Source organism: Ipomoea nil, unplaced genomic scaffold (genome assembly GCF_001879475.1).
Source record: "Ipomoea nil cultivar Tokyo-kokei standard unplaced genomic scaffold, Asagao_1.1 scaffold3087, whole genome shotgun sequence".
NCBI lineage: Eukaryota > Viridiplantae > Streptophyta > Magnoliopsida > Solanales > Convolvulaceae > Ipomoea > Ipomoea nil.
In genome coordinates, this window is record NW_017619515.1 from 3537483 (window position 1) to 3681661 (window position 144179).

The 144179-nt window shown below is 36.3% G+C and overlaps 5 protein-coding genes and 5 long non-coding RNA genes across 12 annotated transcripts; 6 read left to right on the top strand and 4 right to left on the bottom strand.

The window, feature by feature from the left end:
- Nucleotides 1-19456: 19456 nt before the first annotated feature.
- On the bottom strand, nucleotides 19457-22988 carry LOC109166369 (NADP-dependent glyceraldehyde-3-phosphate dehydrogenase). The gene is made up of 9 exons (XM_019315343.1): nucleotides 22844-22988; nucleotides 21903-22096; nucleotides 21525-21653; nucleotides 21242-21361; nucleotides 20895-21031; nucleotides 20649-20804; nucleotides 20157-20535; nucleotides 19828-19944; nucleotides 19457-19726 (listed from the first exon to the last, which is right to left on the bottom strand). The coding sequence occupies exons 1-9, from the start codon at nucleotides 22986-22988 to the stop codon at nucleotides 19613-19615; spliced, it is 1491 nt and encodes a 496-aa protein (XP_019170888.1). The 3' UTR covers nucleotides 19457-19612.
- Nucleotides 22989-28093: 5105 nt separating this feature from the next.
- Nucleotides 28094-29722, top strand: LOC109166376 (protein RTF2 homolog). Its single transcript, XM_019315351.1, has one exon. It carries the CDS (start codon nucleotides 28358-28360, stop codon nucleotides 29519-29521), a length of 1164 nt encoding a protein of 387 aa, XP_019170896.1. The 5' UTR covers nucleotides 28094-28357; the 3' UTR covers nucleotides 29522-29722.
- Nucleotides 29723-30666: 944 nt separating this feature from the next.
- On the bottom strand, nucleotides 30667-34142 carry LOC109166062 (trafficking protein particle complex subunit 5). 2 transcript variants are annotated; one of them, XM_019314951.1, is made up of 8 exons: nucleotides 33948-34140; nucleotides 33693-33781; nucleotides 33199-33262; nucleotides 32147-32224; nucleotides 31809-31885; nucleotides 31652-31718; nucleotides 31466-31573; nucleotides 30667-30975 (listed from the first exon to the last, which is right to left on the bottom strand). In XM_019314951.1, the coding sequence occupies exons 1-8, from the start codon at nucleotides 34017-34019 to the stop codon at nucleotides 30946-30948; spliced, it is 585 nt and encodes a 194-aa protein (XP_019170496.1). In that variant the 5' UTR covers nucleotides 34020-34140; the 3' UTR covers nucleotides 30667-30945. The 2 variants fall into 2 exon arrangements, with proteins under 2 accessions (XP_019170496.1, XP_019170495.1); XM_019314950.1 differs by lacking the exon at nucleotides 30667-30975 and adding an exon at nucleotides 31049-31156 and having other exon boundaries at nucleotides 31394-31573; nucleotides 33948-34142.
- A 7450-nt stretch (nucleotides 34143-41592) lies between these two features.
- Nucleotides 41593-50575, top strand: LOC109166299 (FIP1[V]-like protein). 2 transcript variants are annotated; one of them, XM_019315246.1, is made up of 9 exons: nucleotides 41593-42764; nucleotides 44304-44545; nucleotides 44887-45013; nucleotides 45247-45315; nucleotides 45420-45560; nucleotides 45758-45859; nucleotides 46101-46426; nucleotides 46895-48593; nucleotides 49368-50575. In XM_019315246.1, exons 1-9 carry the CDS (start codon nucleotides 41739-41741, stop codon nucleotides 49911-49913), a joined length of 4278 nt encoding a protein of 1425 aa, XP_019170791.1. In that variant the 5' UTR covers nucleotides 41593-41738; the 3' UTR covers nucleotides 49914-50575. The 2 variants fall into 2 exon arrangements, with proteins under 2 accessions (XP_019170791.1, XP_019170790.1); XM_019315245.1 differs by having other exon boundaries at nucleotides 41594-42764; nucleotides 46892-48593.
- Nucleotides 50576-54456: 3881 nt separating this feature from the next.
- LOC109166204 (DNA-directed RNA polymerase III subunit 2) lies at nucleotides 54457-70256 on the top strand. Its single transcript, XM_019315105.1, has 38 exons — nucleotides 54457-54592; nucleotides 54691-54775; nucleotides 55090-55211; nucleotides 55337-55429; nucleotides 55674-55746; nucleotides 55862-55952; nucleotides 56435-56487; nucleotides 56603-56667; nucleotides 57229-57334; nucleotides 57457-57567; nucleotides 58191-58256; nucleotides 58962-59000; nucleotides 59943-59993; nucleotides 60075-60173; nucleotides 60993-61052; nucleotides 61701-61793; nucleotides 62291-62392; nucleotides 62524-62634; nucleotides 62720-62836; nucleotides 63530-63646; nucleotides 64310-64390; nucleotides 64721-64825; nucleotides 64900-64980; nucleotides 65068-65199; nucleotides 65300-65344; nucleotides 66192-66269; nucleotides 66337-66476; nucleotides 66569-66659; nucleotides 67072-67196; nucleotides 67284-67419; nucleotides 67524-67654; nucleotides 67898-68023; nucleotides 68106-68161; nucleotides 68308-68378; nucleotides 68760-68844; nucleotides 68926-69029; nucleotides 69472-69600; nucleotides 69830-70256. The coding sequence occupies exons 1-38, from the start codon at nucleotides 54570-54572 to the stop codon at nucleotides 69878-69880; spliced, it is 3444 nt and encodes a 1147-aa protein (XP_019170650.1). The 5' UTR covers nucleotides 54457-54569; the 3' UTR covers nucleotides 69881-70256.
- Nucleotides 70257-87571: 17315 nt separating this feature from the next.
- LOC109166209 lies at nucleotides 87572-90251 on the top strand. Its single transcript, XR_002051616.1, has 2 exons — nucleotides 87572-87964; nucleotides 89485-90251. It is a non-coding gene; the product is annotated as an uncharacterized LOC109166209 (long non-coding RNA).
- Nucleotides 90252-94389: 4138 nt separating this feature from the next.
- LOC109166211 lies at nucleotides 94390-99286 on the top strand. Its single transcript, XR_002051618.1, has 2 exons — nucleotides 94390-94703; nucleotides 98423-99286. It is a non-coding gene; the product is annotated as an uncharacterized LOC109166211 (long non-coding RNA).
- A 26251-nt stretch (nucleotides 99287-125537) lies between these two features.
- Nucleotides 125538-138934, bottom strand: LOC109166208. The gene is made up of 2 exons (XR_002051615.1): nucleotides 138679-138934; nucleotides 125538-125894 (listed from the first exon to the last, which is right to left on the bottom strand). It is a non-coding gene; the product is annotated as an uncharacterized LOC109166208 (long non-coding RNA).
- On the top strand, nucleotides 129197-133682 carry LOC109166207. The gene is made up of 3 exons (XR_002051614.1): nucleotides 129197-129621; nucleotides 130532-130617; nucleotides 133300-133682. It is a non-coding gene; the product is annotated as an uncharacterized LOC109166207 (long non-coding RNA).
- Nucleotides 130869-131345, bottom strand: LOC109166210. Its single transcript, XR_002051617.1, has 3 exons — nucleotides 131336-131345; nucleotides 131071-131086; nucleotides 130869-130948 (listed from the first exon to the last, which is right to left on the bottom strand). It is a non-coding gene; the product is annotated as an uncharacterized LOC109166210 (long non-coding RNA).
- Nucleotides 138935-144179: the final 5245 nt, after the last annotated feature.

Genomic DNA, 144179 nt, shown 5'->3' on the forward strand with positions numbered 1-144179 from the left:
CCCTTTTCAATCAATTGGGGGGTTACTATTGGACTGAAAAAGTATGTAAGAATTTTCCACCAATTAATTTGGAAAGTAAACAATAACGTAACCATTATAACAACTGCTTTCTTTCTCTAAACGTGTAGTTACATACTTATCATGATAAAAAAAAAGTGAAGTAATGATATAGAGATTGGTATCAAATTTAATTCTTAATATGTTTTTAGAACTCTATAATTATACTCCATCTATCTCATTTTATCAATCTTACTTACTGTTCATTGGTCAAACCAACTCTTTCTTCTTTATTTACTTTCTTTAAATTTAATTTTTTGTGTTTAATAGTACTTTTAGTGCAGTTTCTAAATATATAAATTTTGTATACTAATACTAAACTTAATATTGTGAAAAGTTGAATTAAAAATAAAGTAAATACCCAAAATAGTCCCTCGACTATAGCTAAATTCACAAATTGGTCCTCGACTTTCAATTTCAACCAATTAAGTCCTTAACTTTGCAATTTTAACACAATTTGGTCCTCTGTCTATTTGACCGTTTGTTGACTGTGATTTTTGAGGATATATATGTAATTTCATGGTCCATCATCGGGTTTTTAAGGTTTCGGTTGCATTTACAGACCGCACTGTTACATTTGAATCAACTGTCGAAAGCAATCTACCAAATCCGGTCTCCTTTCTTCATCCTCCCTTTGGATTCAATGTAGTTGAGTTCATACCAGAGCAAAGAAGACAACATGTTTCCGAACCGGTGCAACGTCATCCTGGAGGCCTCCACGTGCTCCGACGAGAGCTGAAGGTTCTTCTGGAGATCGACGATCACGGTCAACAAATAGTAAAATAGATGGAGGACCAAATCATGTCAAAATTGCAAAGTTAAGGATTTAATTGGTTAAAATTGAAAATCGAGGACCAATTTGTGAATTTAGCTATAGTCGATGGACCATTTTAGGTATTTACTCTTAAAAATAACATCAGACAAATCTCGTTAACCAAATCAGATACATAAAATGGGAGTAATTAATTATTGTTGAATAAATATTTGCACTCCAACATATATATAAATGATGGAAGTAATGCCATTAAAATAGTTCAATTATACTAACTTTATCATTGATTTTTTTTTTAAGCGACGAAAGAAGTCAACAGTTACTATTTGAGGGTATGCATAAGGTAAATCTTACATTATAATCAGAAAAAAAAATTAATGTAAATGTTTTAAACTTCTAGCTTAGCATGAGGTCTAACCCGCGATCATTACTGGTAGGGAATATCCCGACCGACATAGCTTCACCACGACCGAGAAGCCTTTGTCCTTTTCTCTTTGTCTTTGCAGGTAAACAAGTCGGGCTCCTTGTGAAGAACCCGGTCGGGGTCCGACCGGGAGTTGCCCGAACGACGATGTCAACCACCGAGCGGTAGCCCTTTGGCGAGAGAGTTGACGAAGGACACGTGGCGGCTCTCTACATCGACAGGCAGGGCACCCGGGAGGATGACACGTGGTGGCTACGTGGAGGACATGCCGAACGGCTGGAATCCTGTCCCCGGCATAGCGGCTATAAATACCCACAGTAGCTACAGTGTAAAAGACTTTTGGACGATCGATAGGTTGTTGTTAGAGAATCCCGACCGCACTCAGTCGGTACTCAGAGCAACCAAGTAGATTGTACTTAGGGCCTTTACCGTGATCAATAAAGTCCTTTATTTGCTATCAACGGTCTCGGGTATTTTATATTGCTTGCGTATAATTAGCAGTATCATTTTGGCACCGTCTGTGGGGACCCTGTGCAACAAAGCTACGTCTTGACGAGCACTCGGCCTCTTTACAACAATGTATCCGTGGGCATACAACAATTTCGCCGACGACCAGGCGGATGCGGCGAGCTCCTCCGACCACCACGCTACCCAACAGCAAGGTCAGACGGTCGATCTAAACCTCAACCTCTCACCACCGCATCCATCAAACGCATACCCGGCCGCCCAACAGCCGGTGAACTACATACAACCGGGATTTCAGACGCCCGGTCAGCAATACCCTCAACCGATGATGTATCCCGGTCAGTATCCATACCCGGTCCCACCTCCACCGTATGGATATTGGCCAGGTCAACCGATGTGCTACACTCCCCCGGTTGGTTATCTACCTTATACGCCTGCTTATACAGCTCCAGCCGCCGCCCCTCCAGTACAACCGACCGCACAGGTAGAGCCGCAGCGTCAGTCCGCAACCCGGGCTCGACGGTCGGCTCATTCGCGGTTGGGGTCAGGGGGTGCCGATGCGATGGAGGCACCAGCTCAGGCCGTCCAAGCGGAGGACCCTGAAGAAACTGCCCGAGCGGCGGCTTTTGATCGTCTTCGACCGGAGATGCGCCAGCGTTTGGGACCACAAGACCCGAACCGCGGGCAAGAAGACGTACAGATGCTGGAGGCTAGCCAGGAGGCTTCATCTGGGTATAGCGGGTCGAGATCTCACCGACGGCGACGCGCTCGGGACACAGCCCAAGCCGCTCAAGCCGCTGAGCTCAACGAAACCCGAGGATTGCTCTATAACCTCCAGGCGGAAGTTGCGCAGCTCAGGAATGCGTACCCTGCAACACCCCCGGTCAACCAATCGACCTTGCACCAGACGCCTTTCACAGCAGCGGTAATGGCCCAGCCTTACCCGCTCGACTTGAAGGTCTCTGGAGAGAAGAGTTATGACGGACGGGCAGACCCTGAAGCCCATGTGAATGATTTTTACAGCAACATGATGATGAAGGGCGTTTCAGACGCCGTAATGTGTAGGGCATTCTACTCTACGCTCACCGGTCGAGCAGCAGAATGGTTTCGGACCTTACAACCGGGCTCGATCAACAGATTTGACACCTTGGCGATCAAGTTTGTGAGGAAGTTCATTACCTCCAAAGTGGTGAGAAAGCCCTACATGTATCTTGAGAAGGCCAAGCAGTTAGAAGGGGAAAGCTTGACCGATTTCCTCGCCAAGTGGAAGGCAGCGGTTGGGGAGGTCGAGCCTATGGACGATGCGACCGCCACCCATATGCTTCACATATCTCTCCGGGCGGGACATTTGTATCAAGACTTCATCCTACACCCCCCGACCAGTTACGAGGAGGCCCTTCGGAGGGTCACAGACTATGCCAACGCCGGCGAGGCGAACGCCGTAAAGCGCTTGCAGGAGGTCGGCTCTTCGTCCCGTAAACCGGCCGGCCGGGCGGAACATCGGTCGGGAGATGACAATCCCCGATCCCGCACCAGGCCTGGCGAGTTTACGGCCTTGAATCGATCCGCAGCGGAGGCCATGCAGTACGCCCAGTCCTGCAATCTCATCAAACTCCCCCATCCCGATCGAGACGGCCCTGACAAGAGTAAGCACTGTGCTTACCATCGATGCGCCGGGCATGACACCGAGGAGTGTACCAACTTACGCCAATTGTTGGAAGATCTGCTTAACATGGGAAAATTGGACAAGTGCGTGGGGAGGAGAGAAGACAATAAGAGGAATACCGATCGGAGAGATCACAGGCGTTCCCATCACCGCTCCGATCGACCAGGTCAGGACCGAAGAGACGATCGAAGGGACGATCGTCATGATGACCGACGGGACCCTGACCCTCCGTCTGGTAGCCGCCCGTCCGGAAAGCCTACCATCCATGTCATTTTTGGTGGACTGGAAGATGCTTCCCGACCGCGGACTAATTGCCCGGTCGCTATAGTGGATTCCCGGGAGACCGGGAAGAGGCAGAAGATGGAGTCCATAACCTTCACCCTCGAAGATCAACCTAGCAGCAGTGACCACGGCATGGAGGCGCTCGTGGTCACGATTGACGTTAAGGGGACAGACGTCCAGAGGGTTATGGTTGATACGGGCAGCAGTGTGAATGTCCTATACTTGGACGTTTTTGAGAAGCTTGGCCTCGACAGGAAGGAGCTGACTCCGGTCGGTGTACCACTGTCAGGATTTACCGGGGCTCTTATTTACCCCGAGGGAAAAATAACGCTCCCGGTTGAGATCGGCGCACCTCCAAATTCGATCCAAACGGAGCTAGAATTTGTTGTGGTCAACCTCCATTGCGTCCACAACATTATCTTGGGCCGACCCGCCATTATGAAGATCGGTGGGATAATTTCTATGCCCCACTTGTGCATGAAATTCCCCACCCCTAATGGGGTCGGTGTGGTCCGTGGCGATGTCCAATCCGCCCGGAAATGTTACACCCGAGCGGTTAATAGACGCGACTCTGGTCCGTCTTCCCGGGTGAACACCATAGCCAAGGAGGAGGCTAAGGATCGGAAGGAACAACCCGAGCCTTCCGAAGAAATAGAAGAAGTTCCCCTGTCCGAGGACCGCCCGGATAGGAAGATCAAGATTGGCCGAGCCCTCACCCCCGAGCTTCGAGCAGAAGTTTTGGCCATACTCCGGGAGTATGCTGATATCTTTGCGTGGGGCCCTGAAGACATGCCCGGGATCGATCGATCGGTCATCTGTCACAAATTGGCCGTCGATCCCTCAGCCAAGCCAGTCGTGCAGAAAACACGACACCTTTCCTCCGATCGCCGCGAATTCGTCAGAGAAGAAGTCAAAAAGATGGCGGCGATCGAGCACATCCGCCCGGTGGTTTATCCCGAGTGGGTGGCAAATATCGTTCTTGTTCCTAAGCCCCCAGCATGGAGGATGTGCATCGATTTTACGGACCTCAACAAGGCCTGTCCGCTTGACCCGTATCCTCTACCGAGCATACACCAGATGGTCGACGAGACGGCCGGGGCCGAATTAATGAGCTTCATGGATGCCTTCAAGGGATACCATCAGATCATGATGCACCATGAAGATGAGAGCAAGACAGCCTTCGTGACCCCGGACGGGCTGTATTGTTACCGAGTGATGCCGTACGGTCTCCGGAACGCAGGGGCGACCTACCAGAGGATGGTCAACATGCTCTTTGCCGAGCTATTGGGCCGAACGATGGAAGCTTACATCGATGACATGCTGGTCAAGAGTCGAGACCGATCCGATCACACCCGAGATCTCCGGGAGTGCTTCCAGATCATGAGGAAGTACCAGTTGCGGCTGAACCCGACCAAGTGCACATTCGCGGTTCAGACCGGCAAGTTCCTCGGCTATATGATGACCAAGAGAGGAATTGAGCCCAACCCGGCCAAAGTAAAAGTGATTCTGGACATGCAACCACCTTCCACCGTTCGGGAAGTCCAGCAGTTGACCGACCGGTTGGCAGCCCTCAGCCGGTTCCTCTCCAAGCTAGCCGAGCGCGCTTTACCTTTCTTCAAGGTATTGCGGAAGGTTAATGGATTCGTCTGGGACGAAGAGTGCCGAGCGGCTTTTGATGAGCTGAAGGAATATCTCATGTCACCGATCGTGCTCTCAAAGCCTGAGCTCGGAGAAGAGCTAGACGTGTACCTCGCCGTGTCCGATCGCGCAGTAAGCGCAGTGTTGTGCCGAACCGATCCGGAAGGGGTCCAGCGACCGGTGTACTATGTAAGCCACGCGCTACACGGTCCCGAGCTCCGGTACTCTCGGCTAGAGAAGGTCGTCTACGCCTTATACATTGCCGCGAAGAAGTTGGCTCCCTACTTCCAAGGTCGAGCAATTCGCGTGTTGACCGATCAGCCGATCGGGCCAGTCCTCCGAACCGCTTCATCTTCCGGCCGCCTAGTCAAGTGGGCGTTAATGCTGACACAATACGCGATCGAATACCGACCAAGACCAGCTATCAAAGGTCAAGCTCTTGCTGATTTCTTGGTCGAGTGCACCGCTCGGGATACCCGACCTCCCGAGGTTGCGGATCCCGAGGCCGAGTGGTGGTCGTTGGCTACTGATGGGTCAAGTAGCAAGAAGGGAGCAGGAGGAGGAGTGGTGGTCACGAGCCCGGAAGGATTCAAAGTCTATTTTGCTCTAATGTACCAGTTCCACCCGACCAATAACGAAGCCGAGTACGAAGCATTTGTTAATGGCTTACAGTGCGCTCGGGACTTGGGGGCTGAGTACATCCGAGTTCAGACAGATTCCGCGCTCGTGGTCGGGCAAGTTCTCGGGGATTATGAAGTCAATGGAGAGCGTCTGCAGCTTTACCGAGATCTTGCCATGGAGAAGCTCGCTCAATTCCGAGGGTATACCGTCCGACACATACCCCGATTGGATAATGCCGACGCAGATATCTTATCTAAATTGGCTCAAGACGCCCCGGAATACATGTCGAAGATAGCTCGGATTTTAGTGATCCCGAGACACAGCATCCATCGTCTACCGGTCAATCCAATCCAACCGGTAGAAGACAATTGGATCACTGATCTGAAGGAGTTCCTCGAGCACGGTCGACTTCCCGATGACCCTCAGCGTGCTCGAAAAGCCAGACTGAGAGCCCCGAGGTTCCAAGTCTTGAACGGCCGTCTCTACAGGCGATCATATGGAGGCCCTCTCATGCGTTGCTTGACCGCATTTGAGGCCGATTTAGTCATGAAAGAACTCCACTCGGGAATTTGCTCCTCGCATCAAGGAGGCCGATCGCTTGCCCGTCGTATCATGCTGATCGGGTACTATTGGCCGTCCCTCCAGCTAGACTGTGAAAAGTTAGCTCGGGAATGTGAGACGTGCCAACTGTACGCCCGGATGCCTGGACGACCGGCAACCTTCTATCAACCAGTCACGACCGCAATTCCTTTCGCTAGGTGCGGGGTGGATATCTTGGGCCCTTTCCCTCAGCTCTCTGGTCGGAGAAGGTTCGTGATTGTCGCCATTGATTATTTCTCCAAGTGGATAGAAGCCGAGCCCCTAGCCACGATCACCTCTCAGCAATGTGCTCGTTTTCTCTGGCGAAATGTGGTTTCCCGCTTTGGCGTGCCCGTACATCTCATCAGTGACAATGGCCGCCAGTTCGTAAGCCAGTACTTCCAGAACTTTTTGGCCACGATCGGGACGACTCACATCCGATCGTCGGTGGCTTACCCGCAGGGAAACGGTCAAGTGGAAAATGCAAACCGGACGATTTTGGAAGGTCTAAAAAAGAAGCTGCATTCGGCAGGTCGTAGTTGGGCCGATGAGTTGCCATATGTCTTATGGACTTATCGGACGACCCCGAGGGAAGCTACTTTGGAGACCCCTTTCGCCCTGGTTTATGGAGCTGAAGCCCGACTCCCGATCGAGGCTTGGATCCCGACTGATCGAGAGAGAACCTACAATGCGGAGGAGAATGAGCATGCGATGGCCGTAGACCTCGATGCGGTCGAAGAAAAAAGAGAGTTAGCCGCTCGGCGCATGGCCGAATATCAGAAACGTGTTAAGAGTTCTAAAGACGTTCGGGTCAACCCTCGTTATTTTCAGGTTGGAGATTATGTTCTACGACGAAGGGAGGCCAGTCAACCTTTAGAGGGCGGAAAGCTAGCTCAAAACTGGGAAGGGCCGTACATCATCAGCGCGATCATACGGCCGGGTACATACCGACTGGAGACGACAACCGGTCGGGTAATCGAGGGGACTTGGAATTCCGAGCACCTCGTTATGTTTAGGCATTAAGCATGTTTTTTTTTTAATCTTTGGACGAAGAGGGGGCTTGACCTGTGTGTAGGTCCCGGTCGTCGTTTGTAGTTAAGTTCCTATGTTTGTAGATATTAACCGCCTGCGAGCGGGAAGGTTTTAATGTATATACGATCGGTGATTGCTTGACCGCTTGCATGCGGTGGCCCGGTCGGTCATTTTCTTTACCTTCGGTGCACGCAGATCAATTTATCTTCAAGCTACACCGACCGGGCGAATTTATCGACCGGTCAGATGCGCTCCACATCGGCGGACATGCGAGTCACGCCACTGATCGGGGAAGCCAGGAGCACACAGCATAATTCCCCGATCTGTTCACCTCTTGTCCACTATTGCACTCACTCGTGCCATGAGAGCACAATAGTGTGGGGGCTGGGATAAGGGAGTGTCCGTAGGCCCATCGCTCGGGAAAACTCGGCTATCGAGGGCTTACCTGTTTTTCAAAATTTCGTCAAGGCCTGAAGATCGGGTAAACCTGATCGGGTTGGCCAATATGACGTTGACTTAAGTCCGTTGTTCGGAGATATCCCGGACGTAGAGGCTTGGCCAGTTGGCCAGTTGGAGATATTTCGTCAAGGCCTAAAGATCGGGTAAACCCGATCAGGTTGGCCAGTTGGACGTCGAAATCTCGAGCGTCGAGCAGGTCGAGTAATGCAGGACCGGGCCAAAAGGCCATGAGGTCGAGCATTAAGGGTCGGCCTGTGCATGAACAAAAATAAAGATACAGAAAGAGGGACGAGCGATGCAAGTTTAACAAAAGATGAATTTCATTGATTCAAAGGAGTGCCCGGTACAAATTCGGGACCGGGCTCCCGATTGATGTCACTTTCAAAAGAAGCAGAATTAAAAATTACTCTACTTCTTCGCCTCGGCATCGCCCTTCCTCGGCGCTTCCTCCCCGCTTGGGCCGGCTTCAGCCCCACTCGCCGCGGCCCGATCCTTTGGGTCAAAAGGTGCTGGCCCCGGGTCGGCTACTTCGTCGGGGAGGGTGGTCAAGACCAACTGAAGATCATCCCCTTCAAGGGCTTGCTCCATGATCTTCTTGGTCTGATCACGCATTTTCCGCTGACCGGTTTTGTAAGCCCACCGGCCAAACGTCCATATCAGCTTCTCCCCGACCTCTGTGCCTCGAACGGACTGGAGAAAGCGAGCGCCCGATTTGGTGTCTTGGGAAAGATGCTGGGCGAGCTTATCCGGGTCGTTCTGGCGAGCCTTGAGCTCGGCTGCCTCCCCGATCGCCTGTTGGGCGACCTGCTCGGAGAGGTCCCGCTCAGCTTTGACCTTCTTTAGCTGAGCCTCCAGATCCCGGATCTCCTGTAACCGCCGGTTGGCGACCTTCTTCAAGGCCTCAGCTTCGTTGGCCTGAAGGGCCCGTTGTTGAAGAAACTGGGCCGCTCGGGAGATCTGCATATATGAACGACCGCGTTAGCCGGACAGCAGTACTACGAGAAAGTTCAGAAGAAGGAAAATGTGCTTACCTCAGCCAAGTCGTAGCCGATCTTCTCGGCTACCTGGCTCGGGGTCAGCTTGGAGAAGTCCTCCTTGGCCGACCCGGCGTTCCCGATCCGAGCAAGGATCGAAGATCCGCCTCTGCTGCCCCCGCCCGACGGGGTCGGGCTGTGTTGTTCCCGGCGCCGCTTCAAGGCCCCGGTCTCTGAGGTGGTCTTCTCTGCCACCTTCTCTTTCCCCTTCCCGACCGCCACTCGGGAGACCAGGACCTCTGAGGCGTCCACCACGAAGCCTTCGGTCGTGGTGATGGTCGACGCCCCAATGGGTCGGGCAACCGGGATCTCCTTTTCCCCGGCCGGCTTGGCTTGGCCTTTCTTTTTGCCAAGGGAAATCTTGGCCACCGGGCGCACCGGGACATCCTCATCTCCGAAACCAGCCATTCCTGCAAAACAAAACAAAATAGGTTAGGTCGAGCTAAAGGCCCAGCCGAGCTTCTGAGATCGGTGAAAAGGGCTAACGTCGCACCTTTGCCCTTTCGTTTGCCCCGGGCGGGCATCTTTGCGATCGTGACGCCCCGGGGCTCGGGCTTGTATTTATCGGGTATATTATATACAGGCTCGGGCAAGTCAGCCGCTTCGAGGGACTCGGGCGTCTTGAAGATTCAATACTCGTAGATTTCGCCCGAGATTTTAGAGACGGCGTCTATAAGGACCTGGGTCTCGCTTGGGATGACTTGTTTCCGGAAACGCTGGCTCCAGACCCTCTCGACCGGGAGGATCCACGGATCATACTTCACTGAGAAGATCCGGTTCTTCCACCCCCGGTTGTTCCCGGGCAGCCCTTCGATCGAGCATCTATCCGCTCGGGATTGTATCATCAGAAATCCACCCCCATACGCGGCCGCTAGCACCTTCACATGGTAGACAAAGTTGAAGAGCTCCATCGTACAGGATACGTTGTGCCGATTGCAGATCTGGGGAAAGCATGCGATAATCCGATGCGCGTTCGGGCAAATCTGCCCGGGCATAACTTGGTAGTAGCCCAAGAATGCTGTAAGGAGGCTGGAAAAGGGGAATGTGATCGGGGCCATTAGCGAATCGTAATGCAGCCCGATCCATTTCCCTTGGTGCCGCTCGATGATATTTCCGAGCTGTCTGCTGGTATCGAACTCGACCCGACCAGCAAGAGTTGCCGCAATTTTGCTTGCTTCTCCTTTTGTCAGCAAGCTCTTCTGGCCTTCAACGCTCTCGCTGTTGAGGAACTCAAACCCGTCCCCGCCCGGTGGCGCCGGCCCGGTCGGGTCCTCTTCATCCGCTTCGGCTTCGTCGGCCCGGTCTCCGCCCTCAGGCTCGGCTCGAGGGTAATCCCCTATTACCCTCGTAGGCGTTTCCCTAACGCCTTCGTCCGGGAGGCTTCGTCCGCCCGTGGACGTTGCCTCGCTCCCCGACCCACTGGAGCTCGACCCCGAGGTCCCTGACGAACCTGATGACCTTGCTGGCTCGGGGGCTCGGTCGGGAATGGGCTGTGGTCGTTGTTCGACCTCTGGGGAGTAGGACATGATGTCCACCTCCTCGCTGCTGTGCTCGATTGCGTCGTCGTAGTCTGCGATCGAGGCGTTCTGGCTATCCGAATCCGACATGTTTTCTACCTAAAGGTCGGTCGGGGTTAGTACAGGGTCGGGAGGTTAGCTCAAAGTTAGTCCTATCCTATTCCTACGCAAAGCTAAAAACAAAGTAAAAAGCTGAGGGATCAAGAGCTTACCGATTGCTGGTACTTTGCTCGAGGGAGAGAACTTGAAGCTTGGCTTTGCTCGACTGGTTCGATGAACTGATGCTCGGGACTCTCTGAGGGTACCGATTGCTTCAGAAGATTGAGGAAAGTTTAAATGAAGGCCTCAGGGGCCTATTTATAGGAGGGCGTTTGGGCGAGAAAATCATCCACTTGCGTGACACGACCAGCGCTGACTCCGAGGTGACGGTTGCAGTCGCAGAGGCCGGCAGTGGCCGACACGTGGCGAGGAGGGGAATGACAGCTGGCCGGTCAGTTTAGTGGCCGACGGTTGGGCTTCTTCATCCCGGCCCATTTTTTCCCGGACGATCAAAAAGGCCCGGGCTGGGGGGCTCTTGGTAGGGAATATCCCGACCGACATAGCTTCACCACGACCGAGAAGCCTTTGTCCTTTTCTCTTTGTCTTTGCAGGTAAACAGGTCGGGCTCCTTGTGAAGAACCCGGTCGGGGTCCGACCGGGAGTTGCCCGAACGACGATGTCAACCACCGAGCGGTAGCCCTTTGGCGAGAGAGTTGACGAAGGACACGTGGCGGCTCTCTACATCGACAGGCAGGGCACCCGGGAGGATGACACGTGGTGGCTACGTGGAGGACATGCCGAACGGCTGGAATCCTGTCCCCGGCATAGCGGCTATAAATACCCACAGTAGCTACAGTGTAAAGGACTTTTGGACGATCGATAGGTTGTTGTTAGAGAATCCCGACCGCACTCAGTCGGTACTCAGAGCAACCAAGTAGATTGTACTTAGGGCCTTTACCGTGATCAATAAAGTCCTTTATTTGCTATCAACGGTCTCGGGTATTTTATATTGCTTGCGTATAATTAGCAGTATCAATTACTATGTGAGACCGTGAAGTTATATATGCATTGGGTGAACCCTGCAAACTACATTATGAAAATTATGTGGGATGAATTTGATTAAAATGTGTTAGACGGCAAGAATCAAATTCATAACATTATCATATGAAAATCATTCTCCTGTTACTCGGACACCAATTTCAAGGCGATTGTATTTTTTTTTTTGGGCATAATAATTAGTACGATCAAGTCATTAATGAATGAATCATAATATAATCAAATAAGCTTTTTTATAATTCTAGATCTCTCAATCACCGTTCACATGTTTGGAATATTCCGATATCTTCAAATTAATTATTTGAACACATATTGATGATTTTATTAGGTAGAGCAGTTCGTACATTAAAACCATATATTGTATTATATATATATATATATATATATATATATATATATATATATATATATATATTAGTTGGATATATATAAATATATATATTATGAGACAAGGCTACCACTCTTACATATATAAAAATGCAAAAAATAAATTAATTAATTGATTAAAAGAACAATATTGTATTTTTTATGAAGATGGAAACTCCAGTCACTACTCAAGTGTGTACACTAGGTAATCTCGCTCCTGCATGTAGTCCACAAACTACATAGGAGATGTAAACCTCACCCGAAAGACCCTATCGACGGGCTCAATCGAGAAGGTGTTGGCCGGGAATAATTGAACTCGTGACTTTTTGTAGAGAATCATACTCTACCTACTTGGTTAAGTCTTTCGGGGCCATAATAAATCCATAATATCGCATTTCCTCATTAAGCATGTCAAATAAATAGCCTCAAAGTCACAACTATTATGTAGTGTGATGACGGATCTATTACCATTTCAAATAAGTGGTCATAAGATTGAATCCCGATTGTGGTCATTGAGAAAATATAGAACGAATATTATCTTGTAAAGAATCATGAGTGTTAAAAAAAAAAAATAAATAAATAACCTCAAAGTCAATTACGCTAAGTTATAAACATACTATACATGTAAATGGAACAATAATTTTACTTTCAAATTTACAAAATTATCACCTTATTATTATTATTATTATTATTATTATTATTATTATTATTATTATTATTATTATTATTATTATTTGTTTGTGGTAATTAACATTGTTACTATTCAATGTTATAAAACTTTTTTATACAACATGGCATTCACAAAGTTTGACACAATGCAAAAATATCAAAGTTAAACCTCTAACTTTATAATTGTAATAGTAATTTATTTATCAATTGTTTCAAAGTGTTGAGGTCAACAATATAAAATTTTATTCTAAAACATATATGCAATATAATGTCGCTATTTTTTTCCAATGTGCTATAAGTACATGCATCCGGCCAACTGTTTATAGATATGATGTTGGTGTGGAATTCTTTGGTAATTTTATACTTGAAAAAAAAAAAAAAAAAACTAAAATGTACATACTACAAGATGATGATTAGTCAAAGGCAGAAGGGATCGCATTAGCAATTAATAAGATAATGAATTAGGAATTTCAACTATGATGTATGGGACTAAAATATTTGTGTTTGCTGGAACTCCGACACAAGAACAATTCTCTTTCATTAAATAATCCAATTCCCAACACCATCAACTAACCAGTTTTTATACAAGCAAGCTGCTACAACTTCGTTGGATCTCATACAATTACCTATTCAAAAAAGGATGTGGCATTGGATCTAAGAGCATCTCTTTTGGAGAGTTTTTGCACAATGGGAGGAGAGAGAGATTGAAGAGAGGAAAGAAGAAAAAATTACAATAATACAATTTTTTGTGGGCTTCACGCTGAAAATAAAAAATAAAAATTACTTATTCTGGTGCGTGCGCGCTAGTATTAAGCGTATATTAATACCTTTTTCTCCTCATTTTTTTTCTCTCCCCAAGTCCCTCTTATATGGCAACAAAAAACTTGATACTCTCCGCATGCACGGGGGTTGAGCCGTGCATAGCAACAATCCCGTATGGGATTGCGTGCGTATGTCTCTCATGGAAAGGTCGCATGCAGGACACAACCATATATGCTCCCACCCCTTGTACGATGAACTCAATTGATTTGACCATCCCTTTTAGGAGCGTTATGCATGGTGCACACGGTTGCAAAAACGACGTCGTTTTGACGTCTGACTTAAAAAAAAAAAAAAAAACAGTTTCTATTGCTGTTAATGGCGTTATGTTGTGCATAATTTGAACTATATAGTTCATTCATTCTGGATATATATTTCAAATTATGCACAACATAACGCCGTTAACAGCAATCGAAACTGATTTTTTTTAAAGTCGAACGCGTCGTTTTTAATCAAAACGACGCCATTTTTGCAATCGTGTGCACCACGGTTGCACGACATAATTTGCGCCCCTTTCAAGGCTCCCACACTAGAGTTCAAACTTGTGACCTCACATGTGAGAGAACCACAATTATGCCGTTTGGTCACAAAGTCTTTGGCAAGTTGTTTAAATAATTAATTAATAATATACCAGGACTATGTGGTCCAATGGTACCCGGGTTGGACTTCCATTTGGAAGGTTGTAAGTTCGAGCCTCAGTGGAGGCGTTATTAGCTCTTTGTGTTTCAGTAGGTTGAGAAAGTATATGAACAGATACTACAATGTAATAGAGCTAGTAGCATTCAAAAAAAAAAAATTAATTAATAGTATATTAAATGATTTGCGTTTGAGATACTAAAATCATATAATTTTGAGTTGAGATGTACTTAATTGGTACGTATTTGATACAAAATCCAAACATATCCGAGTTTATTATTTTTTGTTTACATGTGATCTAAACATTTTCTAGATATGGTTTGATTTCATTCAAGATCATAGCCAACTATTTTTTTAAAAAAATTATTTAGTAGTGTTAATTTTAATTTGTTTATAAAAGAGCATTATTGATCCTAAAATATTTGTGCTCTAACTAATTCTCGTACTTGAAGGTCACAAGATTATTGCCAACACCCTCTTGTATAAACAATTAAAATTAACAAGACCCTCCGTGACGATTTGACCAAGAGAGTATTGATAAAAATTAAATTCCTGACTTTCTAAAATAATGCTTCATTCATTCGATCATTTATTTCGAACTCAATCCCGAATTATTAGATTTTTTTAATTATTATAAAGATGGGCAAAGAATATATATATATATATATATATATATATATATATATATATATATATATATATATATTATTCCATGATCTGATGACAATTAACTATCATTCATTATTGGTGCCATGGCTTCAATTCATAGAATAAATCCTAGATGCCTACCTAGATAGCACTTTACCTGTTATATCTTGTCTTGAAATGCACCATAAATTGTTAGGTCAAGATATATATTTAATAGATTGTATAATCTCAACCGAGTTGATCGAATAAATAATTTGATAACTAAAACGTAATATCGATTTTATGTTTAATGTCTTTTCAATTCAAGTCAGTCATTTAACTATGAATAATTGCATAATAAATGTATTGTAAATATTTAAATTAAACCTATTAAATATTATAAACAAATAAACACAACAAAAATAATTTAATTAAATATACAACCAAAAATCATAAACTATCTCTCACATGCATGTATCTCAATCTCTTTCATTTAATCTTTGTTTGGTTGTGGTACAAGAACCAAATCATCATGACCTATCTATATCATCATAATAAGGATATTCCAAACATGACATTTCACAGAAAGTTGACTACCTAGCTAACAATCTAAGCCCACTTCAATACAGACATACATGACTAAACACGAATTCCTTTTGCTTTTTTTTTTTTTTTTTTTTTTCCTTTTTAATTATATTTTTTTGTTTAATTAATTAAGAGTTTTAAACGAAACATCGAAAATAGTATTTGTGATTATTATTATATATATGTGCACATATGATAACTTAATTACTAAGGTATCATATCTTTTTTATGTGTCACTCAGCTGCTTGTTGCATTATTGCTTTGGTCCTGTTTGATAAAATAATTAGTTTATAGGTTAATTTTGGCTTATTTGACCATTATTAACTGTTTGATTTGGTTAAAAAATCAATACAAGTGTTAGGTTAATTAGTTTTTTATAACTTCAAAATGCTAAAATTCAAAAAGCTACTCAAAACAATTTTTTCAATTAGATTTTTTGAGAAAAGAAATTATATCAAACAACTAATTTACCAAACACATTTCTACAATCAGCTAATATTATCAACTAGTTATACCCTCTAATTAACCAAATCAGCTAACAACTAACCGCCATTTACCAAACAGGGCCTTTACCTTTGATTTACCCAAAAAAAAAAAAAAAAAAAAAAAAAAAAAACACTTATAATTATCATCTGTATATGAACTCTAGGTGAAGTCTGTCTTTTTACCCTAACCGATAAAGCACCACAATGAAGTAAATCAACCTAGATTATTCATTGTTGGCTCAAACTGAAAAAGCCAATAAGCTAGCAACTTCCACACGTTACTCTTGTAACTTTATTCATCAAGATAAGATTAATATATACTATTAAAACAATCTCAATTTACCTTATTCTTTTGGTTTTTTTTTTTTTTCTTTATTCCTACTCTTTTTAAATTTTTAAAATGTACAAGTAAATGTATTTTCTATTTTTTTATTTTAGACATACAGAATTTATTGACCATTAATGTGGTACAAAGAACCTAACAAAACTGCAAAGTTCCATCAACCAAGACATGATTTGAGGTCACATGTTTGATTGTGGCAAATATGGGTCACAGAGTTAATATTCCTTTCATTTGACAAATCAAAGGTGTAGAAGACTTATCAATAACTAAAAGTACATACCTAGCTACTCGTTGGACCAAACTAGAAATATAATTATATAATACCAAAGATATATATAATGTAATTAGCTACTTGCAAAGATGTAGGTATATGTCCTTATCTTGTACCTATCTATCAAATCCCTAAGCTATTATTTTTTACCAGTTATGGCACTCTCTTTAGTCTTTACACCTCACCCCAACCCCATTATATAATTCCTAGACTATTTTAGCAGCTAGCTAGTATCAAAACTATGAATTGCACTATATATATGTATAGGCCGGATTGCTAGAGAATTAATCGGGATATGATTAATCCAACTAAATATCGATTGTACCCTATTCAAAAAAAAAAAAAAAAAAAAAAAGTATGGATTGTACCTTATTTAAGGATAGAATTTGGTTATAAAACTATGAATTGAGCTATATATATGATTTGGTACACAACTTATAAGCATGTATGATTAATCTAATTGAGTATCGGTCGCACCTTACTGGGTTCAAAACCCTAATCTTATACTCAAGTCAACGTTCGACTAATAAACTAAGATCATAGATCAGACTAATGTTAGTTGTTCATGTCAAATAGGATCTCAAGAGTGGCAAAGTACTAAGGGGGCGTTTGGTTCGAGTTATTTAGGATAACTAAAGTTATATTGGATTGGTTATTATATAACATTCCTACGTTTGGTTAGAGTTATATAACTTTCCCTTAGAATCAAATGTAGCCTCCACATCATATTTTTCCATGTTTATGAGGGAATGTGATTCTCTTATCAACCTTAGGTATGCCATTTTACATTCATTGCCCTTGGATTTTTAACTTCCACACACGACATTATCTTGTTCTATTAAGTTTTTACTTGCTTTATTCAACCCATTATGTGTCCCATAGAAAGGTGAAAGTTTAATTTTACTATGAAATTTTCATAAATTCTAAACCTTTTTTTTTTTAATAAAAGAGGACTAGATATAAGGGAAAACATAAATTTGTAAAAGAAAGAACATTATATTGTAGTAGTTTTGCATCTTTCCATGTTTGCAAGGTGATTTGTAATTTGAGGGTATTAAGGTAAAATAATCATTATAACATAAACAATCACCCATCAACCAACCAGGTTTATATTACAAACCTCAATTTTTATCAAACACATGAATCTAACATTTTCAGTAATTTTACATTCCAACATTCTAACATTCCCTAAGGTAATATAACATTCTGTGAGCCAAACAACGACATCTAAGGTGTTACTTTCTTATTAAGATGAAACAGACACGCGGCATCTCATTCACGCCCCTTGCATGAGTTTTGATTCATTATTTTACTTAATGAAAAGATTACATAGGATTACCACATAACTAGATTTTGATAATTTAATGTTATGTCAACCAACACAATAGCATTATTTGCGATTTAAGTTAGTAACATAACTTTGATTTTTACTATTAAATTTTTCAATTCTAAAATTATAGATAAATTAAAAGTGAATAAAATATAAACATATGAATTAAATTGATTTAAAAGTATGATATAATGTAAGTATCCAAGTTTACATAATTAGAATATCTAAGTTACAAGTCGTTCAGTTATAGCGCAGCAACCTAAGTTGATTTACCTTTTTGTGGTCCTTTACTCGCTAGGCTCAAAATACGGGCTTAATTCATAGCATACATTTGAATAGTCTCTGCAAAATTTTCCATTAATCATAGATTATCTAATCTACAAGTTGTATGGAAATAAATATTTGTTATATTACTACTTTTTGGAATGTTGATATTGGTTGTAGGTTGTGGAAATGAAAATTAAGTGCTGAGATGGATGCAAGTAGACATTAAGCCTTGAATGGGAGCAAGTAGCCAAGTAGGTAGTGTGTGGAATAAACAATTCATTTGGAATGTTTGGTGGGAGATACTTCAAAAAAAAAAAGAATATAATCAAGAAGAGAGAGACTTCAATTCTCTTTTTAACCAAAAAAATGGTATTATAATTTTAAATTAAAACTCCTCCTTGATCATATTTGGTCTTTATATATAAATTGGAAAGTTAATGCATAATGCATGCTTGGGGAATGGGATTCTACCATATTTGTAAAAATTTACTGGCTCTATACCAATAGATTCAATAATGTTTGGTTCACGTCCGAAAAGGGGTGGTCAAGTGAGTAGAGCATGATTTTTATACTTAAAAGTCATAAGTTTGATTCTTGACAACGCTTTCTTAGTCAAACCCGTTGTACAGGTCTTCCTAGTGTAATTTACTGCTCCTTATATGGTTGGAGTGGGATTTACCTACCCAAAAACAGGAGTGCACATTCTCTTGGTCGTCCTCGTCGCATGTGGCATTTTTAGTGCAGTTTACATATCCTGTGTGTACACCGTCTTGGTCCAATTCATTGCACGAGGTCTTACTAATGCAGTGTAGTAGTTGTGCTCAATGTTAGTTGCTTCATTCATCAACTCAAATTCGGTGCTTTATTCGGGTAATGCACCATAATTTGTGCGCCAAAAGACATGATTCGGGTCAAATTGAGATCAAATAGTAGTGAGAATATTGAATGTTGTATATCAAACCAACAAGAATCCATTAGCACACATTTATAGGATCCAATTCCAATCCCTAGCCCATTTAGAAGAGAGAGCCAAAAGGCCTATATAGGGGCAGTTGTGCCCATCATTAGCCCACTATTATCTTGAACTGAAAAGAAGGAGGATTATTGAACATAAATAGCTAATTTTGCAAACTAGTTTGGTCGGCGTGAGTGGCCGTACACTCTTGTTCCTTAAGAGAGCCTGAGAGTTTGGACCTCCTCTTGTACGAAAAAATCCTTTAATTGGACTGACCCGGTGCGAACGGGGTTTAGTCTAAGTATGGGCTTAAAGGTACCTTCGCCAATTAGGGCCTGCCCTTAATTGGGTTGGCCCGGTGCGAACGAGATTTAGTCTAAGTATGGGCTTAAAGGTACCTCCGCCAGTTAGGGTCTGGTCTGACAAAAAAAATAGCTCATTTTGCAAAGGAAACAAACAAGGTACTAGATAGTGAACACCCTAACTTATTCTCATTCCAACACTGCAATATTATAGGTTCAAAGTGGTGAAAAATCAGGGAAAACAAATTGTTTCTTGATCTAAAATGCAGAACAGATTATTAGCTACTTTTATTGCCATGATGCTAACTGCATAATGTTAGCCCATAGTATAAGATGGGGTTGGCAGGTTGATGACAGTAGTCTTGACTTTGGTCATCATGTTAATGCTGTTTGTAATGCCCTGTGATCCAATTCCACTGTCCTTGATGCCCTGTTAAGAACAAAAAAATGCGTTTTTTATGTCACTATGAAAGCATAAATAGCGTCGTGTTTTGGGCAATTGTTCGGTTTTATTAGTAGTATATGCTTTACCTGGAAAGGAAAATGATCGGGTCCTCGTGCTGGTGCTGAGTTTATCTGCACGGTTCCAGTCTCCATGGCGTCGCTGATCAGTATGGCTTTGTTGATGTCTTTCGTGAAGACACATCCCTGCAGTTGAGCAAAACGTACGAGATATCAGTTTGCTGATAGCTGTTAGCTGATTGAGTTAGAGGGTATGACTAATTGATAACATTAGCTGATTGTAGAAATGTGTTTTGTAAATTAGCTGTTAGCTGATAGCTGTCTAATAATGGTCAAATAAGCCAAAATTAGCTGATAAGCTAACTATTTTAGAACTGCAGAAGGGTGGGTGTTCTTACTTGGAGGCCGAAATTGCTAGCGTTGCAATGGTGGATTCCTTCTTCGACAGAATTGATCCTGATAACGGGCAAAACTGGCCCGAATGGCTCCTCCCACGCGATCCTCATGTCGGGCCTCACATGGTCTAGCAACAAGGGCCAGATGAGGTTGCCCTCCCTCTTGTATGGTTGGCAGAAAGTGGCTCCTTTTTCTTTTGCATCTGTGACCAACCCCTCGATGAAGTTCGCTGATGATTCTGAAACGACGGGAGTGATGTCACAGTCATCCTCGGGTGCCCCAACCGTTAGTTTCGCCACTTTCGCCTTCACCTTCTCGACGAGAGTATCAGCAACGGATTCCATCACCAAGACAACCTTAACCGCAGTGCACCTCTGACCACTGTCACAAGATGATGTCAAAGAACATATTTGGGTTAAAACATTCAGCTTTTATAGATGCTAAGAACATTATTCATGATCAATTGTCGATTGTAATCCAAGAAATTCTTGCACCTGTAAGAGAATCCTCCTTTGACAACATTTGCTGCTGCCAAATCTATGTCAGCATCCTCGAGCACAATACAGGCGTCCTTTCCTCCAAGCTCCATCTGTAGCGGGACCATGCCCGCTTTTTTCGAGATTGCAATACCAGTGTCCCCACCAGTGAAGCTGAGGGAAAACACGAGTGCACGATTATATATAGGGGCATACATTCACGCGAATAGGAAGTACCATGTAAGAAAGAATATTGGCTTTTACCTTATACAGTTCACTCCGGGATGCATTGTCAAGAAATCTCCAATTTCAGAACCCTTTCCTGTGATACAGCTGATAACGCCTTTGGGAAAACCCGCCAGGTGAAAGCAATGCACCATATGGAGGGCAGCCACAGCACCCTGCATCAAAACATAATTGCGTGGCTTACTACTAGGAGAAAAAATAAAGAGTGGAAAACGGAATGTTAATTGCAGTTGTTAAGAGTCCCACATTGATAAAATAATAGAGGATATATGAGTTTATAAGGCCATGAGTTATAGGTTGGATTTAATCTTTTAGTGTGGTTTGGCCCATGTGCATTATAGTTCAACAATTGAGGTAAGAATTACCTGAGTTGGAGGTTTAAGAACTAGTGAGTTCCCGGCAATCAGAGCGGGTGCTATTTTGGAGACAGCAAGATTGACAGGATAGTTAAACGGTGGAATGGCTAAAACCACACCGAGTGGAATCTGTAACCATGATGTAAATTTATTAATACATCAACACACGATTTTACTAACCTTACTCTTCTTCTCTTTAGCAGTCGAGAAATTTCTATAGAAGAAAGCAATATACATTTGGCATTTAAGTATGGAAGAAAACTAAGCTCCACAAAGAATAGTTGAAAGGTACCTTTGAAGTAAGGCAGTACTTGGTCCTCTCGTTTCCAGGAAAACTATCGGATACCAAAAATTTTCCTTCCCCCAAAATGCGAACACCTTCTTCAGCAGTGTAAGAGACCAAATCTCCAGACCTTACAACCTTTGTGAATCAAACTCACAGTTAATGAAACAATCACCGAACTTTATGCACTAATCACAACATAAAATCAGAAGGTTTGAGGTTGTTTCTTCGGTTCAAAAGTTAACAATTGGCATACGATAAACCTAATTTCACCTAGCTATAGGAGCCTCAATATACATTGTAGACAAGTGCAATAAACCAATGAACATTTCCTTCAAACACAGCAAACATTGAAATTAGTCAATTACAAACATTCATTGTCGTTACCTCGGTTACAGCATCTTTAGCTGGTTTTGCAATTTCCTTTACTAAACACTCTGCAATCGGGGCTTTGTGTTCTTTCAGAATGGCGGCTGCCTTGTGAAGGAGCTCTGCTCTCTTCCAAAGTGGGGTTTTTGCCCACAATTTTTGCGCGGCTTTTGCATTTTCCATTACCTTGTTCACCTCTTCTTGTGTGCAGGCTAATTAAAGAAACCATGTTGAAGACAAATCATATTTTGATCTTTAAAATATTCATGAAAAAGTTGAAGAACTTTACAATGACATAGGCACATTAAATTTATATCACTACACAAAAGAATATTCCATCAGAGTTACTACATGACCTGAAGAATTGACCAACTCCACAACACACACAAAAAGAGTAGAATCAGGACTAATTTGGAAAGCCAACACGGGCAACTCAATTGATTCATGGATGGTAGATTGTGGACAAGACACAAGATCAAGCTCTGGCAGACGCACTGTGGGAGTTACACCCAATGTGGGTTCCTTGCACTGGCCCTCCCGCGTAATGGGTTACTAAGTCACTATAATTTACCCTTCCACTATTTGTCGGGCGTGTGAAGGCCATCGGGCAAGAGAGAATTTGGCCTTTTGTGGGCAAGGACTAACCTAGAAACCTTTGAGTCTATTTGCAAACATATTTAAGGATACTGGACAGAAAATTTGATCATCTGGAAGGGGAAAGAACACAGAAGTCTTTTGGAAAAAGCAACATAACAATTTACCATTCTAAGACCATCATGTCCTAAACTGATAACCTCAGCAAAATTCTAGTATCATGAACTTCATAGTGATCCTAAAACCTCAAAAACATCAACCTCAAGCTACCAATTCTCAACAGAAAGGCAAAATAAGTGAGTGCAACATGAACTGTAAATCAAGAAAATCTTGAATTTTGCATTACAAACTGAAAAAGATTGAACCTTGAACTTTGTACTGAGTCTTTCTTGTAGTTGGGTTGATGATAGCCACCGACTTCCCCGAGACAGATTTCCTCCACTCTCCTTCCGAGTAGTACTTGAAGACCTCCCCTTCAATGATCTCTGCAAAAACTCCATTTTGGGTCATTGCTACCGATGCAAAGGCCCTTGTGGGTAGAGAAATTAGAGAGAGGAGACGAGAAATGATTGAAGAAAGTTTGAGTGTGAGTGAGAAGTGTGAGGTTTATTCCTGGTTGGGATTTGGTTTCAGTATAAATAGAAAGAAGAAGGTGAGCGGTGAGCCACAGGACAGTAGAAGTGGAGGAATTTCAGACACAAAAGTTTTGGTTTCATATTTCACCCTCATCTTTCTGGGAATTACAAGATTGGGTTTCAAAAGGAACCATCCAAACAAAAATTTATAACATAACAATTCAACCGTTGAACTTTGCGGTTAAGTGACACTAGCTTTTAATTTTTAATCAGATGAACAATTGCTAATACAACTTTAGTTAACAACTTTAATTTTGGATTATGTCTTCACAGAATAAACAACAGATATGTCTCACCGTGGTGGAATACTAAAAATTCAAACATTTATACTCTGAATGTTGTAATGTATTATTATTTCAAATTAAAATGTCTTGTTTGAATCACACAAACTATTTGGTTAATAAGTGAAATGCATTTTTTTTTATAACAATAGAATCCAACCGTCACTACTGAAAATGTGCACTAGACTGCATGTCTTGTTTAATAACTCACAAACCACATAGAATAAGTAAACTGCATTAGAAAAATTACATGTTACATGTTATAATTAAGCCAAAAGAATGATGGCGAGAAGTGAAATGCATATTTTGCTTCAGGTTAAAAAGTTATGAATTAGACTTTTCATCAAACAATGGTCAAAAAAAATATATATATATATATATATATATCAAACTTTAAGTACGCAGCACAAACTGACTTTATGGGACCAGGCATGTTTTCCATAAAGGAGTTTGTGGAGTACTAAACTTTTAAAAAAGAAAAAAAAAAATCACTAACTTATAACATATATGTAGTAAAATTTTAAATAACGTACGTAGGACACAAATGCATGGTGTCTATTTCATATTTTAATTTATTTTTTCCTCGTTGGGTACATATATAGTGTTTGAGAAATCAAAAGTTAATTAGTTGGATGGAAGTACATGTTGAGGCCGGCGCACGTTGTACGTCATTTGAAATGCATTTGGTCATTTGTGCAATTGTGGTTTGTGCATAACAGTACAGACGGCTAAAATGATCACGGGATTCACGTACGGCAACCCCAACAAATTAATGAATGTGTTTCAAATTTGATTTTTTTTTAAAATTTGTCTATTGATTTTCTTGATTTGAGTCGGTTTTCTATTGATAAGGTATGTTAGTTTATCTATTTTTAGTTTTTTATAGACTAGCTAGAATCACAATGCATACTTCATCCAAAACACGCGTCTTCAAGTGTGTTGTCCGGGGGTTACAGTTACAAGATAAATTTCACTGAATCAGATCGAATGCGTAATAAGTTTATTTGTCTTTAATTTCTTTCCGGGTAAGAAAGATGAGAGGCATGCAATAATGCAGTCGAGGCCATAACATAATACGTTACGTTACGACGTTGTCAGATCAGCAACCCATGCATGGATGCAGGACGGAATTAATTAAGTTGGAACAACGTAAGCAGTGCATGTATGTCGTTACGTAAAGGCCGCATGCAATGCATGCATGCATATATAATTATATATACATTGATCCATCACACTCTTATCCTTTCTTCCTTATCCAATTCCATGTACTAACAAAGAATCTGTTAATTAGGTTGTTTGATTATTAATTAGTTGCCGGCAATCTTGCTAGCTTAGACATGCAGTAATCTTAAGGTTGATATTCAATGGTTGTTTTAACATTTATAGGGCATTTGGTTGGAAGGAGAGAACTAAATAAGGGAAAAGAATATTGTAATTCCTTGAAAAAGGAATAAAATATAATGAGAATTTAAATTGCATTTTTCCGTAGGAAGGAATATAATGATTGGAAATTGAAAGGGAAAGAAGTCAATAAAAATTAAAATGTCCTGGTATAATAATACTCTGTAATATAATAATCATACGAACGATAAAATTGTAATTTAACATAGAATTACAATTCCTTGGGACCCTAAAAATTGCAATTTCATGGTTGGAATGAATTGTAACTCCGTAGAATTACAATTCCCTCCAACCAAACTATGGAATTGTAATTCCATGGAGTTTGGTAGGAATGGATTGCAATTCCGTCCTACCAAACACCACATTATATGTTCAGTTTAAATTTTTTTATTTACTCATGTAATTTTATTGACTATATAAACAAGTGTGTGTGTATTATTTATATTTATATTCATTTGAGAACTAATCTTTAGGTGTGGACGGGTGATGTAATTATGACTTTTGATTTTATTTATATATAAACATAAATGTATAATATTTTAATTATCATCGGTTTACCTTTTTAATTGAAACGGAATGCATCCCTAGCCCCTCTATTAATTAATATTAGAGTCATTCAATTGTTTTGACTACATACAGATTTAGGGATGGCAATGGGGCCCCCGCTACCCCGACTCCGTCCCTGTCTACATCCCCGATCAACCCATGCATAAAATCAAACTGATACAATTTTTAAAAATAAAAAAGAAAAAAATTAAAATATGTGGCTGTGATTTATGAGAGTTTATAATATTATACATATGCTGACATTCAATACAATTATTCACATTGCAAATTAATCAACATTCAATATATTTCAATATATACACATTCATTCAATATTCACAATGCAAAGTAATCAATAGTCAATATATTCCAATTAATCCAATATATACACAGTATAGTTATTAGTTAATAATCTAATTCCTAATCCTAAAATAATATATATATATATATATATATATATATATATATATATATATGAATATTTGGAAGATTTATTTGAGCATTTCGCATGTATATTCAAGCAATTAAATCTTTCAAGTGCATAATGGTCCATTCATGATTAAGAAAAATATTACTACACTAATAATTTTGAGAGGCTAAAAACGCCATTTTTTTCATTATTATTTTTATAAAGGAAAACAAAAAGAGAAATGAAAGAGAAATATTGTCTGATCGAGAAATGAGTTGTTTGTTGGAGGTTGAAAAATATAATGAAGTAGCAGCTAGGTTGGTTGGAGGCTGAAATTCCAAAGACAGACAGAAAAGGAAAGGAAGGTTGTGATGTTGTGGCTCACATACAAAGAAGACTTGATTAATGTAATAAATGAAAAGTTTCATTTAAAATTTATTTTTTATAGATGAAATTTGATCGATATCTGCTACGAACATTGAGATTTGAGTTCGGGTTTGGATTGGGATCTTTAGAGCATCACTAATAATTATAGCTTTTAATAAATTTTTACAGGAGTGACTAAGAAATAGAAGATATGAGGAGTTTGAGTAAAAAAAATCAAAATCTGGAAAAACAAAAACTTTGGTCGTCCTCCAGTAAAGACTATCATTTCTCTATCTCCTCTACTTCAACATGAACTCCTCAAAAATCACACCAAAATCTACTGATGATGATGCTCTTAGCTCATGCGCATAACTACAGAAGTGTATATCCGTCCTCATGGGTCTGAGACGGGTTTATGAGGTTCATAATATAATCCGGTGAAATTGAGAAATTAACTTGGTTATAAAAACATAGTTGATTGGTGTGGGGTTTTGTGTTTTCCACACCCAAATTAGAGCCACACAACCATCAGGGTTGTTGTACCCATTTCTGCGCATGCTACCATGTCCACATTTTATACCTGGACCACTCCACTTCTATTTCAATTTTGAATTTTCAACCACCTTCTACTCATTGCAACCCTACAACTGTGGTTTGGGACTCTACATACACAAACAAACAAAAAAACTCCAGTTAGCTAGAGTGTTGAAATATTTTTCATATTGATATACATATAGTTATATTATATATCAGAAATTATTTTGTGTAAAGTTGCTAGACTATTGGGTAAAGAGTTTGGCCAAAATAGATAGTTAGGTATTTAATTAGTGGTTTATGTCCTTATATTGATGCACTTCAAGAAAAATACACATTTTGTATAAATAATAATAATTTTGTTAAAAACCGTTATATTCGACCAATTTTTTTTTTCAAAGACAGTGATTTTTACTCATTAATCGTTGTCTTTAGTGTGTTGTTATAAGTGCATTTGACTATTTTGTAAAATTAAAAAAAAAAAATTCAAAGACAACAATTTTTTAAATTCATCTGTTGCCTTTGTGTGTGTTTTTTTTAAGACAATGATTTAATTTATCCGTTTCGTTGGTTATTCAAGTTCACAAATTACATTGTTTAGTTTACAGAACATATACCGTTTAAATTCTTGAGTAGAAGTGTAAGACCAATTGTTATGTCGTGGAATCGTGTCCACCTTGCAAGGTGGACACGGTTCCAACACGACACCGTTTGGTAATTTTGGAGTAACGATGCTGTTAGTGGCATTGTTTTTCTCCACCAATTAGATTTTTTTTTTTAATTGTCAAAACAACTCAGCGAGACATTGTGAATATAGAGTTCAAGAATTATGAATATAGAATTCAAAAATTATGAATATAGAGTTCTATAATTATGAACATATAGTTCTGTAATTGTGAATATAGAGTTCGTAATTGTGAATGTGGAGTTCAAAAATTATGAACATAGAGTTCTATAATTATGAATATAGAGTTCAGTAATTATGAACATAGACTTCTAGAGTTCAAAAATTATGAACATAGAGTTATATAATTATGAACATAGAGTTCTGTATTTGTGAATATAGAGTTCAATAATTGTGAATATGAAGTTCAAAAATTATGAACATAGAGTTTTATAATTATGAACGTAGACTTCCTGAAGACAAACGTTGTTAACCACGAAAAAAAAACATTTTTTTAAAAAATTGATACGGCATCGTTTTTCACCAAAATAATGTCGTTTTGAAACTTTGTCCACCTTATAAAGTGTACACAATTCCACGACATAATTTGCCACCGGAGTCCACAGAATAATTTGCCTTTAATCATAGTTTGGATCAATTTAGGATTGGGCTGGAGCAATATAAATTGGATTTAACCCAATCTGATGGACTATGGACTGTGGGCTAAAAAGTGTGTATGAACTCATCCAATACTTCTTCCCAGTTGTTCCTATTTCCGTCATCTATTCGATTTCTGACTATTCATCTATTTATCTGAACGTCGGTGCACGGAGTTGCGATCAAACCTTGTTTATATACATACATGTTCCCCGTCTCCTGTTGAATTGATTTCTGGGAAAAGCAAAGATCTTCTGATCTTCACTTCAATTTCTCTTCTTCCAGGTAAATCTTCTGTTGATTCCACCTGTTCAATCTCGATACTTTTTCAATTGTGCATAAACTGTGAAACCGAACCAATCGCGAAAAGCTAAGGAAATCAGAGAATGGATTCGAAAAGCCAGAATTTTCAGATTTTCATTCAATCCCCAGACCTCAAAATCCCAACCCGAGCCATAAGTCTTGAATCCCCAAACCCAGGTTTCACCATTAAAGACCTCAAAGCATTCATCTTTTCCAAAACCCTAACCCTAATTCAGCACTCTGGCTATTTCACCTTGGATGGGAAATTAATCCCAGATTCTACTCCTGTAAACAGTTCCCTTATTGCCCCTCTCTCCACCTTGACCCTGCGCCTCCGCTTCCTTGGTGGAGGTGGCGATGGCGGTGCCACTGGGGCCGAGTCCCGTGACTGTTATCTTAAGATGTATGCTGAGAAGAAGCCTGACAAAATTGACCCTAATGAGGTTAGGTTGTCCAAGTGGTTGAATTGTACATTGTCAAATGAGCCTTTGAAGCATCCCGTGGTGATCGATAAGCTTGGGAATTTGTTTAACAAGGAGGCCTTGGTCGAAGCCTTGTTGAAGAAACAAGTGCCTAAACAGTTTGCTTACATAAAGGGGTTGAGAGATATGATTCCAATTGAGTTATCAGCTATCCCGGGTATGGAAGACAGTGGCTTGGGTTTCGTGACAAGGTTTCAATGCCCTATCTCGGGGTTAGAGTTTAATGGGAAATATAAGTTCTTTGCACTTAGGCCTTGTGGGCATGTCTTCAGTGCCAAAGCTTTGAAAGAGGTGAAGTCTTCAGCTTGTTTGGTCTGTCACAAGGAGTTCATGGAGAACGAGAAGATTGTGATAAATGGGAATGAAGACGAGGTTGCAGCATTGAAGGAGAGAATGGTGGAGGAAAACGCAAAACTTAAGGATAATAAGAAGTCGAAGAAGGGGAAGAATGGTGGGGATGTAGCTGTGAATGGTGAGGGTGTTGAAGTTACCCGCTTGAGTGGGACAAAACATGGGATTGAGGATAAGGTTTTTGCAGAGAAAGGGAAATCAGAACTGAATAGGAAAAATAATCCTAATGGTAAGATCGAAGTGAAGAATGTTACCAATGGTGCAAGTAATGGATCAGGAAAGCGATTTAAGGCGGGTGAGAATGTACCAGCTAATGCTACCAAGGAGGTTTATGCATCCATTTTTACATCATCCAGGAAGTCTGATTTCAAGGAGACGTATTCTTGTCGGTCATTGCCACTTGGAAGAAACTAATGAGTTCTTGGGGTGTATCTCTAAGGTGATCAAGTTGTGTTTCTCATTGTTCTTTTGTCATACAAGTATGTGTATGCCCCTTATTGACAGCCACTTTCTGTGTAGTGGTTTTTTGCTTTATGTAAGATTATCATTAGTGATTGTATTTGTATTTTACAATGGTTACTTAATATCAATATTGCTTCTACAAGTTTTGATTTGTATTGTTGTTATTCATACATTTTTTCTCAATTCTCTTCTTCTCCCAAAGGTTGAAATCCCCAACTCCAAGGCCACCCACATCCTGGCCTGATAGAGCATATAAGAAAAAATGTAAATCACGATAACAAAGTGACAATACTGTCTACTGAACCCGTAAAACTAAGTCCATGTGCACTCCTTCTCAAGTCTCATTCATTAATGGTGTAGTTTCATTGCCAACTTAGTGAAAAGTATGTTGCTATTGAAAGTGAAAATAATAAATCTTGTGACTCTCACGTGAACCGTGTAATGGTTAAAATACAATATTTCTTTAGTCTTTGGGCATCCACATTTGTGATTTTTTGAAATTTTTTCATATCTAAAAACTAAGCTTGTGTTTTTATATTAATGGGAGGCATAATTTTTTCTCAAACTTTTCTCAAATAGGTCCCGTAGGAGAGAAAGATGGCAGAAGTCTACTACCTTTGTGCGCGTGCAATGCACCTACCGGCTGGTGAGTCCTGTGCTTTGATTTTTTTTATTTTTTATTTTTTATTTTTTATTTTTTATTTTCGTGTCAGCTGTTTTTTTTTCTTCTTCTCTTCCCTAGTTGGCACCTCACCAAAAAAAAAAAACAAACAAAAAACAAAAAAAAAAACAAAAACAAAACAAAACACAACCAAAAAAAAAAACAAAACAAAAAAAAAAAAACAATTATACAAAGTATACAGACATGTATCACAGACGACTGATTGGTGTTTGAAGGAACAGTTTCTACTGTTATGCCTATATATAATATATGTGTTTGTGTGTGGTGACCCAGGAAAAAAAATCAATCTTCTTCAATGCTTGCTGGTTATATATATAAAAGATGCTTAACAAATATAGATTGTCTGAGGCTTTTCTAAATGGCAATCATAAACTAGAAACTGATTAAAAGATGGGAAAAATGTGACTCCCCAAAAAAAGGTTAAAGCATGGTTGCAATACCACATAATCTTTCATTTTTGAACCTCCTGTATCAAATCTAGCAAGCATTACAACTATTAGTGTAGTTTTCTCCAGTTCAGCTACACACATTTCTGGATAATGATTGGTTTGTAACTTTCGCGAATGACGGATCAAGTCACAGTCGACAATCAGCTTTTTAGGATTCAAATGATCCTGATAAATTACACCATTTTCCTAGAGTTACCCGCTCTCGCTGGTGTAGAATATCTTGAACCAATAGGACATAACGAGCATCAACCTAGTCTTGCTTCTCTTCGTAGAACCTGGAACAAGAAAACTGATTGGTCCTCGAAGCATTTCAATGATAAGAATATAGAAAATTGGATCATGGCTCAACAAGTTCATTGTTGCCATTGCAGTGTATTATGTTGGTGCTCAGAATATAAACAGAAAGCTCGCATCAGCCTGGGCATAGGTGTACTTAAGAAAGAAAGCTCATCTTTTTTTTTTTGGTCAGACCATGAAGTGTCCTGAACAGGCCCTAACTGTAAGAGGCACCTTTAAGCCCGTACCATACTCAGTCTAATCCCCATTCGTACCGGGCCGGCCCAATTAAGGGGCAGAGTGCTGGCCAGATTGGTTTTTCCATACGAGAGGGGGTTCGAACCCCTGACCTATCTTAAGGGACGAGAGTGCACATCCACTCACGCGAACCAATCTAGTTAAGAAAGCTCATCTTTAAGTCAACTGAAACATAAAACCACTGCAAAGCAACTGGAGAAATGAAGGTTGCATAAAAATATAAGAGACTACCTCATCAGAAAATTTAATCAAAATGGTAGTCCGAGGTCGCTGCTGCCCCTCCACTGGAACAAAATGGGCAGTTACAACAGCTGGGAAACCGGCATTGTCAAGTACACCCTTTAAAAAGAAAAGAAATGTATCACGTAAAGGGATAAGGTTGGTAGAAACATAATCAGTTCTGTTCACAGTGCATACCCTTACAATGCCCGCAACAAAAGCTCCACAATTGAAAGCACCCATATCTTTAGGAATTGAGATAAATCTATGAAGCAAACAATGTGTGTTATCCAGAAATCAGTTAAAAAATGTAATTTACAAAGTGGATAAGAAATATAGCATCAAGAAATGCTACCTGTTCACAAGGAGCTCCTTTTCGCTGATCATATATTCATCTTCATGTTCAGTACCCTTCTCAAGGGAGTCAGCAACCTGGTCCAATGCAAAAATCTAAAATAATATACCATCTCATTTTTCCAAATTCTCATAGCAGGAAGTTTGAGCAACTGAGAGTAGAAATCTATAAGAGCTTAATACCAGTAAAACATGACTTTCTAAAATAAACAAGGCAGAAAGAAAACACTCAGGATACAAATAAAGCCCAGTAAAATAAGAATGTGAATGTAAACTTTCTAACTTTTCAGATTTCTAAAACATTAACTTTCAAAGATGGCGAAAACATGTATAACTAACCTTTCCAAACAAAACCTTCCACACAGTGCTGTGCACAAAGGACAAAATACCTAGCAACCGTGTCTCCCTTCTATTTCCCTGCAGCATTAAGTCAATGTTATAGAAAAAAGTCAAAAAAAAAAAAAAAAAAAAAAAAAAAAGCATCAAGATAGGGGTTAAAAAGAAAGATGTTTAAACCGGAATTGCTAGTCTTCCAAATTTGAATAGGATCTGTAATATCATTACAGTCCTGGAATAAGCTACAATATAACAATAGCATTATAGCAACCATACTCAGTAAACAGAAGGATAAAAAAGGCAATGTTACTGACATCATGCTTTGTCTCACAGGCAAGGGAAAAGTTTAATAACTTTAGTAGTCATAAGTTGTCAGAAACAAGCTCCAATGAGTATGCTGCTGCTAGTAGTAGAGATGTATGAGAATCCTGGCCAATCCAGAAAGAGCAATAGGCATGCAAACCATTTTTCTATTTAGTGATTCTTAATTTTATCTTTAGTTCAGTAAACCTCCCCTTTTTAATGGTTAGAAAAAGCAATAAAGACCTAATAAAAAAACATTGACAGTACACCATAAAATACTTACTGCAGTAAAGAATATTTGCAAACCACACTAATCTGCCCTTTGAGCCTCTCCCCTTTCCAAGCATGACAAAATAAATATAGTACCAGGGTTTGGTTACAAAATATTCTTAAACCGCCCATGAACACATATAGATGTAGCCCAAACAATTTGTATTGCATGCGCTCAACACATATTTCAAATTCCATGTGAAGTTAATCCATTATTAACATGCCCTACAGCATAAAAGAAGGGCAAAGCATGATTTAAGCCAGTCAGAGTTTGAAAATCAAGCGCTTGGAATTACATTGTCTAGGCATAGATGATAGATCATTAATCATAACAGAGGCATCAGCTCGCCCCTCACAAAAAAAAAAAACAAAAACAAAAAACATTGAGAAAATGATAAATGGCATATGAACACAGTTTAAAAAATACTTCAAAAGATAATATCCAGCAGATCTTTAAGAAAAATATTATTTGGAATTGTTACCTTTTCTCGATGGCAGAGAAGTTCCAGAACTCGTGCCCCAACAGCATAGCCTGCATCCTCTAACCTGCTCCAGATCCAAAAGTAATCATTTAACATAATCATTGCCATCTGGAATTGTTTAACTGTTTTTGCAAGGTCTATAATCTACATATATTAGGGCTTCTTTCCTGCAAGTCTATAACCATCAGATCCACACTAGCTAAAGCAGTAAGCTGCTATACACTAACATATCAGTATAAAATATACAGTTATTTCCCCTTGCAGGGTAATATTCTTTATGCATCCAAAGGTATAGATGTGATCCATTCACAGAAAACAATCTTCACTTTAAACCGGCTCATCTAAATATAATACGGAGTACATAAATAATTTTCTAATGTTTAAGTCTCCTGCAGCAGAAATTTTACATCCATTCTCATAAAATGCCACGAGTATATTCAAACATGAGAAAGAGCTGAAATTAAGCTATTGAAAAGAGGCAGATCAAGGATCACCTTCTTTCCAATTCAGCAATGTTATCAACTTGGGTCTGATTGTACTGAACAAGCTCCGAGAACAAGAATGCAAACGCGCTCAAACTAACCTGCAAAACGGCCCATTTCATCAAAATTCACCTTGAACATAGAGCTTCCTTCTTTTCTCAAACACTGGCTAATGAAATCAAAGCCCAAGTTTATCGAATACACGAGAATTCGCCCATTCAGAGAATTGTATCTTAAAGATCTAAAGTTTGAAATGTATGCATATACCTCTTGTTTGCCCTTGCTGAGAGGTCTATCGAGAACGTTAGTGTATTGCTTGATTTTCCCAACTCCTATCATCCTCACTGTCCGCAGATCGCCTACCTCTGCGCCTTTTTTCTTCTTTGTTTCAGCTTCGAGGGGTTTGTGAGTCGTGCGTGGAATAGTAAATCTCAACAACCAAACAAGCCTTTTCTTTTGAGTTTTGCTTTGTTTTCACCCAGTTGAGGTTAGTGCCATATTAATTTTGATTTTCTCCTAATTTTTGTTTCAAATATTTTTGGTGTATTTTTCACCTATCGTCTCTCACTAAATTGTATGCACACTTTTTTAATAAAACAATTAGGGGTTGTTAGCGAACAGAGCTTTCGACAAACTACTCGTATTCGTGTTCGGTAAGCGTTCGTTTATGTTCGTTTGTTAAAATAAACGAACATTAACAAACAAAATTTAGAGCTCGGTTAATAAACGAACAGAGCTTGAACAATTTTAAGCTCGTTTGCTAAGAGATCGTGAACAAGCTCGTTTGTGTTCGTTTACTAATGTTCGTGAACAAGCTCGTTTATGTTTGTTTAATAATGTTCGTGAACAAGTTCGTTTGTGTTCGTTTAATAATGTTCGTGAACATGTTCACAAACATATATATTATATTATATTATATTAGTTTTGTAGTTGTGTTGTTTGTTTGATTATTGTTCGTGAACGTAGATTATTTATTGTTCACGAACGAATTGTGATCAGGAACATGTGCAGGTGTTTGTTTATTAAGTGTTAATGAACGTAAATGAATATGTTCGTGAACGTACTTATTAATGAACATGTTTGTGAACGTGTTTGTTAATGTTAACGAACACGTTTGCGAACGTTAACAAACACGTTCGCGAACATGTTCGTTAACGTTAACGAACACGTTCGTGAACGTGTTCGCGAACGTTAACGAACACTAACAAACGCTTAACAAACGAACACGAACTGGATTTTCAAAAACCTTAACAAACGAACACGAACACTCCAAATTCCTTAACAAACGAACACGAACAACCTCCGTTCGTTTATGTTCGGTTCGTTAACAGCCCTAAAAACAATTGACCTGAAAATTGAAGGTTGCTCCATACACAAAGTCAATGAACTTTTATTTACTAGAATTAGTTTTTTAGAGATAATGTCTAATGTTTTTTTTTTTAAATAAGTACTTTAAAATATATCAAGGCAAGATTTTATTGAAATTGTTCATGCATAGATAATTGAATGTTAAATTTGCGTATTTAAATAGGCAAATCTAAGTTTACAAATACAAGATAATATAGTCAAGATTGATTATAATTGTCAATAAAATAATTGTATAGGTATGGTTGAAACCAAATACGGGATATAAGGAGAGAGCAAACAAAAATTAGGCCATAAAATATTAAATATATACTATTATTGAAGAGCTAACGGTTGATTGTCGGACATTACGAGATAATTTTCTACTTTAATTTATTGTGTGATTTGAATACTCTTTTTGTCAATAAATCCCCCAAGTAGTTAATATTTTTTTTGAAAAACCCCAAGTAGTTAATATAATTGGCTTAATTATATTTTTTATTTTTTTATTTTTAAAAACAATTATTATTATTATTATTATTATTATTAAATATATATATATATATATATATATATATATATATATATATACCCTTAGGTCATTTTACATGTTAATCTAAACAGCTAATTTTTTTAAATATCTTTTTACCAACCGTTAATATAATTCGCTGGTCAAATTCGCTAATATAATTCACTAACGCTAACCGCTAACTGCTGATTGTCAAACAATTCAAGGACACTGCGATGTAGTTCTCACTTCAATTTGTTGTGTGATTTGAATACTCTCTTTGTCAACAAATCTCTCAAGTAGTTAATATGATTGACTTTATTAATTATATTTTTTTTAATTTTTTCATGGTATTAATTAAATACATGGTAAATAAATATATAACATTATTTTGTATTATAACTTTGATATTTAATTAAAAAATAGTGCACAAAAAAGATAATAGATAATGTAGTGAATATAATCAATTGATGAATTGAATTTGAATGTAAAGAATTTTTACATTGGAGAAATATAAAGACAATATAACTAATAAAATTATTTCTCTTAATTAATTTATTGATAATGAATAATTTTTTTTAATAAAGACATTGTAGGGACAATGTAGCGAATATAATCAATTGATGAATTTTTTTTTTGAATGAATCAATTGATGAATTTTTTTTTTTTTTATTAGAAGGAATCAATTGATGAATTTAAATGTAAAGAATTTTTATATTGGAGAAAAATAAATACAATATAACTAATGAAATTATTTCTCTTATTTAATTTATTGATAATGAATAATTTTTTTTGAATAAAGACATTGTATACACATAATTCTAAATTAAAGAAATGCATATGTATTATTTTTTGTTGTAGCTACTAAATTATTATTTATTAATTTAATAAGAGTAAAATAGAGTACTAATTATGCCAACTTTAATTAGGATGTGGTTCGAACCTAAGACCTTTCTTATTGAAATTAATGAGTAAGTTAACGGTGAACTAACAGAAATTAACGAAAAAGATAATATTTAACGGAAAAGTTAACGGATAATCATATTCATTAAGGATAAATTAGGAAATCATAAGGAAAAATTAAAATATAATCAATTTGAGTCATTCATTTGATTAAAAAATTTGACCGCCATTTTTTCTACTCATTATAGACATAACTATCTTGGGCTCTTATTAGTATAGTCGATATCATCCATCACTACTCATATGTGCGTTTTAGCCTTTTTAGGTGATGCTCGCTTGCCAAGACCTTGTGGTCTAATGACACCCGGGTTAGACTCCTATATGGGAGGTTGTGACTTGTGAGTTCGAACTTCAATAGAGGTGTTATTGGTTCTTTGTTACTTTAGTTGTTAAATAACACAATGATATAAATCAATCTGAAATACGGTTAAAAAAATTAGCAGAAATGTAAACTTGAAATCTTACTTTAATTGTTTATGGTTTTTCCTGTTTTACTTTTGTTTAATCTATATTTCTAATTATTTGAGTTTTTGTCTAATTTAATTGATTTGTTATCAACATTATCAATCCTTTAAACACAACTACTTTGTTTACTTAACCCTTGAGTGTTTGGTTTGAGTGAGGAAATTACGTGGAAAAAGAATTATAATTTTATGGGAGATGAATTACTTGAATAAAGTGGAATTTAAATTCCAATGTTTGGTTTACAGGAATATAATTACTAAGAATTTTAATTCTAATATATTTGGTATACATGGGAATTGAAAGGAAATAAGTAATATAAAGTCTAAAATTATATTGTTGTTGTGGGTATCAATTTTAAGTTAAAAAAGAAAGGGGTAATTTTGTCTCATAAATTTTTTTTTTTCCTTCATAAAACCCATGAAATTAAAATATCAGGGAATTGCAATTCCTTCCCACTAAACTAAAAAATTTAGTCACCTTTGAAATTATGTGGAAATGAATTTTAAATTTCCTCTAATTAAACGTCATGTTAGTGTCATTTTAACATCTCATTTAAATAAACTTATTTTCAACTTTTAGGGTTTGTACAAAATGCACTAGAAAATGTGAGTGCAACAATTTTTTTCATTTTGTTATACTTACAATTGCACAAGTAAATTGAAGGGTAAAACAAATTTTGTATTAACAATTATACTTAAAAATATTTGGGACTCCCAAAATATTAGTGGCGCATATTTTGGGGTTGTGCAGGCTCCTAACTTTGGTAAATATTTGGGACTCTCATTTTTTGTGGGAATAAATATGAAAGCAGCTTTCTCATATATTGAGGATAAAATCAGACAGAAAATTGGTTCGTGGAATAATAAGTTATTATCACAGGCTGGTAAGGAAGTCTTGTTGAAAAGTGTGGCCCAAGTTATGTCTACTTTCTCAATGAGTGTTTTTTATTACCTGTGACAGTTTACACAGCTATTGAGCGGACCATGAACCGCTATTGGTGGGAATCAGGGGTTGACCAGTGCATTCATTGAAAAGCATGGGATAAGTTATGTATCCCTAAGAAGTATGGGGGCTTAGATTTTAAAGAATTGCTTGCTTTTAATCTGGCTATGTTGGGTAAACAGGCTTGGCGATTTCTTACGAAACCTGACTCCTTGGTCCAGAGTATATAAAGGCCAGATATTACCCCAGAGGGGTTTTTTTATAATGCCAGGTTAGGAAATAATCTCAGTTTCTGTTGGAGCAGCATTATGGCAGCACAGGAAATGGTTTGTGGTAGGGTCAGGCGCAGGATTGGGAATGGTCAAACTACGCTAATTTGGGACCACCCATGGCTCCAGGATGAACAGGATCCGATGATACACCCAGAAAAACCACCCCAATTGGCTCAAGCAACTGTGGTGGGGTTAATGGATCAGGAGACGGGGACCTGGGATCACTTTATTCTCACTTATATTTTTATTCCCACTGATGTAACACGAATATTAAAGATATCTGTATCACCTGATTATGAGGATATATGGAACTGGCATGGGGACCCCAATGGGAACTACTGAGTTAAAAGTGAATATAAGCGCATTGTTAGAACTATGTTGATACAATGGGCTCTTTTGATGGGTGGCTCAACCTATGGAGGCTCAAGATTCCGTCCAAGTGGAAAACCTTCTTATGGAGAGCCTTGAATGATATACTCCCCACCACCAAAAATATGATTATAAAGATAGTGGAAATTGATCCTACTTGTGCTATGTGTGGGATCATGCATGAGGATACTATGCACTCCCTAGTTAGATTTGATTATGCAAATGCTATTTGGACTCAATCCCACCTTCCAATCCCTAATAGTGTGACAAATATTTCTCGTACTTGGTTTGGTGAACTATTAAATGTTCTAGATGCTAACGGAATTGTCTACGCAGCTGCGCTCCTATATTATATTTGGAGAGCAAGAAACGGGGCGCTATGGGATGCATGTCTACGCGGCCACGGAGACTTATAGCTGCAGCCACCACAGCCGTGCATACATGGCGACAAGTGCATCCCGACCGACCAAGAGCTACAACCGTCACTGCCAGAGATCAAGAAGCTGATGCCACTCTCGTCCAGGTTGCTGCTGCCATGCCTACTGCCACGCTGCCCGGTATGGCCGAAGTCCCAGCAGTAACATGGGGGAACGCTGTTCCCGTATTATCGGTCACACACACTGCCACACTGCCCGAGGACATGGCCAAGGCTTCTACGACGATACAAAGGTGCTGCTGGTTCGACGTCGGGTATCGCCACGAGATAAACAACGCTACCGTTGGGGCGATCATTCTCGACGAGGGAGGGAGATATGTCTCAGCTCTCAGTGTTCCTATACCGGTTTGCTTCTCTCCTCTTATGGCCGAGGCAATCGCGTGCAAAGAAGCCTTGTCGTGGTTATGGGACCGTGGGGAACGGTCTATATAGCTATTCACGGATTGCTTAACGCTTCAACGGTATCTGTTATCTGCAACTGATCCTTTTCGTTCGTACGTTGGCTACGCTATTGATATCTGCAGAACTCGTATGGCCTCGTTTGAGTATTGTTCAATTAAGTTTGTTTCTAGATCAGATAATTACTTAACTCATACTTTAGCCTCTACTGCTTTTACACATACTACTACTATGTATTGGGACTCTGTCCCGCCAGACTCTATTTCGGCTCGTTTTGAATAAATGCCTTGCTCGCTCCTTTAAAAAAAAAAAAAGTAAATTACATGTTATAGTGCGTTCTTGCTAATGTGGCTATTTAATATAAAATGTTGTATGTTTTTTATATACGCACTTGTAACATTTATTGTTTTTTATATTCACTTGAGTCTCGAAAGAAAAAAACATCAGTGAAGTGATTCGGTGAGAAAGAAGGAATTAGGAGGGAGATGAATTGTAATTCGGTGGGAAAATAATAATGTGAGAATAAAGTAGGAATTCAAATTACAGTATTTGGTATGCATCAATAAGATTACATGGAATTGAAAGAGAATAAGTGGATATAATGACTGAAGTGCCCTTTGTGAGAGATAAGGATGAGATGGGATGATAATAATGACAGGGGCAAAAACATCTTCGCAGTACTATATATATTTCTCCATTTCACCACTGGATTGCAATTCTTAGGTAGGGGCCATGAATTACAATTCAGTCCAAGAGAGGGAATTGCAATTCCCTTCAACCAAACGACGTATTTGATGGGGAAAACGAATTGCAGTACAATTACAACCAAATTACATCTAACCAAGCAAGGTCTACAGAGACAACCATAGTTGTTCTCAACAGCTATTCAATTACACTATATTCTTTTGATCCTTAAGCTAACAAGAAAGCGCGCATACACAACATGTAGCCACTATGAAGGTTTAGCATGGAGTAAATAGTAGGGGCATCATATAATTTGCACTTCATCGAACCTATTATTATTATTATTATTATTATTATTATTATTATTATTATTTTATTTTATTTTTTGCTAGTAAGGAGGGTGGATATATATATATATATATATATATATATATATATATATATATATATACCCACACACTATTGGATTACTCCCAACTATCATGCGATTGTGAGGGATTCCCAATCGGTCATCTTCAATCCGTGTGTGCAGCTCCACACGGGACATATGCAAGTCAGTCCAATTATTATCCTGATTGTATGACATCCTCACTAATGGATATGTCCTGCGATGCTGCTCTCATAACACACATGCACAATCTCAACCCCCAATGTCTCGTAATCATCTCTCTACAGCTGTGGATGATGTAAGTATGTCACCCACTGCCCCAACCAAATTCAACACTCTCAGACACCACTCCACCATTTTTTTGGAGTCACTTCTAATTTGCAATGTCATAACTACCTTAGCCCACATATTCCTCAAAGAATTTAAGATTGTATGAAAAATACACTCATTAAAAAATTAGCAGTGCTAATTAGATAATTGCAACGAACAACGATCTACCATTAACCTTACATAGTATCATACCACAATAGGATACAAATTTTTTTAATATATATATATTTTTTTTTAAACACACAAGTCAAACGTTTACTTATTAGTAGATATCAATTACTTTTTTTTTTTTAACTCATATTATTTTAAATGTTAAATAAATAGATTGTTAGTATTATTCAAAAATAATATATTAGTACAAATGTAACAAATGCGTTTAAATGCAGATGATTAATGAAATAAGATTTATTTAACTTCCTCTATAAATATATTAATTAATTACTTTTTTATAAATTTATGTTTCATAAAAAATAAGTTGCAGAACATACTCAATAAAAATCGAGAACATATTAGCAAAAATCAAATTCGTACAAAATTTATACTTCACATACTTCTCCCAAATTATATCAATACTGTCTTCGAACCAGTGACTTAAGTCAGTACGAACAATATACTCCACATACTCGGCTCCCACCTCTTTGGAGTTTTTTTTTTTTTTTTTTTTTTTTTTTTTCTAATAAATATAAATTTTATTTGTTTTTTTTTTTTGAAAACAAATTTTATTTGTATTTGTTTACCTACGGAGTAATAAATAAGGAGTATAATATTTGTAAAATGTAAGGGGGTGGGGGTGGGAGAGGGGGAGGGGGGTGACAATTGACAAAGAGTAGCTAGGTATACGAAAGATTTTCTTATGCTCCTCAACAGCAGTCCTCAAAACCCTCGCTTGAGGATTTTCTCTTCCTGATCGCTCCTCTCCTTCGCTCTCTAAAACTTCTTCTTTCTCTCTCTCTCCGTCATGGAAGACGACGATGAGTTCGGAGATCTCTACACTGACGTCTTACGGCCTTTCACGGCGTCGTTGCAATCCGAACAGCCGCCACCTGTTGCGCAGAACCTGGGTGGAGGAGGTGGAGCAGCAGCAGCAGCAGAAGGCTCCAAAGCTACTGAAACGTCGTCGGTGTTTCAAAGCCCCCGGATCGATCCCAAAGTCGATGAAGATGATAGGGGGATCATATTCGGAGCTCAGAAATCGAATTGTGACCCGAATTTGAGTTCCGGTTCTTCTGTTAATGTTCAAGAGAAAACCCTAGCCACTCAACCGGAAGATAAACAGCCCAGGCCCAACAGCTCTGATTTTAATCTGAGTTTGAATCCACAATCAGGACAGTCTGGGGGTTCGATTGGGGTTGGGGTTGGTGCAAACGAATCGGATTTGGGAGCCAGGGTTTTTGGGAAAAGTGATGGAAAATCACGGGATTGGGCTTTTGGGGACTCGAGTTTCACGGATGAAGCTAACATTGACGTTGTAGTGGAAGAGGGGGATGATAAAGACGATGACTTAGTGCAAAAAGATGAAAATATTGATAAGCCTATGGGTAGAAGTGAAAATTGTGAGAGTTCTGTGGTTGAAGCAGGAGGTTCAGAGCACATGATTCCGGGGGTGTCAATTCCAGGTGTTTCAGGAGTCCCAGAGACTTGTGGCGACAGGGCTGTGGATGAGGAATGGGATAGTGACAGTGACGATGATGATTTGCGCATTGTGTTGAATGACAACAATCATGGACCTATGGGAATGGACAGAATGGGAGGTGATGGTGATGATGACGATGATGATGGGGACCCTTTGGTTATTGTAGCTAACAGTGATGATCCTAGTCATCAACCAATGGTGGAGGAGCAAGAATGGGGTGATGAGCTGGGCAATTCTGCCGATGGGGAGAGGAAGGAGGATGCTGCAAAAGTGAATGTTGGACCAGGATATGCGCCAAAGATTGGGTACAGCAATCATGGGTACCACCATCCATATCATTCACAGTTTAAGGTCAGTCGTGACGTTGACACCTGGGGTTTGTGCTTCCTCATCTTGTTTGATCAGACTATGAAATGTAAATTGACTTATAGTTGTCATGTGATGTGGAACTAGTGATTATAAACTGGTCAGAATTGTTGAATGCACTCGTAAAATGGATAGTTGTACTGATTTTGATATTAATGAAATTGTCTTCTTTTTTTGCTTTCCCATTTTTGTGCTGATCTTTTTTAGTTTACATAGCAGTCACTGGTTAGTGCTATACGAAACAGCTTGGAGATTCTCAACATGTTTGCCAGACAAAAGTTATAAATAAAAAAAATTTAAGATTTATAGTATGAATTGAAGTCCCATCAGTACTTTAGCTATGCAATTAAGATTTTAAATTGCCAAAATCAAATGATTTTTTTAAAAAAATAATGCTGAAGAGTGACTTATGAGCAATTTCAGTGTCTATCTCATGTATGTAATCATGCAAAATCATGATGTAATGCCTTAATCATTTCCGATTACAAATGCTCAATCACACTGGGTGTTAGAGTTACTAGGAAAGATCTGTTTCTGCAATTTGAAGTTCTGGTTCTACTGGGTTTCTTGTACATAAAAATGGATTTCATTTTGATTTGGTTTTCCCCTGCCTCTACTCAGTTCTTGCATAGTGCCAATGGAATGGGTGCTTTAAATGCAAAATATCTGTCAATGAAGCATATTTATTAAGCCATTTGAATTCATGCAACATGAGTTTTATTCTGTAGAAGCAAGAGATGGAATTCTGAAGTCATGTATACCAAGTAACACCGTGTTACTTTAGGTATTTTCCCTAAGTAGTGGATTTCAACTCAAATGGCGAAGGGATAATTGGTTATGATGATATCTTACTGGCTTTATCATTCATTAGGTTTTAGCAAATTTTACAAATATAGAAGTGTGGTTTTTATAGATGTAATCCACTAGCTATGCATTAGCAGCAAAAGAATAATTTCTTGATGTTTCTAGATTATGAGAATTTGCTGTCTTAGATGAACTAAGACTGAATGAAATAGTTAAATTAGATGAAAGCATCTATGCTGCAGATCTATGGTGGTTAGGTATAGGAAATTGGTGCAGAAGTATCTCAGTTTAGATGATCATAAACTAGAGAGTATGTGGCTTTACATTTAGTGATATTTTTTTTTTGGGTTAAGTACTGACTGATATGTCATATGTTGGATCCCAATGATACTTGCTGACATAGAATTGTTGAACAAAGAATTTTTTGTTGCCAAGTTTTGTCTCGGAAATATGAAGTTCTACACATAATATTTTCTCTTTTATGTCCTTGATTGGTAAATTCCATACTGTGATAACATGCAATCATCTTTTTCTAAATGTTTTTCAGAGGAATGACATCTTTTCATTTGGATAAATGTCTGTTTAGAGCACCTTGTTTAGTTTATTTTAATACTATTTGGAGGAAAAGTCGCATGGGAATGTTATATCAATTATTAGTTGTAGCCACATACCTTAATGGAAAGCTTCTGACCTCTTTTCTGCTTCGTGAACTTTTGTTAGTATGTGAGACCTGGTGCTGCACCAATTCCTGGAGCTCCTCCTGTTGGCCCCGGAGGAACGCCTGGTCAAGTTCACCCACCAGTCAATACCAGCCTTGTTGCTGGACGTGGAAGAGGAGATTGGCGACCACCAGGTATGAAAGGTGCTTTAACAATGCAGAAAGGTTTTCCGGGGTATAATGCTTGGGGAAGCAATCCATCAGGGCGTGGAATTGGGTTGGACTTCACCCTTCCGTCACACAAGTAAGTTTGTTAGTATGCCAGTGCTTGTTTTTGGCTTAGTTATGATGATATCAAACATTTTCGTTTAGCCAGGCTTATTATAATTTTATACTTGATTTAAATGTAAGTTGTGTGTGTATAATCACCTTGAAATTGGATTAATTAGTAGTGGCTGTGACCATGTTGTCAAAGCCTAATTTTCAATGAGTTTAGGATCAAAATGTATCGTGAGCCTACTTTTCATTCAAATAAAGTGAACAGCATGGTAATTCAAAATGTATTGTGAGCCTAATTTTGCTAGTATATTTCAGCACTCTGTTTTAGTATGTTTTCACATGCTTTTGGCCTTCTTGTCTTATCAGGACCATATTTGAAGTTGATATTGACAGTTTTGATGAAAAACCTTGGAGACTCCAAGGCATTGACATGTCAGATTTTTTCAACTTTGGCTTGAATGAAGAAAGTTGGAAAGATTATTGCAAACAGCTGGTTGGTTTAAGCCCACTATTTCATTTTATTTTTGATTTCCAATAGTGTCCTTGTATTTGACTTTTTTGCTGTTTATTACCCAAGTTCCCTTCTCCAAAATGGTTGGAGCTTAAGCAGATGCAATTTTATTTACTTTTAAAGAAATGGTTATAACAAAAGCATGTCATCTATAAAGCATATATAAAGCATGCAACCAAGATAAACAAAAATTATTTGCTACATGATACTTTCAGGAACAACTTCGGCTTGAGTCAACTATGCAGGGAAAAATTCGAGTTTATGAAAGTGGGAGGACAGAACAGGTGATACTTTACTTTTGAATATGAGTGAATATTATAAGCCCAAGCGTGTGTAGATGAGTTTTGTGTGTTTGTGTTCTGAATCTTAAATCTTCTGGCATTTGCAGGAGTATGATCCAGATCTTCCACCTGAGCTTGCTGCAGCAGCTGGTATTCAAGATATTCCATCTGAAAATGCAAATCTCGGGAAGACTGAAGTTGGTCAAAATGACTTAGCAAGAGGATCTATACGTAGCAGGCCACCGTTGGTAAGTAAATCATTAATTCCATGAACTAAGGATATCTTTCATGGATTCAAATCTTGAATTTGAGCTTATTTATAGGGTTTTATGATTTTCATTGAAATATTATATTTACCCTTCGTCTACACCTACTATCCTTAAGAAGAGGAAGCATCTTAGTTTTGCTATTTTCCTTCTCAATAATCTTGTGTACCTTACTACAGCCTGCTGGAAGGCCAATACAAGTGGAAAGTGGTTCTGGTGATCGCCTCCCATCCATAGATACACGACCACCAAGAGTTCGTGATTCTGATGCTATTATTGAGGTGATTTCTTTTTCCCTTCAGCAGTATTTTCTTTTATTCTATTTTTTGCTTTCTTCCTAGCACCCCCCCCCCACCCCCCCTCCCTTCCCAAACTTTGTCACCCAAAAAAAAAGAAGCATTAAATCCTTTGCTGAGTCTCTCTTTATGTTGGATTATTCACTCATTTGACTTTTATGACCCTTTTTCTTTGGTGCATATTGCACATACCTCACACAAGTGGCTGTTGCTTTTTGGCAAACAGATAGTCTGTCAAGGCAGTGCTGATGATGACAACAATTTGGAACAAGGAAATCAACCATCAAGAGAGGGTATAAGAGGAGGTGATGAAATTGGAGATCTCCAGCAAGAAGATATTCATCATGTGGATGGTTTCCAGCATGCTTATAATGGTTGGAAGAGAGAATTTGGTAGCAGAAGAGCAGAGTTTAATTCTGGACCTTACGACAAGAGTCGAAGTGATCGAGTTGTGATTCTTCCTTCAGAAGAACCTGATTCCTATCATCCTGATTCCAGGGGACAGACATCTGTGTACCCTGGCAGGAAGCATGCTGTTGCACATGACTCGACGTATGGAGTAATTTTAAACAGTTATTTGTGTTTCTTCAGTCTAAACTATTCTGCTTTACATAGAATATATAGGTTGAACAACTTGACTTCTGCTTTGATTATTCTTCTTGTGCTTTTCCTTTTTGTTAAGAATAATATTGATTTGGCTAATTTGGCATCAGATGCAGTCCTTTCCCCCCAACATGGGATTATTATATGATAAAACTATAAGCTGTTGAACTAAAATATGCCCTTGGTGAGAATTCCTATTTAAGAGGCTGAAACAATTTTTAGTTATGTATTTTTCTGATGTGCATTTTGGTTTCATTCTTAAAAAGAATCAACAAAGCAAGCTCCTGTATTACTTCATGTTCTCAAAGTTACTTGCATTTAATTTTGCTTTCAGAAGTGTGAATTTGCATATTGGATTGACAAATGTTTACTTTTTTTTTTATCTTTTATTTTATAATTTCTGATGAATACCAGTAGGGAAAAGGGAAGAGCACGCTGCAGATCCGCTGATATTGGTGCCAGTGAAAGTCCAAAGGATAAACAGATAGACGTTGATAATCGGAGGGAAGATTCACTTAGTGTTGGTGATAGGCGAAGTCCTCTTTCATCATCTCCTGTATCAAATAGATCAGTGCAGGAGTCGGCTGTTGAAAATAATGATAATCTGCATGATGAGTTAGTTCCAGCGCAGAGAAATTCTGGAATGGAGAGGGGTAAAATCTCAGTCGATGAAAGAACCAATTGTGACAAAGCGAAGGATGACAGTGTAATTGATACTGCTAAAAAACATAAGCTCAGTTCACAACTTGAGGAGCCATCTCCTCAAGAAACTGATGGTGGAGAAGATTCAAAGGCAGCAAGAAGTAGTGAAAACAGCAAAACAAGGTCCGGAAGCAGCAAAGACTATCATAAATTACATGATGGTCTTGAGGAAGAAGTTCAAGATAAACGTTTTGCACATGTGGATGATACGAGGCAAACAGGTGGAGAAGAGGATCGGTTACAAAGAAAAGGCCGTGATGAGAAAGAAACAGAGAAACACCGAATGATAGTGAAAGGGAGGGAAGATTCTTATATGCGCAAAGGATATGATTCTAGCTCAGCCCATCATTCACACACTAAAACATCCATTGCAGACAGGCGTAAAGAACGTGATTACTCTGATGTGGCCTGGCAACACAGGGATGACGATTTGCATGGGAGAAGGTCTAAAGTGGAAGACTCACGAAAGAGAGAGCATGGGGATGAAATTGAATCCAAGCACCGTAACAAGATTCGAGATATTGATAGGAGTGAAAGAGAAGGACGCCATCTATTAAGGAAGCAACTTGACAATGGCAGTTTGAGGCCAGATCATGACAAAGATGCAGTATCACGGCACAGGGAAAGGGAAAGGGATGATTTGAAGAGTCGATATGATAATATAGATGATCGTCACAGCAAAAGAAGGAAGGAAGATACAAAATTAAGTAGGGAACATGTGGACAGGGAAGAAACCTTGCATTCCCGTGGAGATGGCACCCTACGCCGTAAACGAGAGAGAGATGACATTTCAGATCAACGGAAGAGAGATGACATTTCAGATCAACGGAAGAGAGATGATCAAAGATTAAGAGAGGATGATCAGCACTATGCCAGGTACAAAGAAGAGCCATTGTTTCAGAGTGAGCGGGGTGAGAGGCATAGGGAGCGTGATGAATGGTATAGGCCTAAGCAATCCCATGATGAAATACTGTCAAAGAGGGAAAGGGATGAAGGACGTGGTGGATTGCGGGTGGGTCGAGCTGCTGAAGAGAAATCATGGGCTGGCCTTTCTAGGGGGAAAGATGAGTACAAAGGTTCTGACAGAGAATACCATTCAAAGGATGCAGGGAGGCATGTTGAGCATCTCAAACGAAGGGAACGAGATGAAAATGGAAGTCCTTCACGACATAGGAGCCGTGAAGATGGATATGGGCGGGGGCACCAACCTAGTACTGATGAGAGGAGAGCTAGGAATGAAAGGGTCAGCACTCGTCAAGATCATGCTGCTTATGAGTCAGATAGTTCCAAGGTTCATGAAAAGAAACGTAAAGAGAATTCAACAAAAGATAAAGTGCCTGAAGCTAGTGATAAGAACTCCTTGCTTCCTTCAAACCTGAATGAAGATGATCGCAGTGGAAATGCTAGTGAGACGGTATGTTAAATCTTTGCATGAAGTGGCATAAGATTAAAAGATTGTGACAGTAACCTATACTACTCAAAATAGTTTAGTGGAGGACAGAGCTGTAATAGGACAATTGGTTTGCCTGAAGCTGTGTTCTTCATTAAAAATTTTATTGGCGGGTTTTAAGAACTAGTAATTTCAATTCTTATAATTTAAATTCTCTTATTCTCATTAATGTACTCTACGTTTATGTGTTCAATTTGCTCTTAACATACACTGTCAGTATATATTGTGTCCCTACATCCATGAAGGCTTATCACTTTATCTGTACTATGTCCCTACATCCTTGTAGATTTTCATTTCACTGTCAGTATGTACTGTGTCCCTATATTCATGCAGGTCCTTGTTACCATGTGCCACATATATATATTCTGTCAGATATTCTTGTTTTAAGTATGGAGTCTTTCATTTATCTCTAACAAAATAGTAAGTGGAAAAGACTGGCTTGCTTAGTGCATTAGCGTGAAATCTGGAATTCTGGATGAAATTAGGTAATGAGGTATTCTCCTACAGTCCTACCATTTTACCCCCTTTGTCAAGTGCTGTTGCATTGACTGTTATGCCATGGGTTCAAGACATGGAAACACCTTATTTGCAAGTAGATGTAAGGTTGCATAGATCTTCTTCCTTGCCTTTAACACTAACCCTGTTTGTGTGGGATTCTTACATACTAGGTCTGTCCTTTTCTTAGTAAATGGTTTCTCTGAACTTCTTTAATTGAAAACGTTTTTCCTTCTATTTCAGGTGAGCTTGAAACGTAAAATCGAAAAAGGAAGTGATGAGAATGTGCGTCAATCTTCCAAAAAACATAGGGAAGACGCTTCTGATGAAGATGAGCAGCCAGACTCGAGGAGAGGACGTTCCAAATTGGAAAGATGGACAAGCCACAAGGAAAGAGATTTTAGTGTCAACATGAAGTCATCTACTTCCTTGAAGATAAAAGAGAATGATGCGTACAACAGCACTGGACCTTCCTCTGATAGGCAACATCCTAATGAATCTTCTAAGAAGGTGGAAGACAACCAACAATTGCAACAGAGTGATAAAACTAGTGTTCCTGAGATTAATAATGTTGATGCGAAACGAATGGAGGATAAACACTTGGAGACTGTTGAGAAGTTGAAGAAGAGAAGTGAGCGATTCAAGCTTCCCATGCCTGGAGAAAAAGAAGCAATGACGACCAAGAAGATGGAAAATGAATCTTTTCCTTCTGCGCAAGCAGAGGCCCGTCCGGATTCAGAGGTCAAGCCAGAGCGTCCACCACGGAGAAGGAGGTGGACCAGTAGCTAGAGTTGCAGACCAATTACTGTTTTAATGAGGTGCTGTGATTGCTACTTTTTTTAGCCAAACTCTGCTTGCATTTATTTCTCCCATGCGGATGCTATTGAGAGTCTTGGACAGCTGCTGTCTCCAAATGCCATCATTCAGGATTTGGGGTTATTTTGTACCTCCAAAAAAGGCTTTCCGTTCTATAGCCATGTTGATTTAATTTGAATTTTACTTTGTTCAGAAAAGGATTCAGATATACTATAAATGTAACATTATACCAGCCTGGTGACAAGGCTCACAGAATTTGAACTCCGAGTTTTACTTAGACATCAATTTATACTGTAACACGAGTATATGTTGTTTCAGTTACCTTGGATGTGGTGCCATACCATGACTACAAGTAAAAGGGCCATTTTATTGCAGGCCCTTTGAGATTGCATCAGAAGAGGTTGCAGAAAATCTGTGGGGAAGAGTCTTTCATGAAGGTGGGAATTGTTTTGTGTGAAGTTGGGCACAGATGCACTGTTTCTACATGGGACCCATGTAGCTTCCCAGTAGGAGATTGTGATCGAGGCTTAGATGAGTAGAGTTACATATAACCTTTCCCTTTTTTCTTGCAATGAATGCAGTTGCTGAAGACAGATTTTTGCTGCATAAGTTTATAAAGGCCTAGTCTTTGTTTAGCAATGTTGGAGTTTATGTGCAATATATATATATATATATATATATATGTAGTAATGGGATCAGGTGCGGACAAGCCTTCCCGTGAGAACGTGCGAATGCACTTTCAAACCAATATCAATTTAGTGTAAAGCATTTCTAAATGTAATGTGCACTACTTGATCTTTATTGATTGTCAACTCTGGTGCATTTGGAAATGTTTGAGGGTGCATATCAAATGTGAAAATCAATGAAAGGGGGAGGATGCACTGTCAAGAAATTATCAATGTACCGTAAAGAATTTCTGAATGCACCCGATACTACCTGATCTCAATTATGGTGCATTTGAAAATGTTTTACAGTGCATTATATTGGTTTGAAAGTACATCAACACGTTCTCACGGGAAGGTTCACCAAACCCTAAGCTTATATGTGTGTGGGGTGATGCTCCTATAAGAACTATTTCCCACATGAGAATAGACCGTAGAAATAAAGAGATTAGTGGCTAGGATTAAAAGTAAACGTTCTAAATCCATGTGTCTAATCAACCATCCAAATCCCCTATAATATCAATTAAGGGGCAAATTTGTCTAAGTAAAATTCTCAACTTTTGTCAAAAATATGTAAGTCAACAACAAAATAAACATATTTTTCTACATAACAAAATAAGTTTATCCGTGTATATCTTCTTCTTTTTTGTTTTCTCTCTTTAATTTATTTCTTTCCATGTACACACATAATTAAGCATATTTTTCTACATAACAAAGACGAATGTGGGTCATGTTTACCGGATGTATGCATATATTTACAAATTTGTGCGCATTAATGAATAAGTTCACAATTTGAGCGGAAATAAAATCAACAAGAGTGCATACATTTAAAACCCCGCACAATACATAAATGCACACACAATAGCATAGGTGTGTACATATAAATCCAAAGACAATAACAACAGACAATTGACTTAATATAAATGACGACATGCACACTAACAAATCAATAGCGCACACATTTCACGATTCAGTGCACACTATAACCAACATACTTAGATTAAATGTGCACACTATAACTAACATACTTAGATTAAATGTGCACACTATAACCAACATACTTAGATTAAATGTGCACACTAAAATTGAAGTGTACACACAACCTTGGAATGCACATAACATTATAATTTAGTGCACACATACCTCGTACCTTAGCCCACAGATGCACATGTTAGTAAGTATAATTTAGATTTTGATGATACCAAAGTTATAAAATTTTAGTCTCCAAAATTTTACTTTTTAGACTTAGGAACTCAGTTACTCGGTTCAAATAGTCTGAATAATAACTCGAATAGTTACTTTTTCAGATGTTCAACAGTCAAGCCTACCAGTAGTGCCTCCAATTGAGCAGGCACTTAAAAGCATGAAATGAAAGATTTGACGAAAGCCATGGGAATCTCAAGGATAGAAGCTGAGCTAGAAGGATTAGGGTCTTCAATTCTTCGAGGCAAGCCGAACAGGCAACCTCAAAGATCCATGAGCAAGTCACAATTGATCCAAATGGTCAAGATCCAAGGATCCCACTAGCACATGCATCTAGCCAACCGAGTAGTCATGTTACTCGAGGAGTTGATATGACTCTAATACGAATGGTTGATTAACATATTACTTGAAGAGTTAGAATTTTTTTTTAGGTAATATAGATAAAATGAATTTTATGATTTTTCTTTGCAAATATTATGGACCATAGGGACAAATTAGAGTATATGCCAATTCAAATCAATAGTATGAATGGTGATGTTAAAGGTAAGGCCTACTTTGAGAATGTGCTTGATGGTTAGACTGAGTTGTTTGATGATTATGTTGTCACTTGTAATCCTACTGTTGTCCCTACTGTTCCTGCTTCTAGTATTAGTAGTCCTTGTACTGATATTACCTGGTCTGCAATTGTCTCAGTTGTGAAAAGTGGGGGAAGACAAAAATTGAGTCGGAAAATTACTTAAGTGAGGCGATATGTGAAGAAGAAAAATCTTTTGATATACTTAGGTGGTGGAAGATGAATTCTGAAATATTTAATATCCTTTCTAAGCTTGCTAGGGATGTCCTAGCTATACCAATCTAAACTGTTGTCTCAGAATATGTCTTCAATACATTTGAGAGGGTTTTATATCATCGTAGAAGTTCATTAACTCCAAAAATTGTGGAAGTTTTGGTTTGTACTCGTGATTGACTTAGGTTGCCAAATACCTCATTATATATTGGGAAAAATCTTGAGGAATTAGAGAGATTTGTACAAGGTAACACTTCCTACACTTGTAATTTTTATTTTGCAGAATTAAGTGCTGATGGTGGAAGTGGAACTGAGATAACTAGTGGTTATACACGGCCCACAATTCATGTAATTTTATTCTTTATACTTTATATTACATAGTACATCCTATCTCAAATTAATTAATTGTCTTTCCAAATGACAACTAATATTGTCCCAGTTTTTTGAGACTTGGTAAGTGGTAACTTGTTAGTTGTTGTCCTTGTAAATATGGTAAATAGTAATATTGTCCAGTGGTCCCTATTTTGTAGGGGTGAACATCGATCGGTTACGGTTAATAACCGACTAATAACCGAATAACCTATGTCATTTTTTAAATCTCCATAACCGACCGAAATCGACCAAACATACACTTTTAATCGATCGAAACCGATTATGTCGGTTTTGATCGGTTATTTTGGTAACCGAATAACCGAAATAATAATAATAATAATAATAATAATAATAATAATAATAATAATATCGGTTATTCGGTGACCGCAGTTATTATACCTTCATAACCGATAAATAACCGAATAGCCGAATAACCGAAATTGTTTTTAGCCTTATAACCGATAACTGATCGATAATCAAAATTATCGGTCGGGTCGGTTGTCAGTTATCGGTTTTGTCGATTTTTTGGTAATTATGTTCACTCCTACTATTTTGAGACTTGGTAACTTGTAAGTTGCTGCCTTTTGGCCCCTTGTGCACTTTTGTAAATTTGGTAATGTTTCAATTTGGTAAATTTTATTATGTTTGTCCCTATTTTGGGGCAATGATGAAGCTCCCACATATGATCTAAAATAAGGATTAAGCTGATATGTTGCTCAATGTTCATAGTGATCCTTTTCTTAGCTACACCTGGAATTATTGTAGCAATTTTCCCTTAATCCAAATATTTGATATGAACAAAAAATTTATTGAACCAACTTTATAATTGTTTAGTGTTTAATTATTTTATGTTGCTTACTTGTTAATTACTTTACTCATTTTTCAAGTTTTCACAGGAATACGAGTAGGATTTGGATAATTACTTTATTCATATTTTGTGAATGAATCATGAATCTGTAATTATTTAAAATTTGGATAACTTGATCTTTTGTAATTTGTATTACTACTTAGTACTTAGTAGTTGGCTTGTAAGTTTTTTTTTTTATTAATGTGTAAGTTGTAATTATGTAAATTTTATTTAGATTATAGTAATTTTGTAATTCAGATTTTCAGTTTTGTATAATAACTACTCAGTTACTAATACACTTATTATAGTAATTTAGTACAAGTATTGAAGTATACAGTGTACTAAAAGTCTGAAAATCTAGAAAATTAAATTAAATATAATTTATATTTTCAATTTTCAAGATTTTTGTTAAAATTTATTATTTTAAAAAATTTATATTACCCGATTTACCTTCGAATATCCGGCCTAACCCAAACAAAATAAAACTGAAAGGTCAATTTACATTTTAAAATATAATTAGGTTTAAAAAAAACAAATCTAAAATCTAAAATCTAAAATCTAAAATCTAAAATCTAAAATCTAAATGGGCTGAGCCTCGGACCACCTGAACCGATCCGAACCATCTATACATAATACACTCCCCTAGTAGTAAGAGGGGTTTTTGGTTTAACGGTTTCCCTCCCTTAGTCCCTTCGCCCTCCCGAATTATAACCTGACATTCCTTTTGCTCTGCAGCCGACGAACACACACCAATTATCATGGGATACGATGAACAGAATGAGTATGTATACCTTGATTTTCACGTCTCTAATTTACCGACATTCTGTATTCATCTTAGAGCTCCGATAACATTTTTTTTTTGGCTTGTCTGTAATCCAGGAACCCCAAAGTTGACAAGCAATTTCTCTCGTCCCCAGTTAAAAATTTAGTCGACAAGTTTCAGCTTCTTCCCGAATTCTTGAAGGTACTTAATATCTGTTTTAATTTAGTATTATGCTTTTTACTTACCATTGAATAAGTTACCATCTGTTTGTTTGGAGTTTCAAATCAAATTACTATTGGGAGTGTTATGGTAGAAGCAGCAGTGTTATTGAAGGGCCATAGGTGTTTATCTGTGATTGTTAGAAATACCCCCCCAAAAAAAAATCTATGTTCACTTATTTGATTGTATTTTTTTATGCTCTCTCGAGGTACTATACTAATATATGATTTTGTGTTTCATTTTGTTCCTAGTTAGTTTAAAGTTTTCTTCTTTTCCTTTTTATGGATAAATTGTAGGTGAGAGGATTGGTGAAGCAACATTTGGACTCGTATAATTACCTCATTAAGACAGATATAAAAAAGATTGTCAGGGCAAATAATGAGATCAGATCAGCAATTGACCCTAGCATTTTTCTCCGGTGAGTCTTCTTTATCTCTTTAGTAGCCGTTATAAGTACCTCCAACAATTTCATTTTAAAAATTTGTAAACCTGATGTCCCACTACAGTCATGATTGCATACCAAACCCTTTTCATTAATGCCAGGTACACAGATGTTTGGATTGGCGAACCATCAATGATAATTGATGGCGCGACAGAGAAGTTGACTCCACATCAATGCCGGCAATCAGACACCACGTCAGTACCTTTTCATTTTAGTGTCTTTTGTCATTGCTGAGCTCTTTCGTGCTGGATGTGCTCTGGGGATAAGTAGTGCAATTTTTGGTGAAGCGAAATCAAAACTTTATATTGAACTCTATAACTACTCTACCCCCCGCCCCCCCACCCCCCCAAAAAAAAAGTAAAAAGAAAATAAAACAATTAAATACTTATTGCTTCTTTCTATATTTTCCCTCATTGCATGCTTTTTTACTAATTTCAGCTATGCTGCTCCAATATATGTCAACATTGAGTATGTAATTGGGAGTCATGGGCAAATAACCCCTGCAAACAAGGTACCATATATGTTTCGTATTTTTAATTGGTTGATGTTGCTTTGCCTTTTTGAATTTGATATCAAGTCTCTTCTTCTATCTCTGGTGCATGTGCACACTCTGAAACACCCCATAGAAAAAAGTTATCATTGGAAGGATGCCTATCATGCTAAGGAGTTCATGTTGCATCCTGACTGGAAAAGATGAAGATGAATTGGCAAGACTTGGTATGCTTTCTAACTATTCAGATGGATCTGTAGTGTTTTGCCAGCATAGCATTATTCAAATTTGATTGTCTGTTTATAATAATTGATAATGAGGATAATTGTTCACCTTAACAGGTCACTGGATATAGAGCTATGGAATTTTCTTATGAATTAGTCATTTGCCACCAATAACGTTTAAACTTTAAACTATAAAACCTGCTGCTAGACTAGTGTAATTTATTGATTGTATGAGCCAATTAACTACTACTGCAATGATCTAAGCTACAACCTGGCTGAAAAGGGTAGCAAACATATTACATATATGATGATGAACTGTTTAAATTAGTTTTGAAAGGGTAGCAAAATCCTGTTTTAAAAGTGTAGCATGCATCTATGGTAATGAACTTTTTAAATTAGTTTGCATGATGATTATGGTTATTTATTTATTTATTATCTAAGCAAAAGCACTTGCGATTGTTACCTTGTTCCTTTATTTACTTTAGGTGAATGCCCACTTGATCCTGGAGGATATTTTGTTGTCAAAGGCACAGAAAAGGTGGGAAAAATTCTTCACTTCTAACATAGTTTTGAAATTTGTTGTTAATCGTTTTTGTTTGATTTTTATAGTCTATTTTTGACTATAATGGCTGTCTTCTGCTTAATTAATCCAGGTTATTTTAATCCAAGAGCAGCTTTCCAAGAACAGAATAATTATTGATACTGATAAGAAGGGTTGGTGAGTGATTCATATTACAAGATCTATTTGCACTTTTCCTTGATTATTTGTTACTCTATTGCTTTCACTAACTCGTATGGCTCACCGGTGCCACCTAGACCAATAGAGTGATTAAGCTACGGGGGCATGCTTGAAGTAGGAGAGGGGTGTGCTGTCTCTTATCAAACATGTGTTTTCAGATGGATATTTGTATTTTTCATTGGCCTGTAGATTATGGAGTAATAAAGATATTTAGGAGACATTTTATTTCCTGTACAATTCCTTTGGAAGAAATTAGGGGTTTTTATGGGAGTTTTATTTTATTTTTCTTTATACAAGTTGAAGTTCTAGCAGCCTAGTATCTGAGGTGTACTCTTGATATATTATGGTAGTACCCGAAGAGGGGAGAAAATTCCATAATCATTTGTCATCCAAGCTTTTCAATAAGTATTTGTCTTGCTTTTTCCTAATTATTATGGTCCATGCATATGGCTTACATTATCTCAAAACTCTGAAAAAAAGGTTATTGAGTTTATTGTTGGGTTTTATTCATTCAAGATTTTTTTAAAAACTTGTCTCCAGGGTACAAGCATCTGTTACAAGCAGTACAGAGAAAACAAAAAGCAAAACTGTGGTAAAAATGGAGAAAGAAAAGGTTTATCTTGAATTGAATCAATTCAAAACCAAGGTCATCTATTCAACCTTCTATTTTTCTTTTGATGCACCATGCACTGATTTGTTTCTTGCATCTCATTTCATGTTATTACCGATATTGTTAGCTTTACAGGTGAATTTAATTTTTGTATGTAGGTTCCAATAATGGTTGTTATGAAGGCCATGGGAATGGAGAGTGATCAAGAGGTTGTGCAGATGGTTGGAAGAGATCCTCGGTATAGTGCTCTGCTTTTGCCTTCCATTGAGGTAAACTACAGGATTTCCTCTGTGCTCCTTGCTGGGCTTAGAATCTTTTTTTTTTTTTTTTTTTTTTTTTTTTTTTTTTTAAATTGCTTTAAGAAACGGGCCAGAGTTTAGTTTAATAATTGATATGGACTATGAAAGATTAAAATTTAAAGTTTTTTGTCATTCTAACTTTGATTTTTCCTTCAATCTTTGTATCTTTCCATAAACTGTGACATTCTTTTTATTTGCCCTGTGCTCCAACCTCAAAATGTTAATCTTACTCTAAAGCATTCTTGTCAGTATAATTGGAACTTAAGGAATAAAGCGGCATTCTATTTATCACCGGAGAGTTAGTGACCTAGTGTTATCCGTTTTAGCTTATGGTGGTAGATGTCTTTCTGTGATATGTATCCACTAACTTTGCAACTTTTGTCAATTGACGATGGAGTTTTCCTCCTTTTTTCCTTAACCTTGTTTGCCTACATTGATGTCACACTTTTTACCATCGGTTCTGTTTGACAGACATTTACCTATCAATCTTGTGGGTTGAAACTTAATTATCTCTGTAGGTTGAGTCATGGAGATGGTTGAATATTAGAATCTTTTGGCAATCTTTTGTATTTTTCTGTGCTTTTTTATTTCAGGAATGTGCAGACCTTAAGGTGTATACTCAACATCAGGCCCTGGAGTTCCTTGATAGTGATAAGATTGTACGTTTCCTTTCTATTAATTTCCTTTTCACTTGATGATGTAAGTAACCAATTTGTGTGTTAACAAGCAGAGTAATTGCAGATTCTCTGCTGTCTTACCATTTTTACTTAGGCATACAGTGGGGTTTGTTTATGGTTATCTTATTCTTTTTAGAGATCTTGAGTTTTCCCATTTACTCTATTTGTGTGGTGTGTGTGTGGATACTGACCAGGATTTGACATAGTCAATGGAGAGGTTATATGGAAATGTGCTAGTTAGCTTTGTCAACTCACCTGTGTTTTCTCTTTCTCACTTTTCAATATCCAAAAGAAAAGCTACAGTCTTCTTCATTAATAAATTTCCTTACTAGAATTCTTTCCCACTTATCCATAAGAGATAATTTTTTTGCCTTAATTTTTCTGAAAAACGTCCATGTGGTTTGCTTTCCGATTGGTTTAACTTCGGTTGTACTCCTATTTCTTCAATGAACCTAAAGCAAGTCCATAAGATCCTAGGTTTCCATAATTCAAGGGAAGTTGAGTCAAGACTTTAATATCTAATTTGACTTAATGTGAAAGTTAAGAATGTCCAACAGTTATGGATCAAATTTAACATTTTTTGAACTTGTAGTTCCTGGACTCTTCTCAATGAAACTGTCACTTTATATATCTTAACGGAATTTTTGTGTACTCCTTAATTTACTTATTATTTGTTTGTTTTTGCAGCTTAAAGCATTACCATATTCGACTGGATCTGGTGATAAGGTTTGCTTCATCCTCCTAGGTGTATTTAATGAATTTACTTTTGATTTATCAATTAATGTTATACATGTTGGTGCCATGATTATTTAGGAAGTTGTTATGATTAAAGAAGTCTTATTTTATTAAAATTATATTACATAGTTTAAATATTACGAAACTACTAAATAGTTATTTAGCTTGTTACATAGTTTAGTTATTTGGAAGCTACTAAATAGTTATTTGGTTTATTAGTTTTAGTCTTCAAATTAGTTTAGTCAATTTAGTTATTTGGAAACTACCAAATAATTAGTTAGGAATCCTTGTAATCAGCCCTATAAAGGGGACAATTATTTGGAAGAACGAAAAAGCAGAAATTTAATCCCAAAGAAGGTACTAGGGAGTTTTGGGTCTCAAGCAAACCTAGAGTTTCTTTTCCTTTTCATTCTTTTCTTTTGTATTTTCTTGCCTGTGACGTGAGCACATAACATAATGCTTTGCTTTGATACCTCTTTTCATAGACTCCTTACCTCCTTTTTCCGCGAGAAACATAGTGCAGCACTTTGACTGGCAGAATACAGATGAATGTACAAATATGTTTCTATGATAAAATTTTGTCGCTATATTGAATTTGTGAAATGGAGTTATTTACATGCTTCTAGGGTTATTTTTTAAAAAATAATTAGGAAAATTGATTTTTTTTTATATAACTTGAAAATTTGAGGGTTATGAATTTACCACTCGTGGGATTTGTTATCCACTATAATGATGATCTTAAATGGAAATTGATATAATTTTATTGATATATTGAAATATGTGAATGAGTTATTTACATGAATAAGATCTTATATTTAAATCATAAATTGAATTTGAAGTTATTGGTTGTGGAGAATAATTTTTTGAAGTTATTCTACTCAATAATTGTAGCGTGGAATAATTTAACAAGCATTTTTTTTTTTTTAAATTTAGCGAGGGCGTGCATTGAGTATTCTTCGAGACATATTTCTTGCGAACATCCCAGTAAGTTCCACTGCCTTTAGATGATTCTGATAATATATTATATTTTAACATATCTTGGACCTACCCTCTCCTCATATGTAGGTTTATCACAATAATTTCCGCAAAAAATGCATGTATGTTGCGGTGATGTTAAGACGCATGATGGAGGCTATCCTAAACAAAGATACAATGGATGACAAGGTATTTTAGTTGTATTTAGACACATACAGACATACTCTTAGTATTGTTCACCTGAGTGAGGAAACAAGTCAGAAGATTGTGGTGGAATGTTTACTCATCTATTTTTGTGTATAATTTTAATGAAAAAATGAATGTTGTTTTCTCTACTTGTGTTTATTAATTAAAATATATTTTTTGGGATTATTATTGATGCAGTGGATGAGTGTAAGTTATGGATTTCCTAAATTCTATGCAATATTGATCTTTCGCAGAGTCTTTTGTGAGAACAGCTTGGTGTCATTTTCTCTGAATAAAATTTCAATTATCCAAAGCAAAATATATAAAATATTTGTCTGTTCTGTACATTTGCACCCAGTTATGAGGAGTGTTAGCTTGATATATAAAATATGTCTCCCAAAGCTCTTATTGAAGATATGCTAGCACAATGGTTCATGGTAGGTTTAGTTCTTAATACGGCCAGACAGCAATGTAGAATCCTTAAAGTCAACCCCAAGGAATAAAATTTTTGCACATTTTTGAATCATGTAGGGACTTCTTATTTATTTGCTAGTTTGGATTGTATGAGATTCTGATAGTTTTTCTATTATTGCTTGGATTTCATCGGTAAATTGATGAGATTTTGTTTAAAAGATCTTTGTGAAATTTAATGACTTTGCAGCTTTTTGTTGTTGCTGTTGTTTCTATTAGTGTAGTCAACCACTCACACTTTTACAATTCTATTTTATTTTCGTTTTTAATCAACCTTTTTCTAAAAAGGATTGTAGTAATTCAGGTTTTACATTTTATCCTTTTGATATTTCTATATTTTACATTTTTCAGGACTATGTGGGGAACAAACGTCTAGAGCTCTCTGGACAGCTATTGTCCCTACTTTTTGAGGTATTTTCAGAGTGGGTGTTTTATTTCCATGAACATGCATGTATGTAGACCTGACCATGGTCGGTTTCGGTTTAGAACTGGTGGTTCAAGGTTCAAAGACAGCATGAGCGATAACAAAACCTCCCTACTAGAGGTTCCAGTTATGAATTGGAACCATTGTTGCTGGTTCAGTTCTAGTGAGGTTCCAGGGTTTTTTTTGGTAACTTTAAAAAAAAAAATACATTTATCATTTTGGTTATTTAATAACTCAGTTACTCAAAGTTGAAAAAAGTAAAGTTATTGACAATTTAATCAAAGTTATTAAATTGTTAATCCACTACTCAAAAGTTGTATAAAATTATTAAATTATTAAATAAATATAAAGTTAATTTTTGACCTCCTTTTCTCAATTACAATTTAATAAAAGCCATTAAATTATTAACTCACTTATTCAAAGTTAAAAAATAATTAAATATAAAGTTTGGCCTTGCACTTAATTTTATAACAATTAAATCACATACATAACAAGAACCTTAGCCGGGACCTTATAGGAACTGGAACCGAACTGTTCGGTTCTAGTTCCAACAATAACATTTCAGACTAAAACATGGTCACCCCTATGTGTATGATTACAAGATGTGATGTGTTCCATTAAAATTCTTTTTGCAGGATTTGTTTAAGACAATGAATGATGAGGTTCGAAGGACTATTGATGCTGTCCTGGCAAAGCCAAGTCGATCTAGCAGATTGGATATTTCTCAAGTATGTTTTTTTGAACTAAATAGCAAGTCTTAGTGATGTAAAAGCGAAGTGGAAGTTTAGTTTTACTTCATATGGTACATGTGTGGAGAACTTATGGGAATGTTGATGCTAGATCCTTTTGTTTTCCTGAACACCAGACCTTTAAATTTCTTGTTTGTCTAGTAGAATACTGAAAGGAGGGGACTTTGAATGGTCTCTTCTGCGGATGTTATTGTACTGAAACAAGATTCTGAAAGGAAAAAGGGTTCTCAATTTCTGTAGGGCCTTTCTCTTATGTGGTAGATTTAGTGACTAATTCTATTCTTAGTCAGAACAGTTAGGGGAAATTTTTCCCTAGAGATTCAAGTAATTTGTTAAGTTAATGGTTCCAGAATGAAAATTGACTTTTAAGAGGGGTTTTTTTCTGTCTCATTGCCAATCTCTCTGTGTCCTTTTGTATAATATTTGAGTAATGCAAGCACTAATGTTTCTTCAAAATATATACTGTGTTTTCTCAGTATATAGTGAAGGATAGCATTTCCCAAGGACTGGAAAGAACTTTATCCACTGGCAATTGGGATGTAAAACGGTTTAGGATGCACCGGAAAGGCATGACACAGGTACTTATGTCCTTGCTACATCTCTATTACTCAACTAATTGGTCCTCTGACATTTTTTGCCTTGGCCTAGATATGGTCTTGGTGAAATTAGCAACAAAGGTGTTTGAGGGTTACTATAATTTTTGTAACAGGTCCTAAATAGGCTATCATACATAGTATCACTGGGTTTTATGACCAAGGTCCAACCACAATTTGAGAAGTCAAGAAAAGTTAGCGGGCCTAGAGCTTTACAACCAAGTCAAGTAGACCCATTTCCTGAGCTTTTTACTGTAAAACATCTTTTATTCAAATTCTTAATTCAATAAGTAAACACCATCTTAATAACAGTGGGGCATGCTGTGTCCTTGTGATACCCCGGAAGGTGAAGCTTGTGGACTGGTGAAAAATCTAGCCTTGATGACTCATGTTACGACAGATGAAGATGAGCGTCCTATTGTTTCTCTGGTACTTTTCTCTTTCTTTAATTTAATAATATGTAATTCTTGAACATTAGGCTGTATCTACTTTTTTCTGTGTTTATGACTTTATTCGTCACTTTTGAGATGAGTATGCAAAATTATTCTCTGTTAAGTACATCTCTTAATTTGCTTAGGTTCCAATAAACAATTTTGATCAGGTTGTTCAAATTTGCATCTGTGGGTTGCTTTGGTAACCTCTTGGCTCTTGATATAAATGCCTCCCAGACAATTACTTTAGAAATAATACTATAGGCTTAAAGGGCTAGTCTATGTAATCTTTAGTTACAAAAGCTCATATTTGTAGAAGAAACTGCAGAAAATAAAACTGTTCTATTAAAATGGCATACTTATGGTGAGCATTGTGGAAATTGTTTATTTGTTTATTCAGTTGCTAGATTTTGTGCTAAACTTCACAATATTAGTTTTGAATCTATCGTGATTTTTTGGGGATGTTTTTTCTCTCTGCTTAAAGTTCAAAGTTATGTTGTTTGCATTGTTAGAAGATATTGAGGGAGGTTGAGAGAGTAGCTCTCAACTACTCATTTTGAATTTGAAAAGAGTGGTTGAGAGCTTGGTTAATCCTACTACTAGCTTGTATAAATAGTAGTCCTGTATAGTTCCTTTTCATCAGTTCAATATACACAGTTCATGTTATACATGCATGATATGTTTTTTGCAGTGCTATGGGTTTGGAGTTGAAGACTTGGAACTTGTGTCTGGAGAAGAGCTTCACACGCCGAATTCCTTTTTGGTTATATTAAATGGACATATTCTTGGCAAGCACATGAAGCCACAGGTACATAAACACCCATTATATATTTTTCTTTGTAATGAGCGTACGTATACACCCTTGTATATACATTGGTTGGTTTTTTGGTCTGTATGGAAAAGAGACATTACCACAATCTACAAGAAAGTTGGGTCTGAAACAATTGTTTTACTAGATTCTGTATGACCAACAAGGTTGTAGAAGGCACTAGATGGTAGTCGGGCATTTGGGGGGGGGGGGGGGGGGTAGTGCCTAGGCCACATAGGCGGCCGAGTGAAAATAATAATAGGTTCCAACTGCTCTACACAGTCCACAGGCCTGAGCGTTGCCGAGTTGCCATTGCCCATCGTCCAAAACTTCCAGCCATCCAGCCTGGAGGTTTGCGACTCGGCCGCCCGACTAAAAGGTGCCGGGGTGAAATCGCCTCGGCCTAGGGGTACTTTGGCTGATTTTTACAGCACTGATGACCAAATGAATTGGGGCTGCAAGGTGTTGCTGGTGTAGGATTTATACAATGATGTTGGGCAGTATACTTAGGATAAGGAGTGGATCAGTAACATTTTCTTTTCATCCATTTATTATGATTTTGGTTTATATTCTTCAAAGTCTTCTTTTACTGAAGTACTCTTTTTGTCAATAACTTATAAAAAAGTACTTGACTGTAGTTACATTATCTTTTTATGTACATAGTGGTTTGCTAGGGCCTTGAGAAAGCTACGAAGGGCTGGTAAAGTAGGGGAGTTTGTAAGCATCTTTGTGAATGAAAAGCAGGTAAAGTTTCATACGTTTTTCATTTTGGTTATCTTGTTTAATTGCTACCCTCACCTCTCTTTTTCTTTTCTTTTTCTCTATGTTTTTTCCCCCAAATTGCATGGGCTGTTTTGCAATGGATCATGGTTGAATGCAATATTATAGATTCTTCTTTTCGGTTGATTATGACAGCTGCCCTTTGGTTGTCTTGATAGAAAGTTCATTGTATCTTTAACAGATTTCATGAAATTGTTTTTATTTAATAGCCAGTTTTCATGTTCTGTATTCCAGTTGTAAACTGGATGGATTACTGCTATGCAATTAGTAACCCCCAGTAAATTCACCTTGCAGCGTTGTGTGTACATTGCTTCTGATGGAGGCCGTGTATGTCGTCCAGTTGTAATTGCTGACAAGGGCGTGCCAAGGATTAAAGAGCACCACATGAAAGAGTTGAAGGCATTTCTCATAATTGGATTGACTCTCATGTTTGGTTTCTTCTCCTTGTTTAATTATTCATTGTTTTCTTTTAGGATGGTGTCCGCAATTTCAACAGTTTCTTGAGGGACGGTTTGATCGAGTATCTTGATGTGAATGAGGAGAACAATGCACTGGTCTGTATGTTGCCTAGATCTGGGTCGCATTTTCATTTTGGAATTGTCAATTAGAAGGATACTGATTTATAACCGAATGTTTCTTAGATTGCTCTGTATGATAAAGAAGCTACTCCAAGAACAACACATATTGAAATAGAGCCTTTCACAATCCTAGGCGTTATTGCTGGTTTGATACCTTATCCTCATCACAATCAGTCACCAAGGAATACCTATCAGGTTCCCCCCCAACCACCACCACCAAGTATATTGTATTATCTTCATCATTTTATTCTCTTTATTTACCTTGTTAAACTTTCTCTTACTGTTAATTTTATAGTGTGCTATGGGCAAGCAAGCTATGGGTAATATTGCCTATAATCAGGTGAGCGAACTTTTTATTTCATGCTTTCTAGTTCTTGACCATTTTATTAAAAAAAAAAAAATGAATTTTGAAGTGTTATTTTTTAATGTTGATTTTGTATCATTTAATTTTTTAAAGAAGTTTTAATGTGTACTCTCTATTTGTTGAATGTAAATATTATTTCTTTAATTTTTTGACTCTTGCATTGACATTAGCTAATTGTTTTGCCTCTCACTTCTTCATATTATTCTCATTCAGTTGTGAAATTAGACAATTTGTACTGCTTGCCTTGCATATTAGTCTTTTGGATTTGATTAAAATGCATGGGATAAATGCAAGAGGTTCGACGTTGTTGTATCTGGGAGGCTTAGATTGAAGTAGCCTTTACTTTGTTTCTAATATATAGATGTCTAATGGCAAGGTATTTATTTGGGATACTTGACTCCAACAAATTACAACTATGGAAACCTACTAAAAGTCCTTTCGCATTCTTTTGTATTATGAATATAACCAAGGCAAATGATTCACTTCTACTTCCACTTTGCTTGTTTGTTAGAAAGCAAACATTTTCCTTTTTCCCTTTAGGGGGCATATATTGATCTATGTCTTCAAAGTATGTTGCAACTTCCTGTTGACATAGAGTCTGGATGCCTTTGGATTTGGCATATCGTGCTGACCTTCTTTCATAAAATTTATTATCCCTTGATGATAATGCAATGGGTTCCTATTGCTGCCTTTACGTGCCGTACAAAGGGCTTTTAATGTACTGGACTTCTGATGCTTCTTATGCACATAATATTCCATTCTGTATTTAGGCATTTGTGACGTGTTTAACAACTGACATTAACCATTACTTTTGACTTTGCAGTTGTATCGGATGGATACATTGATATACCTTTTGGTATATCCACAGAGGCCCTTATTGACAACTAGAACAATTGAGCTGGTAGGTGTTGTATCTTGTTTCTGATCGGCTGGCATCTTTCCTTGTAAACTAATTATTTTATTTGTAGGTTGGGTATGATAAACTAGGTGCTGGACAGAATGCAACTGTTGCTGTGATGAGCTTTAGTGGATATGATATAGAGGATGCAATCGTAATGAACAAGTCATCTCTTGATCGTGGTTTTGGTCGCTGCATTGTACTGAAGAGGTTCATTAACTCTTGACCAAAATCTATTGTTTTTTTGTGTGTTAAGATTTCAATTTAGCTATTCCCCTATTCTAAATGACTATTTTTAACAGGGTCGCAGCTGTGTGCCAAAAGTACGAGAACGGTGCATCAGATAGGATAGTTAGACCACAGCGAGATGGATATGATGCCGATAGGACGCAGGTAAATTCCTTATTTATACTGCAAGGCTGTAAGCCCTCTAATTTGGAATTTGGAATCTGGAATCTGAAATAAGGGGATGATTTTATCAACTAGTCAGCATCAGCCTTGAAATGCACGGGTGATTATACCTTTTAAACCTGAGTGGATCACTGAATAAGCAATAAAACCTCAGTGATGGTTCCTATGTCTAAAATTTATGGCCTTGTACAGGTGTTAAAAGTTTCATAGGCTGTGTTTTGCCTGTATTAGACACTTTATTCAGATTCTAGATACTAGAGTCTCAGTTATATATCATATTTGATTATGTATTTCTGTTGTCAATCTAATGTTAAATATTCCATATTTAATTTGTAGTCATTGCAAATGGAGAAATGAGCCTCCACTTCATGATATTTCCTTTTTGTTGATCCAGATTCTGGATGATGATGGATTAGCTTCTCCAGGAGAAATCATTAGACCTCATGATGTCTACATTAATAAGGAGTCCCCAGTAGTCACAAGAGGGCCAATTGTATCACCAATGGGACTGGCAGATAGGTCTTTGTTCTGATTTGTTATGTTAATTTTATTTTTTCTTTTTTAATGTGGGTAATAACATAAAATTTAATTAATTTCTGATTCCAGTGCATACAAGCGAAGTATACAATCTTTCAAGTGTGCTGAAGGAGAAACGGGTGTGGTGGACAGAGTAGCTCTGTCCTCTGATAAGAATAACAATTTGTGCATTAAATTTATTATTCGCCATACTCGAAGGCCGGAGGTCGGTTTCTGTTCTAGGCTTGTACTAGAATTGCTTTTTTTCAAGGTTTGAAATTGTTGGTTGGACTTTGAAATGATTCTGTTGGATATATGTGTTTCATCCAGCTTGGTGACAAATTTAGTAGCAGACATGGGCAAAAAGGAGTCTGTGGCAACATTGTCCAGCAAGAAGATTTCCCATTTTCTGAACGTGGCATATGCCCTGATCTAATTATGAATCCTCATGGATTTCCAAGGTAATTGTCCAGCTTTACTCATGACTGTTTGAGGTTTGTCAAAAATCAAAATATGACTTGATGTTTAATTCAAGAGTATGACATTGTATCTCTTAGTAGCCAGATTCTCTGCATCTAGTTTTTTTTATCATGTTTTCTGTCTAGTGAATTGAAAGTTCTTTTTCTATTTTACTGATCTGATAGTTGAAATTCCTACTTTACATGATTGGATAAAACTAATAACTCTCTCACTGTTAATTTCAGCCGAATGACTGTTGGAAAGATGATAGAACTTCTTGGAGGTAAAGCTGGAGTTTCTTGTGGTAGGTTCCATTATGGCAGTGCCTTTGGGGAAAGCAGTGGCCATGCAGACCGAGTTGAAGTTATAAGGTGGTTTACTTCTATTCAACTATTTTAAGTTTCAGACAATCAGGCATCTGAATCGTCCTCAATAACCATCTTTATGTAACAGTGAAACCCTGGTCAAGCATGGATTTAGCTATAATGGAAAGGACTTCATATATGCAGGTCAATTTCCTCCTTTCCTTTCCCTGTTTTACTCCTTGCGATGTGTTGAATTTTCAACTAGTTATTGTATCAATTTTTCTGTTGCATGGTATTTGGAGGCATGTCAAGTTTCCTTTAATTCCCAGCCATCAAATTCTTTTATCCAGGTATTGATGGCACGCCACTACAGGCATACATCTTCATGGGACCAATTTATTACCAGAAGCTAAAACACATGGTGAGACCCTAAAGTCCCAAAATTTCTTATTATTTCAGATTTTCAGCAGAGCGGAATATTGCATCTTTGACTATAGATTGTATTTGAAATTTTGAACTCCTGTTTGCCTGTTTCTATGTCCGAGATGGGCACTAGGACTAAATGGAAACCATGTGTTTACGATATTGTAATTGAACTGCTTGCTCTCGAACTGCATATATTGATGGTACTAATTTATTACCAGATGTTGTAATGCCATTTTTTGCTTTAAGGAAATAGAAAGTTACAAAGGCTATTGTATAAGAATTGACATGTCTTATTTCACATTTCTCTGTATTACAACCTTAATATTTTTATTCAGTACCATTGATATATTAAAAGTGATATATCATTGCTGTTCAGGTCTTAGATAAGATGCATGCTAGAGGCAGTGGCCCTCGTGTCATGATCACAAGACAACCTACTGAAGGAAGAAGTAGAAATGGAGGCATGAAAACCACTGAAGCTTTTTTTCTGGTTTGTTTTGTTTTTATGTCTTAAAACTCCTTAATATTTTATTATATTACAGGTCTCCGTGTGGGAGAAATGGAAAGAGATTGCTTAATTGCGTATGGAGCCAGTATGTTGATATATGAGCGCTTGATGGTTTCAAGTGATCCTTTTGAGGTTCAGGTGAGACAAATTACCAAAGTCTAGATGCTTATTCTAGATATCATTATTTTCTTTGATAATAATGCATCAATTGTTGTTACTGTATTCTATTTGGTTCTTGCATGTTAAGAAATGTGTATTTTGATCACATTGCGATTGTGTAACCAACTGTTTTTAAAGCAATTCTAGTTTCCCGATCCCCAAATAATTTTGTTGTCTACCTCTAATTTATCTTTTTGCATGTTTTGTTGTGCACTGACTTGCTTTTCAAAAAAGATAGTTGCTTTAGTTTCCTCATATAACCATGCCTTTTCATATTGTGGTTGCCATGTTGATCCATATCCGAAGTTTATGTTTTCTGCCATGAGCTTGTGATTAGGATAACCTAATATATTTCTCACTAGTCTGGTGGTTGATCACATAAACATTCTTTCAACATTATTGCTCTTACTTTGAATTGTAGGTGTGTCGAAAGTGTGGTTTGTTGGGATACTATAACTACAAACTGAAGACTGGCATTTGTTCAACATGTAAGAATGGGGATAATATATCTACCATGAAGTTGCCATATGCATGCAAGCTTCTTATCCAGGTATGCTTGGTTGATATTGCTATACCCGCTTAAAATACCCCCCCGACTATTTAAGCTTATTGTGGGTTACAATTGCATCAATATTCTAAATTGCAATTCAGTCTAGTTTTCTGGTTTTTGCTTTTGTGTTTGTAGGCATTTCTCATTCTATTATTATTTTTAACTGTCCCCTACTGTGGAAGTTTGGATTGGTTGTCTTAAATCTTGTTTGATGATTTCATCTTTACAGGAGCTTCAATCAATGAACATTGTTCCTCGCTTGAGATTGACCGAGGCTTGATTTTACTGTATTCTCTATTTCGGCCACAAATTATCTCTCATGGGCGGTCTCTGCAAGAGTGGAGTTTATGCATGTCCCAGAACTCATTTTTCTACTACACATTCACCAGTTACAAGCCGCCAAATTTGGAATGAAGTGAATTAATTTAACATGATGATCTCAAAAGTAGCTAATGGTTAATTAGGGTCTTAGGAATTCTGTGTCTGAAGATGGTCACAGATTTAGTGATCAGCCGAAAGAAGTGAAGAAGAATGTGATAGGAGGAGGCTTATATGTAACCTTTGCTTTTTCTTACCATAAAAATGGTGTTACAGAACACAGATTTTTGAAGTTAGTTGAGAAACTGTAGATAGATTTATCCGCCTTTTGGTCCAAACTTGAATGGTGTTTATTTACACAGTTACTTCATCAAAATTGGTAATTGTTTGGTATTACATGATCACCATATCTCATAATTATACGGAGTATTTATAATTGAGCTTTCATTTGACAATTGTCCGAAATGGATGATTCAATGAGTAAAACATGATTGTGTTATAAAGTTTATAAATTTGTCTTTTTGGTGCGGTTTGTAAAAATTGGTAATTGTTTGGTATTACATGATCACCATATCTCATAATTATACGGAGTATTTATAATCGAGCTTTCATTTGACAATTGTCCGAAATGGATGATTCAATGAGTAAAACATGATTGTGTTATAAAGTTTATAAATTTGTCTTTTTAGTGCGGTTTGTAAAAATTGATAATTGTTTGGTATTACATGATCACCATATCTCATAATTATACGGAGTATTTATAATCGAGCTTTCATTTGACAATTGTCCGAAATGGATGATTCAATGAGTAAAACATGATTGTGTTATAAAGTTTATAAATTTGTCTTTTTAGTGCGGTTTGTAAAAATTGATAATTGTTTGGTATTACATGATCACCATATCTCATAATTATACGGAGTATTTATAATCGAGCTTTCATTTGACAATTGTCCGAAATGGATGATTCAATGAGTAAAACATGATTGTGTTATAAAGTTTATAAATTTGTCTTTTTGGTACGGTTTGTAACATATTACACAATAATGGTTTATCTAGTACATTCTTAATAATAGTTGTATTTCCTTATCATCTAAAAAGGAATTAGGATATGTTAATTGTGATTAACATTAAATAATATTGACTACCGTAAACAAATATAGAGGAATCAAGCAAAATTAATATTAACATTAAAAATTTTGATATTAAATCATAATTTTATTTTTGGTCTTAGATTTATAAGTGATAGTTAATTTGTATTTATTTTTATGTATCAGAACACTTTCATTTAGTCCAGTATTGTTGTGACATGACTATTTTTGGGTCTTCGTCAACAAAATTATTGAAATACAGGTAAATATAAGGATATTTTGATAAATTTTTTTTATACAAAGTATATTAACCTATTTTGTAAATAGAAGACAAAAAATCATGCCACAACAATACTAAGACTAACAGTGTATATTTTGAAAAAAAAAATAAACTGTTATTTATAAATCTAAGACTAAAAGTAAAATTAACTCATATTCAAACTCACAACCTCACCTATGAGGGCTACCACTCTAGACCACGAGATACTTGCAAACTCATATTTAATCGCTTTCAAAAACTCATATTTAATCATAATTTTTATCGAAAAAAATTTGTCATCGATTGTAGAAGTGAGAAAAAGTGGAAGGACACGTGTAACGTGTTAGTGTTTACATTTTTGTGCTAGTGTAGTGTATAAAGGAGTGGCTTTAACCTGAGATTTAGGTTTGTAGCCCAGAAAGGAAGAAAGGAGCGACAGAGAGGTGGGATTTTGTTGAAAGGGCGGTTGCCTCTCTCTGTTTAGCAATGATCCCTCTATTTTCAATTTTCAACAGCCCTTTCGATTTGTTTTTGTTTTTTTTTTTCCCAGAAATAGATACAGAGAGACAGAGAGACAGACTGAGAATATGGAAATGCATCCATATATTCTGGGGGTTGTTTGGTTTATGAACTACTGCTACCAAAGATTCTTTCTTTGTAGCAGCGCAAATTATACTATGGACCATGGTTACGTTGATGTTTTCTTGGCTGTGATGATATCTGTATGTATGTTTCTTCTTTCTGGGCTACTGATCTGGGCACTGAGCTGATCCACCCGTATCTTGGCTTGGCAACCCGGAAGATCCCCGGTTCTTTGCAGCCATGGCGGCGTAGGCTCCTCTTTTGCCCCTCCAATCACACAGATCTGAGCCTAAAACCACCTTCTTCGATCCCTTCCGTTTATGGTTTACTTCAATTTCAAACCCAATGAATGAGGCTGAGAGGCCAGTGATTTCTTTTTTTGCTTTAATAGATGCATCAAACTAGCGTCTTTGCATCATCGTCTTACCCCCCAACTTTGATTTCAACTTCCAACTTTAATTTCTGAGTATGTTTGTTTGTTTGGGAAACTAGGGTTCACGGACAGGAAATAGGAGATGAGCTTCTGTGAGCAAAATAAGGATCAATGCTTTAGCTCTTGCTTGGTTGGGGCTCTGTTTGGCATACCTAGCTGAACTATACTCCTCTCTGGCTCTCTTCTTGAATGCTAGTATTTTTTTAGTACTAATCACTTGTTACTAGGGAGTATCTGTTCATAACTATTTTCTCAACTCACTGAGGCTCGAACCACAATGTCATTGGGAATGTTTGTGCCACTAGACCACAAGGCAATTGTCCATAGGGAATGCTAGTATTACTATGCCATTTTTTTCTTGAATGCTAGTATTACTATGCCATTTATTTTCTTTTGCTGGGGAAAATGATTGCTAAGAATATATATGTTGTTTGGGTGACAAGGGAAACCGCAATTGAACTCGAGACCTTCTGCTTCATCCAGTCTAGTACTCTACTACCCCTTTTGTTCCAGGGAATGAATGCTGTGTTTTAAATCTCCCATGCAGTGAGGCTATGATGATATTTCTCTATTTCTTCTCTTTGGGCTATTAATTGGGCATTTGAGATGAGTAGATGACACAATCTGTATCTTGGCAGGGCAAGCTGGAACTATACCTGGTTCTTTGCAGCCATGGCATTGTGTAGACTACTCTTTTGCCCATCAAAAGACTGATCTGAGCCTCATAGTTCCTAGATACTGTTTCTTTCTTTCTTTCTTTCTTTTTGAGTACTATACTGGCTCTATTATATCTACTTTCTCAACAGTCAATACCGCCCTCACTAGGGCTTGAACCCATGCCACCACAAGCTCATTGGCCTAGATACTGTTTCTGAAAACCCGAGTTGTGGTTTTCTTTAAAGTTTTTGCTCAAAGAATGAGGCTTTACAGAGATGGGATTTTTTTGAAAGGGTGGTTGCTCCTCTCTGGTAGGCCTGTGACTACATTTGTTTAGATGCAACAGCCCTTTTTAACTGTGGAAAATGGCAATTTCTATGTAATCTTATTCTGTCTTTGGATGGGTAGGAAATGGGGGATGTAAGAAAATGGAATTGCAAAGGGGTTCACCTTAGAGGCAACTGAATGAGGCTTCAGAGTGGGGAGTTGGTTTGCCTGCTCTGCTATGCCAATGATTTCTTCCACTATGAGTGTTTCTATTGCTGTTACTATGATAATAATAATGGTTGCTGACTCTTGCTGAGCTAGTGAGCTACTCATCCTTCATTTTTCCCTCAAAATAAATAAATAAATAAAATAAAGTAAAAACTGGAGGCTGTGATGATAATACTCTTTGTCTAAGAAAATTGATTTGGTATTAAGCAATCTGACCTGCATCTTGGCAAGGCAACTTTGATTGCAAGCATTGCATCAGGGTTCTGCAGCCATGGCAGTGTCTAGTACTCCTATGAGATCTGAGCCTCACACTCCTCTACTAGTCTGGGAATGAAAATTTCCCATTTCCATTCCATTCCATTCCTTTTCAATATAGCAGTATAAAGAAACCAATTGGAGAAAGAATGTGTGTTTTTTTGCTTGGTGCTGTTCCCCCTCTATTGCAGTTGGTGATTTCTCTCTAATATCTCAATATCAACAACACCCATTGTATTTTTCCTAGTAAATGAAATTTTGAGCATTGAGGTTCAATTTGGTACTTGGACTGTGAAGAAGGACTTGATTGAGGTAGAAATACTAAGATAAAGAACACACTAATGCTGGATAGTAGATGGAGGTGTGATCATATTCTGGAGGTGTTTGTTTTGTCCCCACTGGAGGATTGTATTTTTTGCTATTGCTTAGTTGTAAATAGTAATTATAATGCTGTAATTATTGTCAATGTTGTAATTAGTAATGGCATATATTCAAGTGCCATAGAAAATAGTGTTTCTTTTTCTTGTTTCTTGTGCTAGTCTGCTGATCATGGTCACCAGCTGACACTATGACACCAATTGCATTCATTTTGAGACTTTTAATGAGAACAGGAACGGCGGAGGATTCACAGAATATTTTTCTTCTCTTTTCTTGGTTACCAACTATCACTCCAAACATCTTTAATCCCAGACCATACTATTTGCATCCCAATTAAGGGGCAAAGTAGTGCTAGCAATTATAAAAAATATTTTAGAAATATAAAAATGAAGAATTAAAGCAATTGATCTTAAGATAATGACATTCAAAATATTAATATGAACAAAAGAATATTTAAAAGTACTGATTCAAATTTAAAAATTAAATTACCAATAAAACGAATTGATACTCATTTTAAATTAGAGAATGAGATTTTTAATTGAATGAGTTAATCAAATATCATCAAACACACCCTAAATTTAGCTTGGATCCCAATTCACAATGCGTGTGAACCCTAGTTTGCAATGCGTGTGTGAACCCTAGTTTGCAATGCGTGTGGATTCAGTGCACAATACGTGTGGATCTTGATTCATAACATGAAAAAATGTAATACTTTCTTCGTCCAATTTTATGTGTCTGGTTTGGTTAGCGAGAATTGATTAAAGTTAATTTTCATTCAAATTTTTGTAATATTAAGTTTAGTATTAATATACAAAATTTATATATTTAGAAACTACACTAAAAGTGCTATTAAACAAAAAAAAATTAAATTTAAAAATAAGTAAAAAATACTAAAGAAAATAAACAAAGAAGAAAAAATTAATTTGACCAATGAATAATAAGTATGACTGAGGGAGTATGTTATATATACATAATTTTTGTTTTCAAAAATTATATACTTAATTTGGCCCAAGTTCAACTAGAATACCAATTCACAATGAGTGTGGAACCCGGTTTGCAATGCGTGCAGATTCAGTGCAGAATACATGTGAATCCCGGTCTCAAATGTGCGTGGACCTTAAATAGAGGCTGTAATACTAACTCTGTGTCTCCGTACTTGGAAGCTCAGAAATGGAGAGTAAAAGAGGCAACAGAGAGTTAGGTTTTTGTTGAAAGGGTGGTTGACCTTCTCTGTTCTTGCCAATGATTTCTCCATATTTCAACAGCCCTTTCGTTCTTCTGGAAATGGAATAATATAGATGGATTATATATAGTACATTCTACCCTCGTTTGGTTTTAATTACTGCCATTTTCCCAATCTTTTTCAATCATTCCATGGAAACTCTGTTTTTGGTCGTCTGTAATCTGTAAACTGTTGCTGCTAGCTTAATCTATGTCGGATGGCTAGATAGATATATGCCTTGAAACTTGAAAGTGAGGTGATGATGATATTTCTCGGTTTCTGTTCGTTCTGAGCTACTCATCTGGGCAATTGAGATGATCTGACCCGTATCTTGGCGGGGCAACCCGGAATAGTACCGGTTTTGCAGCCATGGCGGCGATGGCTTCTCTTTTACCCCTGTCAGGAACACGGAGCTGAGCCTCAAAGTAAGAATCCTGTTGATGTTAATGTTTGCCGACCCTTTCTAGTAGGAGGGCATATATTTGACCCTTATCCCTTTTCTTTATAATAGGCTCAAAGAATGAGGCTTTACAGAGAATATGGAATTTTTATGGGTGGTTGCAAATCTCTGCTTTGCCCATGATTTCTCTTTATACTCAATGCAACAGCCCCCTTTCACACACTCCGTGTCTGTGAACCGGTGTGTGTGTATATATATATATATATACTCCGTATATATGATGTTTCAGCTATCTAGCTTCAGCTATTGGTAATGTTATTGCTGTGGACTGCGTGGTGGGAATTTGGTGGTTTTGTACTCATGAAAGTGTGTATGTGTGAATACATATATATAAAGAGATTTATGAGGTGGTGATGATGATGGATCTTTTTGAGCAAAAAATGGTATTGAGATGATTTAGCTGTATCTTGGCAGGGCAACCTGGACTTGTTTGTGAATATTTTCGCACTCAAGCTGGGGTTTGCAGCCATGGCAGTGCCAAGCATTTCAATCCTGGAATTATAGTGATCTGAGCCTCAACCTCTATATATTTGACTGCTGCATTATCCATTAGTAGCTCAAGTTCAAAAGTAAATGAACTTTAATTGCATTTGCTGCCATTGTTATGCTATCAAAGGAAATTCTTTATTTAATTACAGAGTTAATACCATCTAGGGTCCTCCGAGTATAGTGATTTTGTCACGTTTAGTCCTAAACTTTCAAATTACTACCGATGGTCCTTCGACTTTCAAATTGTTACTGTAGTCCAAATTAACCACCCATGGTCCTTCAACTTTCAAAATTTAACCAGCCACGGTCCTCTTGGAAGGACCATGGGTGGTTAAAATTTTATAGTTGAAGGACCATGAGTGGTTAACTTGGACCATAGATGGTAACAACTGGAAAGTCGGGGGACCATAAGTGGTAATTTGAAAGTTTAGGACTAAACATGGCAAAAGTGCAAAACCACTAAACTCGAAGGACTCTAGATGGTATTAACTCATTAATTACATATCTAATACTTATACTCATTAGAGAAATTTAATACTCTGTGTGTTTGCTTTCAAGTTCAAAACTAAATGTTCTTTAATCTAGATTGCAGCCATTATTATGCCGTCAAAGGAAATTCTTTATTGAACTACATATCTAATACAGTAATAGTGTAATACCTTTGCTCATTAAAGAAACTTAATACTTGCGCGGATAAACTTAGTCTTATAATAGAGGCTTTAATCTTAACCCTAAACTAATGTATCTCTGTACCTTTTGAGGAAGCTCAGAAATGAAGAGGGAATGAGGCAACTGAGTGTTGGGATTTTGTTTAAAGGGTGGTTGGTCTTCTCTGTTCTTGCCAATCATTTCTCCATTTTTCAACAGACTTTTCGTTATTTGGAAGTGGAATATAACATACACAGATAGATAGATTATATGTATTATATTCTGTCCTCATTTGGTTAAGTATTGCTGTTTTCACAATCCCTTTCACCCAATTTGACGGAAACTCATTTTTCATCTGTATTCTGTAAACTATTCCTACTAGCTTAAGCTTGGTTGGATTGCTAGATGCCTTGAAATTGAGGCAATGTTGTTGATATTTCTCGGTTTTTGTTCTTTCTTGACATTTGAGAATAACTGACCCGTATCTTGGCAGGGTGACCCAAGATTATCCCGGTTTGCAGCCATGGTGGCTATGGCTTCTCTTTTGCCCCCATCAGTAACACGGAGCTGTGCCTCAAAGTAAGAAACCTGTCACTGTTGATGTTTGACAGCCATTTCTAGTAGGATGGCATATATTTGAAACTTATTCCTTTTTATTTATAATCTACTCAAAAGAATGAGGCTTTACAGAGAATGGGTGGTTGCACATCTCTGTTTTGCCCAAGATTTCTCTTTATACTCAATCCAACAGCCCCCTTTCACACACTCCCTCTCTGTGAACCTGTGTGTGTGTTTGTGTGTGTGTGTGTGTGTATATATATATATATATATATAGATCAGGTATTTTATGAATAAAATTATACATAGCGAGGCCAATTTGACTAGAACTAGAATATCTGATGGAGAGTTTTGTATATATAGATACATATATACATCTTTTTACCCAGAGTATGCACTTGCCGTTAACAAATTATGTACATTTAGTTAAAATATTATGCATATTCAATCATAACTGAATATACATGATTTGTTAACTTAAAATACATAATATGTTAACTATAATTATACATAATCTGGTCTAGTTTTAGCTTGAATCCTGGTTCACAATGTACGCGGACCTGGTCTAAATGCGCGTGGATCCAGCCCATAATATGCATGGACCCCGGTCCATAATCTGAAAATACGTAGTATGTTAACTATATATATATACATAATTTTGTCTATGTTCAGCTTAAATCCAGATTCTGCAAGGCGCGTGGATCCTGTCCACAATAAGTGTGCACCTTGGTCAATAATTTGAAAATACATAATATGTTAACTATATATATATATGTACATAATCTGGTCCAATTTCAGCTTGAATTCCAATTCACAATGCGTGTGGACCCCGGTCTGCAATGTGCGTGGATCCAGTCCAACACACGTGTGGACCCAGGTCCACAATGCGTGTCGACCCTGCAATGTGCGTGAATTCAGTCCACAATGCATGTGGACCCCTCCAATGTGCGTGGATGCATTCCACAATACATGTGGACCCCTGCAATGTGCGTGGATCCCGTCCACAATATGTGTGGACCCGGGACCACAATGTGTGTGGATCCAGTCTACAATACGTGTGGACCCCAATCCCCAAAGTGCGTGGATCCAGTCAACAATACGTGTGGAATTGGGTCCACAATGTCTGTGGACCCCTGCAATGTGGAGTAGTTATGCTGTACATCCGTATGCACCATGCATGGTGCATACGGATGCAAAAACGACGTCGTTTTATTAAAAACGCGCGTCTCCCCTTAAAAAAAAAATTCAGGTTCGATTCCCAGCAACAGCATTATGTTGTTCATTCATTCTGGAATTTTAGTTCATAGATTATGGAATTTTAGTTCATTGATTCTGGAATTATAGGCATCGATTCTGGAATTTGTAGTTCTTCGATTATGAAATTTTAGTTCATAGATTCTGGAATTTTAGTTCATTCATTTTGGAATTTTTAGTTCATAGATTAGATTATGGAATTATAGTTCATCGATTCTGGAATTTTAGTTCATATGTTGTTGCAGGGAATCGAATTTTTTTAAGGGGAGACGCGCGTTTTTAATAAAACGACGTCGTTTTTGCATCCGTATGCACCATGCATGGTGCATACGGATGCACAGCATAATTTGCCGGCAATGTGCGTGGATCCAGTCCACAATACGTGTGGACCCGGGTTCACAATGCCTGTGGACCCTTGCAATTTGCGTGGATCCAGTTTACAATACATGTGGACCCGGGTCCACAATGCGAGTGGACCCCGATCCACAATGCGCGTGGACCCTATGTAGTTGCTTAAATTGAGGATCCAGTCTACAATACGTGTGGACCCCAATCCTCAATGTGCGTGGATCCAGTCAACAATACGTGTGGACCTGGGTCCACAATGTGTGTGGACCCCTGCAATGTGCGTGGATCCAGTTGACAATACGGTTGGACCCGGGTTCACAATGCGTGTGGACCCTTGCAATGTGCGTGAATCCAGTTTACATTACATGTGGACCCGGATCCACAATGCGAGTGGACCCCGATCCACAATGCGCGTGGACCCCCTACTGTAGTTGCTTAAATTGAGGATCCAGTCTACAATACGTGTGGACCCCAATCCTCAATGTGCGTGGATCCAGTCAACAATACGTGTGGACCCGGGTTCACAATGCGTGTGGACCCTTGCAATGTGTGTGAATTCAGTTTACATTACATGTGGACCCGGGTCCACAATGCGAGTGGACCCCGATCCACAATTCGTGTGGACCTTACTGTAGTTGCTTAAATTGAGGATGTAGTCCTAATTGTGTCCCTGTACTTTACATGGTAGCTCAGAAATGGAGAGGAATGAGGCAACAGAGTGTTGGGTTTTTGTTGAAAGGGTGGTTGACCTCTGTTCTTGCCAATGATTTCTCCAGATTTCAACAGCCCTTTTTGTTCCTCTGGAAATGAAATATAACTGATTCACACAGATGGATTACATCTCATTTGGTTTTAGGTTTTCTGCTCTTTTCCCAATCGTTATCACTCACTCCATGGAAACTCTGTTTTTGGTTGTCTGTAATTCTTTATTCTATAAACTATTGCTGCTAGATTAATCTTTGTCGGATGGCTAGATGCCTTGAAACTTGAAAGTGAGGCGATGATGAAATTTCTCGGTTTCTGTTCTTTCTGAGCTACTCATCTGGGCAATTGAGATTAATTGACCCGTATCTTGGCGGGGCAACCCGGAGTAATACCGGTTTTGCAGCCATGGCGGCGATGGCTTCTCTTTTAACCCTGTCAGGAACACGGAGCTGAGCCTCAAAGAAAGAATCCTGTTGAAGTTGATGATTGCCGACCCTTTCTAGTAGGAGGGCATATATTTGACCCTTATCCCTTTTCTTTATAATCGGCTCAAAGAATGAGGCTTTACAGAGAATATGGAATTTTTATGGGTGGTTGCAATCTCTGCTTTGCCCATGATTTCTCTTTATACTCAATGCAACAGCCCCCTTTCACACACTCCATGTCTGTGAACCGGTGTGTGTGTATATATATATATACTCGGTATATATGATGTTTCAGCTATCTAGCTTCAGCTTTAGTGAGTTACTACCTGTAGTAAGTATATTATTGATAATGTTATTGCTGTGGACCGTATAGTTATTGTGTTGCTGCGTGGTGGTAATTTGGTGGTTTTGTACTCATGAATGTGTGTATGTGTGAATACATATATATAAAGAGATTTATGAGGTGGTGATGATGATGGATCTTTTGAGCAAAAAATGGTATTGAGATGATTTAGCTGTATCTTGGCAGGGCAACCTGGACTTGTTTGTGAATATTTTCGCACTCAAGCTGGGGTTTGCAGCCATGGCAGTGCCAAGCATTTCAATCCTGGAATTATAGGGATCTGAGCCTCAACCTCTATATATTTGACTGCTGCATTATCCATTAGTAGCTTAAGTTCAAAAGTAAATGATCTTTAATTGCATTTGCGGCCATTGTTATGCTATCAAAGGAAATTCTTTATTGAATTACATATCTAATACTTATACTCATTAAAGAAATTTAATACTCTTTGTGTGTTTGCTTTCAAGTTCAAAACTAAATGTTCTTTAATCAAGATTGCAGCCATTATTATGCCGTCAAAGGAAATTCTTTATTGAACTACATATCTAATACAGTAATAGTGTAATATCTTTACTCATTAACGAAACTTGATACTCTGTGTGTGTGTTTGGCTGCTTTTTTTTCACTACTAAGTCATCTGATGCCAGATACTAGGTGAAAAGGATGGAAAATGAAGTCTGCACTGTACAAATTTGATTATGAACCTAGGTTGAACCACTAATTATTGATATAATGTTATTTCATTAGAAGAAAGATTTAGTTAAAGCCCATAGTGCACCTTGAAATTGAAAAAGCATTGCATGGATAAACTTAGTCTTATAATAGAGGCTTTAATCTTAACCCTAAACTAATGTGTCTCTGTACCTTTTGAGGAAGCTCAGAAATGAAGAGGGAAAGAGGCAACTGAGTGTTGGGATTTTGTTGAAAGGGTGGTTGATCTTCTCTGTTCTTGCCAATCATTTCTCCATTTTTCAACAGACTTTTCGTTATTTGGAAATGGAATATAACATACACAGATAGATAGATTATATGTATTATATTCTGTCCTCATTTGGTTAAGTATTGCCATTTTCACAATCCCTTTCACCCAATTTTACAGAAACTTCTTTTTTCATCTGTATTCTGTAAACTATTCCTACTAGCTTAAGCTTGGTTGGATTGCTAGATGCCTTGAAATTGAGTCAATGTTGATGATATTTCTCTGTTTCTGTTCTTTTTGGACATTTGAGAATAACTGACCCGTATCTTGGCCGGATGACCCAAGATTATCCCGGTTTTTGCAGCCATGGCTTCTCTTTTGCCCCCATCAGTAACACGGAGCTGAGCCTCAAAGTAAGAAATCTGTCACTGTTGATGTTTGACAGCCATTTCTAGTAGGATGGCATATATTTGAAACTTATCCCTTTTTGTTTATAATCTGCTCAAAGAATGAGGCTTTACAGAGAATGGGTGGTTGCACATCTCTGTTTTGCCCAAGATTTCTCTTTATACTCAATCCAACAGCCCCTTTCACACACTCCCTCTCCGTGAACCTGTGTGTGTGTGTATATATATATATATAGTTTTAGATCAGGTATTTTATGAATAAAATTATACTTTACGAGGCCAATTTGTCTAGAACTTAGACTACTCTTTTGCCCATCAAAAGACTGATCTGAGCCTCATAGTTCCTAGATACTGTTTTTTTTTTTTTTTTTTTTTTTTTTAGTACTACTGATTCTGTTATATCTTCAATACCGCCCTCACTAGGGCTCGAACCCATGCCACCACAAGGTCATTCGCTTAGATACTGTTTCTGAAAACCCGAGTTGTGGTTTTCTTTAAATTTTTTGCTCAACGAATGAGGCTTTACAGAGATGGGATTTTTTTGAAAGGGTGGTTGCTCCTCTCTGGTAGGCCTGTGACTACATTTGTTTAGATGCAACAGCCCTTTTTAACTGTGGAAAATGGCAATTTCTATGTATTCTTATGCTGTCTTTGGATGGGTAGGAAATGGGGGATGTAAGAACTAAGAAAATGGAATTGCAAAGGGGTTCACCTTAGAGGAAACTGAATGGGGCTTCAGAGTGGGGAGTTGGTTTGCCTGCTCTGCTATGCCAATGATTTCTTCCACTATGAGTGTTTCTATGATAATGGTTGCCGACTCTTGCTGAGCTAGTGAGCTACTCATCCTTCATTTTCCCCTCAAAATAAATAAAATAAAGACTGGAGGCTGTGATGATAATACTCTTTGTCTAAGAAAATTGATTTGGTATTAACTATTAAGCAATCTGACCTGCATCTTGGCAAGGCAACTTTGATTGCAAGCATTGCATCAGGGTTCTGCAGCCATGGCAGTGTCTAGTACTCCTATGAAATCTGAGCCTCACACTCCTCTACTAGTTTGGGAATGAAAATTTCCCATTTTCATTCCATTCCTTTTCAATATAGCAGTATAAAGAAACCAATTGGAGAAAGAATGTGTGTTTTTTTGCTTGGTGCTGTTCCCCCTCTATTGCAGTTGGTGATTCCTCTCTAATAAGAAATGGCCTTGTTTGGTTAATGGTAGATCTGCCAATTTTGGCATTTTGGCCTTGTTCCGCAATCAGTAGTTAGCGGATTGTTTGGCGTTTTGGCTTTGTTCCGCAATCAGTCGTTAGCGGATTGTGTTAGAGGGTTTGACTGTTAGATTGTATTAGTGATATGGTAAAATTAGCTCACTATTAGCGATATTCTAAAATTAGTTCACTATTAGCGATTGGGGTGTAAAAAGATATATAAGGGCATTATTATAATAATAATAATTATTATTATTACAATAATAATAATACATCATAATACTTATAATTATAATTATAATATATTGTTATATATATTATTATTGTTGTTGTTGGAAAAAAAAAAAAAAAACCAACACAATACAAAGGGGTGTCAAATTTGCTCACTTTTGTATTTTTGTGTTGTCTCACATCGGTGGAAGAACATCGAGGGGCCTTGAAAGGAGCCTCAAGGTTCCTGAGGAGACTTGAGGCAATATTTAGTTCTATTCTGTTATTTGCAGCGTTTGGGTTTCAACGATTTGGAGTAAAAATGCTGCTCTGAACCACTTCTTACCAAACAAACCCAAACGTCTTCAAATAGCAACGTATGGGGTTTGGCGTTTTGGAAAAAGACATTTTTAAAAAAATGAATTAAGTATTGTCTCAAGTCTACTCAATAGACTTGAGCTTGTTTCTTCTTCTCATTTGATGTGGGATAACATTGAATGGGAAGAAAAAATTAAAGAGTCTTGAAGCTCCTAGAGGAATAAGGCCCCTCAGCGTTCTCCCACCGATGTAGAACAACCGCAGAAATACAAAGGAGAGTCAATTTGGTTCTCCTTTGTATTGTATTGTTTTTTTTTTTTTCAACAACAATAATAATAATATATTATAATTGTAATTATAATCATTATTCTGTATTATTGTTGTTGTAGCAATGCCCATGTCATTTACACTTCAACCGTTAATAGTAAACATTTTCTTTAAAAATTGCTAAGATAACCCGCCGGTCAAACTTGCTGACATAATTTGCTATCCACCAAACATTTCTTTACAAATTGCTAACATAATCCGCTGGTCAAACTCACTGACACAATTCGCTAATTGCCAAATAAGGTCAATATCTCAATATCAACAACACCCATTGTATTTGTCCTAGTAAATGAAATTTTGAGCATTGAGGCTCAGTTTCGTACTTGGACTGTGAAGGACTTGATTGAGGTAGAAATACTAAGATAAAGAACGCACTAGTGCTGGATAGTAGATGGAGGTGTGATCATATTCTGAAGCTGTTTGTTTTCTCCCACTGGCTGATTGTATTTTTTTGCTATTGCTTAGTCGTAAATAGTAATTATAATGTTGTAATTATTGTCAATGTTGTAATTAGTAATGGCATATATTCAAGTGCCATAGAAGATAGTGTTTTTTTTTTCTTGTTTCTTGTGCTAGTCTGCTGATCATGGTCACCAGCTGACACTATGACACCAATTTCATTCATTTTGAGACTTTTAATGAGAACAGGAAGGGTGGAGGATTCACAGAATATTTTTCTTCTGTTTTCCTGCTTACCAACTTCACTATCACTAAACAGATACCCCTTATATTTTTTGTACTGATGTCCTGAGCATATCTTAATTATACGAGACGTATTTAGCATGGTTGCAATAGGCGCTAGGCGCTAGTCGGGCGGTAAAGTAGCGCCTAGCGCTTAGACGGCCTAGGCGGTCACCTAGGCGGCTAACTGAAAAAATGAAAAACAGTGCACGTGTGTAGGTGCATATATGTCATATTATGCATACATATATACATACATACATAGGTGCATATATGTCATATTATACATACATACATACACACACACACACACACACACACACATATATATATATATATATATATATATATATATATATATATATATATATGTGTGTGTGTGTGTGTGTGTGTGTGTGTGTGTGTCATATAAATGAAAAAAATTAGCAAGGTCGAGTCGGTCGGGTTAACTCGGCTAACTCGACAGAAATTGACGAGTTAACTCGGTGTAATCGGTCGAGTCAGGCGCTAGGCGGCCGAATTAGGCGCTAGGCGGCTCTCCTAGGCGGGAGCCTAGGGGAGAAATCGCCACGGCCTAGGGGCGCCTAGCGCCTAGGCGCCGATTACTCGGTGCCTAGGCGGGATTTTTGCAACCCTGGTATTTAGTTTGTACTATATCCAAACTAATTCATATTCACATTGAGTCGGTCTAATTAAGGTGTAAAGCGCTGGTAATTATAAAAAAAAAAATATTTTTAAAATATAAAAACAAAAAATCAAGGCAATTGATCTTAAGATAATAATGACATCTAAAGCATCAATATGAACAAAAAAATCAAAATAAAAATTTAAAAGTACTAAACTAAGTTTAAAAATTAAATTACTAATAACATGAAATGATACTCATTTTATATTGAATGGGGTAATTAAATTTCAGTAAACAAACCCATTTTGCAGTGCGTGTGGATTCAGTGCACAATACGTGTGGATCCCGATTCATAATATGAAAAAATGTAATATGTTAATAGTAAATATACATAATTTTTGCTTTCAAAATATATATACGTAATTTGGTCCAAGTTCAACTAGAATACCAATTCAACAATGAGTGTGGAACCCGGTTTGCAATGTCGTGCAGATTCAGTGCAGAATACATGTGGAATCCCGGTCTGAAATGTGCGTGGACGGTGGACCTTACACTACACTCCTTATATAGAGGCTGTAATCCTAACTCTGTGTCTCCGTACTTTTCGAGGAAGCTCAGAAATGGAGAGTGAAAGAGGCAACAGAGAGTCTGGTTTTTGTTGAAAGGGTGGTTGACCTTCTCTGTTCTTGCCAATGATTTCTCCATATTTCAACAGCCCTTTCGTTCTTCTGGAAATGGAATAATATAGATGGATTATATATAGTACATTCTACCCTCGTTTGGTTTTAATTACTGCTGTTTTCCCAACCTTTTTCAATCATTCCATGGAAACTCTGTTTTTGGTCGTCTGTAATCTGTAAACTGTTGCTGCTAGCTTAATCTATGTCGGATGGCTAGATAGATAGATGCCTTGAAACTTGAAAGTGAGGCGATGATGATATTTCTCGGTTTCTGTTCTTTCTGAGCTACTCATCTGGGCAATTGAGATTAACTGACCCGTATCTTGGCGGGGCAACCCGGAATAACACCGGTTTTGCAGCCATGGCGGCGATGGCTTCTCTTTTGCCCCTATCAGGAACACGGAGCTGAGCCTCAAAGTAAGAATCCTGTTGATGTTGATGATTGCCGACCCTTTCTAGTAGGAGGGCATATATTTGACCCTTATCCCTTTTCTTTATAATTGGCTCAAAGAATGAGGCTTTACAGAGAATATGGAATTTTTATGGGTGGTTGCAATCTCTGCTTTGCCCATGATTTCTCTTTATACTCAATGCAACAGCCCCCTTTCACACACTCCGTGTCTGTGAACCGGTGTGTGTGTATATATATATATATATATATATATATATATACTCCGTATATATGATGTTTCAGCTATCTAGCTTCAGCTTTAGTGAGTTACTACCTGTAGTAAGTATATTATTGGTAATGTTATTGCTGTGGACCGTATAGTTATTGATTTGCTGCGTGGTGGTAATTTGGTGGTTTTGTACTCATGAATGTGTGTATGTAGGAAAACATATATATAAAGAGATTTACGAGGTGGTGATGATGATGGATCTTTTGAGCAAAAAATGGTATTGAGATGATTTAGCTGTATCTTGGCAGGGCAACCTGGACTTGTTTGTGAATATTTTCGCACTCAAGCTGGGGTTTGCAGCCATGGCAGTGCCAAGCATTTCAATCCTGGAATTATAGGGATCTGAGCCTCAACATCTATATATTTGACTGCTGCATTATCCATTAGTAGCTCAAGTTCAAAAGTAAATAATCTTTAATTGCATTTGCGCCATTGTTATGCTATCGAAGGAAATTCTTTATTGAATTACATATCTAATTCTTTATGGATCTACTCATTGAAAGAAATTTAATACTTTCAAGTTCAAAACTAAATGTTCTTTAATCAAGATTGCAGCCATTATTATGCCGTTAAAGGAAATTCTTTATTGAACTACATATCTAATACAGTAATACCTTTACTCATTAAAGAAACTTAATACTCTGTGTGTGTGTGTGTTTGGCTGCTTTTTTTGCACTACTAAGTCATCTGATGCCAGATGCTAGGTGAAAAGGATGGAAAATGAAGTCTGCACTGTACAAATTTGATTATGAACCTAGGTTGAACCAATAATTATTGATATAATGTTATTTCATTAGAAGAAAGATTTAGTTGAAGCCCAAAGTGCACCTTGAAAGTGAGAAAGCATTGCACGGGTAAACTTAGTCTTATAATAGAGGCTTTAATCTTAACCCTAAACTAATGTGTCTTTGTACCTTTTGAGGAAGCTCAGAAATGAAGAGGGAAAGAGGCAACTGAGTGTTGGGATTTTGTTTAAAGGGTGGTTGGTCTTCTCTGTTCTTGCCAATCATTTCTCCATTTTTCAACAGACTTTTCGTTATTTGGAAATGGAATATAACATACACAGATAGATAGATTATATGTATTATATTCTGTCCTCATTTGGTTAAATATTGCCATTTTCACAATCCCTTTCACCCAATTTTACAGAAACTCCTTTTTTCATCTGTATTCTGTAAACTATTCCTACTAGCTTAAGCTTGGTTGGATTGCTAGATGCCTTGAAATTGAGGCAATGTTGATGATATTTCTCTGTTTCTGTTCTTTCTGGACATTTGAGAATAACTGACACGTATCTTGGCAGGGTGACCCAAGATTATCCCGGTTTGCAGCCATGGTGGCTATGGCTTCTCTTTTGCCCCCATCAGTAACACGGAGCTGAGCCTCAAAGTAAGAAATCTGTCACTGTTGATGTTTGACAGACATTTCTAGTTGGATGGCATATATTTGAAACTTATCCCTTTTTGTTTATAATCTGCTCAAAGAATGAGGCTTTACAGAGAATGGGTGGTTGCACATCTCTGTTTTGCCCAAGATATCTCTTTATACTCAATCCAACAGCCCCCTTTCACACACTCCCTCTCTGTGAACCTGTGTGTGTGTGTGTGTGTATATATATATATATATATATATATATATATATATATATATATATATATATATATATATATATATAGTTTTAGATCAGGTATTTTATGAATAAAATTATACTTTACGAGGCCAATTTGACTAGAACTTAGAATACTCTAAAAGAATATGTGATGGAGATTTTTGTATATATAGATACATATATACATATATACATCTTTTTGCCCAGAGTATGCACATACAGTTAACAAATTAACAAATTATGTATATTTAGTTCACATATTATGCATATTCAGTCATAACTGAATATACATGATTTGTTAACTTAAAATACATAATATTATACATAATCTGGTCTAGTTTTACCTTGAATCCCGGTTCACAATGCATGTGGACCTCGGTCTAAATGCGTGTGGATCAAGCCCATAATACGCGTGGACCCCTCCATATTCTGAAAATACGTAATATGTTAACTATATATATACATAATCTTGTCCAAGTTCAGCTTAAATCCAGATTGTGCAATGCGCGTGGATCCTGTCAACAATAAGTGTGCACCCTGGTAAATAATTTGAAAATACATAATGTGTTAACTACATATATACAGATAATCTGGTCCAATTTCAGCTTGAATTCTGATTCAAAATGCGTGTGGACCCTGGTCTGCAATGTGCGTGGATCCAGTCCTACACTCATGCGTGTCGACCGTGCAATGTGCGTGGATCCAGTCCACAATACGTGTGGACCTGGGTCCACAATGCATTTGGACCCTTGCAATGTGCGCGGATCTAGTTCACAATACGTGTGGACCCCTGCAATGTGCGTTGATCTGGTCCACAATACGTGTGGACCCTTGTAATGTGCACGGATCCAGTTTACAATACGTGTGGACCCGGGTCCACAATGCGTGTGGACCCTGATCCTCAATGTGCGTGTATCCAGTCCACAATACGTGTGAACCTGGGTCCACAATGCGTGTGAACCTGGGTCCACAATGCGTGTGGACCCCTGCAATGTGCGTGGATCTAGTCGACAATATGTTTGGATCCGGGTCCACAATGCGTGTAGACCCCTGCAATGTGCATGGATCCGGGTCCACAATGCGTTTAGATCCCTGCAATGTGCATGAATCCTGTCAACAATGCGTGTGGACCCTTGCAATGTGCGTCAATCCAGTTTACAATACATGTGGACCCAGGTCCACAATGCGCGTGGACCTGGGTCCACAATGCGCGTGGACCCGGGTCCACAATGCGCGTGGACCCTACTGTAATTGCTTAAATTGAGGCTGTAGTCCTAACTGTGTCCCTGTTCTTTACGAGGTAGCTCAGAAATGGAGAGGGAAAGAGGCAACAGAGAGTTGGGGGTTTTTGTTGAAAGGGTGGTTGACCTTCTCTGTTCTTGCCAATGATTTCTCCATATTTCAACAGCCCTTTCGTTACTCTGGAAATGGATTAGATATATTACATTCCATGGAAACTCTGTTTTTGGTTGTCTGTATTCTATAAACTATTGCTGCTAGCTTAATCTCTGTTGGATGGCTAGATGCCTTGAAGCTTGAAAGTGAGGCGATGATGATATTTCTTGGTTTCTGTTCTTTCTGAGCTACTTATCTGGGCAATTGAGATTAACTGACCCGTATCTTGGCGGGGCAACCCGGAATAATACCGATTTTGCAGCCATAGCGGCAATGGCTTCTCTTTTACCCCTATCAAGAACATGGAGCTGAGCCACAAAGTAAGAATCGTGTTGATGTTGATGTTTGCCAACCCTTTCTAGTAGGACTGTAGAAGGGCATATATTTGACCCTTACCCCTTTTCTTTATTATCGGCTCAAAGAATGAGGCTTTACAGAGAATATGGAACTTTTATGGGTGGTTGCAAATCTCTGCTTTGCCCATGATTTCTCTTTATACTCAATGCAACAGCCCCCTTTCACACACTCCGTGTCTGTGAACCGGTGTTTGTGTGTGTGTATATATATACTCCGTAATCCGTATGATGTTTCAGCTATCTAGCTAAGCTTTAGTGAGTTACTACCTGTAGTAAGTATATTATTGGTAATGTTATTGCTGACTGCTGTGGACCATATAGTTATTGATTTGCTGCGTGATGGTAATTTGGTGGTTTTGTACTCATGAATGTGTGTATGTGTGAATGATCTTTAATTGCATTTGCTGCCATTGTTATGCTAATCAAAGGAAATTCTTTATTTAATTACATATCTAATACTTATCCTCATTAAAGAATTTAATACTCTATGTGTTTGCTTTCAAGTTCAAAACTAAATGTTCTTTAATCTAGATTGCAGCCATTATTATGCCGTCAAAGGAAATTCTTTATTGAACTACATATCTAATACAGTAATACCTTTGCTCATTAAAGAAACTTAATACTGTGTGTGTGTGTGTGTTTTGCTGCTTTTTTTTTCACTACTAAGTCTATCTGATGCCAGATGCTAGGTGAAAAAGTTGGAAAATGAAGTCTGCACTGTACAAATTTGATTATGAACCTAGATTGAACAGCTAATTATTGATATAATGTTATTTCGTTAGAAGAAAGATTTAGTTGAAGCCCAAAGTGCACCTTGAAAGTGAGAAAGCATTGCACGGGTAAACTTAGTCTTATAATAGAGGCTTTAATCTTAACCCTAAACTAATGTGTCTCTGTATCTTTTGAGGAAGCTCAGAAATGAAGAGGGAAAGAGGCAACTGAGTGTTGGGATTTTGTTTAAAGGGTGGTTGGTCTTCTCTGTTCTTGCCAACCATTTCTCTATTTTTCAACAGACTTTTCGTTATTTGGAAATGGAATATAACATACACAGATAGATAGATTATATTTATTATATTCTGTCATCATTTGGTTAAGTATTGCTGTTTTCACAATCCCTTTCACCCAATTTGACGGAAACTCATTTTTCATCTGTATTCTGTAAACTATTCCTACTAGCTTAAGCTTGGTTGGATTGCTAGATGCCTTGAAATTGAGGCAATGTTGATGATATTTCTCTGTTTCTGTTCTTTCTGGACATTTGAGAATAACTGACACGTATCTTGGCAGGGTGACCCAAGATTATCCCGGTTTGCAGCCATGGTGGCTATGGCTTCTCTTTTGCCCCCATCAGTAACACGGAGCTGAGCCTCAAAGTAAGAAATCTGTCACTGTTGATATTTGAAACTTATTCCTTTTTGTTTATAATCTACTCAAAAGAATGAGGCTTTACAGAGAATGGGTGGTTGCACATCTCTGTTTTGCCCAAGATTTCTCTTTATACTCAATCCAACAGCCGCCTTTCACACACTCCCTCTCTGTGAACTTGTTTGTGTGTGTGTGTGTGTATATATATATATTTATATATAGATCAGGTATTTATGAATAAAATTATACTTTGTGAGGCCAATTTGACTAGAACTTAGAATACTCTAAAAGAATATCTGATGGAGAGTTTTGTATATATAGATACATATATACATCTTTTTACCCAGAGTATGCACTTACCGTTAACAAATTATGTACATTTAGTTAAAATATTATGCATATTCAATCATAACTGAGTATACATGATTTGTTAACTTAAAATACATAATATGTTAACTATAATTATACATAATCTGGTCTAGTTTTAGCTTGAATCCTGGTTCACAATGTACGCGGACCTCGGTCTAAATGCGCGTGGATCCAGCGCATAATATGCATGGACCCCGGTCCATAATCTGAAAATACGTAGTATGTTAAGTATATATATATATAATTTTGTCTATGTTCAGCTTAAATCCAGATTCTGCAATGCGCGTGGATCCTGTCCACAATAAATGTGCACCCTGGTCACTTATTTGAAAATACATAATGTGTTAACTACATATATATAAATATATATATATATATATATATATATATATATAATCTGGTCCAGTTTCAGCTTGAATTCCAATTCACAATGCGTGTGGACCCCGGTCTGCAATGTGCGTGAATTTAGTCCACAATGCATGTGGACCCCTCCAATGTGCGTGGATCCATTCCACAATACATGTGGACCCCGGCCCACAATGCTTGTGGACCCCTGCAATGTGCGGGTGTGTGGACCCGGGACCACAATGTGTGTGGATCCAGTCTACAATACGTGTGGACCCGGGTCCACAATGCGTTGGACCCCAATCCTCAAAGTGCGTGGATCCAGTCAACAATACGTGTGGAATTGGGTCCACAATGTCTGTGGGCCCCTGCAATGTGCGTGGATCCAGTCCATAATACGTGTGGACTCGGTTCACAATGCGTGTGGACCCTTCCAATTTGCGTAGATCCAGTTTACAATACATGTGGACCCGGGTCCACAATGCGAGTGGACCCCGATCCACAATGTGCGTGGACCCTACTGTAGTTGCTTAAATTGAGGATCCAGTCTACAATACGTGTGGACCCCAATCCTCAATGTGCGTGGATCCAGTCTACAATACGTGTGGACCTGGGTCCACAATGCGTGTGGACCCCTGCAATGTGCGTGGATCCAGTCGACAATACGTGTGGACTCGGGTTCACAATGCTTGTGGACCCTTGCAATGCGCGTGAATCCAGTTTACATTACATGTGGACCTGGGTCCACAATGCGAGTGGACCGGATCCACAATGCGCGTGGACCCTACTGTAGTTGCTTAAAATGAGGATCCAGTCTACAATACGTGTGGACCCCAATCCTCAATGTGCGTGGATCCAGTCAACAATACGTGTGGACCTGGGTCCACAATGCGTGTGGACCCCTGCAATGTGCGTGGATCCCGTTGACAATACGTGTGGACCCGGGTTCACAATGTGTGTGGACCCGGGTTCACAATGCGTGTGGACCCTTGCAATGTGCGTGAATCCAGTTTACATTACATGTGGACCCGGTCCACAATACGAGTGGACCCCGATCCACAATGCGCGTCGACCCTACTGTAGTTGCTTAAATTGAGGATCCAGTCTACAATACGTGTGGACCCCAATCCTCAATGTGCGTAGATCCAGTCATCAATACATGTGGACCTGGGTCCACAATGCGTGTGGACCCCTGCAATGTGCGTGGATCCAGTCGACAATACGTGTGGACCCGGGTTCACAATGCGTGTGGACCCTTGCAATGTGCGTGAATCCAGTTTACATTACATGTGGACCCGGGTCCACAATGCGAGTGGACCCCGATCCCCAATTCGTGTGGACCTTACTGTAGTTGCTTAAATTGAGGATGTAGTCCTAATTGTGTCCCTGTACTTTACATGGTAGCTCAGAAATGGAGAGGAATGAGGCAACAGAGTGTTGGGTTTTTGTTGAAAGGGTGGTTGACCTCTGTTCTTGCCAATGATTTCTCCAGATTTCAACAGCCCTTTCGTTCCTCTGGAAATGAAATATTACTGATTCACACAGATGGATTACATCTCATTTGGTTTTAGGTTTTCTGCTCGTTTCCCAATTCTTTTCACTCATTCCATGGAAACTCTGTTTTTGGTTGTCTGTAATTCTGTATTCTATAAACTATTGCTGCTAGCTTAATCTTTGTCGGATGGCTAGATGCCTTGAAAGTTGAAAGTGAGGCGATGATGATATTTCTCGGTTTCTGTGCTTTCTGAGCTACTTATCTGGGCAATTGAGATTAACTGACCCGTATCTTGGCGGGGCAACCTGGAATAATACCGGGTTTGCAGCCATGGCGGCGATGGCTTCTCTTTTACCCCTATCAGGAACACGGAGCTGAGCCTCAAAGTTAGGATCCTGTTGATGTTGATGTTTGCCGACCCTTTCTAGTAGGAAGGCATATAATTGCCCTTTATCCCATTACTTATAATCGGCTAAAAGAATCTTAGAGGTAGCTCAGAAATGGAGAGGGAAAGGGGCAACAGAGAGTTGGGTTTTTGTTGAAAGGGTGGTTGACCTTCTCTGTTCTTGCCAATGATTTCTCTTTATTTCAACAGCCCTTCCGTTCATCTGAAAATGAAATAGAACAGATACACACAGATGGATTACAGTTTACCTTGAGAATTGAATGTGGTAAAAATTATATCTGGAATATTTTATTGCACTAACAGACATATATTCTATAGTCTTTTTCCATGAACAATCTCCAGGTTGGTGGTTATGGAAGCATAATTTTTGGCGCCATGAACCTACAAATGGAGTGTTCAATTCTCAGCTGGCAGGTTTAAATCGTGGAATCTCAAAAATGCCCACAATGCTCCAAAACATATTACATTCTGTCCTCATTTGGTTTTAATTACTGCTGTTTTCCCAATCTTTTTCACTCATTCCATGGAAACTCTGTTTTTGGTTGTCTGTATTCTATAAACTATTGCTGCTAACTTAATCTCTGTCGGATGGCTAGATGCCTTGAAACTTGAAAGTGAGGCGATGATGATATTTCTCGGTTTCTGTTCTTTCTGTGTTACTTATCTGGGCAATTGAGATTAACTGACCCGTATCTTGGCGGGGCAACCCGGAATAATACCGGGTTTGCAGCCATGGCGGCGATGGCTTCTCTTTTGCCCCCATCAGTAACACGGAGCTGAGCCTCAAAGTAAGATTCCTGGTGATGTTGATGTTTTCCGGCCCTTTCTAGTAGGAGGGCATATATTTGACCCTTATCCCTTTTCTTATAATGTGCTCAAAGAATGAGGCTATACAGAGAATATTGAACTTTTGTGGGTGGTTGCACATCTCTGTTTGCCCATGATTTCACTTTATGCTCAATGCAACAGCCCCCTTTCACACACTCTGTGTCTGTGAACCTGCATATATATATATGATGATTCAGCTAGCTAGCTTAAGCTTTAGTGTTACTACTTGTAGTAAGTATATTACTGGTAATGTTGTTGCTGTGGACTATATAGTTCTTGATATGCTGCGTGGTGGTAATTTTGTGGTTTTGTACTCCTGCATATGTGTGTTTGAATACATATATATGATATATGAAGAGGTTTATGAGGCGGTGATGATGGATCTTTTGAGCAAACAATGGTAGTGAGATGTTTGACCTGTATCTTGGCAGGGCAACCTTGACTTGTTTGTGAATATTTTCACACCCAAGCAGGGGTTTGCAGCCATGGCGGTGCCAAGCATTTCAATCCTGGAATTATAGGGATCTGAGCCTCAATCTCTATATATTTGACCCTTAACCCTTTTCTTTATAACAGGCTCAAAGAATGAGGCTTTACTGAGAATATGGAATTCTTATGGGTGGTTGCGCATCTCTGTTTTGCCCTTGATTGCTTTTCATACTCCATGCAACAGCCCCCTTTCACACACTGTGTGTTACTTGTGTGTGTGTGTATATATATACTCCATGCAACAACCCCCTTTCACACACTGTGTGTTACTTGTGTGTGTGTGTGTGTATATATATATATATGATGTTTCAGCTTGCTAGCTTAAGGATTAGTGCATTACTACGTGTACTAAGTATATTATTGGTACTGTTATGTCTGTGGAACATATAGTTCTATTTTTTTTGGGTTTAGGGTTTTGGGTTTAAAGGAAATTCTTTAGTGAAGTACATGTCTAATACTTCTCATTAAAGAAATTTTATACTCTCTATGTGTTTGCTTTCAAGTTCAAAACTGAATGATCTTTAATTGCATTTGCAGCCATTGTTATGCTGTCAAAGGAAATTTTTTATTGAACTGCATATCTAATACCTATACTCTCATTAAAGAAACTTAATAACAGTCTTCTAACCAAATACCAATATCATACATTTCCTTAAGAATAATGTCTATCTTAGATTTAATTAATATCTATACTATCTATTAAGTTTGGATTTAAAACATTTTGCTTTTATCATACTTGGAACTTAATATTAATTGCAACTCTGTTTATACAATTATGCATGAATCAATTTCATATTATACCAACCACCCAAAGTATATTATGTGTTTTATAATCAAAATTCATACAAGCTTCACCGGCCACCCAATGCACCTTTGACATAGCCAAGAATGGAAGAGAGAAAGAGGCAGCAGAGATTTGGGATTTTCTTGAATGGGTGGTTGACACCTCTGTTTGACAATGATTTTTCCATTTCCAACAGCCCTTTCATTCTTTTTTGCCCAAAAAAGAAAGGGAAAGCGTACAAATTCTGTGATTATTTGCTTTTGAAGTTGTTCTTCTCAAAGCCTTTTCTTTCTGCTTGTGGAAGTCTGTTTTCTGATACATTCTTTGGTTACCTGTAATCTTATGAGGGAAAAATGCTATTGACCCAGATTGTTTCCACCATATGAGGCTATGATGATGTTTTTCTGTTTCTGCTTCTCTCTGGGCCACTAATTTTGGGCACTTGAGATGATCTGATCCGTAACTTGGCAGGGTGGTCCGGAATATGCCCTGTTCTTTGCAGCCATGGCGATGTTGGCTTCTCTTGCCCCCATTAGAAAACAAATCTGAGCCTCAAGCTATAGGAGACCTTGTCATTGACTTAAAGAATGAGGCTTTACCGAGAAATGGAGATTTTTTTTGGGTGGTTGCACTTCTCTGGTTAGCCTATGATTTGCTTTTGTTTCTTCCATGCAACAGCCCTTCCACACACAATATGTGTGGATATATGTGTGTGTGTGTATCTGTGGTTATATATCAGCAAGGTTTGCCATACGATACTCTCCGGTTAATAAACGGATCCTAAGTGTCGGCTCAAAGATTGAGGGTTTACAGAGAAATGGAGAATTTCCATAGTTGGTAACTCTTTTCTGGTTAGCCATTGATTCAACATTTCCTTTTATTCAACTGCGGTTTCAGTCACTATCATTGTTTTTAGTTCTGAGTAATTGTGTTATCTATTCTTAGTTCAGTGTTTGCTTAACTTACAAACCACAACGTCAATATTTGAAAACACAAACCATGGAAGAGGAAAAGAAAGTTGATTATGGGGCGATGATGATATACTTTCAAGCAAATTAAGTGTATTTTGATAATATGGCCCATGTCTTGGCATGGCAACCTGGATTTTCTCATTGACTAGCTGGGATTTTGCAGCCAAGGTGGTGTCAAGTGTTTAAATATCAGAAGTATGAAAATCTTAGCCTCAGTCACTATATACATTTTAAAGATGGAATAGGTTTCACATAGAAAGATGGCAAAAATGAAGCGAACCAAGAGCTGGGATTTCTTCTAAGGGTGGTTGCCCCTCTTGGTTTCAGCTTATGATTTCTCTGTTTTCATTTACATAAAATAAGAAACCAACAGCCCTTCATTTCTCAAGAAAACTACAGTAATATATAATCATCTCATGCCTGACATTCTTCCATGGAACAGTGTGTGAGTTTCCTCACATGCAAGCCGGACTGAAGAGGGAAAGGCTTTTGACCTGAGAAATAGGTCTGCAGCCCAGAAAGGAAGAGTGAATGAGGCAGCAGAGTTTGGGATTTTCTCGAAAGGGTGGTTTAACCCCTCTGTTTTTCTGCTGGTGATTTCTCCATTTTCAACAGCCCTTTTTGTTTTACTCAGACATGGGAATTATTGAATTAAGCAGATAAAAAGAAAGAACTTTGTTACTGTATGGTAAAAATTTCTCCCATTATCATGGTGGTGTGCTTGTGAAAGTTCTCTGATGTTGTATCTCCATTAGTTTCTACTCATATGTTAATGTTACTATTACTTCTATTCAACGGTGATTCCTTCCCTTAGCGAGGCTATGATGATATTGTTCTGTTTCTATTTTCCTTTCTGGGCTGCTGGTTTGGGTAGCTGAGCTGATCCAACCCGTATCTTGGCATGGCAATCCAGAACATACCGGTTACTTGCAGCCATGGCGGTGTGGGCTTCTCTCTGTCCCCATTAAAACACTGATCTGAGCCTCATAAGTACTGCTGACACTTTATTCAGAAGTACAATTTCTATTTTACTTCAAGCTTCTGCATAAACAATCTGGATTTACAGACATTTTAGCAGTGAGCTTTTGCAGGTGTCAGGTTGGAATTCTTTTTTTTTTTTTTTTTTGGAAATAGTTTTGGATTGAAAGATGACGCTTGTGAAGGTGCTTTGGCAAGGGAATATGAAGTTGGAAGGTTGTTGTTTTTACACTTTCAATGCTGCTAAAGGAATCTTGATGAGAAGCCCCCACCCTCTTTCTCTCTCTATAATTTCATTTTTTGTCTTAGATTTATAAGTGTCAATCTTATGAGGGAAAAATGCTACTGACCCAGATTGTTTCCACCATATGAGGCTGTGATGATGTTTTTCTGTTTCTGCTTCTTTCTGGGCCACTAATTTTGGGCACTTGAGATGATCTGATCCGTAACTTGGCAGGGTGGTCCGGAATATGCCCGGTTCTTGCAGCCTTGGCGATGTTGGCTTCTCTCTTGCCTCCATATGAAAACAAATCTGAGCCTCAAGCTATAGGAGACCTGTTCTTTTACGGCCCTATTACATTCCAACTTAAAGAATGAGGCTTTACCGAGAAATGGAGATTTTTTTTGGGTGGTTGCACTTCTCTGGTTAGCCTATGATTTGCTTTTGTTTCTTCCATGCAACAGCCCTTCCACACACACAATATGTGTGTGTATGTATCTGTGGTTCTGTGGATATATTTCAGCAAGGTTTTCCATACTATACTCTCAGGTTAGTAAACAGACCCTAAGTGTAAGCTCAAAGATTGAGGGTTTACAGAGAAATGGCGAATTTCCATAGTTGGTAACTCTTTTCTGGTTAGACCTTGATTTCCTGTTTTTACTTCTGTGTAATTGTGTTATCTATTCTCAGTTCAGTGTTTGCTTACCTTACAAATCACAACGTCAATATTTGAAAACACAAACCATGGAAGAGGAAAAGAAAGTTTATTATGGGGCAATGATGATATTCTTTCGAGCAAAGTAAGTGTATTTTGATTATATGACCCATGTCTTGGCATGGCAACCTGGATTTTCTCATTGACTAGCTGGGATTTTGCAGCCAAGGTGGTGTCAAGTGTTTAAATATCAGAATTATGAAAATCTGAGCCCCAGTCTCTATATACATTTTAAAGATGGTACAAGTTTCACTTAGAAAGATGGCAAAAATGAAGCGAACCAAGAGCTGGGATTTCTTCTAAGGGTGGTTGCCCCTCTTGGTTTCAGCTTATGATTTCTCTGTTTTCATTTACATGAAATAAAAAACCAACAGCCCTTCATTTTTCAAGAAAACAACAATAATTTATAGTAATCTCATGCCTGACATTCTTCCATGGAAGCCGGACTGAAGAGGGAAAGGCTTTTTACCTGAGAAATAGGCCATGCAGCCCAGAAAGGAAGAGGGAATGAGGCTGCAGAGTTTGGGATTTTCGCGAAAGGGTGGTTGAACCCCTCTGTTTTTTCTGCCAGTGAGTTCTCCATTTTCAACAGCCCTTTTTGTTTTACTGAGAAATGGGAATTATTGAATTAAGCAGACAGATGGAAAGATAGATAGAATGTTGTTACAGTAATTTATTTAGGTCCTGTTCAAGTAAGGTAAAAATTTCTCCCATTTTCATGGTGGTGTGCTTGTGAAAGTTCTCTTTTGCTGATGTTCTATCTCCATTAGTTTCTACTCATATATGTTCTATTCAACCGTGATTCATTCTCTTAGCGAGGCTATGATGATATTGTTCTGTTTCTGTGTTTCCTTTTTGGGCTGCTGATTTGGGTAGCTGAGCTGATCCAACCCGTATCTTGGCATGGCAATCCGGAACATAACCTGGTTATTTGCAGCCATGGCGGTGTGGGCTTCTCTCTATCCCCCATTAAAACACTGATCTGAGCCTCAAAACTACTGCTGACACTTTATTCAAAAGTGCAATTTCTATTTTACTTCAAGCTTCTGCATAAAGAATGTATATTTACAGACATTTTAGCAGTGAGCTTTTGCAGGTTTCAGGTTGGAATTCTTTCTTGCTTTTTTTTGGCAATAGTTTTCGATTGAAAGATGACTATTGTGAAGGTGCGTTGGCAAGGGAATATGAAGTTGGAAGGTGGTTGTTTTTACACTTTCAATGCCTGCTAAAGGAATCTTGATGAGAAGCAGCCCCCCCACCCCTTCTTTATAATTTCATTTTTTGTCTTAGATTTGTAGGTATCAATTCGTTTTTAATCCTTTGCATCTGGGAGGATAAAGAGCCCCCGTCACTTTGAGAGGTTAATCCCACACCCGCTAGTAAGACTCAATTGAGTCATTATTTTCAAACTTTATTCCTATGATCAATTAAGTTGCTCATACGGGTAACATTCTTTTCAATCTTTCAATCCTAATATAAGCTGCTCATATGGGTAGCATTCTTTTCAATCCTAATATTATTATGACCGGACTATTTTTTGTCTTCTATAACAAAAACCAAGTATCAAGTTCATCCACGGCTGGAAAGTTTTAATAAATAAATAAATATGGTTTTAAATTTATACAAATAATTATTATGACTTTTAATATAATAATAATATAATATAATAAAATAGTAATATAATATTTATAAAATAATATTGGTCCTGTCTATTTCCCATTTCCATTCCATTCCTTTTCAATATAGCAGTATAAAGAAACCAATTGGAGAAAGAATGTGTTTTTTTTTTTTTTTTTTTGGCTTCGTGATGTTCCCCCTCTATTGCAGTTGGTGATTTCTCTCTAATAAGTAATGGCCTTGTTTGGTTACTGGTATAAGTAATGGCCTTGTTTGGTTAATGGTATATCCGCCAAATTTGGCATTTTGGCCTGGTTCCGCAATCAGCGGTTAGCGGATTGTTTGGCGTTTTGGGTTTATTTCACAATCAGCGGTTAGCGAATTGTGTCAGAAGGGGGTGTCAGAGGGTTTGACCGTTGGACTGTATTAGTGATATGGTAAAATTAGTTCACTATTAGTGATATGCTAAAATTAGTTCACTATTAGTGATTGGGGTGTAAAAAGATATATAAGGGCATTGTTATAATGGTCAAAATACCTGCTAGGTCCCTGTAATATAACGTTTTGTTCAATTTAGTCCCTATACTTTAATTTTGTTCAATTTAGTCCTTGTACTTTAGAATTTAGAACAATTAAAGACAATACTTAACACCGTTTATTTTCTCTGTTAAATTTACCCACGTGACGTTGTATTTGCCATATCATATTTTGTGACGTGGCATTACAATATTTTTTCGGACAAAAAGTCTAACAAGATTTGAACATGGGTTCTCTTGCATAAAGAATATAAAGACGTCACCACCAAACTATATATATATTAATCTTGTTTCAAAATTGTTAAAAATGTTGCGGCTGAAGTACCAAAGTATAAAAATGGAAAATATATTCATAGATGGTACGAAGAAATTCTACCGTCTATCTTCTTTCTCTCTACGCCGAAATTACAGACATACAGTGTATTACTCATTTGATTCATAAATTATTTTTTATTAGTGTATTATTGCTTAATACGATTTGGGTACATACATATATTTTTAGATAATCAAAAATTTGGTGACTTGTTTAAAATTAGTACATTACAATAATATTTAAGATGTTATGTGATTAATGAATATTTGACTTACTATTTAAGATATTATTGGTAGTGGTGAGTTTGGTGCCCACATCCAGAAAAATAGTCTTTATTAATAATTTTAACTATCTTATATCAGGATTAGTATGCAGCTTGGTGGTGAAGACTGTTTTCCCTAAGCAAGTGATCTTGGGTTTGAATCTCTACTTCATTTTGTCCGAAAAAAATATTGTAATGCCACGTCACAAAATATGACATGGCAAATCCAACGCCACGTGGGCAAACATAACGGAGAAAATAAACGGTGTTAAGTCTTATCCTTAATTGTTCTAAATTTAAAAGTACAGGGATTAAATTAAACAAAATTAAGGCACAGGGACTAAATTGAACAAAACACTACAGTACAGGGACCTAGCAGGTACTTTGTCCTAATAATAACTAGTATTTGCACCTGTGCGATGCACGGAATATATTCGTTATAATATATGAATTATAATTTGCTTTATATTCGATAGTGTAAATTTTAACATTGAATTAAGGTTTGTATGAATGTTTCGAAATTGAATTAATTTGTCTCATTATCTTTATGTGTAGTAATTTAGCTATAGAAATTTTTGTAACAAAATATATACGTAATATGTAGATATGTAACAATTTTGTTATATTGGTGCAAGAAGAATACATAATATAACTGTTTTGAATTAGACATTGTTGAAAACCTCTCTGTAGACGACATTAGTAGTAATAACAGAAGTTTGTCCATCCTCGTCTAGAGCTATAACCTTAAGGCTATCAGGATGAGTGACTCGGGAAAAAGCCACGTACAGTTGATCGTGATTAAGGACTGATTTTTTCAACAATAAACCAACGTGAGTTAGTGTTTGACCCTCGCTTTTGTTGATAGTCATTGCATATGCTAGCATCAACGGGAATTGTTTACGCTGGAACTTGAATGACAATCTCGTATCAAAAGGTGTGTGAGACATTCGTGGTATAAGAACTTTGTTTCCTTGCTGCGCTCCATTAACTATTCTTGCTTCGACAATATGATCCGCCAATCTTGTAACAATGAGGTGCGTAGCGTTGCAAAGACCAAGAGAGTGGTCTATGTTCTGCAGTAACATAACAGGTGCACCAACCTTTATTGTCAATGAATGATTAGGAAGTCTAGACAATCTCAAGCTATTTAAAAATTCAAGAGTGTGTACTTGTGAGAGATTATCACCATCTGATTCTGTCTTACAGAAAGAGTCACATCTTAAATACGTCCGACCTTCTGCAGTGTTCATGTCACACATATATTGATTAGTCTGATCAACAACATCTAAAGTCGGTGAGAGGATCGGCCGTCCTTCTAGGTGCGACTCTTCTAGCATTCCATACTTCGCGGTTGGGAAGATGCTTTAATTTCAACTATAGTTGCAATTGGATCAGGTCCACACTTTAACATAAACCTTGGTGGAATATGGATCTCAAACAAACCATTGTTTAAAAACCCTGTAATCTCATATCCGATGTCTGCAATCCATCTTGAGAACCAATCAACCGGCTGTTTATCTTCGTTTGAAACTAAGCTTTGTAGTCTTAGGTTCTTCGTGAGCCTCAATACCATGCAATTCCTCCAGAGGTATGAAGAATTAATAGTGGCTCCCACAACCATTGGTCTCGTTGCTTTTGAAATAACTGGAAGACTATGTCTAAAATCACCGCCCAATACTACTGTCTTTCCACCAAATGTTTTCTGATCAATACCAGGTATGGTGAATCTCAATAGATCTCTCATGGCTTTGTCTAAAGCCTCAAAACAGTATTTGTGTGTCATCAGTGCTTCATCCCATATTATCAATTTGGTCCTGATTATAAGTTCGCAAAGGTCACTGCCTTGCGATATATTGCAGGTGGAATCTTAATTCACTGAGAGCGGTATAGCAAATCGAGAATGCGTCGTCCTGCCACCCGGCAAAAGCAAAGATGCTATTCCACTTGAAGCAACGTTTAGAACAATATCTCTGCGGCTCCTTATCTTTGAAGATAATGTTCTCCACACGAACGTCTGTCTGTTCCTCCGTAACCATATACAAAAAACAATCCCCCTAAGTTAAGGTTTCTTCTGCATTCCAAACAAACGCGAGTAAGTAAATAATAGTTGTCATTATTGGTGTAAGCGAAACAAAAGGTATAACGTATTTGAGTACTTACGTAATAGAATTGATACGATTGTTAATCTCATTATCTCTGTCGTAAATATATAGTTGTGCAAACTTTGGCATACAACCTTCTCATGGAACCAAACTTCCAATCCAATGATAATTTTGACCCCTTATCCTAAAAACAGGAGGAGCGTTACCGATGTTGATTGACCTATCCACTCTACCTCCCAGAGACGTGAAGCATAACATGTTGTTATACCTTCGAATATTGTTGAGGAAGTGTCTGTTTGGATCATTATCCTCAAAGTATAGCCTCTGGAGAACAGTAGGAGGATCGTTCATGCGAGATAATTGGATCTTGCTCTCGTAGCAACACTGTGTATTTTGGCAATCCTCACGTAACATTTTGATTTAAGCGCTCGTGTCGCCAGAATAAAGCACCACAATAATTACAGGAATGAGCAACATCCCCAAGGTCCAAATAGGAATCTAATTACATAAATAGTTTATAATTAACACATATTATTGGTTGTTTGATGAAAGTGAACATATCTAAGAGTTGTGAGTTCATAAAAAAATGACCACATCCGTTATTTTCATATACGAATTGTTCGAAATTCGTATTTTGTTCTTGACGATGTTGTACTGGAAGTTCTCACAACTGACCACAAACCACGATTAGAATGATGATGTGGTGTTCTTTGCACTTTAAAAAACATAATTAACTTTTAATTATTGCACTTTAACAAAATAGGAATAACCAAGATTGTAAAAATCGTGAACCGTGTAATCTAAATTACCGTTTGATACATCAGCTAATGGTGTGGGCGATCGAAAATCACTGTTCAATGCATATAAATTTGGGTTGCTAGCAACTGCAAATAGAGTTAACGCGTACAAATCAAACAATGGTTAATTAAATAAAATGATATTAAAAAATTCGTTCTTTAGTATTGAAAGATAAAATGATATTTTAAATATAACATATACCATTTGTGATTGCACTCAATGGTGTTCCTCTGGTGGCCACATGATTATCTTCGAACAAACTTTGATGAACATTAACTATTGTAAAAAATATTCGGAAAAATATAAGTGTTTAAATAATTCTCATAGAATAGATTCTATTTAGACAAAAGTATGAATGGGTCTCTGAATTGTAATAATTTTGAAAATAATAATAACAAATAAATGCATGATAATTAATATGAACATGTTAATTGTAAGTAATCAATAATTTGTAAGAAAAAAAAAACAACTGTATTTATTAAAATGTAAAAGTTATTACAAATAATGTGAACGTTAAAATTGAATACCATTGCTCGATATATTAATCGGTGTTATTGGAGAGGAAACCATAAATCCACCATACAACGGTTCACTACCTGCCACTGCAATTATTTATATGAAGTTAAGAAGTTTAAAAATGATACAGTAAAATACTTACAAATTATTGTGATACAAAATTATATTTACCAATCATTATTGGAGTGACTGGTATAACTCCTGGTGCATCAATAGTTGATTGTAATGATGGTTGAGCATTATCGACCGATATATTTGATCACAACAACGATGCTTGTGTATTATTATGATTACACAACGGCTCATTTTCTTAAAAAATGAAATGACAAAGTTTAAATTATTGTGAAGGAATAACTAATAATGACAATAAAAATAATAAAAAAAAATTATTTAGTACCAAAAATTGAATACTATAAATTATTTAGATATTTATTAATGGAATAAGGGTCAAATAGGCCATCGAACTGCACACGATAATGCAATTAGGCCACTGAATCGAAAAAAACAACAATTAGGTCCCTAAACTAACCAATTTCAAACAATTCTTCCAATTTCAAGATTTTCAACAGGTCAACAGGTCATCCTCTTAAATTAATTATTTTTTTTTTAAAAAAATAAATTTTAAAAAATAATTATTTTTAAATTTAAAAAAAAAAAAAAAAAAAAAAAACAGACTCCTGCCGGAGACATGCCAGTTTCTTCGTCTCCGGCAGTGGAGACGAAGGGTTTCTTCGTCTCCGGCAGTGGAGACGAAGAAACCGCCCGGTCCTGTTTTTTTTTTTTTTATTTAAATAATTAATTTTAAAAATTATTTTTTAAAAAATAATTTATTTGGAAGGATGACTTGTTAGAAACCTTCAAATTGGAAGAATTGTTTGAAATTGGTTAGTTTAGGGACCCAATTGTTGGCTTTTTAGGTTCAGTGGCTTAATTGAATTATTGTGTGCAGTTGGATGGTCTATTTGACCCTTATTCCTTTATTAATTAATCATTTCTATATTACATTTTTTGATTACATATACACCAATAAAAAAGGTAACCCCAATATAATAGTTTCACAAATTGTAAAAGTTTTTAAAAAGCAGTATGCCATTCCCACTGAATTATTAGAATACTTTTATTTTCTGTCAATTAGTAATTACACATCCTTCTATATATATATATATATATATATATATATATATATATATATATATATTGCAAAATTATTTCCATCTTTAATTTTTTAATTACGTTATTTACTTACCAAAGAATATTTAGTTATAAATAAGGTTATTTCTTACCAATTGTGCTTTATTAATTCTTTTACCAATAAATAAATTAATATTAACAAAAGTTTGAGCAGGAAAATTGAAGAAGATGATTTTATTTTTATTAATAGTAAGTATAGAAGTATAGATTTCCTTATAAAATAATAGAATAATTATTAATTCATTCTTTACTTATAAATTAAGTAATAACGTTATACAATATACGCAGCAAGAGATATATAGCAATTAAAAAGATTAAAAAGATGTAATATTTTTTGGTAAGTAAATTATCTGCTTATAAATTATTAAATCAACTAGTATTTGCACCCGTGCGATGCACGGAATGGATTTGTTGTAAGATATTAAGAATATATGAATCGATATATAATTATTTAAATTAGAACATCAAATATTATATAAAAATTATATAATGCAATTAAAGATATGATTTGAATAGTTTATACTTTATATATTTTGATGTTATCATTGCTTGAATTTCTGCAAATAATTGCTCAAATAAATAGCTATGTCTAGATGTACGGATGCGGTCCTATAATTTTGAAGATTTTATTTATCATTGTTTAGTATTTTCATACATTAGGCAAATGTGCTCGTTCTCTAACAAATCAGTTATAGAAATGAATTGCTATCCTTATTCATTTGTATTGAAGATATATTTTTTTGTCTAGATATATAGCAATTTTTTCATTAAAAAAAATAATATCACCGATTATATTTACACATTATTGAAACCTCTTTGTAGACGACATTGGTAGTGACAACACAATCTTGTTCATCTTTGTCTAGAGCTAACATCTTCTCCATCAGGACGAGTTACTTGGGTGGAAATATATAATGGTAGAATATCACTCAATTAGTTATCCTTTTATATTTTCAGTCAATTCGTAATATCAGATTCATTTTCAGCCAATTATTCTTTTTTATTTTCAATCAATTATAATATCAAATGCAGTAATATTTTTACCTAACTTTCGTTCCATTTTAATTGAAGATGTAGATATTATTATTGAAATATTTCCGTTCCATTTTTAATTTACCTTTACTATGGTTTAAAATATGCATTTACTATTGATAATGTATAATATTATTATTGGAATATTTTCCTCCAATTTTTAATTTCCATTCCATTTTTAATTAAAATGCAATGATCTTACCATTTTTTTAGTCCATTATAGATCATTTTTTATTTGCAGTCAATTATTAATATTCATTTTCTTTTATATTTTTAGTCAATTAGTAATATTAGATTCATTTTCAGTCAATTATTGTTTTTTATTTCCAATCAATTATTCAATTAGAATATAGATGCAATGATATTTTTACCTAATTTTCATTCCATTTTAATTTGATGATGTAGAATATTATTAATGAAATATTTTCGTTCCATTTTTAATTTATCTTTACTATTTTTTAAAATATGTCTTTATATTTGATCATGTAAAATATTATTATTGAAATATTTCCTTTTCATTTTTAATTTTCCTTTACTTCTAACCAAAAAAAAAAAAAAAAAAAAACAAACTAAGTAATTTGCTCCAAACTGCTAAAAATGATTATTATTATTATTATTATTTGATTATTGACAAATTCGCCATTTTAACAATTTATCTTTAATCAAAACACCAAAAATAAGAAGACAAAGCTAATGTTTCTTAAATAAGAATCTTTTGACTTCTCAATACTCGCCACATCGATGGGCAAACAATTATGTTTGTACCTCTTATATAGAGGAGCTCAAGAGCTAATCTTTTCAAACATTTTCAATTTGGGATGAAAATGAACCCACATCATTTACAAAGGGAGCCTGTGGCTCCCCTTTGTTTTTTTTTTTTTTTTTTTTTTGTTTTTTGTTTTTTGTTTTTTTTTTTTAATTTTAATTTTATTTTGTATATAGTTTTGTTTGGATTATTATTATTATTATTATTATTATTATTATTATTATTATTATTATTATTATTATTATTATTATTTTATTTTTATTTTTATTTTATTATTATTTTTATTATTATTATTATTTTATTATTATTATTATTATTATTATTATTATTATTATTATTATTATTATTATTATTATTATTATGATTGTTGTTGTTGTTGTTGTAATTTGATTATTTGGCAAATTCACCAAAATTTTAAGAAATTCGTCTGTTTAGTATTTTAAATTTAATCAAAAAATCAAAATATTATTTAATAACTTATCAATTTGCTCCAAACTGCTAAAAACTAAAACAACACATACATTTTGGGTTAATCTTTCCAAACTCCCACTAATAATAATATTGTTATTGTTGTTGTTGTTGTTGTTGTTGTTATTGTAATTTGATTATTTGGAGAATTCTCCAAAATTTTAAAAAATTCGCTTGTTTAACATTTTATATTTAATCAAAATATAAAAAATGTTATTTAATAACTTAGCAATTTGCTCCAAACTGCTAAAAACTAAAACAACACATATACATTTTGGGTTAATCTTAGCCAAACCCCCTAATAAATTTAAAAAAAAAAAAAAAAAAAACTAAAATAAGAAGCCATTAAAATAAGGTTTCTTAAATAAGAGTCTTTTGAAACATTGAGCTTCAATAGATTGAGGAAATCTATATGAACAGACATGTAACACGGTGAATCAGATAGTTATGTTGTGGAACAGTGTCCACTTTGCAAGGTGGACACAGTTCTATGTTCATAATTACTGAACTATATGTTCATAATTATAAAGCTAAATATTCAGAATCTTTGAACTTCATATTCATAAGTATTGAACTCTATATTCACAACTACAAAACTCTATGTTCATAATTATGTTCACAACATTATGTTCATAATTTTAGAACTATATATTCATAATTTTTGAACTATATATTCATAATTATGAACAATTTTAGAACCGTGTCTACCTTGCTAGGTGGACACGATTTCACAGCATAATTTGACGTGTCAATAGTACTCAAAAAATAAAATATTTGCCTTTGGACTTCTCAATACTTGTCCACATTGATGGACAAACAATTATATTTGTAAGAAGAGCATTGCTCCTCTTATATAAAGGAGCTCAAGAGCTCGTTTCCCAAACATTTTCAATGTGCGATCAAAATGATTCGACATCATTTACAAAGGGGAGCCCGTGACTCCTTTTTGTCTTCTTCTTATTTTTTTAATTTTAATTTTAATTTTATTTTGTACATCGTTTTGTTTGAATTATTATTATTATTATTATTATTATTATTATTATTATTATTATTATTACTACTACTATTGTAATAAATGTTTGTATATCGTTTTGTTTGGATATATATTCATAATTTTTGAATTTCATATTCACAATTATTGAATCTCTATATTCATAATTACATAACTATATGTTTATAATTATGTCCACAACACTATGTTTATAATTATAGAACTATATATTCATAATTATGAACAATTTTTGAACTGTGTCTACTTTGCAAGGTGGACACGGTGCCACAGCATAATTTGTCGGGTCAATAGTACTAAAAAAAAAAGTCTTTGGACTTCTCAATACTTGTCCACATTGATGGGCAAACAATTATATGTTTGTAAGATGAGCAATGATCCTCTTATATAGAGGAGCTCAAGAGCTCGTCTTTCCAAACATTTTCAATGTTGGATCAAAATGATCCCACATTATTTACAAAGGGGAACCACCTTTGTCTTTTTTTTTTTTTTTTTTTTTTTTTTTTTTAATTTTAATTTTAATTTGTATATAGTTTTGTTTGGATTATTATTATTATTATTATTATTATTATTATTATTATTATTATTATTATTATTATTATTATTTATGAATTAATAGATTTATTTAATTTTTATTTGAGATTTATTTACCAAATAAGCTTTACTACAAAAGTTTGGGCGGGAAAAAGAATTAGGATGATTTTGTTTTTAATTATATAATATATATATATATATATATATATATATATATATATATATATATAGATTGATTCTATTTCATTTTTTAAGCAAAATATTCCTTAAAGATTAATAGTAAAATAAAGCTAACTTATTAATAACCTATTCTATTACATTTTTTTTACGCAAAATTTTTCTTAAAGATTAACAGTAAAGTATGGCTAAATTATTAATAACCAATTATATTCTATTTTTTATGCAAAATCTTTCCTAAAAGATTAATAGTAAATATCTTAATGATTCTTTTTCTTATACTGCTTATTGATTCTTTTCCATTTTTCAGAGTGTAGAAAAATTCACATAGCTAACATTTCCTTCCATTCATTTCCATTTTTCCATATTATTATTAATTTCCTTCCCAATATTATTATATATTGTTTTGGCGTACGGCTTCCTTCCATTCATTTTCATTTTTTCATATTATTATTAATGGTTTAGGCGGGAACTTGTAAAGGAGGATATTGTTTTTATTAATTAATATAGAATATAGATTACCAATTAAAATTAAAGTTTTTATTATAATTGAACAATAATATTACCAATTATTATTTGAAGATTTTGTAAACAATAAGTAAAATTGTATTACGGATAGGAAAATATATGTACTTTAATTTTAATTTAAATTATTAATAATTAATTATATTTTATTTTTTAACAAAATCTTCCATAAAGATTAATAGTAAAATAAAGCTAAATTATTAATAACCATTCTATTACATTTTTTACGAATAATTTTTCTTAAAGATTAATATAGTAAAATAAAGCTAAATTATTAATAACCGATTTGATTACATTTTTTTTACGCAGAATTTTTCTTAAAGATTAATAGTAAAATAAGGCTAAATTATTAATAACCAATTCTATTCTATTTTTTACGCAAAATCTTTCGTAAAAGATTAATAGTAAAATATCTTAATGATTATTTTCCTTATACTGTTTATTGATTCTTTTCCATTTTTCAGAGTGTAGAAAACATTCACATGACCAATATTTCCTTCCATTATTTTTCATATTTCCATATTATTATTAATTTTCTTCCCAATATTATTATTAATTGTTTGGGAGTACGACATCCTTCCATTCTTTTTCATTTTTTCATATTATTATTAATTGTTTAGGCGAGAAGTTGTAAAGGAGGATTTGTTTTTATTAATTAATATAAAATATAAATATAGATTACCAATTAAAATTAAGTTTTTTTAAATATTATATTGAACAATAATATTACCAATTATTATTATTATTATTATTATTATTATTATTATTATTATTATTATTATTATTATTATTATTATTATTATTATTATTATTATGGCTATCCCATAATTACGCCAAAAAATAAATACACTTTTGACCTATACAATGAGGAATTGAGCATGGACTTCATAACTATCAAAATCGGCACCATGAGAATAAAACAACTTAACAAATCAGAACTTCAGAAGTCCGATTACTTCAATAATCAACGGAAAGAACTAAGAAGAATATAATAATAGTCAATTGGTGTATTAAAGGCGATTCCTACTATATCTTGTCATGTATATTACAACATAAACACTTAACCACTCCCCATTCTCCAATCACCCGTGAGTCACACATTTTATTGTGTGGCACTTTAAATTCTTGACCAATGACAGTATAGCAAAAAAATGAAGAGAGAGATTAGAGGAGTCAGCACTCATCATCCCTTTAAACGGGCAGGAGTAGGCACCACTCAAAGCGAGATTCACATGAGGCTGCCTTTCATCAATGATAATGAAACTCATAGAAGCAAAAAATCAATATATGAAATGGACTTGGAGTAATCGTAGAAATATTCAGAATAAATCATAATCTATGCATATGATATGAATAGCTTTTCGCTGAAAAAAGTATTAAATTTGGACAATACAACCATGAAAAATGTATTGTATCTAATCCAATCAAACTACTTGGATGCTAAACTTACCGTTAATTTCGAAATGCGGCTAAACTGAATGATCAAGGCTGAAGACCTAGTGGAAAAAAAGGGATGCAATATAAAATGAAGACTTATAATTTTTGTAGTCATCAACTCATTGTATTTATAGGTGAAAAATATGAGAATTATAAATTTGTAAAATTTTTCAAAAAGAAAATGTATTTATTTATTTAAGGTATTGCCCTAATCAATTTATTATATTGATATTCCTAATCAATTCATTATATTAATATTCCTAATTAATCTTATTCCTAATTAATTCATAATATTGATAATACTAAATTTCAATTTTTCATTTGCTTACCAAATAAGCTTTATTAAGTATTTGACCAATAAAATATAAAATATTTAATTAATTTGACTACAAAAATTTGAGCGGGAAAATGAAATAGGAGGATTTTACTTTTATATATATATATAGATATAGATATAGATGTGGATGTTTTGAATCAGGTAAATTATTTCCTTATAAAGGTAGGTTATTGCATTATTATATTATATTATATATACGGAGCAAGAATTTGACTTAATTTCTTACCAAAGAATATTTTTTTATAAATTACGTTATTTTCTTACTAATTATGTTTTATTAATTATTTTATCAATTGCTTATATTATATGCTAGGGGTGTCTCCCTCGGACCTACCCGTCCTTTCAAAAAAAAAAAAAAATAAATATATATATATATATATATATATATATATATATATATATATTATGATAGGGGATTTTGGGTAATGGCCATGAACGTAATAACAAAATAACATATATATATATATATATATATATATATATATATATATATATATATCAATTGCTTGCTTAAATATATAATATTAGTATATTAGTATTGCTAATTATTTCCTTATAAAATAATAGAATAATTCTGAATTCATTGTTTACTTATAAATTAAGTAATAAATGCTACTGGCTCTATTACAAAGAACCAATAACGCTTCCACTAAGGCTTGAACTCACAACCTTCTAAATGAAAATCCAACCCGGGTACCATTAGACCACATAACGTTATAATAGTTTAGCACAATAACAATATATTATTTCCTTAATTAATGTTAGACGGATGAGATATAGTACATATGCGTGCAGATGGGATATTATTTCCTTAATTAACACTAAGTAGCAATAACATTAGTTTCTTACCAATTATACTTTATTAATTATTTTATCAATAAATTAATTAATTAATAAATTAATAGTATGACACTTATGTGACGTACATACTAAAAATTTAAAATATTAAATTATACAATGTTATTAAAAACTATTAGTGTTATTAAATTTTATATATAAAAATGTGATATGAGCTTTATTCATTCATATATATAATTTTGTAATTTAATAATTATGTTGATTTGATAAGAATAATTATTAATAATTAATATTTTCACGGAAAAGAGAATGATAATTTATTTTGTATTAATAAATAATAATATTATATACTTTAAGTATAAAATAATTATATTAGGCAATTATTTTAGTAAATACTTACTGTTTTTGTACATTAAATTTGACCATTTAGTACATAGAATTAATTCTTTAATTATAATAGTATTATAGCTTAGTTTATATATATATATATATATATATATATATATATATATATATATATACACACACACACACTTCTAATTCTATATTTGATAAGCATAATTTGTGTCTCTATATACTTTAGGAAAATATTCATTATTAAAAAGGAAATATAATTTTAAAAGTCAATTATTAATTAGATTGCCTAATATAATTATCTCACTAATTGATTCCATGCTCTATAATTCATACATTTAAAGATTTTTTAAAGTTAAATACATATTAATTGCCTTAATTTAATTATTAGTCACATCTATAGTACTAAAAGCATTACTTTTAATTTTTATAAATAAGATATAATATTATTAAATCAAAATAATTAAAAATAATTCGTTCACAGTACAAAAGATTTTATAATTGACTTAATAATTAACTATTAATTTTTATTGCCTAATACAAATTGTTAATTATTAAATATTATTTATGGTAATTATTGTATGCCATGTAATACTAAAGTTGTTGAGTAGAATTTTTATAATTAAGGTATAATATTATTAAATTGAAATTATTCAAAATATATAGATCCACATTAAGAAAACCTTATTAATTTCATATATTAAAACTATATATTTAAAGCCATATATTTAGAATTAAGTTGAAGTTATAAATAATTAAGTTTCAATAAGTTTATTTATTTCCTAAGTTATATATGGTTAATAATGAATATTTTTCTATATTAGATTATGCTTATATATGGTTTACCCATATTAACCATCACTATATTAGATTAATATATAATTCTTTTAATATTAATATATTAATAAATCTAAACATTTTGTTAATATTTATTCAATATTATTACGAAAGTATTAGAATTATAAATTTTATTATATTTTAAATGGCTTAGCATATTGAAGCAAACATGGTAAGTCAATAACATACTTCACATTAGAAAAGTGATTTTAATCAAGGGATGTTAGCTAAAGAATAAAATCAAAATAATACTCTATTCAAACTAAGCTAGAGTACTTCATAATTTTTTTGTCCAAAAAAAATGTTTAAATGGCAAAAAAAAAACCTCTTGAAGGGAGAGACAAACTACTCTCTTATTACAGAAAATGCACACTTTAAAAACGAAAAGATTGAATCGAAACAAAGCTCAACGCTTTGATATATTAACAATATTTCATTTTAGTTTTACTGTATTCTTATCATGTTTCCCTCTATATCTCTTTACATATACACAGAATCCGTCCCTCTCCAAACTTTATCCACTTGATGAGCAACGAACTCTATTGCTTCTCGATCAATCTTTCTAGATCTGTATCTTCTCCACAAAAAATAAAAAAGAGAATATATCAACATTTTTATTACAAACCACTTTTCTTATTTAAATATCAGAAAATCCAAATAAAAAAAAAAACAAAACAAAACAAAAAACAAAATAAAATTCAAAAAAAAAAAACTAAGATAATGAAAATCTCACCCGTGCAAATCACGTATCAGCCTTAACTGTGGAAGATCACATGATGATTAACAAAAGTCAATGAAATAATGGAGAAGATACGGGGTGGAGAAGCCCTACCGATGTGGAGAAGGAAATGATGGGGGAGGCTAGGGATTAAAAGAATTATATATTTGTATTTATAGGTAGAAAATACTAATTCAAAAGGAAAGTATAATAATTTATTTATTTAAAGTAATAACATTATTATTATTATTATTATTATTATTATTATTATTATTATTATTACTAGTATTTGCACCCGTGCGATGCACGGAATGTATTTGTTATAATATATGAATTATAATTTGCTTCATATTCGATAGTGTAAATTTTAACGTTGAATTAAGGTTTGTATGAATGTTTCGGAATTGAATTAATTGGTCTCATTATCTTTATGTGTAGTAATTTAGCTATAGAAATTTTTTTACAGAATATATACGTAATATGTGGATATGTAACAATTTTGTTATATTGGTGCAAGAAGAATACATAATATAACTGTTTTGAATTACACATTGTTGAAAACCTCTATGTAGATGACATTAGTAGTAGTAACAGAAGTTTGTCCATCCTCGTCTGGAACTAAAACCTTAAAGCAATCAGGATGATCGAGTGACTCGGGAAAAAGCCACGTACAATTGACCGTGATTAAAGACTGATTTTTTCAACAATAAGCGAACGTGAGTTAGTGTTTGACCCTGGCTTTTGTTGATAGTCATTGCATATGCTAGCATCAACGGGAATTATTTACGCTATAACTTGTACGGCAATCTCGTATCAGAAGGGGTGAGAGACATTCGTGGTATAAGAACTTTGTTTCCTTGTTGCGTTCCATTAACTATTCTTGCTTCGACAATATGATCTGCCAATCTTATAACGATGAGGCGCGTATCGTTGCAAGGACCAAGAGAGTGGTCTATGTTCCGCAATAACATAACATGTGCACCAACCTTTATTGTCAATGAATGACTAGGAAGTCCAGACAATTAACATTTATTGTGAGAGATTATCACCATCTGATTCTGCCTTACACAAAGAGTCACAGCTTAAATACGTCCGACATTCTGCAGTGTTCATGTCACACATATACTGATTAATTTGATCAATATCTAAAGTCGGTGAGAGGATCGCTCGTCCTTCTAGGTGCGACTCTTCAGCATTCTATACTTCGCGGTTGGGAAGATGCTTTCAACTATAGTTGCAATTGGATCGGTCCACACTTCAACATAAACCTTGGTGGAATATCGATCTCAAACAAACCATTGTTTAAAAACCCTGTAATCCCATCTCCAATGTATGCAATCCATCTTGAGAACCAATCAACCGTCTGTCTAACTTCGTTTGAAGCTAAGCTCTGTAGTCTCAGGTTCTTCGTGAGCCTCAATACCTTGCAATTTCTCCAGAGGTATGAAGAATTAATAGTGGCTCCCACAACCATTGGTATCGTTGCTTTTGGAATAACTGGAAGAATCTGTCTAAAATCACCGCCCAAACTACTGTCTTTCCACCAAATGTTTTTTGATCACTACCAAGTATGTCGAATCTCAATATATCCCTCATGGTTTTGTCCAAAACCTCAAAACAGTATTTGTGTGTCATTCGTGTTTTATCCCATATTATCAATTTGCTCTTGATTATAAGTTCGCAAAGGTCACTGCCTTTCGAGATATTGCAGGTGGAATCTTCATTCACTGAAAGTGGTATAGCAAATAGAGAATGTGCCGTCCTGCCACACGACAATAGCAAAGATGTTATTCCACTTGAAGCAACGTTTAGAACAATTAGGGTTTTTTTTTTTTCATTTCCATTTTCCGTGAATTAAGGATTTTTTTTTCCTATTTACTGCTAACCTTTTTAGTGATTATTATTAGTATTATTAATTAGAACGGAGTAAATTTTTTCCTTTTCTATTCTTTGAGCGGGAATGCAAGGAAGGATCATTTTGTTTTTAATAAGCGTATAGATAGACTATAGAAATTTTATAAATATATATATATCTTAATAAGATAACATCAATTACATTATATGATTTTTACATAAAATAGAAAAACATGTTACAATATATAGACTTTATAGTAAATAGTAAGATATGCTAAAATAAAAATTACCTAATTAAAAAATAATAATTTTCATTCATGCCTCAACACAATCACATATAACTTCCATCTATTATCAAAATCATATTCACCTTTTTTTTTGAATACTATAACCTTCATTTTCCTAATCATCCATTTTATACTACTTTTCAAACTGTAAATTGAAGCATGTGCTCCATCTCAACTAAAAGCCTAAGCTTATAGTTGGATACACATTAATGGATATATGCTCACACTGTAAACTACATAGGAGGATTTTATTTTTATTAATAGTATACAGTATTATTATTATTATTATTATTATTATTATTATTATTATTATTATTATTATTATTATTACTATATTAATCGGAAATTTTTTATAGGATTTTTCTTGTTTACTGGTATTCTTATTATGACCACCCCCCCCCCCCTTCCCTCCCCCCTCTTTTTTTTTTTTTTTTTTTTTTTTTTTTTTTTTTGCACTATCTTGCCTTTCCTTTTCCATCTTCAATGAATTGAGGATCCTTTTTTTATTTTCTTATTTTACCGCTAACATTTTTACTGATTATTATTAGTATTAATTTATCCGTCAATTCTATTTCCTTTTCTATTTTCAGTGAATTACAGATTCTTTTTTATTTTCTTATTTTACTGTTAACTTTTTTACTGATTATTATTAATATTATTAATTAGTAACTTTTTTCCTTTTCAATTGTTTGAGCAAAAATGGAAGGAAGGAGGATTTTGTTTTTAATAAAAGTATAGATAGACTATAAAAATTTTATAAATATATCTTAATAATAAAATTTCAATTACATTATATGATTTTTGCATAAAATAGAAAAACATGTTACAGTATATAGACTTTATAGTAAATAGTAAGATATGCTAAAATAAAAATTACCTAATTAAAAAAATGATTTTCTTTCATGCTTCAACACAATCACATATTACTTCCATCTATAATCAAAACCATATTCACCTTTTTTTTTTGAATACTATAACCTTCATTTTCCTAATCATCCATTTTATACTACTTTTCAAACTGTAAACTACATAGGAGGATTTTATTTTTATTAATAGTATACATTATTATTATTATTATTATTAATCAGAATTTTTTTATAGGATTTTCCTTGTTTACTGGTATTCTTATTAAGACCATCCCCTCTCCCCTCCCCTCCCCCCCCCCCCCCCTTCTTTTTTTTTTTTTTTTTTTTTTTTTTTTTTTTGCACTATCTTGCCTTTCCTTTTCCATCTTCAATGAATTGAGGATCCTTTTTTTATTTTCTTATTTTACCGCTAACTTTTTTACTGATTATTATTAGTATTAATTTATCCGTCAATTCTATTTCCTTTTCTATTTTCAGTGAATTACAAATTCTTTTTTATTTTCTTATTTTACTGTTAACTTTTTTACTGATTATTATTAATATTATTAATTAGTAACTTTTTTCCTTTTCTATTCTTTGAGCGAAAATGGAAGGAATGAGGATTTTGTTTTTAATAAGAGAATAGATAGACTATAAAAAAATTTATAAATACATCTTAATAATAAAATTTCAATTACATTATATGATTTTTACATAAAATAGAAAAAAAATGTTACAGTATATAGACTTTATAGTAAATAGTAAGATATGCTAAAATAAAAATTACCTAATTAAAAAAATGATTTTCTTTCATGCCTCAACACAATCACATATTATTTTCATCTATAATCGAATCCATATTTACTTTCATTTTTTTTTTTTGAATACTATGATCTTCATTTTCCTAATCATCCATTTTAATTTTTAAAAAATCAGGGTACCACATAACACTGGAAACTACATAGGAGAATTTTATTTTTATTATTAGTTTACAGTATTATTATTATTATTATTATTATTATTATTATTATTATTATTAATAATTTAATTCCATATCCTTAATATTATTAATTAGTAATTTTTATAGGATTTTTATTTTTTACTGGTATCCTTATTATGCCCCCCCCCCCCTTTTTTTTTTTTTTTTTTTTTTTTGGTTTGCACAATCTTGCCTTTCCTATTTTCATTTTCTACGAATTAAGTATCCTTTTTTATTTTTCTATTTTACTTATTATTATTAGTATTAATTAATCAGTGAATTCCGTTTCCTTTTCTACTTTCGGTGAATCATATTTTTTTTATTTTCTTATTTTACTGCTAACGTTTTTAATGATTATTATTAGTATTAATTAATCAGTGAATTTCATTTTATTTTTCATTTTTTGTGAATTAAAGTTCTTTTTTTTCCCCTATTTTACTGCTAACTTTTTTACTGATTACTATTAGTATTATTAATTAGTTACTTTTTTTCCTTTTCTATTCTTTGGACGTGAATGCAAGAAAGGGGGATTTTGTTTTTAATAAGAGTATAGATAGACTATAGAAATTTTATAAATATATATCTTAATAATAAAAATTCAATTACATTATATGATATTTACATAAAATAGAAAAACATGTTACAGTATATAGACTTTATAGTAAATAGTAAGATATGCTAAAATAAAAATTACCTAATTAAAAATAATAATTTTCTTTCATGCCCCAGCACAATCACATATTATTTTTATCTATAATCAAATCCATATTCACCCTCATATTTTTTTTGAATACTATTATCTTCATTTTCCTAATCATCCATTTTAATTTGTAGGAAATCAGGAAACTACTTCAAAATGGAAACTAAATAAGAGGATTTTATTTTTATTAATAGTATACATTATTATTATTATTATTATTAATTTAATTCCATATCCTTATTATTATTAATTAATAATTTTTGATAAGATTTTCCTTTTTTACTGCTTATAACTTTTTTTTTTTTTGGCACAATCTTGCCTTTCCTTTTTCATTTTCAATGAATTAAGGATCCTTTTTTATTTTCCTATTTTACTGATTATTATTAGTATTAATTCATCAATGAATTCAATTTTCTTTTTCATTTTCAGTGAATTATGTATTTTTTTTTTAATTTTACAGCTAACTTTTTTACTGATTATTATTAGTACTAATTAATCAGTGAATTTCATTTCATTTTCCATTTTTCGTGAATTAAAGATTTTTTTTTTATTTTTCTATTTTACTGCTAACTTTTTTTACATATTACTTCAATCTGGAGTGTGTATTATGATATGAGAGTACCATTATATTCTACATAGAACATTTCTTATACATTAATTACACATGGGATAGTAAATAATATCTTTAATGTATGTGTGGACCTACATGTGCAATAGTTAACAAACCCAGGAGTTAGAGATTGATGAACACAAGTAAATTCAAACTCATTATGTGAACAAACTAAAACAGTTAGGGATGAACTTCTAAGAAATTGATGACTCACATAATGTTTTGACACATTAAATATAGAAGCAAATTAAAGCTATGAATTAAAATGAAAGAAGCGACTTAACGCAATATAATTATCATTCCCAATATACAAAACTGTCATAAACCCCTTCCAACCAGCTATTGGACAACAAAAAAATTGCCAAAAAGTTTCATCATCATTCTATGTTGAGTCTCAATGTACAAAACCAATCTTTGATCTTTTGATTGAATCAAGAAAGCTCCAAAAAAAATAAGATCTGCATATGAAAAATGGCATTATAGATATTAAGAGTAATCCCAACTGTAACAAATATATACACCTTCTTAAAACAAACAAAAGGTGAAAAACAAATCAATCGGGATCATAAGGCCAGGGGATAGATCATATACTTGCGTGGGATAGATAACATTCATGCCCATATATATTATATTGCAGCTTTTGCATGCAGAGTATATCCCCGCCCCCTTAGCTTTTATTATTCGATCTGTCCGGCCGTACCGTTTCTACATGCCGCTTCATCCGTGATGGAACAGAACACATTCTTAAAAACGTTGCATTGAAACAATCCTTTGTTGTTATTTTTTTTATCTCCATTTCCTTAGCCTTGTTTCCCTCCTGCAAAACAAAACAAAACAGACATGAGTAGGAAACAAAACAAAATAAAAATAAAAAATTTCCCTCCTGCAAAACAAAACAAAACAGACATGAGTAGGAAACAAAACAAAACAAAAAAAAAAACAATAAAAAAAACAAACAAACAAAACAAAACAAAACAAAAACAAAAACAAAAACAAAACAAAACCCAAAAAGAAAGAAAAAAAAACTAAGATAGTGAAAACCTCACCCATGCAAATCACGTATAAGCCTCAATTGTGGAAGATCACAAGATGATTAGCAAAAGTCGATGAAATAATTAATCTTAGTTGGGATTGTGAAGTTGATGGGTTGTGTATGGTGATATAAGGTGTATTTATACACAATGAATGAGATCAAAAGGGCTTAGTATTGAAATTATAAAATGGTAAGAGATCTCAAGAAAGGTAAAAACTTTCAATTTACATTAAATTTCCATTGTTATTTAAATTATTAGGCGATTGGATGAGCCTAAAATATTAAACACTGATCTTGCTTCTATTCAAATCCAATATACTTCAGCATATTCGTGTGGCATGTGTATATATAAATACAATAGCATACATAATATATTATTATTCTACCATAAGTATACAATATTACCAATTAATACAATTTACTTAATTTCTATTAAATATTTACTTACCAAATAAGATTTATTAGTATACAATTTACTTAATTTCCAAATAAATAAGATTTATTAATGATCAAATTATTCTTTCCATAAACCGAATATATATATGAATGTACATAAATGTCCCTAAATTTTGGGGGGAAAATTTGTTAGGAGGATTTTACTTTTATATATATATATATATATATATATATATATATATATATATAGATATAGATATAGATATAGATTATTATTATTATTATTACAAAAATATCCCTAAGTTTTGGGGGGAAAACTTGGCTAGGAGGATTTTACTTATATATATATATATATATATATATATATATATATATTATTGTTGTTGAAAAAATGAAAAAAAAAAAAAAAGAAGCACAATGCAGAGGGGTGACAAATTTGCTCACTTTTGTATTTCTGTGTTGTCTCACATCGGTGGAAGAACACCGAGGGGCCTTGAAAGGAGCCTCAAGATTTCTTAGTTTTTTCTTTCCATTCGATGTTCTTCCACATCGAATGAGAAGAAGAAACGAGCCTCTACCCGACTCGTTGAGCCTCTAAGTATTGTCTCAAGTCTCACTCAATAGACTTGTTTCTTTTTCTCATTTGATGTGGGATAACATTGAATGGGAAGAAAATATTAAAGAGTCTTGAAGCTCTTAGAGGAACAAGGCCCCTCAGTGTTCTCCCACCAATGTGGGACATCACAGAAATACAAAGGGGAGTCAATTTGGCTCTTCTTTGTATTGTATTGTTTTTTTTTTTTTTTCAACAACAACAATAATAATATATTATAATTATAATCATTATTCTGGATTATTGTTGTTTACACTTCAACTATTAATAGTAAACATTTAATTACCAAACATTTTCTTTAAAAATTGCCAAGATAATCCGCCGGTTAAATTCGCTGACATAATTCGTTATCCACCAAACATTTCTTAACAAATTACTAATATAATCCGCTGGTCAATCTCACTGACACTATCTTTATTCGTTGACACAATTTGCTAATCGCCAAACAAGTCAATATCTCAATATCAACAACACCCATTGTATTTTTCCTAGTAAATGAAATTTTGAGCATTGAGGCTCAATTTGGTACTTGGATTGTGTACAAGGACTTGATTGAGGTAGAAATACTAAGATAAAGAACACACTAGTGCTTGCTGGATAGTAGATGGAGGTGTGATCATATTCTGAAGGTGTTTGTTTTGTCCCACTGGCTGATTGTATTTTTTGCTATTGCTTAGTTGTAAATAGTAATTATAATGTTGTAATTATTGTCAATGTTGTAATTAGTAATGGCATATATTCAAGTGCCATAGAAAATAGTGTTTTCTTTTTCTTGTTTCTTGTGCTAGTCTGGTTCATGGTCACCAGCTGACACTATGACACCAATTTCATTCATTTTGAGACTTTTACAGGGCGTTTGGTTGGAGGGAGGGAATTATGTGGGAAAGAAATTGTAATTTCATGGGAGTTGAATTACTAGGAATAAAGTGGGAATTTAAATTCCAGTGTTTGGTTGACAGGAATAGAATTACTGGGAATTTCAATTCCAATGTTTGGTATATATGGGAATTGAAAGGGAATAAGTAGTATAAAGTCAAAAATGTCCATTATTGTTGTTAGACATTTATTTTTAGGTTAAAAAAGGAAGGGGTAATTTTGACTCATCACTATCTTTTTTTCCCAGGAATTAAAATACCAGGGGGGGACATGGGATTTTAATTCCATGAAAATGGGGGAATTGCAATTCCATGGAATTGCAATTCCCTCCAACCAAACTACGGAATTTAATGACCTTTGGAATTAGGTGGGAATTAAGTGGGAAGAGAATTTAAAATCCCTCCAACCAAACGCCCTGTTAATGACAACAGGAAGGGTGGAGGATTCAGAGAATATTTTTCTTCTCTTTTCCTGGTTACCAACTTCACTATCACTAAACAGATACCCCTTATATTTTTTTTGATTGACCGGCCACAAGGTGTCATGAGCATATCTTAATTATACGAGACGTATTTAGTTTGTACGATATCCAAACTAATTCATATTCACATTCGGCGTAATTAAGAGGTAAAGTGTTGGCAATTATAAAAAAAAATTATTTTAAGGGAAAATGGCACTTCTTCCCCCTAAGTTATATACTTATAGTACTTTCCCCCCCTGAATTATTCAAGTGGCTGTTTTTCCCCTTAAAATGTTAAATGGACATATTTACCCTTAAAATAAATATTTCATTTATTTTTCTTCTCCAACAAATTATGACAATAATTTGGTTCAAACCAAACAAACACTATAGCAACCAAACCGAAATATTCCAATTACAATTTAGAATCGAAACTCGATATTTAGAGTTTATTAAAATCGCGAACCGGAACGGACAATTCATGTTCTGAACTGAAAAAATAAAGTACATTTATTGTTGAATTTAGACTATTTAAAATAAAAAATAAAATTTTAAAATAAAGGTTCAAAATCGCGAACCGGATCCAGAACCGCCGATTCACGGTTCAAGATCCAATTTTTTTTAATTCATAATTTTAATAAATTGAAATCCAAATATTAGGTTCTAGACCTGAATCATAACCGAAAACTTTTTATTCAATTGCTATAGTGTCCGGTTCAGTTTGATCTGAACCGTGGTCATCCCTACGTATACGCGATAATTTATTGGAGAAGTAAAATAAATAAAATGTTCACTTTAAGGGTAGAAATGTCAATTTAATATATCAGGGGGAAAAACCACCACTTTTAGAATAATTGAGGGGGCTAATGTGCTTACCTAAATAATTGAGGGGGAAAAATGGCTATAAGTATATAACTCAGGGGAAAAAAGTGCCATTTTCCCTTATTTTAAAAATATAAAAACAAAAAATTAAGGTAATTGATCTTAAGATAATAATGACATCTAAAGCATATGAACAAAAAAATAAAAATAAAAATTTTAAAGTACTAATCTAAGTTTAAAAATTAAATTACTAATAAATTGAAATGATACTCATTTTTAATTAGGGTATGAAATTTTTAATTGAATGAGGTAATCAAATTTCATAATTGTGTGTAAACAAACTCATTCTGCAATGCGTGTGGATTCAGTTCAGAATACGTGTGGATCCCGATTCATAATATGAAAAAATGTAATATGTTAATAGTAAATATACATAATTTTTGCTTTCAAAAAATATATACATAATTTGGTCCAAGTTCAACTTGAATACCAATTCACAATGAGTGTGGAACCCGGTTTGTAATGCGTGCAGATTCAGTGCAGAATACATGTGAATCCCGGTCTGAAATGTGCGTGAACCTTAAATAGAGGCTGTAATACTAACTCTGTGTCTCTGTACTTTTCGAGGAAGCTCAGAAATGGAGAGTAAAAGAGGCAACAGAGAGTCTGGCTTTTGTTGAAAGGGTGGTTGACCTTCTCTGTTCTTGCCAATGATTTCTCCATATTTCAACAGCCCTTTCGTTCATCTGGAAATGGAATAATTTAGATGCAGATAGATCGATGGATTATATATACTACATTCTACCCTCGTTTGGTTTTAATTACTGCCATTTTCCCAATCTTTTTCAATCATTCCATGGAAACTCTGTTTTTGGTCGTCTGTAATCTGTAAACTGTTGCTGCTAGCTTAATCTATGTCGGATGGCTAGATAGATATATGCCTTGAAACTTGAAAGTGAGGTGATGATGATATTTCTCGGTTTCTGTTCGTTCTGAGCTACTCATCTGGGCAATTGAGATGATCTGACCCGTATCTTGGCGGGGCAACCCGGAATAGTACCGGTTTTGCAGCCATGGCGGCGATGGCTTCTCTTTTACCCCTGTCAGGAACACGGAGCTGAGCCTCAAAGTAAGAATCCTGTTGATGTTAATGTTTGCCGACCCTTTCTAGTAGGAGGGCATATATTTGACCCTTATCCCTTTTCTTTATAATAGGCTCAAAGAATGAGGCTTTACAGAGAATATGGAATTTTTATGGGTGGTTGCAAATCTCTGCTTTGCCCATGATTTCTCTTTATACTCAATGCAACAGCCCCCTTTCACACACTCCGTGTCTGTGAACCGGTGTGTGTGTATATATATATATATATACTCCGTATATATGATGTTTCAGCTATCTAGCTTCAGCTATTGGTAATGTTATTGCTGTGGACTGCGTGGTGGGAATTTGGTGGTTTTGTACTCATGAAAGTGTGTATGTGTGAATACATATATATAAAGAGATTTATGAGGTGGTGATGATGATGGATCTTTTTGAGCAAAAAATGGTATTGAGATGATTTAGCTGTATCTTGGCAGGGCAACCTGGACTTGTTTGTGAATATTTTCGCACTCAAGCTGGGTTTGCAGCCATGGCAGTGCCAAGCATTTCAATCCTGGAATTATAGGGATCTGAGCCTCAACCTCTATATATTTGACTGCTGCATTATTATCCATTAGTAGCTCAAGTTCAAAAGTAAATGATGTTTAATTGCATTTGCTGCCATTGTTATGCTATCAAAGGAAATTCTTTATTGAATTACATATCTAATACTTACACTCATTAAATAAATTTAATACTCTTTGTGTGTTTGCTTTCAAGTTCAAAACTAAATGTTCTTTAATCAAGATTGCAGCCATTATTATGCCGTCAAAGGAAATTCTTTATTGAACTACATATCTAATACAGTAATAGTGTAATATCTTTACTCATTAACGAAACTTGATACTCTGTGTGTGTGTTTGGCTGCTTTTTTTTCACTACTAAGTCATCTGATGCCAGATACTAGGTGAAAAGGATGGAAAATGAAGTCTGCACTGTACAAATTTGATTATGAACCTAGGTTGAACCACTAATTATTGATATAATGTTATTTCATTAGAAGAAAGATTTAGTTAAAGCCCATAGTGCACCTTGAAATTGAAAAAGCATTGCATGGATAAACTTAGTCTTATAATAGAGGCTTTAATCTTAACCCTAAACTAATGTGTCTCTGTACCTTTTGAGGCAACTGAGTGTTGGGATTTTGTTGAAAGAGTGGTTGGTCTTCTCTGTTCTTGCCAATCATTTCTCCAATTTTCAACAGACTTTTTGTTATTTGGAAATGGAATATAACATACACAGATAGATAGATTATATGTATTATATTCTGTCCTCATTTGGTTAAGCATTGCCATTTTCACAATCCCTTTCACCCAATTTTACAGAAACTTCTTTTTTCATCTGTATTCTGTAAACTATTCCTACTAGCTTAAGCTTGGTTGGATTGCTAGATGCCTTGAAATTGAGTCAATGTTGATGATATTTCTCTGTTTCTGTTCTTTTTGGACATTTGAGAATAACTGACCCGTATCTTGGCAGGATGACCCAAGATTATCCCGGTTTTTGCAGCCATGGCTTCTCTTTTTGCCCCCATCAGTAACACGGAGCTGAGCCTCAAAGTAATAAATCTGTCACTTTTGATGTTTGACAGCCCTTTCTAGTAGGATGGCATATATTTGAAACTTATCCCTTTTTGTTTATAATCTGCTCAAAGAATGAGGCTTTACAGAGAATGGGTGGTTGCACATCTCTGTTTTGCCCAAGATATCTCTTTATACTCAATCCAACAGCCCCCTTTCACACACTCCCTCTCTGTGAACCTATGTGTGTGTGTGTGTGTATATATATATATATATATATATATATATATATGTATATATATATAGTTTTAGATCAGGTATTTTATGAATAAAATTATACTTTCGATGCCAATTTGACTAGAACTTAGAATACTCTAAAAGAATATGTGATGGAGATTTTTGTATATATAGATACATATATACATATATACATATATACATCTTTTTGCCCAGAGTATGCACATACAGTTAACAAATTAACAAATTATGTACATTTCGTTAACATATTATGCATATTCAGTCATAACTGAATATACATGATTTGTTAACTTAAAATACATAATATTATACATAATCTGGTCTAGTTTTACCTTGAATCCCGGTTCACAATGCACGTGGACCTCAGTCTTAAGGCGTGTGGATCAAGCCCATAATACGCGTGGACCCCTCCATATTCTGAAAATACGTAATATGTTAACTATATATATACATAATCTTGTCCAAGTTCAGCTTAAATCCAGATTGTGCAATGCGCGTGGATCCTGTCAACAATAAGTGTGCACCCTGGTCAATAATTTGAAAATACATAATGTGTTAACTACATATATACACATAATCTGGTCCAATTTCAGCTTGAATTCTGATTCAAAATGTGTGGACCCTGGTCTGCAATGTGCGTGGATCCAGTCCAACACTCGTGTAGACCCAGGTCCACATGCGTGTCCACCGTGCAATGTGCGTGGATCCAGTCCACAATATGTGTGGACCTGGGTCCACAATGCGTGTGGACCCTTGCAATGTGCGTGAATCTAGTTTACAATACATGTGGACCTGGGTCCACAATGCGCGTGGACCCTACTCTAATTGCTTAAATTGAGGCTGTAGTCCTAACTGTGTCCCTGTTCTTTACGAGGTAGCTCAGAAATGGAGAGGGAAAGAGGCAACAGAGAGTTGGGGGTTTTTGTTGAAAGGGTGGTTGACCTTCTCTATTCTTGCCAATGATTTCTCCATATTTCAACAGCCCTTTCGTTACTCTGGAAATGGATTAGATATATTACATTCTATCCTCATTTGGTTTTAATTTCTGCTCTTTTCCCAGTCCTCTTCACTCATTCCATGGAAACTCTGTTTTTGGTTGTCTGTATTCTATAAACTATTGCTGCTAGCTTAATCTCTGTTGGATGGCTAGATGCCTTGATGCTTGAAATTGAGGCGATGATGATATTTCTTGGTTTCTGAGCTACTTATCTGGGCAATTGAGATTAACTGACCTGTATCTTGGCGGGGCAACCCGGAATAATACCGATTTTGCAGCCATGGCGGCAATGGCTTCTCTTTTACGCCTATCAAGAACATGGAGCTGAGCCACAAAGTAAGAATCTTGTTGATGTTGATGTTTGCCAACCCTTTCTAGTAGGACTGTAGAAGGGCATATATTTGACCCTTACCCCTTTTCTTTATTATCGGCTCAAAGAATGAGGCTTTACAGAGAATGTGGAATTTTATGGGTGGTTGCAAATCTCTGCTTTGCCCATGATTTCTCTTTATACTTAATGCAACAGCCCCCTTTCACACACTCCGTGTCTGTGAATCGGTGTTTGTGTGTGTGTGTATATATATACTCCGTAATCCGTATGATGTTTCAGCTATCTAGCTAAGCTTTAGTGAGTTACTACCTGTAGTAAGTATATTATTGGTAATGTTATTGCTGACTGCTGTGGACCATATAGTTATTGATTTGCTGCGTGATGGTAATTTGGTGGTTTTGTACTCATGAATGTGTGTATGTGTGGATACGTATATATAAAGAGATTTATGAGGTGGTGATGATGATGGATCTTTTGAGCAAAAAATGGTATTGAGATGATTTACCTGTATCTTGGCAGGGCAACCTGGAGTTGTTTGTGAATATTCGCACTCAAGCTGGGGTTTGCAGCCATGGCAGTGCCAAGCATTTCAATCCTGGAATTATAGGGATCTGAGCCTCAACCTCTATATATTTGATAGCTGCATTATCCATTAGTAGCTCAAGTTCAAAAGTAAATGATCTTTAATTGCATTTGCTGCCGTTGTTATGCTAATCAAAGGAAATTCTTTATTTAATTACATATCTAATACTTATCCTCATTAAAGAAATTTAATACTCTTTGTGTGTTTGCTTTCAAGTTCAAAACTAAATGTTCTTTAATCTAGATTGCAGCCATTATTATGCCGTCAAAGGAAATTCTTTATTGAACTACATATCTAATACAGTAATACCTTTGCTCATTAAAGAAACTTAATACTGTGTGTGTGTGTGTGTTTTGGTGCTTTTTTTTTCACTACTAAGTCTATCTGATGCCAGATGCTAGGTGAAAAAGTTGGAAAATGAAGTCTGCACTGTACAAATTTGATTATGAACCTAGGTTGAACCACTAATTATTGATATAGTGTTATTTCGTTAGAAGAAAGATTTAGTTGAAGCCCAAAGTGCACCTTGAAAGTGAGAAAGCATTGCACGGGTAAACTTAGTCTTATAATAGAGGCTTTAATCTTAACCTTAAACTAATGTGTCTCTGTACCTTTTGAGGAAGCTCAGAAATGAAGAGGGAAAGAGGCAACTGAGTGTTGGGATTTTGTTTAAAGGGTGGTTGGTCTTCTCTGTTCTTGCCAATCATTTCTCCATTTTTCAACAGACTTTTCGTTATTTGGAAATGGAGTATAACATACACAGATAGATAGATTATATGTATTATATTCTGTCCTCATTTGGTTAAGTATTGCTGTTTTCACAATCCCTTTCACCCAATTTGACGGAAACTCATTTTTCATCTGTATTTTGTAAACTCTTCCTACTAGCTTAAGCTTGGTTGGATTGCTAGATGCCTTGAAATTGAGGCAATGTTGATGATATTTCTCGGTTTCTGTGCTTTCTGGACATTTGAGAATAACTGACCCGTATCTTGGCAGGGTGACCCAAGATTATCCCGGTTTGCAGCCATGGTGGCTATGGCTTCTCTTTTGCCCCCATCAGTAACACGGAGCTGAGCCTCAAAGTAAGAAACCTGTCACTGTTGATGTTTATTTGAAACTTATTCCTTTTTGTTTATAATCTACTCAAAAGAATGAGGCTTTACAGAGAATGGGTGGTTGCACATCTCTGTTTTGCCCAAGATTTCTCTTTATACTCAATCCAACAGCCCCCTTTCACACACTCCCTCTCTGTGAACTTGTTTGTGTGTGTGTGTGTGTATATATATATATTTATATATAGATCAGGTATTTATGAATAAAATTATACTTTGTGAGGCCAATTTGACTAGAACTTAGAATACTCTAAAAGAATATCTGATGGAGAGTTTTGTATATATAGATACATATATACATCTTTTTACCCAGAGTATGCACTTACCGTTAACAAATTATGTACATTTAGTTAAAATATTATGCATATTCAATCATAACTGAGTATACATGATTTGTTAACTTAAAATACATAATATGTTAACTATAATTATACATAATCTGGTCTAGTTTTAGCTTGAATCCTGGTTCACAATGTACGCGGACCTCGGTCTAAATTCGCGTGGATCCAGCCCATAATATGCATGGACCCCGGTCCATAATCTGAAAATACGTAGTATATTAACTATATATATATATACATAATTTTGTCTATGTTCAGCTTAAATCCAGATTCTGCAATGCGCGTGGATCCTGTCCACAATAAGTTTGCACCCTGGTCACTAATTTGAAAATACATAATGTGTTAACTACATATATATGGTCCACAATATGTGTGTACATAATCTGGTCCAATTTCAGTTTGAGTTCCAATTCACAATGCGTGTGGACCCCGGTCTGCAATGTGCGTGGATCTAGTCCAACACACGTGTGGACCCAGGTCCACAATGCGTGTCGACCATGCAATGTGCGTGAATTCAGTCCACAATGCATGTGGACCCCTCCAATGTGCGTGGATCCATTCCACAATACATTTGGACCCCGGCCCACAATGCTTGTGGACCCCTGCAATGTGCGTGGATCAAGTCCACAATATGTGTGGACCCGGGACCACAATGTGTGTGGATCCAATCTACAATACGTGTGGACCCGGGTCCACAATGCGTGTGGACCCCAATCCTCAAAGTGCGTGGATCCAGTCAACAATACGTGTGGAATTGGGTCCACAATGTCTGTGGACCCCTGCAATGTGCGTGGATCCAGTCTACAATACGTGTGGACTCGGGTTCACAATGTGTGTGGACCTTTGCAATTTGCGTGGATCCAATTTACAATACATGTGGACCCGGGTCCACAATGCGAGTGGACCCCGATCCACAATGCGCGTGGACCCTACTGTAGTTGCTTAAATTGAAGATCCAGTCTACAATACGTGTGGACCCCAATCCTCAGTGTGCGTGGATCCAGTCTACAATACGTGTGGAATTGGGTCCACAATGTCTGTGAACGCCTGCAATGTGCGTGGATCCAGTCGACAATATGTGTGGACCCGGGTTCACAATGCGTGTGGACCCTTGCAATGTGTGTGAATCCAGTTTATATTACATGTGGACCTGGGTCCACAATGCGAGTGGACCCCGATCCACAATGCGCGTGGACCCTACTAAAGTTGCTTAAATTAAGGATCCAGTCTACAATACGTTTGGACCCCAATCCTCAATGTGTGTGGATCCAGTCAACAATACGTGTGGACCTGGGTCCACAATGCGTGTGGACCCTTGCAATGTGCGTGAATCCAGTTTACATTACATGTGGACCCGGGTCCACAATGCGAGTGGACCCTGATCCACATTGCGCGTGGACCCTACTGTAGTTGCTTAAATTGAGGATCCAGTCTACAATACGTGTGGACCCCAATCCTCAATATGCGTGGATCCAGTCAACAATACATGTGGACCTGGGTCCACAATGCGTGTGGACCCCTGCAATGTGCGTGGATCCAGTCAACAATACGTGTGGACCCGGGTTCACAATGCGTGTGGACCCTTGCAATGTGCGTGAATCCAGTTTACATTACATGTGGACCCGGGTCCACAATGCGAGTGGACCCCGATCCCCAATTCGTGTGGACCTTACTGTAGTTGCTTAAATTGAGGATGTAGTCCTAATTGTGTCCCTGTACTTTACATGGTAGCTCAGAAATGGAGAGGAATGAGGCAACAGAGTGTTGGGTTTTTGTTGAAAGGGTGGTTGACCTCTGTTCTTGCCAATGATTTCTCCAGATTTCAACAGCCCTTTCGTTCCTCTGGAAATGAAATATAACTGATTCACACAGATGGATTACATCTCATTTGGTTTTAGGTTTTCTGCTCTTTTCCCAATTCTTTTCACTCATTCCATGGAAACTCTGTTTTTGGTTGTCTGTAATTCTGTATTCTATAAACTATTGCTGCTAGCATAATCTTTGTCGGATGGCTAGATGCCTTGAAAGTTGAAAGTGAGGCGATGATGATATTTCTCAGTTTCTGTGCTTTCTGAGCTACTTATCTGGGCAATTGAGATTAACTGACCCGTATCATGGCGGGGCAACCCGGAATAATACCGGGTTTGCAGCCATGGCGGTGATGGCTTCTCTTTTACCCCTATCAGGAACACGGAGCTGAGCCTCAAAGTTAGGATCCTGTTGATGTTGATGTTTGCCGACCCTTTCTAGTAGGAGGGCATATAATTGCCCTTTATCCCATTACTTATAATCGGATAAAAGAATCTTCGAGGTAGCTCAGAAATGGAGAGGGAAAGGGGCAACAGAGAGTTGGGTTTTTGTTGAAAGGGTGGTTGACCTTCTCTGTTCTTGCCAATGATTTCTCTTTATTTCAACAGCCCTTCCGTTCATCTGAAAATGAAATAGAACAGATACACACAGATGGATTACAGTTTACCTTGAGAATTGAATGTGGTAAAAATTATATCTGGAATATTTTATTGCACTAACAGACATATATTCTATAGTATTTTTCCATGAACAATCTCCAGGTTGGTGGTTATGGAAGCATAATTTTTGGCGCCATGAACCTACAAATGGAGTGTTCAATTCTCAGCTGGCAGGTTTAAATCGTGGAATCTCAAAAATGCCCACAATGCTCCAAAACATATTACATTCTGTCCTCATTTGGTTTTAATTACTGCTGTTTTCCCAATCTTTTTCACTCATTCCATGGAAACTCTGTTTTTGGTTGTCTGTATTCTATAAACTATTGCTGCTAACTTAATCTCTGTCGGATGGCTAGATGCCTTGAAACTTGAAAGTGAGGCGATGATGATATTTCTCGGTTTCTGTTCTTTCTGTGTTACTTATCTGGGCAATTGAGATTAACTGACCCGTATCTTGGCGGGGCAACCCGGAATAATACCGGGTTTGCAGCCATGGCGGCGATGGCTTCTCTTTTGCCCCCATCAGTAACACGGAGCTGAGCCTCAAAGTAAGATTCCTGGTGATGTTGATGTTTTCCGGCCCTTTCTAGTAGGAGGGCATATATTTGACCCTTATCCCTTTTCTTATAATGTGCTCAAAGAATGAGGCTATACAGAGAATATTGAACTTTTGTGGGTGGTTGCACATCTCTGTTTGCCCATGATTTCACTTTATGCTCAATGCAACAGCCCCCTTTCACACACTCTGTGTCTGTGAACCTGCATATATATATATATATGATGATTCAGCTAGCTAGCTTAAGCTTTAGTGTTACTACTTATAGTAAGTATATTACTGGTAATGTTGTTGCTGTGGACTATATAGTTCTTGATATGCTGCGTGGTGGTAATTTTGTGGTTTTGTACTCCTGCATATGTGTGTTTGAATACATATATATGATATATGAAGAGATTTATGAGGCGGTGATGATGGATCTTTTGAGCAAACAATGGTAGTGAGATGTTTGACCTGTATCTTGGCAGGGCAACCTTGACTTGTTTGTGAATATTTTCACACCCAAGCAGGGGTTTGCAGCCATGGCGGTGCCAAGCATTTCAATCCTGGAATTATAGGGATCTGAGCCTCAATCTCTATATATTTGACCCTTAACCCTTTTCTTTATAACAGGCTCAAAGAATGAGGCTTTACTGAGAATATGGAATTCTTATGGGTGGTTGCGCATCTCTGTTTTGCCCTTGATTGCTTTTCATACTCCATGCAACAGCCCCCTTTCACACACTGTGTGTTACTTGTGTGTGTGTGTGTGTATATATATACTCCATGCAACAACCCCCTTTCACACACTGCGTGTTACTTGTGTGTGTGTGTGTGTATATATATATATACGATGTTTCAGCTTGCTAGCTTAAGGATTAGTTCATTACTACCTGTACTAAGTGTATTATTGGTACTGTTATGTCTGTGGAACATATAGTTCTATTCTTTTTGGGTTTAGGGTTTTAGGTTTAAAGGAAATTCTTTAGTGAAGTACATGTCTAATACTTCTCATTAAAGAAATTTTATACTCTTTATGTGTTTGCTTTCAAGTTCAAAACTGAATGATCTTTAATTGCATTTGCAGCCATTGTTATGCTGTCAAAGGAAATTTTTTATTGAACTGCATATCTAATACCTATACTCTCATTAAAGAAACTTAATAACAGTCTTCTAACCAAATACCAATATCATACATTTCCTTAAGAATAATGTCTATCTTAGATTTCATTAATATCTATACTATCTATTAAGTTTGGATTTAAAACATTTTGCTTTTATCATACTTGGAACTTAATATTAATTGCAACTCTGTTTATACAATTATGCATGAATCAATTTCATATTATACCAACCACCCAAAGTATATTATGTGTTTTATAATCAAAATTCATACAAGCTTCACCGGCCACCCAATGCACCTTTGACATAGCCAAGAATGGAAGAGAGAAAGAGGCAGCAGAGATTTGGGATTTTCTTGAAAGGGTGGTTGACAGTTCTGTTTGACAATGATTTTTCCATTTCCAACAGCCCTTTCATTCTTTTTTGCCCAAAAAAGAAAGGGAAAGCGTACAAATTCTGTGATTATTTGCTTTTGAAGCTGTTCTTCTCAAAGCCTTTTCTTTCTGCTTGTGGAAGTCTGTTTTCTGATACATTCTTTGGTTACCTGTAATCTTATGAGGGAAAAATGCTATTGACCCAGATTGTTTCCACAATATGAGGCTATGATGATGTTTTTCTGTTTCTGCTTCTTTCTGGGCCACTAATTTTGGGCACTTGAGATGATCTGATCCGTAACTTGGCAGGGTGGTCCGGAATATGCCCGGTTTTTGCAGCCTTGGCGATGTTGGCTTCTCTCTTGCCCCCATATGAAAACAAATCTGAGCCTCAAGCTATAGGAGACCTGTTCATTTACGGCCCCATTACATTCCAACTTAAAGAATGAGGCTTTACTGAGAAATGGAGATTTTTTTTGGGTGGTTGCACTTCTCTGGTTAGCCTATGATTTGCTTTTGTTTCTTCCATGCAACAGCCCTTCCACACACACAATATGTGTGTGGATGTATCTGTGGTTCTGTGGATATATTTCAGCAAGGTTTCCCATACGATACTCTCAGGTTAGTAAACAGACCCTAAGTGTAAGCTCAAGATTGAGGGTTTACATGGAGAATTTCCATAGTTGGTAACTCTTTTGTGGTTAGACCTTGATTTCCTGTTTTTACTTCTGTGTAATTGTGTTATCTATTCTCAGTTCAGTGTTTGCTTAACTTACAAATCACAACGTCAATATTTGAAAACACAAACCATGGAAGAGGAAAAGAAAGTTGATTATGGGGCAATGATGATATACTTTCGAGCAAAGTAAGTGTATTTTGATTATATGACCCATGTCTTGGCATGGCAACCTGGATTTTCTCATTGACTAGCTGGGATTTTGCAGCCAAGGTGGTGTCAAGTGTTTAAATATCAGAATTATGAAAATCTGAGCCCCAGTCTCTATATACATTTTAAAGATGGAATAGGTTTCACTTAGAAAGATGGCAAAAATGAAGCGAACCAAGAGCTGGGATTTCTTCTAAGGGTGGTTGACCCTCTTGGTTTCAGCTTATGATTTCTCTGTTTTCATTTACATGAAATAAAAAACCAACAGCCCTTCATTTTTCAAGAAAACAACAATAATTTATAGTAATCTCATGCCTGACATTCTTCCATGGAAGCCGGACTGAAGAGGGAAAGGCTTTTTACCTGAGAAATAGGCCATGCAGCCCAGAAAGGAAGCGGGAATGAGGCAGCAGAGTTTGGGATTTTCGCGAAAGGGTGGTTGAACCGCTCTGTTTTTTCTGCCAGTGATTTCTCCATTTTCAACAGCCCTTTTTGTTTTACTGAGAAATGGGAATTATTGAATTAAGCAGACAGATGGAAAGATAGATAGAATGTTGTTACAGTAATTTATTTAGGTCCTGTTCAAGTAAGGTAAAATTTTCTCCCATTTTCATGGTGGTGTGCTTGTGAAAGTTCTCTTATGCTGATGTTCTATCTCCATTAGTTTCTACTCATATATGTTCCTATTCAACAGTGATTCCTTCTCTTAGCGAGGCTATGATGATATTGTTCTGTTTCTGTTTTCCTTTCTGGGCTGCTGATTTGGGTAGCTGAGCTGATCCAACCCGTATCTTGGCATGGCAATCCGGAACATAACCTGGTTATTTGCAGCCATGGCGGCGTGGGCTTCTCTCTATCCCCATTAAAACATTGATCTGAGCCTCAAAACTACTGCTGACACTTTATTCAAAAGTGCAATTTCTATTTTACTTCAAGCTTCTGCATAAAGAATGTGTATTTACAGACATTTTAGCAGTGAGCTTTTGCAGGTGTCGGGTTGGAATTCTTTCTTGCGTTTTTTGGCAATAGTTTTCGATTGAAAGATGACACTTGGGAAGGTGCTTTGGCAAGGGAATATGAAGTTGGAAGGTGGTTGTTTTTACACTTTCAATGCCTGCTAAAGGAATCTTGATGAGAAGCCCGCCCCCCCCCCCCCCCCCCCCCCTCTTTCTATAATTTCATTTTTAGTCTTAGATTTATAGGTTGAATTCATTTTTATAGGTGTCAACCCTGCAATGTGCGTGGATCCAGTCCACAATACGTGTGGACCTGGGTTCACAATGCGTGTGGACCGTTGCAATGTCTGCGGATCTAGTCCACAATACGTGTGGACCCCTGCAATGTGCGTTGATCCGGTCCACAATACGTGTGGACCCTTGCAATGTGCACGGATCCAGTTTACAATATGTGTGGACCTGGGTCCACAATGCGTGTGGACCTGGGTCCACAATGCGTGTGGACCCCGATCATCAATGTGCGTGGATCCAGTCCACAATACGTGTGAACCTGGGTCCACAATGCGCGTGGACCTCTGCAATGTGCGTGGATCTAGTCGACAATATGTTTGGATCCGGGTCCACAATGCGTGTAGACCCCTGCAATGTGCATGGATCCTGTCAACAATATGTGTGGACCCTTGCAATGTGCGTGAATCCAGTTTACAATACATGTGGACCCTGGTCCACAATGCGCGTGGACCCCGATCCACAATGCCCGTGAACCCTACTGTAATTGCTTAAATTGAGGCTGTAGTCCTAACTGTGTGTCTGTGTCCCTGTACTTTACGAGGTAGCTCAGAAATGAAGAGGGAAAGAGGCAACAGAGAGTTGGGGGTTTTTGTTGAAAGGGTGGTTGACCTTCTCTGTTCTTGCCAATGATTTCTCCATATTTCAACAGCCCTTTCGTTACTCTGGAAATGGAATGCATATATTACGTTCTATCCTCATTTGGTTTTAATTTCTGCTCTTTTCCTGGAATCTCTGTTTTTGGTTGTCTGTATTCTATAAACTATTGCTGCTTGCTTAATCTGTGTTGGATGGCTAGATGCCCTGAAGCTTGAAAGTGAGGCGATGATGATATTTCTTGGTTTCTGTTCTTTCTGAGCTACTTATCTGGGCAATTGAGATTAAATGACCCGTATCTTGGCGTGGCAACCCGGAATAATACCGATGTTGCAGCCATGGCGGCAATGGCTTCTCTTTTACCCCTATCAAGAACATGGAGCTGAGCCTCAAAGTAAGAATCTTGTTGATGTTGATGTTTGCCAACCCTTTCTAGTAGGACTGTAGGAGGGCATATATTTGACCCTTACCCCTTTTCTTTATAATCGGCTCAAAGAATGAGGCTTTACAGAGAATATGGAATTTTTATGGGTGGTTGCAAATCTCTGCTTTGCCCATGATTTCTCTTTATACTTAATGCAACAGCCCCCTTTCGCACACTCTGTGTCTGTGAACCGGTGTTTGTGTGTGTATATATATATACTCCGTATGATCTTTCAGATATCTAGCTAAGCTTTAGTGAGTTACTACCTGTAGTAAGTATATTATTGGTAATGTTATTGCTGACTGCTGTGGACCATATAGTTATTGATTTGCTGTGTGATGGTAATTTGGTGGTTTTGTACTCATGAATGTGTGTATGTGTGAATACCTATATATAAAGAGATTTATGAGGTGGTGATGATGATGGATCTTTTGAGCAAAAAATGGTGTTCAGATGATTTACCTGTATTTGGCAGGGCAACCTGGACTTGTTTGTGAATATTTTCACACTATAAGTTGGGGTTTGCAGCCATGACAGTGCCAAGCATTTCAATCCTGGAATTATATGGGTCTGAGCCTCAACCTCCATATATTTGATTGCTGCATTATCCATTAGTAGCTCAAGTTCAAAAGTAAATGATCTTTAATTGCAGTTGCTGCCATTGTTATGCTATCAAAGGAAATTCTTTAGTGAATTACATATCTAATACTTATACTCATTAAAGAAATTTAATACTCTTTGTGTGTTTGCTTTCAAGTTCAAAACTAAATGTTCTTTAATCAAGATTGCAGCCATTATTATGCCGTCAAAGGAAATTCTTTACTGAACTACATATTCTTTATTGAACTACATATCATGCAAGATTATCCCGGTTTTTGCAGCCATGGTGGCTATGGCTTCTCTTTTGCCCCCATCAGTAACACGGAGCTGAGCCTCAAAAGTAAGAAACCTGTCACTGTTGTTGTTTGACAGCTGTTTCTAGTAGGATGGCATATATTTGAAACTTATCCCTTTTTGTTTATAATCTACTCAAAGAATGAGGCTTTACAGAGAATGGGTGGTTGCACATCTCTGTTTTGCCCAAGATTTCTCTTTATACTCAATCCAACAGCCCCCTTTCACACACTCCCTCTCTGTGAACCTGTGTGTGTGTGTCTATCTATCTATCTATATATATATATATATATATATATATATATATATATATATATATATAGATTAGGTATTTTATGAATAAAATTATACTTTGTGAGACCAATTTGACTAGAACTTAGAATACTCTAAAAGAATATCTGATGGAGAGTTTTGTATATATAGATACATATATACATCTTTTTACCCAGACTATGCACTTACTGTTAACAAATTATGTACATTTAGTTAACATATTATGCATATTCAATCATAACTGAATATACATGATTTGTTATCTGAAAATACATAATATGTTAATTATAATTATACATAATCTGGTTAGTTTTAACTTGAATCATGGTTCACAATGCACGTGGACCTCGGTTTAAATGCGCATGGATCCATCCCGTAATTCGCGTGGATCCTGTTCACAATAATTGTGCACCCTGGTCAATAATTTGAAAATACACAATGTGTTAACTACATATATATACATAATCTGGTCCAATTTCAGCTTGAATTCCAATTCACAATGCGTGTGGACCCCGGTCTGCATTGTGCGTGGATCCAATCCAACACACCTGTGGACCCAGGTTCACAATGCGTGTCGACCTTGCAATGTGTATGAATCCAGTCCACAGTGCATGTGGACACCTCCAATGTGCGTGGATCCATTCCACAATACGTGTGGACCCGGGCCCACAATGCTTGTGGACCCCTGCAATGTGTGTGGATCCAGTCCACAATGTGTGGACCCGGGACCACAGTGTGTGTGGATCCAGTCTACAATACGTGTGGACCCGGGTCCACAATGCGTGTGGACCTGGGACCACAATGTGTGTGGATCTAGTCTACAATAACGTGTGGACTTGGGTCCACAATGCATGTGGACCCCAATCCTCAATGTGCGTGGATCCCGTCAACAATTGAATGCGTGTGGACCCCTGTAATGTGCGTGAATCCAGTCCAAAATACATGTGGACCCAGGTTCACAATGCATGTGGACCCTTGCATTGTGCGTGGATCCAGTTTACAATACATGTGGACCCGGGTCCACAATGCGATGCGTGTGGACCCCAATCCACAATTCTGTGGACCCTACTGTAGTTGCTTAAATTGAGGATATCCACAATTCTGTGGACCCTACTGTAGTTTCTTAAATTGAGGATATCCACAATTCTGTGGACCCTACTGTAGTTGCTTAAATTGAGGATATCCACAATTCTGTGGACCCTACTGTAGTTTCTTAAATTGAGGATATCCACAATTCTGTGGACCCTACTGTAGTTGCTTAAATTGAGGATATCCACAATTCTGTGGACCCTACTGTAGTTGCTTAAATTGAGGATCCAGTCTACAATACAGTGTGGACTTGGGTCCACAGTGCGCGTTGATCCCAAACCTCAATTGCGTGGATCCAGTCAACAATACGTGTGGACCTGGGTCCACAATGTGCGTGGATCCCTGCAATGTGCGTGGATCCAGTCGACAATACGTGTGGACCCAGGTTCACAATGCGTGTGGACCCTTGCAATGTGCGTGTATCCAGTTTACAATACATGTGGACCCGGGTCCACAATGCGTGTGGACCCCAATCCTCAATTGCGTGGATCCAGTCAACAATACGTGTGTACCTGGGTCCACAATGCGTGTGGACCCCTGCAATGTGCGTGGATCCAGTCGACAGTACGTGTGGACCCGGGTTCACAATGCGTGTGGACCCTTGCAATGTGCGTGGATCCAGTCAACAATACGTGTGGACCCCTGCAATGTGCGTGGATCCAGTCGACAATACGTGTGGACCCGGGTTCAAAGTGCGTGTGGACCCTTGTAATGTGCGTGGATCCAGTTTACAATACGTGTGGACCCGGGTCCACAATGCGAGTGGACCCCGATCCACAATTCGTGTGTACCCTACTGTAGTTGCTTAAATTGAGGATGTAGTCCTAATTGTGTCCCTGTACTTTACATGGTAGCTCAGAGATGGAGAGGAAAGAGGCAACAGAGTGTTGGGTTTTTGTTGAAAGGGTGGTTGACCTCTGTTCTTGCCAATGATTTCGCCAGATTTCAACAGCCCTTTCGTTCCTCTGGAAATGAAATATAACTGATTCACACAGATGGATTACATCTCATTTGGTTTTAGGTTTTCTGCTCTTTTCCCAATTCTTTTCACTCATTCCATGGAAACTCTGTTTTTGGTTGTCTGTAATTCTGTATTCTATAAACTATTGCTGCTAGCATAATCTTTGTCGGATGGCTAGATGCCTTGAAAGTTGAAAGTGAGGCGATGATGATATTTCTCGGTTTCTGTGCTTTCTGAGCTACTTATCTGGGCAATTGAGATTAACTGACCCGTATCTTGGCGGGGCAACCCGGAATAATACCGGGTTTGCAGCCATGGCGGTGATGGCTTCTCTTTTGCCCCCATCAGTAACACGGAGCTGAGCCTCAAAGTAAGATTCCTGGTGATGTTGATGTTTTCCGGCCATTTCTAGTAGGAGGGCATATGTTTGACCCTTATCCCTTTTCTTATAATGTGCTCAAAGAATGAGGCTATACAGAGAATATTGAACTTTTGTGGGTGGTTGCACATCTCTGTTTGCCCATGATTTCACTTTATGCTCAATGCAACAGCCCCCTTTCACACACTCTGTGTCTGTGAACCTGCATATATATATATATATGATGATTCAGCTAGCTAGCTTAAGCTTTAGTGTTACTACTTATAGTAAGTATATTACTGGTAATGTTGTTGCTGTGGACTATATAGTTCTTGATATGCTGCGTGGTGGTAATTTTGTGGTTTTGTACTCCTGCATATGTGTGTTTGAATACATATATATGATATATGAAGAGATTTATGAGGCGGTGATGATGGATCTTTTGAGCAAACAATGGTAGTGAGATGTTTGACCTGTATCTTGGCAGGGCAACCTTGACTTGTTTGTGAATATTTTCACACCCAAGCAGGGGTTTGCAGCCATGGCGGTGCCAAGCATTTCAATCCTGGAATTATAGGGATCTGAGCCTCAATCTCTATATATTTGACCCTTAACCCTTTTCTTTATAACAGGCTCAAAGAATGAGGCTTTACTGAGAATATGGAATTCTTATGGGTGGTTGCGCATCTCTGTTTTGCCCTTGATTGCTTTTCATACTCCATGCAACAGCCCCCTTTCACACACTGTGTGTTACTTGTGTGTGTGTGTGTGTGTGTGTGTGTGTGTGTGTGTATATATATATATATATATATATATATATATATATATATATATATATATATATATATATATATATATATATATATATATATATATACTCCATGCAACAACCACCTTTCACACACTGTGTGTTACTTGTGTGTGTGTGTGTATATATATATGATGTTTCAGCTTGCTAGTTTAAGGATTAGTGCGTTACTACCTGTACTAAGTATATTATTGGTACTGTTATATCTGTGGAACATATAGTTCTATTTTTTTTGGGTTTAGGGTTTTGGGTTTAAAGGAAATTCTTTAGTGAACTACATGTCTAATACTTCTCATTAAAGAAATTTTATACTCTTTATGTTTTTGCTTTCAAGTTCAAAACTGAATGATCTTTAATTGCATTTGCAGCCATTGTTATGCTGTCAAAGGAAATTTTTTATTGAACTGCATATCTAATACCTATACTCTCATTAAAGAAACTTAATAACAGTCTTCTAACCAAATACCAATATCATACATTTCCTTAAGAATAATGTCTATCTTAGATTTCATTAATATCTATACTATCTATTAAGTTTGGATTTAAAACATTTTGCTTTTATCATACTTGGAACTTAATATTAATTGCAACTCTGTTTATACAATTGGGCACTTGAGATGATCTGATCCGTAACTTGGCAGGGTGGTCCGGAATATGCCCTGTTCTTTGCAGCCATGGCGATGTTGGCTTCTCTCTTGCCCCCATTAGAAAACAAATCTGAGCCTCAATCTGTAGGAGACCTTGTCATTGACGGCCCTATTACATTCCAACTTAAAGAATGAGGCTTTACCGAGAAATGGAGATTTTTTTTGGGTGGTTGCACTTCTCTGGTTAGCCTATGATTTGCTTTTGTTTCTTCCATGCAACAGCCCTTCCACACACAATATGTGTGGATATATGTGTGTGTATGTATCTGTGGATCTGTGGTTATATATCAGCAAGGTTTGCCATACGATACTCTCCGGTTAATAAACGGATCCTAAGTGTCGGCTCAAAGATTGAGGGTTTACAGAGAAATGGAGAATTTCCATAGTTGGTAACTCTTTTCTGGTTAGCCATTGATTCAACATTTCCTTTTATTCAACTGCGGTTTCAGTCACTATCATTGTTTTTACTTCTGAGTAATTGTGTTATCTATTCTTAGTTCAGTGTTTGCTT

What these genes read in the sequence shown, in the direction of transcription:
- LOC109166369 (XM_019315343.1), bottom strand. Translation starts at nt 22,988, where the DNA reads ATGACCCAAAATGGAGTTTTTGCAGAGATCATTGAAGGGGAGGTCTTC. An exon ending in AGTACTGCCTTACTTCAAAG is followed by an intron (nt 21,362 to 21,524) that starts GTACCTTTCAAC and finishes TCATGGTTACAG; the next exon opens with ATTCCACTCGGTGTGGTTTT. An exon ending in CTAGCAATTTCGGCCTCCAA is followed by an intron (nt 19,945 to 20,156) that starts GTAAGAACACCC and finishes GCTCAACTGCAG; the next exon opens with GGATGTGTCTTCACGAAAGA.
- LOC109166376 (XM_019315351.1), top strand. Translation starts at nt 28,358, where the DNA reads ATGGATTCGAAAAGCCAGAATTTTCAGATTTTCATTCAATCCCCAGAC.
- LOC109166062 (XM_019314950.1), bottom strand. Translation starts at nt 34,019, where the DNA reads ATGATAGGAGTTGGGAAAATCAAGCAATACACTAACGTTCTCGATAGA. An exon ending in GGAAGGTTTTGTTTGGAAAG is followed by an intron (nt 31,886 to 32,146) that starts GTTAGTTATACA and finishes GCATTGGACCAG; the next exon opens with GTTGCTGACTCCCTTGAGAA. An exon ending in AAGGAGCTCCTTGTGAACAG is followed by an intron (nt 31,719 to 31,808) that starts GTAGCATTTCTT and finishes TTTGCTTCATAG; the next exon opens with ATTTATCTCAATTCCTAAAG.
- LOC109166299 (XM_019315245.1), top strand. Translation starts at nt 41,739, where the DNA reads ATGGAAGACGACGATGAGTTCGGAGATCTCTACACTGACGTCTTACGG. An exon ending in ATTCTGATGCTATTATTGAG is followed by an intron (nt 45,860 to 46,100) that starts GTGATTTCTTTT and finishes TTTGGCAAACAG; the next exon opens with ATAGTCTGTCAAGGCAGTGC. An exon ending in GTGGAAATGCTAGTGAGACG is followed by an intron (nt 48,594 to 49,367) that starts GTATGTTAAATC and finishes CTTCTATTTCAG; the next exon opens with GTGAGCTTGAAACGTAAAAT.
- LOC109166204 (XM_019315105.1), top strand. Translation starts at nt 54,570, where the DNA reads ATGGGATACGATGAACAGAATGA. An exon ending in TGAATCAATTCAAAACCAAG is followed by an intron (nt 57,335 to 57,456) that starts GTCATCTATTCA and finishes TTTTGTATGTAG; the next exon opens with GTTCCAATAATGGTTGTTAT. An exon ending in CCAATGGGACTGGCAGATAG is followed by an intron (nt 67,197 to 67,283) that starts GTCTTTGTTCTG and finishes TTCTGATTCCAG; the next exon opens with TGCATACAAGCGAAGTATAC.